A 144,179-nucleotide genomic window follows, 5' to 3' on the forward strand; every position below is an offset into this window, starting at 1 on the left:
CCACGTGATGGATACTAGCTAAGTACTAGCTACTACCTACTACTAAGTACTGGTAGCTTTTTATTTAATTAGGTAGTACTAAGTATTAGTAAATTTTATGAAAGTATGTTACACAATTTAAAATAAAAATGCCATCATCATCCATCATGTAAAAAATGCACCTACTTATACCTGAAAACAACAGAATCAAATCCCAAACTGTTTTACAAAAAACAAAACATTAGAAAATTGATATATTTTAAACAAGCACCATCTTACTTTCTTCAAGGGGAAAATCCTTGATACCCTAGTCTCGAGGGAGAACTACCTACGTAGTGTTCGTAAAAGTTATTCATTCCTACGAGGCTCCCAAACCTTTAACAAAGCATTCAGCGCCATCTAAAAATGTTCTCTGACATTATTATATCCAAGTAGCTCGTTGGGTTCCATTTCCAAATATCTTACTCAAGAAGTATGTAGTAGTGTTAAAAGACTGCTACTAGGTGGCGTACAAAAACGCCATCTAGTAGCAGTCCTTTAAAATCCGAACTTGATTTATGCCTGGATTGCCTTCTTCTAAAACCTACCCTTCAGTCATTCAGTGTTAGTAATGTACGCACGACAACACAGATGGCGAAATTATTAAACCTGCGCAGATCAATGCACATAAATCTTTTAATGTCATTCTAACATCAATATACGTAGGTCAGTAAATAAAAGTTAAAGTTAAGTGGTTAATATAAAATCAGTTTTTTCAGATAAAAGACTTTGAGCCTGACCTTTTGGCTCCTGTCAATGACAAGGGTGACAATGATTAAAGCTGTACTTAGGCAATTTTCAGGTAAGTAAGCTTAATTGATACATGATGGATGTTTGCTACAGGGCATTGGACCTTTGTAGACTTTCAAACATTAAGATCCTGAGCCGCCTGCATCCAGCAGCTACCTGCGACTCTCTCGGACTCGCTTGTACGAGCAAGTGAGTGTCTGGGGTCAACCAACACTGCGCTTTCTAGTGCGGGGTCGCCATTCCAACACCTCGTCACTTGACCTTTGCGACTCGTACTTTTGTTCTTATGCGGATCTCCTCATATCTGATTCGAACATGCAGAGATACTACGAACATACTCACTCCAGCGCCTGCAGTGACTCAACGACAAATGTCTAGAAGGCTAGAGCTTTCTGATGAGACTTTTGTCGTAATTACTGAGGAATTTTGGACGAAAACAGTAGGTATATTATTGATGGTATTTTATATTTTTAAATGCCAAGCATCTGTCTTAGATGATATTTCTTAGGATTGAAAAATGAAACCGATTACTAGGTATTAATTTTTCTTTTTATCGTGGTAATTTTACCTACCATGTTCTACTTAACTACATCTGTTCCCAATATGTCTGCATGTTCTCTGGATTATTTTTCGCCTTGGTCTTCTCTTCAGTCTTCAAAGTCAGACCTGCGGATTTACTCTAAGTAAATTAATACATACATAATTAGAAATTACCAAGCTCTATATTTCAAGAGTTTCAATAACGTTGACTTAATATTAATGTGTATAATTATATTGTATCTATACTAATATAATATAGCTGAAGAGTTTGTTTGCTTGATTGAATGCGCTAATCTCTGGAACTACTGGTCCGATTTGAAAAATTCTTTCTGTTAGATAGCCCATTTATCGAGGCTATATATTATCCCGGTATTCCCTCGGGAACGGGAATCACGCGGGTGAAACCGCGCGGCATCAGCTAGTTTAATTATATTTGGACAAATCCAGTTACACTTATTCAGTAGGTAACACCATCTCAACAAAAGTTACAGCATAAATTAAAACAAAATGAGAAAAAAATATTATCTAAATTAAAAAATAAAAACAACAAAGAGAGAAAACAATGTAATGTGTATGTACCTATACGTAAAAGTATGTGTATATTACTATTATACTTTTAGTTTTTCTTGCCAGTGTACATTTACTTTTACCCTTTAGTATAGAAAATCTCCATTAATAAAGGAACATTACAATGAGTATGTAGAGTACATTCGACAAACCGGTATAGTATAGGTGGTAGTTAGGATGACCATAGCATAATGTTATGTGGTCCATGGCGCAGATTCGCGTTTACAGATGACGTAAAATCGAACATTTCGATATTGAGATCTATTATCTTATCTATTCTATCTATCTTATACTATCATCCGCCCAGTTTAATATGACGCGAGTATTTTAAAGTGGGCGAATAATTTGTGGCTCTGAGTATATAATAATCTTTAATTAGATGAACAAGAAAACTCCTGGCAGCCACTAGCTTTTCTTTGTACTATTTATTTCTTAATTCAAGCAGGTTAATATCAGCCCTCCAGAACCTCCACCTTATAACAGTACCTACAAAAATTCAAGAGTGCACAAATAAAACATCACAAGCCACATATAAGAAAAATTTATTAATATAAAATGTAGTAGACATACCATGTAGGTATATAACGTAACTCCCTTTCGTTGGGCTCACATGTAATACGACAAATCAGAAATACCTTTTTAAATGCAATATTACTTCCATATATTACTTAAGTGTAAACAGATAGGTACAGTAATTACAATATTATTTGGGTTGACAAATATGTAAATCGGTTAGGCTACACATGATTGTAAGTAAAAACAGCGTTTTCGAATCTAAATGGAAACACCGATTGGCTAAACTTGTGATGATTTTGAAATAAAAAATTGTGTCTTTGTATTCGTTCATTACTCGTATCGTCTTAAAGTTTAACATTTAAAATTGAACTATTTAAAATTATTATAATTTAATTAAAACATGGATCTGCATTCATAAAATATTGAAAATCAATTTGTCATATAAATTAAAAAATAAAATATGATTTTTTTTACAATATTTTTTTAATTAATAAAAATTTTCAGAGCACTTTAACGCTGAATGATTTTCATATTGTAGATTAGTCTCAGAGAATCTGTGCCAAGAATATATTGCACCTTAATGATGTATTAAAATTATTATTGTGATGTATTAAAATTATTAAATATGTTTTACAGAATCACAAAATACAAAGCACAAATGCTAATATAAAAGTAAACTAGTATTTTGCGCGATTTATATATAAATAAATTCTAAATGGCTTTGATAATAATAATATAAATACCAGCACTGTCTGACAATACGTGAACTATGTAAAAGTATATTTCAATAAAATCTTAATAACACAGAAATAAACATAAAAAAGCAAAATATTTTCATAAAGTAAAATTAACTTTCAAAAGTAAAAACTAAGACTAAATATTTGTGATTAACAATGAAATAAAATAAATCATGTATTTTTTGCGTAATTCAAATAAACACATCTTTATGTGGCTCAATCATAATAATCTTATGTATAAAATATTGCTACAAGTCAGACTATCCAATGAACCACAGGCTAAGTTGTAAAGAATTTAACAAAAAGAAGCAAAAGAAAAATAACCAGTAATATGTAAAAAAAAAATCGGCAACGATTTCAGAAATAGTAAGAAAAGCTGTCACAGTCATTAATGTAGAGCATTTTATGGTATCTGCATTTTTGTTAACAACCGTATGTACCATATAAGCACATGGATACTACTTAGATAGTAGGTTTGCATTAAGTTTTGGCGAACAATAGTTATATTTTGTGATATAAATGGGCTGTTTAGACAGCTATCGATATATTTATATATAGTATATAAATGTAAGCATATTTAAACACTTCAAGCATAAACCCACCGATTTTAGAAGCACTGGAATGTTTCAAAAATGCGTAATCAAGGTAATATTACAACACATTAAACACAGAGAGTTTGATTGTAGTGTATTGTTAACATCAAGTAAAGTGTGCTTAGTCAAAAAGTTGAATTCCACATAAAAAGTTCTAAACATACATTAAGCCTTTTGTGAGTTTTTTTACGTCTGCTTAATTTAAAACATTTATGCCTACACTGTTAATATAATTTTACACCAATATTACTACAACTATTTTAAGATACCACATAGTTACATATATTATGGAACAAGAAAATTACATTTATATAAACACTGAATAAAATGTCTGAATATTTGATAGTTACTAGTCATCCATTAATCCTAATACTACCGAAACTAGTAACTAATGAAATGCGTACTTCTAACGATCAGTAGGTTTATACGTTTTTATATTATTATATTGTAAAACCTATCTACAGGTTGATTCAAAAATACACAGCCGCAACATTCCCTCTTAAAAATTCACATTTAGTTGTAAATTTATTCTAACAGATGCTACTTAATACCCAAATAACATCCATATTTCACACATATTATATTTTTCTACGAGTCTACTAACATGCAATGTTAGCTGTTGTGCATAATAATAATTAATAAATATAGTATTATATCTAATCACATCTATAAATTGCCTTTAAGCATATGTTTTTTTTACCACAAATATTCAATACTATATGACGCAATACATTATACATTACAATATGTCACTAGGACTGAATAAACATATGAATCACATTTTTTTAATGTATTCCTTATAATTAAAATTATATTATATTACCAATTACTTATAACATCCACACATCGATCTACATTTTATAGTTATATAAATAATGTTAAGTATTTAAAATATAATATTTTTTAAATAGGTTACAATGACACTGTATAATATATAAAATTGTTTTAGTAACTTAAAAATATTAGGTTATTTAGTACCTAACAAACATAGACACTTATATAAACATTAAATTCGACTTGCTATGCATTAGAATGACTTGGATTGTGGTTGGAGTTGTTCAATAAAGACAACTTTTCCCGATCATTCTCTATGTATATTGTTAAAAAGAAGTTATATTATTTTAAATTCCATAAATCAACATACCGCTGTAATTTTTTTGTATTTTTGATTATGTTTATATAAGTAATAAGTTAATATAAAATAAATAGCTTCGGTATAGTTTAGGTAATAATGATACAACGATGCTATATAAATATATTATAATACAATACAAATTGTAGTCAGACCATGCAATAAATAAAAAAAAATACAGTTATTTATATTTTTGAAGTGAAATTCATTTAGAATTCTAACATGCATTATATTATAATAGTCATATTTATTTTTAATTATCTAACTATTTTTAATTATTATTTATAAACTAGGTAGGTACACATTTCAAAAAGAAATTGATAGTAAGTTTCTAAAGATTTTGTAAACATACGGCGAAAGCCTTTACAAAACTTTATTTAGTATAATATAGAAAGTTACTACAACCTACCTATATCAATACCTTAAAATTTTGTAGAAAATTAGGGTTTCGATTAGTAAGTACGAGAATTTACAGAAATTATGAGAAACATTTGGCAAATATCATTTTTGTTAGTGGTCATCCTAATTAGGTATGTCACAACAGATCTAGCAGGATCGATTTACAGATTTTGAATTTAAAACTAAATATTAAACTTATTGTTTTCCACAAAATACAGTTGTTTACAAATCGGTTCAATAGTTCTGTTGTATATTAAATCGTTTAAAACGCATAATAACAGGAGGAATCATATTTGCGAAAAAAAATACGGCATTTGTTAGCTTAAACATTAAAAAAAAAATAGAGACATACTTACGTATAAATAATATATGTATGTAGGTATCTAAAGTAAAGATCCAAAAAATAAATGAATTCACCAAGTTTGATTTAGCTTAGCTTAAGCTAAATCTCATCATGCTGCATAAAGAATCTGATAAATTTTCCCTGAGATCAAAACTTTGACATAAAAATCACATTGTTTAATTCGGGAAGACTCATATCATTGGCCCCAGGGATGCTTTTACGTAGGAATACTATAGTCATAAACAATGCACATATCTATAGAACAAAGTGTTCTGATGTTAAGATGTATAATTTTATTTATTACTTAGCTGATATAATAGTTATGGCAGTACTTTTTTCTGCTGTCGTTGTACTTAATTTTTTCTACATTACTTTAAACACATCCCAAAAAGGATGCCAGATGATTACCAACATAATTATCCAAAAGGTTTTCATTAAAAATTCATGATTCTAATTACGATGAATTATATAAATTACCACAGCCTGTCTTGTATATAATTACATTATCATATCGTGCAGTGATCAAATCTGTTTGGGTATATAATACAAAAATTATAACTAAAAATTAAACTACTACAAGCTAGAAAAAAAGTGTTTCAATAATATGTGATACAAATATTTCGAATGTGTAATTATTAGTCATTTCTAAAAAAGGGATTGAGTGAATGGTTTGAATGGTCTTAGTAGATAAAATGAATACTCTCTGTTGCCACAATTTCCAAAGATTAACGTTCATCTAAATCATCGTCGTATATATATCCAATCCAACGTTAATTTTACTGCTGACGATATTACAATACTTACGATTACACAAAAGGTACCTACGCGAACATATGGCAATGTTCGTGATACGCTTGAAGACATTGTCGAGGGTGTATTGGAATTGAAAGTAGATAGCCAAGAGCCAAGGACTGGGTGTTAGCAGTCATCCACTGAAAGCAGTATGCCGCTAGTTAGCTGTAGTCTTACGAATTATATTAATAGGAGAGAAATACGATGAAAAGAGAAAAATAAACTAAATTTTGTGAAAATTAAAGCATTTAAAACTATTTGTAATTTGCTCTCAGTGATGTGTTACTGACCTTAGTGATATACTACATACAAAAAATCATTTTATCCATTATTGTATTATTTTATAATATGAAAACAGAAATTTCAAAACGAATGTTTCATACTACATATTATACTGTTGTAAACTCATCGGATACAATTTGTAGTCAAACTTTCTATTGCACGTAACTAAACCATTCCATAGCTTTTACATGATATGTAGAAACTTAAGAGATCTGAAATCTTAAGATAAACATTTTGTAAGCTCTTACAATAACCACTTAAATCTAACATCAAAGATTTTTAATTTGTTAAATGCCAACAATAATAAAATGAATCGACTTTGTAGTCGAGAAAACCTTAATACAATGTAATCGCGTCTTACTAAATGTGTATGCACCAATATAAAGCCAAACCTCTGTTATTGTAGCAGCGTTATTCCATCGTTTTGTTTTCCGTATCAAGTCACACACACATAGTACAACTATTCCAAGTTATCCGATCAACATCAACATTTATAAACAGACATTAACATAACTTTTATATTTATATTATATCCATCAAACAAGACAACGCTTTTCGACAGGATAGTCGGTGTATCTGCATTTTCCATCCCGTCAGCTTCGGTCGCATGTGTGATCAAGGAATCTTACACCTTAGGAGAAATAAACTAAATAGCGACTGTGTTTGAGAATCAACTTGCTTATATAATTATTCTTACACCATTACACACATAGCAACACTGTTGACAACAATCTCTTAAATTATTTAATAATTTACCTAAGAAAAATGTTTTATATATCGATTATCCTAACGCTATGTGTGTAAAGGGGTTGCATTTATATTCACCAACACTGAATAAACATTACACATACTGCACCCATAAAACCGTAGGCACGGTACATCTTACACCAACGGAATGAGAGAGTTAAAGAGAAAGCTTAAACGTAAATATATCGCAGTGTATGCGTATCTTAAAAATAAACATTATATAAAATAAACACAAGTCAACCACTTAAAACAATTGCTAATGAACAAAATAATAACTATTAGGTATATACTTAAAACAGTACATATAAATAAAATATGGTGCCTAGTTGTAATATAACAATAAATAATGTTATAACGCCTTGTAATTGGTTGTTCAGACAAATGTTCACAGCAACTGTTTTGAAATGGTGACTCAACTTCAGGTAACGCGAGAGGCACATCCTACTTAGCAGCTTACGACTAACAAAAGGTTGTGCTGGCGTCGGTGGGAATATCTGCCGAACATCCCGCGAATCAAATAAATAATATGCCACATATTTCAAAATGCAGGTAATCAAAAGACGCGCGGAAGCGACGTGAGTACGCAGAGCGCAGCTCGCTCTCCGCGACAGATGGCACAACTGTCGGCCACGGCCGCTTTGCGACCGGTCGACGTAATACAAACAAACCTCTCTGTACACAAAGCTTCCTCTCTGTACACAAAGCTTAGAAAAAATCTTTTACACAATAAACAACGGCAAATATAAATCGTTCTCTTATTGCAACAAAGAAACATAACGACAAAGGCCGAAACATTAAGAGATTTTAAATTTTAATCATTGACAAAAACGTAATGAAAATTATAATAAGTTTAAAGCATTCGGTGCAGCGATGACTCGGCTACTTACGTAGCGATATTTCTTTGGCTTGCAACGCTTCGCAAACACCCACCCCCGAAAGCGCGCGACTCAGGACAAACATAACAGCATTAAGCTATCGCTTAATCACATTTTTTAATTCGTAAGACCACAACACACAGATTCTACAAACATAATCACACATTAAGGAAGAGACGCGCGCCAGGTACACCACGATCGCTTGCATTAGTGCACATTGGCAACTGTTAATAGTTTTTCAGAGCGTTTGCTCCGATTTCTCTTCCTGGGAGCGGGTGGGGGGTTCTCGGGCTACGCGTGACGCTTAGCATGTAATGCCAGGTGATCGGAGCGCGAGAAGCAGCGCTCGCAGTGGCGGCAGCGGAACGGTTTCGCCCCCGTGTGTTTGCGATAGTGTCTCGTCAACTCGTCTGAGCGCGCAAATCGCCACTCGCAGCCCTCCCAGGAACACTTGTAGGGCTTCTCACCTGAAATGAGAAATATACACTTTGTATTCAAAATATAAAGGTACATAGTAAGTTTTACTATAATATAAAACTGCTACCCCCATATTTAAAAACATTTCGAGATTAAAACCTTAATTTTCCTTAGTGCATCTAATCACTACTGATTGAAGTTCACTTTACTTTTAAGAAATTTGAGGTTTAAATCCTAATCCATATTTATAAAATATAATGTAGTTAAAGTAGAAGATTTAAATATGAAATTATAAGGATTATGGACAGTTCCTAGTCCCCAGTAATATTTGATTTTAAAAATCTTTTGATTTTAAAAATTTTCAATGTACCTACAGATTTTGGACCTGTTATTTTTTTATTATATACCTATACTATACCAGTTCTGATTCTACTACCCTTTATAGAAATAATAAACATTGACAAGGTACAAAACCAATCAATATACGAGTAGAACTGAAAACAAAAGTTATTACTTTATTAGATTTAATATTTACTTTATAAATAAAAAGCTCTGAACGGACTTAAAGCAATTTTCTCGGTACGTAACAAACATAAAATCTATACCAATTCAATCAAAATGAAATTTTCATTATTTACTCCAATCCATGCGTCCGAGCCCAAGAGCAAATAATTCCTAGTATAGCGAAAGCTTGATTGAATTGAATAATTTCTTGTATTGCAAAAGCTGGATTGAATTTAACAACAGTTGTTCTATATTATTCAGTTAATCAAAATTGAACTATGATGAAACTTATAGTAGGGGAGCCCAAGAGGGGATTTTTGCAATTACTCAAGCGCCGCAGACGAACATAAGGGAGTATACCTTGCACGCTGTTCAGTAAAACCTCCACCAAGTACGAACACTTAATATTGCTAGGGCAATAAAAAAAAAACTAACTTCAGAAATACTCAACCTGCACGTCAGATTAAGATAAGGTAGGTGAGTTGATAGCTAAAAGATGTGCATTTCGAAAATCTGACGATTTGAGCGTAACGTAAACGTAAAGGTATTGGAGGTTTCTAAAGTTACAAAATAAACCCATAAATAAGTACTGTTATCGAGCCACGAGCGCAGTTAATTTTTTACTGATTTTAAATGAACTAATCGCCTGAGCTGTGATAGCCTTGTGGATATGACCTCTGCCTCCGATTCCGGGGGGTGTGGGTTCGAATCCGGTCCGGGGCATGTACCTCCAACTTTTCAGTTGTGTGCATTTTAAGAAATTAAATATCACCATGTGATCACCTCAAACGGTGAAGGAAAACATCGTGAGGAAACCTGCATATCAGAGAATTTTCATAAATCTCTGCGTGTGTGAAGTCTGCCAATCCGCATTGGGCCAGCGTGGCGGAATATTGGCCTAACCCCCATTTCAGAGAGGAGACTCGAGCTCTGAAGTGAGCCGAATATGGGTTGATAACGAAATCGCCTGAATAATCGCTCATGTTTTCTGATGATTTCAGTAATCCGAAGTAATAAAAATTGTCTTTAAAGTCTGTAGTTTTTTCCCCACCACTGAAAGCGAAAAAAGTATATAACCATTTATTTTTTCTATCTAGATGATAGAAAAAATAAATGGTTATATACTTTTTTCGCTTACTTACTTCGCTCATCTACCAAATCTAATCGATTCCAATGACTGGTTAGTAAATGCAAATTTAGCATCCCTACTTTTATATTTTAACTCTACATCGGTAATTTTCAGTTAGGTGAATTTTGAATTTTCAGTTTTAAATCATCTATAATTTCTCAAGTTCTTTATATATGTACTTCTGGAGTATTTTTCTGGAAGATGAATTTCATCGCAATGAATTAAATCCTAGCTTATAGAAAAGTCGTATTATGGTGTTAATGATTATTTAAACGACAAAATAACTTGGAAAGAAAATGTATTACATGACTGACTTTATATACCTATTGTTTAATGGTGATAAACTAAAAAAAGGAAAAACCTGGCTGAGTTTGCTGTGTAACTTTAATTTCAAGTTTTCGAGTAATTATTATCACCATTATCTCGTAATATTATTACCAGACGTTTCGAAAGTAAACTAAGGCTAATTGAAATAAATTGAACTGACAATTGACTATTGACGTCTGAGAAGAACTTGACTGGAAAAATGTTCTTTTCTGTAGCCACGTTCTTCAGGGTAAGAGCCGTTAAAACGCAGATGATATGACCTCTGGCTTGGATTTGGAGGGCGTAGGTTCGAATCCGGTCAGGGGCATGCACCTCCAACTTTTCAGTTATGTGCATTAAATGAAATTACATATCACGTGTCTTAAACGGTGATGTGTGAAGTCTACCAAATGGATCAGCGTGGTGGACTATTAGCCTAACCCATCTCATTCTGAGAAGAGACTCGTGCTCAGCAGTGAGCCGAATAAGGGTTGTTAATGATGATGAATGATAGCCACTTTCGTTTTATTAGGTATAAAAAACATAATTTTTAACTGTGTTCTGTTGAAAAGGTTGCCAAATTGTTTTTTGCAACTTTGCCATTAAGATATTCATTTATTGTTCCGTAACCTTGGCTTGATAAATATTTAACTTTCGATCAACAGTTTAGTTTTACATCGCTCTCAAAACTACATGAAAATATCATTATCATTTTTTATTTATAATTGATATTACAATCATATATTAAATAAGTATTAGGCATTCAATTTAATTATTATTAACAGCTGTTATTATGTTAATAACAGTTGTTAATAATAATTAAATTGAATGCCTAATACTTTTACTAATTTATCATAAGATTATAAAACTTTTGTTTATAGTATTACAGAAGGTTCAGGGATTATCTCCAAGAATAACAAAAACTTTACTTCTTAAATTATATTTATTTACTACCAGTAAGTACAGCTGCAAAAGCGAAACTTTATGCTTAGAAAAATGCTAGTTATTTTTTAGTTTATGAGATAGATAGAGTTATAAAATGCTATAATAAAAGTGACGTAAAAAAGTTAATAACACATTTGCTCGTGAAGTATCGCTTATTTCATCAATTTCAATATCGTTACGCACATGTGCCGTAACGTAAAGTAAAATGCTCATGTGCCGTAATGTAATATAAAACTTTTATCATCCGTCTAAAAACGAACGGTACTTTTTTAAATCTTGGCAAAGAATTTTTATGTCAGAAAAGTGCTTAACATTTTTTGAATAAAATTAACTTTGTGAGATAAAATATAATAAAAAAACAATTTTTTAATTTTAATAACTTTCACAATAAATGTTATCCATTTATCTGTATCAGAAACACAAAAATATTAATTTAATTTATTAGTAATACTGACTGTTTTTGGTGCATTTGTCTAAAAAACAAACAAACGCTGATGTGCGCACTTCGTTATTTGTGCAAAAATGTCAAGCTTATCAAAATGTCATCGGAAAACAGGCAAAGATGCAAATGAATTTTCATAAAGTGTGTTTCCTCGCAAATGTGTCATAAAACGTCGTATGACATACGTGCGCTTTGATAATTACAAGCCTCTGCTTACTTACTATAGCTAAAATTTTGAAAAACCCCCGAATATCATAAAATTATTAATTACACTCTTGATCAAGTCATCAATATTCTCTTATAGTCCGCTTTCATTTGAGACCCCCATAACTTTTAAACGGCTCAACTGATTTTCATCAAACATATCTAAGAACACATAAGTCACCTTTAATACAAAAAAAAAAACTAAATTGAAATCGTTTCATCCATTCGGGAGCTATGGTGCTAGACAAATAGTCATCATCATCATCATTATCATCATTGTCAGCCGATGGACGTCCACTGCTAGACATAGGCCTCTTGCATGGACTTCCAAACAAAACGTTCTCGAGCCGCCAGCATCCAGCGGCTGAAGACATCAAGCGGGTTGCAGGGAGCCGCTGGAAATAGACATACAGACAGACAAATAGACACGTCAAGCTTATAACACCCCTCCTTTTGAGTTAGGGGTTAAAAATTTTAATATTTACCTGTATGGGTACGTTTGTGCGCTTTAAGATGCGAGCTCTTCGTGTAAACTTTATCGCAAGAGGGGAATTCGCATCGGTGCACGCGGCGCCGGGGGTCCGCGGCGTGACCATACGGGTGGTGACGCGGTACGTGGCGCCTCGCGGGTGGAGCGCTGGGCGGCTCATCTGAAAAGCATTACCAACCTATTCATATCGAGCAATACATATTAAATAAAAGTGTATATCCATATATATATATATTATTTTAATAATGATAAAATAATTGGGTGATTATTATTATTTAAAAAAAAATTACATGATAACTGTGTTTTCTCAAGTGCTTATAGTTATTAACGCGATGCTAAAACACAATCAAGCCTTTTAAAATTGTTGTATCTTTGCCTGTCTGTCTGTTTCTGTTTGTCGTGGTTAATCTTTGGGACAGCTGAGGCAATTTTAAATATATAAATAATATTATAAAAGCTATTTTTTATCTAAAAATTATACAAGTTTCTCGCGGGATTTGTGAAGAACTGAAATCTAATAGTACATATTATAAAATAAACACCTCCGCCGCGTCTGTCTATATGTTCGCAATAAACTTGAAACTACTAAATTTTCGTGCGGTTTTCAGAACAAACTACCGGCAGAAGCATGAAAACTTGAACATTAACGTTGTGCGTTTTTGAATATTTTTGGATGGTTAAGAAATATTTTCCCACGAATTGTAGTACTATAGTTTATGTGGTAAAATTATGACAATTTATACCTATTTTATAAAAATATATAATTATACAATATTATGTACAGAATGTTTAGTTTATTTTTAATATTCTATTAAATTGCGTATCGGTATTTTCTTGCATATGAGGCATAACACGGACGCCGGAGTTTATATAAATTGATGTACTAGTATGTAACTACTTACTTAACATCGTTAAGAAGTCTGAAAAAAATCACAAAACGTTTTCACACATTGTTCTTTCATAATTATTGCTTTCAATAAAATAAGAAATTAAAAAAATCATAGCACAACTTATTATTTTGAAAAATAAGTACACCGTTTCATGTATTTTATTTCGAACATTCTCCTTTTGTATCGTATTAACATTAAGAGATTTACTTCATCTCATTCGTCGCAGAATTACTTGAAGTATTTTGCATTGAAATTCAGATCAGAGATTTAGGCATTTTCTTGTTTATTTCAATGTTCGACAGTCGAATACAAAAAAAAATATTACATCGTATGTACACGACATCGTATATCGTTTCTACACGACGCTTAATCGCTTGGCGGTACGTTTTTGTCGGTAGGGTGGTAACTAGCCACGGCCGAAGCCTCCCACCAGCCAAAACCTTACCTTACTGCAAGACCACGGGTAGGTTTCATCACATGGTTGCCATCTTAGACTATTTTCGAACCTATTTTTAACCGACGAAAGACTGAGAGAAGGTTAACAATTCGACGTGTATATTTTTTTTATGTAAGTTTTTACTGAGTAGTCCGATTTTGATATTTTTTTTTATTTAAAAAGAGTATTTTTTGAATTAGGTCCCATATAAATTTGGAAAAATAATCTAACCCTAAGGGTAGGAAAACAAAGGATGATTGAGTACCCATTAATTGAAAATAAAAACCACGCATAACCTTTTAAATTTGACTTTGAATTCCTTTTTTATTTGATAGAACTTCAAAATTAGTCTCATATTAACTTGAAAAAAAAGTTTCTACCCTAAGAGTGGGGAAATAAGGGTGACATATTCATTTTTAGCCGACGCCCCACAGTTTCATTCGCGTAGTTCCTGTTTCAGTAAGAATACGAAGATGAAATGCAGCCTATGACACTATAGTAATGGGACTTTCTAGAAGTAAAATAATTTTTTAAAATCGATTCAGTAGACCCAGAGATTACAATACTATAGCTTATGGTACTCACAGACAACGTGGCTTTCTCAGTAGACCCAGAAATTGCCACCTACAATACCAAAAACTTTACATTTATATAATACTAGCTGACGCTGCGCGGTTTCAACTCGATAATTGGACTATCTAACACTGAAAGAATTTTTCAAATCGGACCAGTAGTTCCTGAGATTAGCCGGTTCAATCAAACAAATAAACAAACTCTTCAGCTTTATAATATTAGTATAGATTTTAGCAGACACCCCGCGGTTTCACTCATGTAGTGCCCGTTTCCTTCAGAATTGGGGTTGGACCATTAGGGTTGATAATATATATATTATCCAACCCCAAAATGGACTAAGGTTGATAACTAGTGGCGTGCATAAGTTTGTTAACCAGGGTATGCACTAGTAAAACATTAACCAAACCGGGAAAATATGAATTGGATAAGTATTAACAAAACATTTGTTAGGGTATGCAGTGATTTAATGTTTGTATGAAGTGCACGCCACTGATAATATATACATATATACTCCACCAACCTAGCTTATGCTACTCACAGGCAACGAGGCTTTCTAGTGTTAAAATAATTTTTAAAATCGGTGTAGTAGATTCAGAGCTTACCCCTATAATACCACAAACTTTACCTCTTTATTGTATTTTAAAAGACGCCCCGCGGTTTAACCTGCTTATTCCGTTCCGTTCCCGTGGCAATATGGGAATGAAATATAATCTAATAAAAATATTCAAAATCGGTTTAGTAGATCTACTAATATCCACCAAGAACCTCGCTTTTATCTCTTTATAATATTAGTACAGACTAGCGCCGCCGCCTCGCGGTTTCATCAGCGTAGTTCTCGTTCCCTTGATAATATGTGGATAAAATACAGCCTTTGACTTTGACATTCACAAATAACGTGTCTTTCTTGTGTTAAAAGAATTTTTAAACTTATTTCAGTAGGTCCAGAGTTTACCCCATACAATACCACAAACTCTACCTCTTTTTAATATTTTAGCAGAAGCTCCGCGGTTTCACTTAGTATATCTAGAAGATTAACAGAGTCTAATGCTAATTGCTGAATAGTTTTACCAACAAAAAAGCATTACCAAAAATTTTGACTTTCAGAGGGAAGTTACAATGAATTTCATATAAATTGAATTTTTCACAACCATTGATTACACAAAAAAATCTAACATGATTATTTAAAAAAATACAACCGACTTCAAAACATTATTATATCCACGAAGCTAAAAAGGGAAAAAACTTTGTAGATTTTTAATGTTTTGAAGTCGGTTGTATTTTTTTTAATAATTATAAATAATTTAATAATTATTTATAATTATAAAAAATATAAATAAAAATAATGCCTAAAAAAGAGTATGAATAATTATAAAATTATTTATACTCTTTTTTAGGGTTTCGAACATCAAAAGGGACAAATGGAACCACTTCGTTGTCTGTCTGTCTATCAAGACCCTTTTTCTCAGGAACGCGTCTGAGGTGTTAAACTAAAATTCATATCGAATACTCGTCCCTTAGAGCTGTAAAATTTAAAATTCTAAGCCAACACAATCAAAACATACAGCCGTTTATGCTGAACATTTTTGACACACGCAAAATACTTGCCGTGAACTCAGAATTTTAAAGTTTGATAGAAGCAACATCTTATAGCACATATAAAGGGAAAATTGCAAAAAGCATACATTTTTAGTTACATAATCAAAATATTTTTAATAATTTTTAACTTTTCCCTTTTCCTCGTGAACCTGTAGAGTTCTTAAATTGAAATTCATAACATCAATAATAAGGTCTAATACCAATAAGCTGTAACAAAAACGTCTATGTCAACTCAATCAAAAAAACAGCAACTTAAGCCACATAATATGGTGAAACTCGCAACTCGCAAAAGAAACAAAACCTAAATAAAAAAAAGCAACAGAATATATACCAAATAAATAATAAAACATAACAGTAACCTACAGGAGAGCTATTCTGAAACGATGTTTTGTTTATTTCGCAAGTGCGAGTTTCAAATTCACCTCTGTGTCTTATTCTACAATATCGTGTTAAAAAGAGAAAGATAGAGATGAATTCGAAACTCGAACTTACGAGTTGTATAAAATACCGTTACAGAATAGCCGCCCAGGTTTGTGCGGAACCCTCGATGCGGAAGAGCGACTCGCACTTAACCGGTTTTTTTAACAATGATGATAATGAGTCAGCTATGAAAGTAATGAACACTGATTAAGAAATAGAGTTTACCTCTCAGCTCATCAGAGCCGCTGAGAGGCTCTATTTTGACTATGATGTGCGTTCTAGGAATGAGTAGCGGAGGAGGTGGCAGCGACACGGTCATGGCCCATTCTTCTTTTCTATCTTGAACTACTTCTGCTCCACGTCTCGGCTCCTCTGCCACTCCTGACGGAATTTCACTATTGTTTCGTTGTGTGCCTATCACGCTCGACTTGACTGCAAGACAACAGGTAGGTTTCATCACATGGGTCCCATCTTAGACTAATAACATGGTGGTAAAGTGAGATCGTGGACAGATTCGAGCCTATGTATAATAATAATTTGTCATGTTCAAAATACGGCTAATATTATTTTTTTTAATTATGATGATGGAACTAATGGATACTGAGAAAGAAATAGTTTACCTCTCGGCTCATCAGAGTCGCTGAGAGGTTCGGTCTTCACTATGCTGACGATGTGGGGTCTAGGAGTGAGTAGCGGAGGAGGTGGCAACGGCACGGAAATGGCCCAATCTTCTTCATGTTCTACTTCTGCTCCACCTCTCGGCTCCTCTTGGAGATATCTTTCCATTTCGTAACATGTCTGAAACAAGTAAAAGTCAACTTTTATCGCTGCATAAATAATAATGTTTGAGGGTAAATAAAGTTACCCATAGATAAGGTCAGAAGTTACTATATTTAAACATGTTTCTGAATAACAAGCGTATGAACATTAACCACCACTTTCTTCAAAGTGATTAGTTTTACGTTACTTTGGCATTATTTAAGGTTTAAATCTTAATTTATGTTTATTAATAAGGCTGTAGATTATAATTATACATATAATATTAAAGGTCACGTGCTACTACAGTAAAATTATAAATGTAAAGGATACAACAACTACTATAGTACCTACGTCAGTTGTATCATTTCATTTATAATTTATTTGTTCTATAATTAATATAGATTAAATAGGATATCGGCGATATTAAAAATAAAACGTAAAGAAGGTCAAATGAGAATCAAGAGTATTATAATTTTATTGAGTTTCCAAAATTTAGCAGATTTAAAAATATTATGAATATTGCTTGTAAAATAACGGCTTTGTATATAACACCTTTCAATATTTTTAAATTGCAATGTTAGATAGCTAATAGATGGCCCCTTATGAATACTTTTGCGCCGCTAATTTTAGTAATTACATATGACGATTTTATTTAATATTTCATCAACTTCCCAACCTTTGTTACTCGTAACTTGAAAAATCAACTCAATTGTACTGAATAAACTAAATTTAGTATTAAGATTTTGATTGTATTACAACTTAATAACTTGAACTTAAATACTGCAATCTTTGCTCATGAAAAGGGCTTGCAGTTGTATTTTAAAGATTTTAGTTCAATTACCGGTTCAACCTTCTTTTATAATCTTCTTTTAAAAATGCTAACGACTTGCATATTTTATGTTAATTCATCTTTTATGTAATAGTACCTAAGGAAAGTCACTGGCCCTTAAGACGTACCTATTTTAAGGGCCAGGCCGTCATTGTAACTCTATACTGAATATTTCAATTATACCATTCTTATTCTTATTATTCTTGACCTATTTTTGTATTGATTTTTTTATGCTCGATAAAGAATTTTAATTTGAATTCATTCTCTATTTAAATAACCCACTTAGCAAATAAATTATGACGATAAATATGTAATTAAAAAAATATAAAAAAAACTCGACTGCATAAAAAATAAAAACTAACAAGAAAAAAATCAAGTTGTAACCAGAAGTGTAAAAACCAATATTGGATAGAATGATTTTAATTTACCTATATTATTTTAATGGGTCCCGACTGTTTTCAAATTGTTTTTTTACGCTTCTGGTTATATTTTGTTTTTGTTTTTAATTTTTATATTTTATGGCGTATTTTGTATTTTTTAAATTATTTATTTTATTTTACACTTTTTAGTTGCGGTGTTAAATTATGGTGAATTTTGGATTTATTTGTTACGTTAGTTACATGTTTAGTTTTCGAAATTTACGTTAAATATATTTTTTTATCTCATTGGCTTTTTTTTATTATGTTCATGATCATATATTTCTTACACACTACCTTTATGTGTAAACAAACCGAACTTTTTAGTTAACGTAAACACATACTATTGTCTATGTCGCAATAATCCTATACTTCCAAGGAAATCAAAATACAGACTTAATTTTGTCAGCATAAAAAATTATGTCTTCATAGTATAAAAAGGACCTTTATAAATCACCAAGGTTAAGCAAATATCCTACTTTGTACGGAACCCTCGGTGGCCGTATCCGACTCGTACCTGTCGGATTTTTATATTAAATCAGTCTATTTTAGGTGTAAATTGCTCAACAAACAAATAAACCTGCCCGAACCTATAGTCAATCCGCCTCGCGTATTTTATATAAACAATTAATAAATAACGTTTTTCTAATTGTAGTTTTTTTTTATATGGCCATGATACTATTTTGAAATCCTAATTATGAGCTCTTGAATTTGATACCCATATTGTAATGTTCGAAAAAAACATTTTTTTTACCTCGAGTCTTTAGCGTATATTTTATTACGTAAATCCGTTAAGCCGTTTGGAAGATATGAGGTAATAAAGAATATTACGTTAATACAAACATACAAGATACGCGCGAAAAACATAACCCTATTTGCAGTCGGGTAAAAAGTCTATGAGTATGAACTTTAACAAAATACCATCTATTTTTGTACATTAAATTTAAAATACCTAGTTATACACAAAAAATATTATCAACGCAACACCAAAATGCCCATTGTGTAGATCCAAAGCTCAGGAACCGGGCGAACTTTTTTTTCATCTTTGAATACGTTTATTCGTATAGATGTGTTACTTAATGCACAATACCTCCCACTATATCGCCCACGGCTTACTACAAAGGTCAACGGCCCAAGTCAAGGCGAGAACGCGAAGGTATAGGGCACAGTGCCTCTCTAAACTTAACGGTTTATTCGGCACTTAAAAATGTATTCACGGCCAATTTCAACCCTTATAATCTCTAGCACCGGGGTTTAAGATTTAAAGTCGAGTGCACCTAATTAATAACAAAAAAATAGTTGGTATTCGGATTACCGATGCTTCATGTCTATTCTTACACCCGAATTAGAAATTAATCTGGATTCACTTTTAATATCTTAAGGCTGAAGACATATTTATTTAATATTTTTTAAAGAAAAAATATCAGGTTTTCAATTCAAAGAAACCCTAGGTTTAATATAAATATTTTTTTATAAATAATAATTTGCACTTAATTATAACTGAATGAATGAATTTGCATATAATCTAGTTTTTTTCAGAACAACTTCTTATTATTTTAATGAAATGTATTCAATCAATTCATCACACAATACAACCCGTAGTGCATACATTTATACTAATATTATAAAGCTGAAGAGTTTGTTTGTTTGTTTGATTGAACGCGCTAATCTCAGGAACTACTGGTCCGATTTGATAAATTCTTTTAGTGTTAGGCTATATATTATCCCCGTATTCTTACGGGAACAGGAACCACGCGAGTGAAACCGCGCGGCGGCAGATAGTTTAAAATAAAATTGCACTCTACAGCAATAATAGCAAACATGAAAAAACTTCACCAATAAAAAGAATCTAAAATGGCGCACGCATGACCGTCAGTAGACATCTAATGGAGCTAATAAAAGTCTCGCAGTACAATCGTCCACCTCGCTATGAGAGCGTGGGATGTAGCCAAATATTTCACCCATTATATCATATCAAGTTCATTGGAACGAGCTGGGTAGCCTCACTTTAACCTTAAACGAAAGAATGATTTAGAAGTTCGTTTACTTAATAGAAACAAGGTAATCTAATGATTATTTTATAGTATATATAGATGTTACGTGCCTACAAAATCACCGCAAAAGTGATGGGTATACTGTGAGATCATTATCAACCCATATTCAGCTCACTTTTGAGCTTGAGTCTCCTCTCAGAATGAGAGGGGTTAGGCCAATAGTCCACCACGCTGGCCCAATGCGGATTGGCAGACTTCACACACGCAGAGATTTAAGAAAATTCTCTGGTATGCAGGTTTCCTCACGATGTTTTTCCTTCACCGTTTGAGACACGTGAAATTTAGTTTCTCTTATTGAATATATTATAATTATTCCCGGTTGCCGCCATTGGTTGATTTTTTTGATATTCCTCTTCACGAGATTATCTCGTTGGTCGCATGTAAAATCTAATCATTTATTTTAAAAACTTTTTAAAAATATGCACGATTACCTTTTCTTTTTATTGAAAAATAACAAATGTTGCGTAAACAAAATCAATGAGCGAAGTTAAGCCATATATTAATATACCTATTGTAGATTTTATACATGAGTCAAAGTAGCAGTTTCTCTACAAAAAGCTATAAAATGATAATAATAATAGCAATTAAAAATAAAAAAGTTCGCATAGTCTTAAAATACTGGAACATCAGCATGTGCAACATACATGTACATATTTAGTGCAAAAAATCTACAAGTCAAAAATCAATCGATAAGCAACTCAGCAGACTAATCGGATTATTGCCATTACGAAATATAAATCATCATTTTATGAGATGATGAGAAAATATAAACATTAATAATAATTTATGTTAGTAGAGTTCTAAAATAATTAGATTCCTCTTTCAACATTTTTTTATTTCGGTTACAATATCGTTTTAATTATGTTACGCTATTTTATCAAACATTGAGAAATAACAAAAAAACAATTGTTAGTCTACAAAATACAGCTTTGCAAATTGAAAATTTCATCTTTGCAGGATATAATAAAATTCGCAAAAGCAATAAATGCGGTAGCAAAAATATTCGTATATTTATCAAACAGTTTTCATTATAAATATTTATCATTGAAAGATATTACGTAACGTAATAAATAGAGATATTAATAAATATAGATAAGGAAAACTTAAAAAGAACTAAAATAAATCAAACAGTAAAATAACTAAAAAATACAAAACTTATAAAATATACACATTCAGAGATAAAGCGTAGGCAACAACTTATTTTTTTATAAAATATTAACTAAAATTTTTATTAAAGTCGCAGCAACACAAAATAACTAATAACTAAATAAATAAATTATACTAGCAAATAAATTTTGTGCATCACTTAAAACGATAGTTTTGTTTTTCAACAACCTATTTAAGCACTTTGGAACATAATTAATAATTTTAGATAAAATCAAATTCATTTTACTCAATACAAAAATCTTGAGACGTTAAATATTTTTATGTCGTAAAATTTCAAAGATAGGCAATTAAAATACACCCATTCTGAGACGCATAACAAAATTAGCTAGGTTTTTAATATCACTATCTCATAATAGTTTCTAGAAAGCCGTGATAACCCAGTGGATATGACCTTTGCCTCCGATTCCTGAGAACGTAGGTTCGAATTCGGTCCGGGGCATGCATCTCCAACTTTGCAGTTGTGTGCATTTTAAGAAATTAATTATCACGTGTTATCAGACAGCGCAGGAAAAACATCGTGAGGAAACCTGCATACCTGAGAATTTTCTTAATTCTCTATGTGTGTGAAGTCTGCCAATCCACATTTGGCCAGCGTGGTGGACTATTGGCTTAACCCCTCTCATTTCGGGAGGAGAATCGTGCTCAGTAGTGAGCCGAATATGGGTAACGAGATTTTATGAATGTTAAAATATACCTTGTAATTTATTATGTAATAACGCCAAAGCAAGGGCCGTAAAATGTATGTTGAATCCGCTAGTATTATGATTAAACCATTTATATCATTATGAACATTTTAAATAAGTACATGATTTGTTTAATAATTAAATTCTTAATTTCCGTTAAAAGTAGGTAAGGAAATCATATAAAAACCTGCACACCTGCGCCAAAGTAACCATAACCACAACACGTATATTGAATAACTACTCGTACGATCAATAACCATCGCTGTGTGTACACACAGTGACAGCCACGTATTTTACACAAAACCGCAGTTCCCAGATACTTATACTTGGTCACCCTACAGAGTCTTCCGCTGCGCGTGAGTGACTTTCACAAGTCTTGCCTTTCGAAGTTTCTCGCAGTTTTCCACGCTTAAATACAAACCAATTGTATATTGAAACGCATGTTCCACTAATTCATATTGTGCTGTAATGGAATGCCTCCCAGTCCACTTAGGTAACGGAACAAGCCTGTGACATGTTGAATACATGATTATTGTAATAATAATGTCAGAAATGAAACTTCAATTGTTGCACACCACTTAGGTACAATATAAGTCGTTGCACACTACACTAGGTTACAAAAATTAATTCTTCTAAGTGTCGCCGCACACGGGCCACACGCGACAGCCACAAACGCCGCTACAAAAAGCAAGAAGGGGCCACAAAAGTAGCTGAAGCGCGCGACAGCCACTTGTGACCGGTGGTCGACACTTGTGGTAGGTGGCTGCTACTTTTTTAACCAATACATGCAGTATCATAATCGCGCGAGTGGCGTGTTGTGGCGTTTTGTGTCGGCGTTTAGTGGCCGGTGCGGGCTACAAGAAGCGAGTACGAGTGAGCGATTGTAGCGTGTCAACCGTGTGCGGCGAGTCCATATAAAATGTATAACAGGCAATATGCCGGTAGCGACGTTTTGTGGTTGTGGCCGGTGGCCCGTGTGCGGAAGCCCTAAGGGTAACTGCATTCGTTTTTATAATAAACTGCCACTAGAAACTACGGGCATGTCTCTCAATATGTTCAACCTTTTTAAAATGTACGCAAGCTTATAGAAAAGTCGTATTATAGTGTTAATGATTATAATCGTGTAAACGATAAATGCACTATGACTGGTTACATAAATGTTGATAAATGATGAAAAAAGAAAAAAACCCTGTTTGAATTTGTTGTCGGTTCTTCTTGGACCATGGCGCATTTGGTACCCTCGTAACTTTAATTTTAAGTTTTCGACTAATTATTATCAATATCTAATAACATTACCTGACTTTTCAAAAGTGCTTTTAAACTATTGAAATAAATGAATTTTGACTTTGTCATCCACCAATGATTATAATGTAATTTGAAGCGTTGATAGCAATCTAAGCAGTCAATAAAGTGGTAGAAAACTTAAAATTTTAAAGAATAACGTCGTGCCTACGTCGTCTATTGATTTAGGAGTTACAAACCTTGTTTATGACACACATTTTGTTATCCAAAGAACAAACAATAGGTAATGGATGCACAAAAAATCTTTTCAACGATTTCACCGTTACTAGCGTTTAACGTTTTTAGTTCAAGTAAGTAAATGATTTTACTCAAAAGAGGTCACGACTTTGAGGCCACTTAAGAGTTTATGCTTGTAGAAGATAGAAACAACAACAGCTGAGTGGAGGGTTGTATAAGTTTTATTTAACTATTACTGAGTGGTATTCTGGGTTTAAAAATATCCGTAGGATGTGTTTATTTGAAAGAGGCCCAGACATTCTGGTCGAGGTGCGCCGTATGAGATGTGTTTGGATTTTATAAATGTTTAGATATTTGGTAAGTAAGACCGTGAATCATGGTCACGACTTGCCGCAAAATGTTAGCACGTTACGTATTTTAGAGGTAATAAAAATATATCTAAATTACTATCTCGTTATCAACCCATATTAGGATCACTGATGAGCTCGAGTCTCCTCTCAGGATGAGAGGTGTTAGGCCTTAGTCCACCACGCTGGCCCATTGCGGTTTGGCAGACTTTACACACGCAGAGAATTAAGAAAATTCTCTGGTGTGCAGGTTTCCTCACGATGTCTTCCTTCACTGTTTGATACACGTGATATTTAATTTCTTAAAATGCACACAACTGAAAAGTTGGAGGTGCATGCCCCGGACCGGATTCGAACCCACACGAATCGGAGGCAGATGTCATATCCACTGGGCTATCATGGCTCTCCGCTGGGTTATCATGGCAAAATATAGTTGATTTAAACAAATAAACAAAAGTAACAGGTCTTCACTAAATGCATATGAAAGTATGTACCAGATACCTTCAGTGCATAGGTGTTGGAAAAAATATATTTTTTTTTTTTATTTTTTTCTGTCCGCCTCTTTCTTCCTGCTAATTTCAGGACCAGCTACTTCATATCTCCAGAAATGGGATCTATGAAGGTGAAACCACGGGGCGCGGCTGGTCAATAATAATAAATGAAATAATTATTATTCGCTGATGTCAATTCGAATGACCGGTGGACAAAAGAGTCCCAATTATGCTAGGCACCAATGCCATTTATTCCGGTGTGAAACAAATAAATGCTTCATCGCGCCCGTTGATATAATATACATAATTAGGTATGTATCGATGATCACACATTCACACATCATGTTGTTTAAAATTAATTATAGTAATTGATAGTAAAATAAGCTTTCTAATAATAACTTGTACAAAAAGGTCATCATTCACTTAACTATAATATATGCGACTATTTCATGAATTAAGTTAATCATATTTTTTTGCTTTTACTCGTATTTACATCGATCGTAGATCGTTAGATGGGCCTCAAAGCGTCGCGGAATTGTCATTGGTTTGGCACATTGAGTCATCACTCGTAACACATTTCTCTTTATTTATGTTGTGGCTTGTGTTTTTACACTTCCAAAACGATCACGAAGGCATAATTAAGCGATTAAAATAAAAAAAACACACAGCAGCACAGTCACGTACTAAGATAAGATGTGCGTGCACGTCTTTGGGTAATGACATAAAATTGTGTATTCTTTAGTACGGAGGGGCCCATCTAACGAATTATATCGATATTATAATAACATAGGTTGGCAGATCCGTTTTCATGCTACTGTTTTTCAATAAACCACCGCGGGTTTATGATTGATAACCATGATTTTTTTCTCGACTAAATGTATTTTTTATAAATAAATAAAAAATAAAGTATAAAAGTGAAAAGGTAACGTGGAGGCATAATAACAGGTATGGATTCCAGACGGAATGGAAAAATATAGATTCCGCAGGAATTTGAAAATGAAATTGCAGTCAAAAAAAAAAAAATTGCCATATTTTTGTAATATGACCACTACTCCCATTCCCCTCCAACTGGTCCAACGACACGACAATAGACCAACGGGCCGGGGGTTCGAACCACTACCTATCGGTGATGAGTCCAACCGCTCTTACCGTTGAGCTATTGACGCTTTTAGCCAGCTTTTTTTTTAAATTTCTTAGAGCTTATTACATAACATAATATTACGCTTAGACAACCAATAATAAAAATAACATATTCCATAAGTTTCAGTTTTTTATCACGTGAATATACCTAATTAAGAAAGTGAGTGTGCGTGTGTGTGCGTGTGCGCGCGCGCGTATGTGAATGTGTGTGTGAGTACCTACGACTACTTAAGTAGTACTTGCGAGAATTTTACTATTAATACTATACCTACTACACAGTTGCCACATTTGATAATATAGGATGATAATAAAATATGTTATGTCACGGACGAGCCAAATTCATTCCAAATTATAATATTTTTGTCGGTGACTCATCGATGATGCCGGTTCGTAGGCTCTTAAGTAGGGTTGGCGCGTCTGGTTTTTTGTATAGCTATAAATTTATTATTATTAGCTGTAAGTATCGACTACGAATTTGCGCGAGTTAAACATACTTCATTTTAGGAAGGATGACAGTTAATAAGCCTGGGTTCCTACTGTAGGTGATCTAGTTTCGCGGGAATATCGTACGAGCTTTATTGCTTAAGGTAGAATGCATTTTACGAGTATTTTATATAGTTCTGTAAAGGTGCACTATTGAAGTAGCGGCTGAGCAAGAGTATTTTATTCGATTTGAATTCGAATTTCTCAATGAACTCTATCAGAAGTTTTGCGCCTTACTAAAGCATGACATTACTTTACTAGGACCGACTAACGAACAACGACGGACAATTGACTATATTTGACCACTTCGCCATAATAAGACAAATTATTTGACAAAAAATGATAACTTGAAGACTGACTAAGTGTAAAAAATAAGCTAAATAAAAAAAAATAAGTTTTAAATACTATTAATCTTAGTGGCAACCCTAAAGGGCACAACGGTCACAGCCGGAGCGCCGAGCGGTGATAATACACGCAACATTCACAAATAAAAGACAACACAGACGGCTTTCTTTTAAAAGCATTACAAGCTTACAAAGAATTGTATGTACTGGGGACTCACTATCAGTATAAGTAATCAAGCACCCGTTTCTTACTTTAAACAAGCAGTCATTCTTTAGTTAAATTGTTGCAAATTTTCAAGACAATATATTTACTGTCGCATGATTGATCCATAGACCACTACCCGAGAGTTCATGGCAGGAATGTTTGGTTGTTTTAACAACAACTTATTTAAAAGAGTATGAAGGTGAAACTACGGCACATGTGGCTTATCACTTATGTCCGACTACGTCGAAAACAGGGCAACGGTTTGTAGGACTTGTTCTTTGCAAACTCTCCAAAGTGTTGTTGACGGTTTTCCTCTTAGCATAATGTGGGTCATTTATTTGTTCTATCCAATGTGTTGTAATTATAAAAAAATTAATTGAATTGTGTAATTTTTAATACGCGCGTTTGATACTTCCATATGCAACCCTTATTCGGCTCACTATTAGGCACGAGTCTCCAAACAGAATGACAGGGTTAGGCTAATAGTCAAACTACGCTGACCCAATGCGGATTGGCAGACTTCGCACATGTAAGAGAATTAAGAAAAATCTCACTTATGCATCGGTTTCGTCACGATGTTTCTCCTTCATCGTTTGAGACACGTGATGTTTAATATCTTAAAATGCACCTAGCACATGTATTTATTACAGTATGATATGATTTTACAATATTATTAAATAATAAACCCGACTGTTAATGCGTAATGAACTGAAAAGAGCAAAACAAGTATCGCAATCTTGCATATATATAAAATTCTAACTAAATACTTTATGTTGCCGCATGCGGTGACAAGCATAGTTTTGGTAGAATCTTCTTTGTCTGTAGATAGGAAAGTATTGTTTTCTTCAATGACATTATATTGTATAGACTGGATTTACGTTTCATTAAAACGGCGCATAAAAGTTGTTCCTTAAGCTAAGCAACTATTTGATAGGTTTTCATATAATCTTCTGTCAGTTCCGTGAGCCGTGCGAATGACAGTGATCATCTAGTCAATGTACCGTAGGTACAATGTACGTCGTTGGTTTTCTCTTTTCACTTCATTACGCTTTTAAATAGTAGTTAGGTTTTTTGTTTTTTTAATAATTTTTTTTTCGGACTTTTTAGTTTCTTCAAGACAGTAGTATTTTACATATAATTAAGTACAGACAATGGCATTCTTGACTTGAATACATTCTTGCTAGAAAAAGTACCCTCCTTCTGACGTACTCAGGTATAAATAGGGTGATACACAACTTCTCAGGGTAACAGTATTCTGTTATAAGGTAACTTGTGAACTTGGATTAAACAAAAACCGCCGATAGAGTAGGAGCAGGACCGCCGTCCGTCTGTCGTCACCTTTACAGTGCGATCTCATCGTCACCCACTTACAAAGCCAGACAAGGCCGCGGCTGCATTTCGTGTGATAAAAACCACAGACAGTGTTGCCTTTTACATTTAACGATTTCACATAAATGCATACATGCTTGTAAAGATTAGTCACACTCAATTTTGATTGCAAAATGAATGCACGTCCTCTTTATGGCTGACAATACAATGTTCAATGGTAAATATTTCATTAATGTATCATCAGAAACACAGGTTTGTTGTTAAGTATGATTATGTGGATATATTATGATAATTAAGTAGAAGTGAAATAAATAACTGAAAAATATTTTTGAGTTTTTATAATGTTTGTAATTACAACCAATAGAATAAAATAAAGCCATTGATATTAATCACGTAATACACTCATATTTTTTTTTATTCTTTACAAGTTAGCCCTTGACTACAATCCCATTTGATGGTAAGTGATGATGCAATCTAAGATGGAAACGGGCTAACTTGTTAGGAGTAGGTTGAAATCCACACTCCTTTCGGTTTCTACACGACATCGTACCGGAACGCTAAATCGCTTGGCGGTATGTCTTTGTCGGTAGGGTGGTAACTAGCCACGGCCGAAGCCTCCCACCAGCCAGACCTGGACCAATTAAGAAAACCTCAATGGGCTCAGGGATCGAACCCAGGACCTCCGTCTTGTAAATCCACCGCGCATACCACTGCGCCACGGAGGCCGTACATAGTAGGTTCTGTGGTACTCGTATATCGGTTACTAGCTGACACCACTGACGCTGTTCCCGTTCCTGTAGGAATACGGGGATAGTATATAGCCTGTAACCTTCCTCGATAAATAGGCTATCTAACACTGAAAGAATTTTTCAAATCGAACCAGTATTTCTTGAGATTAGCGCGTTCAACCAAACCATCAAATAAACTCTTCAGCTTTATTATATTAGTATAGATTGTTTGTGGTGAACAAATAAAGTGTATAAATTAAATCCCATTTCAAGTAAATAATAATTATTGTAATTTGTGGGTAAATAATAAACTTCTATGTAAATATTTGTTTGTATATTTGGTTTACAATTGCATCGCTACTATAGTCGACCAAAATGATACATTAACAAAACTTATGTAATAATACTTTTTACCAAAAAATAGTAAATCATGCATGGTTCAAACTTCAGTTTTAATGTACTATTGATATCATTCTGAAATATCTGTAAAAACATTTAAACGGATCACAATAATTTTGGATAAAAAATGTTCAATCGAAGCAGATCTGGTCTAAACCTTTATGTTGGTACACTTTACCTTTGTCATGAAAATGTGTCAAAGGTCGATGGCAAAGGTTGTTGATAGTGCTGAGTGCTGACAATAGACACGAGTGTTTTATTAAGTCACTAACCAACGTCCGCGACTTCGCCCATGTGGACGAATTCTAATTTTACCTTTTCTCTTATCAATTTGAAGACTTACAAAGATTTCCCACCTATTACTCCCCCCTCCCCTCCCCCTTTTAACTAAGCCTATGTAACTTCTCATGGGTCTGCATGTCATAAATAGGTACCTACAAGTGTGTGTGAGTGAGTTACTTAGTATGAGTCCATCCAGTCCAAACAGAATCAGTTTGGATCGTGCCGCGATGCAAGAACCAGCTCATGACTAAGGGCCCCTTATGGGTTCGAAACTAGTCGGGCATACTCCGACGTAATATCACGTGAGTTTTAGCCGTGTTTCATAATCAATTAATATGAATAACACTCACGATAGTTTAAATTCTAAAATGTTGTTATTATATATTTCTTTACTTTATGGTAATACAATATATTTAATTTTTTTTTTTTGAGGGAATGCGACGTATGCTACTTCGACTATTTATTTCTCTTACCACGCATGGATGTATAAATTTATATACCTAGTGTCCTTTTCATGAAAGAAGTCCCGCGGCTAAATCCGTAATAAAAAAAACTAATATTGACAGCGCCTTACACAAGTGACATTAAAACGGCCATTACCAAATCTCAATGAGTGCCATTAAGACATTAGCGCCGCGTCTGGGGGGGCTTCTTTCATGAAAAGGACTATACTTCCATGTTTTTACTGACGACTGACAAACGCTGTCTTCTAATATTATGGCCACAGATTAATGAAATAGACACAGACACGACAAAGAACCAACGAGCAAGTAGCGACAAGAGACGTACATCTAAAACATATGTGAATTTAATTTTAAAATAATTTCATATGCTAGAAATCCTCTGAAAGTAAAAAGAAGTGAGCGCTAACGTTTCGTCTGACATCTCAGATATTATGAAAATATCTGAGATGTCTGATATTTATTGAGATTTAGGTAAGAATATTAAAATTTTCATATTACCTATTAGTCTTATAAGCACAGATATGAAAAACATAGGTACTTTATAATCTTGTTTTTAATAAATAAAATCTTTGTATTCAGCTGCGGCTTTTTGCAATTCATGAAAATGAAGATGGAATTAATGAGGTGTGTAAATTTATTAAGAATTGAATTTTAAAGCTTTTACTTAAAATATGTTGATTTTACATCATTTAAACTTTAAACTAGTATATAGTAGTGGATTGACACAATGGAGGTCCTGGGTTAGATCCCCGACTGCGCCGATTGAGGTTTTCTTAATTGGTCCAGGTCTGGCTGGTGGGAGGCTTCGGCCGTGGCATTTGACCATCCTACCAGTAAAGACGTACCGCCAAACGATTTAGCGTTCCCCTACGATGTTGTGTAGAAACCAAAAGGGTTGTGGATTTGATCCTTCTCCTAACAAGTTAGCCCGCTTCCATCGTAGATAGCATTATCACTTACCGTCACCTGGCCTATTCACTATTTTGGTCTTCATTGACAATTGACAAAATGTCATCTGTATGATATCCACCAGTAGGCACCGGATGACATTTGTTACATATAATTTCAATTTCGTACATGTCAGCTCAGCTGCCTCTGTCCAATAGACAGATCTCTGGCGAAAACTTTCGAGCCTCGATTATTTTCAATCGCATTTTTAATACGCTCGGTATTGAAATTTCGCAAGTCGCTGGTTTGCGACTTAGAGATCTGTCTACTGATTTGTCGGTATTTTGACGCATCTGCTGAAGACTGTAATCTCATTTCTTGCCTCTCTTCCATGAGTTTAAGTGTTTGGTCCGAGAACTTTTTGGTTCTTTTCGCACGGTGGGTCTTATAGAACTTAGACCCAACGGAATGGACAGTTTCCACGAACCTGTTGTTCAGATCGTCCACAGTTTCGCAATTTGCTAGGCAATCAAAGCGGTTCTGCAGTTCTAGTTGAAAGGACTCGGGGTTTTGAATATGGGCACGAGTAGGTCGGAGCGTAGACTTCACCAGTCGATACCGTTCCAGCTGAATGTTGATATTCAACGTGCCTCTAACCATTCGGTGATCGCTACCGGTTTTCACCCTATGGATCACAGAAACATCGTTGAATATTTGCCGTCTGGTAGACAAGATGAAGTCGATCTCGTTTTTCGTGGAACCATCGGGGCTCATCCAGGTCCATTTCCTGTGTGGTGGCTTCTTGAAGAAGGAGTTCATCATAAAGAGGCCCTCCTTCTCCATGAAGTCAGCCAACATTTGGCCCCTATCGTTCCGTTGCCCATATCCAAATCGTCCCACTTTCAACTCTGAACCGCTACGTTCGCCCAGCTTTGCGTTAAAATCCCCCATCACAACATTGTAATAAGAGTTTGAGGCATGTATGGCTTTAGAAATATCCTCATACAATACCTCTACCTCCTCGTCGGGATGTGTCGAGGTCGGTGCGTAAACCTGTATAACCTTCAACGAATACCGTTTGGTAATTCGGAGGACCAGGAACGCTACCCTGCTCGACACACTCTCGACTTTTACAACATTGTTCACGAGGGACTTGTGAACGATAAATCCGACACCACCCTGGGACTGTTGGTCGCCCTCCCGGTAGTAGAGCATGTTGCCGGATTCAAGGATTATCGAGCCCTCCCCCTCTCTTCGGACTGCTGACGCGTTTGAAGACCGAACACGGTAATCTAATTTCTTCCAAGCCCGAGTTATTAAGTGAGGTCGAGAAGTTCTATGGACAGCTATACACGACTACTCAGCAGCCTGTTGCCAATTTGGCTAAAGACCCCAGAGCCAAGTTGACCCGACACTATACCGAAGATATCCCGGACGTCAGCCTATACGAGATTAGTGTGGCTCTCAAACACCTGAAGAACAATAAGGCGCCAGGTGAGGACGGAATCACAGCAGAACTCCTGAAAGCGGGTGGAAAACCGATACTTAAAGTCCTTCAGCGATTGTTCAATTCCGTCATTCACGAGGGCACGACGCCTGAGGCGTGGCATAGGAGCGTGGTGGTTCTGTTCTTCAAAAAAGGTGACAACACCTTGCTGAAGAATTACAGACCCATCTCGCTGCTAAGCCATGTTTACAAATTGTTCTCGAGAGTCATTACGAATCGTCTCGCTAATAGGTTTGACGACTTCCAGCCTCCCGAACAAGCCGGTTTCCGAAAAGGCTTTAGTACCATAGACCACATCCATACGCTGCGGCAGGTTATACAGAAGACTCACGAGTATAACCAGCCACTTTGCTTAGCGTTTGTGGACTATGAGAAAGCCTTCGATTCGGTGGAAACCTGGGCTGTGCTAAGGTCATTGCAGAGATGCCGAATTGATTACAGGTATATCCAAGCGTTGAAGTGCTTGTACGAAAACGCCACTATGTCAGTCCGTATTCAGGATCAGACTACGAGGCCAATCCAGTTGCAGCGAGGAGTGCGTCAGGGAGATGTGATCTCTCCGAAGCTATTTACCGCCGCACTGGAAGACGTCTTTAAGCTTCTGGACTGGAGCGGACTTGGCATCAACATCAATGGCGAGTACATCACTCAACTGCGGTTCGCGGATGATGTAGTCATCATGGCACAGACTCTGGATGACCTTAGTACCATGCTCAATGACCTCAGCAGCGTTTCTCAACAGGTGGGCCTGAAAATGAACATGGGCAAAACAAAAATAATGTGTAATGCTCATGTATCGCTCCACCCAGTTATAGTTGAGAACGCTGCACTCGAAATTGTAGACGAATACATATACCTAGGACATATGATCCAGTTAGGTAGGTCCAATTTCGAGAAAGAGGTGAACCGTCGAATCCAACTCGGCTGGGCTGCATTCGGGAAGCTTCGCGATATCTTTTCGTCCGAAATTCCTCAGTGCCTGAAGACAAAAGTCTTCGAACAGTGCGTGTTGCCAGTGATGACCTATGGTTCCGAGACTTGGTCGCTAACTATGGGCCTCATAAGAAGGCTTAGAGTCACACAGCGGGCGATGGAACGAGCTATGTTAGGAGTATCTCTGCGTGATCGAATTAGAAATGAGGAGATCCGCAGAAGAACCAAAGTCACCGACATAGCTCAACGAGTTGCGAAGCTGAAGTGGCAATGGGCGGGGCACATAGTTCGAAGAGCCGATGGACGTTGGGGTCCCAAAGTGCTGGAATGGCGACCCCGCACTAGTAAGCGCAGTGTTGGCCGACCCCCCACCAGGTGGACTGACGACATCAAGCGAGTCGCAGGGATTCGCTGGATGCAGGCGGCTCAGTATCGTGATGTTTGGAAGTCCCTACAAAAGGCCTATGTCCTGCAGTGGACGTCCATCGGCTGATATGATGATGATGATGATGATGACATGTCAGCTAACATAGGTCAAAGATAGTGAATTAGCCTGCTGGTGAGATTGTAATCAAGGATTACATTTTAAAGAATAATAAAAAACACTAAAATGCAAAATCTACGTCAATCGGTAGACGAGATAAATATACTAGTGAGAGAAGTCATCATATGAACCATTACTAAAAAAAATACATTTCGTAATCAGGAAACACGCAACCTTTTGATTTATAACAGGCAACGTGCCAACACACCAGTTACTGGCCTGTTTGTATTTTTTAATCCGCAAACGTTTAGAAACTTCTTCACATCAAAAGTGATTTCAAAAATGTATGCCTGTAAAAATACATGTAAGAATCATTTGTTAAGATTTTCGAAAAAATCGCAAAAGGTCAACAAGACTATTCACAATCAATATTCATAAATACTCGTATATGTATAATTAATTATTCTCTAGTTTCTTTGGTCACGGCATCAGTGAAGCAATTTCGCTAATTCTTTTTTGTTATATTTGTTATTGTTAGGAGGTTCTTTTAGACATAAAATAAAATAATATTCGAAACGTTGCATTTTAATGTATACCTACTAATCACTTTTATATAAATTAATTAAATAAGTAAAAATTTTTCAACGTAAATGCTACTTTTTATTCCGATATTACAGAAATAGAACCTAGGCGGGTGAACGGGGCAGCTAATACTTTGAAGCGATGAAATTTCTTCGTACATAATTATTAATATTATTTAAGTTTGTTCCTGGTAAAATATCTGTAAATCACTGGCGTAGTTTGCCTTGGAGGGGCCCTATATCAAAGTTAGTTGGGTAAGTTTTTTCCGGGAAGCAAAAAGTTTAAAGTGAGATTGTGGGTTAAATTTCACTAATTTTTCTTTTACTCTTAAGGAGACTTTTTGTATTTACCTAGTAGTGCGGGGTTCAAATATCATTGATAAGACTGATACGGCGCTAGCTGCGCCCCTGTTGGTGTTATCAGTCGATGTTTTGCACCCATATAAATACATCCAGACACATCCATGCTCATCACACAAATATGTTACAGTTGTGAGAATTGAACTCACGGCCGTAGGTGCAGAGATCAGGGTCACTAACCACTGTCCCACGCGGCAGGCGAAATTAATAGATACATACTAGTGATAGATTGAGACGTGATAGCCGAGTCGATACGACCTCTGCCTTCTGTATCGGAGGGCGTAGGATCGAATCCGGTTATGTGCATTTTAAGAAATTAAGTATCACGAGTCTCAAACGGTGAAGGAAAAATATCGTAAGGTAACCTGCATACCTGAGTATATTCTTAATTCTCTAGGTGTGTGAAGTCTGCCAATCTTCATTGGGCCAGCGCGGTGCCTAACCTAACCCTAGCCTAACCCCTCTCATTCTGAGAGGAGACTCGTGCTTAACAGTGAGCCGAACATGGGTTATCAATGACGATGACTAGTGAGAGATACATCATAAACAAGTTATCTAAAACACATTTGATGAGTTTGATTCATTAAATATGAGACATCTACTTACATTTATTGAGACTGAAAGAAAAAGAAAATTAAAAGCTATAAAATTATTTTATGTAATCAGAAATAACCTGTTAAAACTTAAAACAATGGAAATGTGAGCGTGCGAAAATTAAATATTATAAAAAATATGAAATTAATTAACATTGCGTCATTTTCAATCTGGAAATTTGTTACAGGAAAAACAGACGGAAATTCATAATTATGGCATGCCGATAATCAAAATGAAAACAATATACAAAGCGGATTTTACAGGATTTTCATAATGCGATAATTACGGCTAATTGAGGTATTAACTTTAATGGAACCTTTTAACAAAGATCTGATATTTCATAATATAATCAAAGGTAAAAATATTTATTACATTTCATATTTTAAAACAAAGCTTGTTAATGTTGGTTCAGCATAGGTTTGATTTAAATTTTATAACGTCTCAGAAGTTAAGGTGCGGGTGTAATCGAATTATAAAGGGTAGCATATGAGTTGTATTAGAATATAATAGACTAGAATATAATATGGCAGACACCCTACGGTTTCACCAACGTTCACTTTCTGTGAGAATATGAGGATAAAATATTGCCTATGACGTGTCACATTCTATTGGTTGAAGAATTTTAAAAATCTGTTGAGTAGATCCAGAGATTATCCCCTACAAACATAACCTCTTTATAATATATAGATTGTGCCAAATATCATCCAAATCCGTTCCATACTCAGCTCAGCCATAATCAAATAAAAAATATCAGCTATAAAATAGTCGTTAAGTTTTTTGACGTTTCCTAATTTTTTGTCAACTATAAATTTATCTAAAATTTCTACAAAAGAAATTAAATATTCTACGTTGTACAATTTACGAATGATATAAATATGTATTTAATTTCATTTGTATATAATGGTTATAGTATATATGATAAAAATATTTAACGCAATCCGACCGATAATAATTATTTTATTAAATCTGATCGCACTTGTCCTTAAGTTATGCCTAATTAGGCTAAAGTTTCATTATTGTCGTGTGTCGTGTATCTGTCTCTTGTTTTCTTATGTACGCATAATATCATATATTGTGCGTCCAACTAACGATTATTACAGGATATCGGGTACCAAATGAGTTCAATATGCTTTCGTGTGCGAACCTTGACTCTCATTGTTAATGATCACAATCTTACTAATTAGCTTCAGTAATGCCAAAATTCTCTTCTCGACTTTCGTTGCGTTGGGACAAAAAAGAGAGAAATATTTCATTTCATATACTCGGCTGCGTTTTATTGGTCGGTCGGTGCGTTATCTTTTTTTTTTATTCTTTACAAGTTAGCCCTTGACCACATACCCTTGACCACCATCTCACCTGATGGTAAGTGATGATGTAATCTAAGATGGTGGCGGACTAACTTGTTTGGAGTACCTTTGTTAACGGCATCTTCCCGGAACGCTAAATCGCTTGGCGGTACGTATTTGCTGGTAGGGCGGTAACTAGCCACAGAAGAAGCATCCCACCAGCAGACTAGACTTTATCTACAAGAAATATGACGCATGCTAGGTTTACAGGCCACTGTCCATATAGGAGAGGGAATTTGGAACTTTAACCCACCACGCTGCTTTCATGTGGGTAGGTTCGACCGTATAACGAACACTATCAAACGTTCATAGACCAAACCAACGACTACTTGTATTCACCGAGGCAGGGATGTAGCACCAACAACATCTCAACTTCGAACTGCTATTAACAATTCATTGTAAGTAAGTGTAAGACCCATAGTTCGAATAATATTCGCATATATACATATTCTGGATCATTGAGCCGACGCGACTTATCTATAAGATATAGTAAAACTATTAAAAAACATCAAATCTCCTTGGAGATTGAGTACGATTCACTAAATCTCGAGGCGAAATGCCCCAACTCCCGGAAATCCTAAGATTGTGTGCGCAACCCTAGTGATTACGTTAGCGTTTAATTTTCCGGCAACACTGTTCGCTGATCTATAAATAATTCGATAGAGATCACTAGACAGAGAGTGTAATTGTGCGTTGCTCTGGCTACTCTTTGACGTTCTCGCAGTACCTACTATTGATATTGTTACTTTTGCAAAATGTTCTGCTTTGGTTTCCGCTTGGGTGTTTAAAAATCTAAATAGAATTTGATATTTATCTACAAATATAGCTATCTATAATATTAGTAGTGCTGGTAGAAAGTACCTGAGCTATATTGTATCAGGAATTATGAGGCTGGATCTCTTGATTCCTAATCGAATCGAGTCGAATAGAGGCTCGAGTCGACCGGGCAATGAATGTATGAAATGTGATCATAAGTATTTTTATTCCTTTCAAGAAATACCCAAGTAATATGTTGAAAGCTCATAGTTCTAGCAGTCCTGATTAAGTTTTATCATGCTTTATAACATGATTCTGATTGCCACAAAGACAGACATCTTCTTCTTCTTCTTCTTTCCTGGGCCTTAAGTACAACGGCCAACCACAAATGACCAAGTGCGGAACTTGGTCATTTGTGGTTGGCCGTTGTACTTAGAGACAAGACAGACATAATTCGGAATCCCCTTGGCCAACCCGCATTGGTGCAGCGAGTTTAGTCTAAGGTAATTATAAAAACCCCTAATGTTACGGAAAAGAGGATGTCACTGCCCTACAGAAGTCAATTTAACAGATGGCGATTTATGGCAGGCGTCCACTGATCCGCATCGTATATATATATCGGATGCATCCGTATACGATGCGGGTCAGTGGACGCGCTTGTATGATTCTATATACAAACAATACTACAATCCGTTAGATGCGATGCGTCCGATACGTACGTTGCGGATTAGTGGACGCCTGCCATTAAGTTATACAGTAAGCGTGCTTGTACACGCACCCCCAGTGCGAGTGCGGTGCAAGAATCCGCGTCGTGTACCTACACGTGTGCTAACAACGTTTTATTTTCATTTCACAACGCAATACAAACGTCAAGTTTTTGAATGTCAACAATATTGTGAAAAGTTGGAAAGTTGGTCGTGTGATGAGAAAAATTGGAAGTTCTGGGAATAAATCATAAACATAGACAACAATAAGCCAAGGAACTTGAACTTGACTGATTGACGTCAAATCCATGGGCACCAAAATTCGAGCATGTTGAAAGATGTAGGTAAATGCCGTGTCATAAATTAAAAATCGTGTAAAAAATATTTATGTAAATGGAGTCTTAAATAAATCTGCTCTGATTTAGTTTTCATCACAAGCCAAATATTAAATCCATGATCTAGATTGGATTCTCAATACCAGTACGAATTCGTAAGGTTGCCAAAAAAAATATATTCACAAGCTCTGAATTCCTATTTATCCTATGAGAAATGAGATATCAGAATCACCAATTTGATTGCAGTTTTGACTTGGGTTTTTTTACACTGCGTCGAATCGAAATCTGATCCAGAGTAGTCGTATTGGCTAATTAAACGCAAGCTTTTGGGAAAGGCTTATTATAGTGTTAATGATTGTATTAATGAAAGCTTGGTGTTAAACTCTAATATACGACTGTGTGCTTAGTTTTAAATAAATTTGTTAAATGGTGGTAAACTAAAAACAAAACCTTGACTGAGTTTGTTGTGGCCTCTTCTCGGACCAAGGCGCGTTTGGAATCCTCGTAACTTTAGTTTTAAGTTTTCGACTATTATTACCACCATTAGATTAAATTAAATTATGACCTTTCAAAAGTGCTTGTAAACTAAGCCTAATTAAATAAATGACTTTATTTTTGACTTATTTTGAACGAACAGTTGCCCACTAAACACATTGGAGTGTTATACACTGACTGAATTAACCACAATATTACTTGTATAACTTGTGTTCAAGCTAAACATTTCTCGAATTCTCAAAAATATCCTCGTTTCCTAAATATCCATTATACGGGTTTCCTAAATCAGAATTGCCTCGCATTAGATGCAATGTATAAAGAGCTGTAGTTTTAAAAACGTTCACTCGAATCAGAGAGTCTATTTATACATTTTGAAATCACTTCAGCGTACAATACCCATCGGGATAGACAGGTTTGCCGGCTCTAGCCCGGCGTGAACACTCAAACAATTACACAATCAGTTCATGCCATTACCGGATCCCATTTGACTCTAATAGACTTGCGAATAGCATTAACCCCTGATACTGAACCTGAATACCTGACTTTAAACTGCTGGATGAGATACTTCGGTACAAAAACTAAACGCCCTTAAATAAATAAAAATATGTTTACCCTAGCAACAGTTATTGTATCGACTGAGGTGAAATAATTTAATGGGGATGATGATTAGGTTTGAATATATTGATTTTTATGATACATTCGGGTAAATAAAGTCAATGTTAACTGATTTATACATAAAAAGCAAAGATTGTCTGGATATTTGAAAAATAAACGAGATTAACAAATTCAAAATCTATTAAAAATCTTTTATCGTAATTAGATGAAAATTCATACAGTTTTAGCTTACTTACAATAAATGTGACATTTTTTAATTTAAGAACTATAAACATACACGCACAAATAACAATGATATTAGTAATTTTGTTTGAACGCACATACAAATCTAACGATAATTACATTACCTACGACGTCATTAGTTCTTACCATTTTGTATGGGGCGTATTTCAGGGATACGCGGCAGCGCCGCAAATCAACCCTTTAAATCCCTGTAGCTCCGAAAGTAATTATCGCAGATATCCTGTTCCTTCTACAAAATTTCTTTACTATTAGCATACTCTTAATTTATATAAAATATAAAAAACTGTTATCATCCCTATTCAATTTTAATCAATTTAATTAGAAATGGCTTGATAAGTATTCGATTCAATTGCTAATTGAAAGACGGAGAAAACTAGGCTTTACGTTTCCAGTTATACGATACAAATTATACAGTGCAACTTAATTCTTACTCGTAATGGTTTTCATTAGGTTTTATCTCGTTAGACTTAACAAGTAAATTATACAGAAGAGGCGACATGGAACAAGCACCTTCAGAATTTGTTTATACTAAATCTAGGAAGTATGAGATACGTGATAGCCTAATGGATATGACCTCTGCCTTTGATTAAGAGGGCGTAGGTTCAAATTAGACCCGGGGAATGCACTTCCAACTTTTCAGTTATGTACCTTTTGAGCAATTAAATATTAAATCATGAGGGAACGCGTGAGAATTCTCTTAACTCTTCACGTGATTTCTGAGATGAGACTCATACTCAACATTGAGCTGAATAATGGTTGTTAGTGATGATGCTGAAATCTACGAAAGCTTTAGGTCATTCCATAGACGATTACTTTATGCGGAAGCTAGTAACATAAGTAAATATATGCCAAAAAATATGATAATAAATATTCATATAAATTTTTCAATATTTTTTAAAACGACACTAAATGGATCTTGAGCCAACTTGTAGCCCATCATTCATACAAAATACATACCAAAATGAGCAAAAGAACGCCAATACGTGATAGCCATTGGTCAAAGATATTGGCCAAAACTATTCGCCACGCGTTGGCCAATTTGAAGAACGAGCGTTACTTTATGTCAGTTACTATACTAAGTGCACCAAATATTTTATAAATCTCTAGCAAAGTAAGCATATAACTATCTTCTGAAGAAGGCATTTGCTATTGCTATAGAATGCGCCTACATAATGACAAACTTACTCGTTTATTATGCCTCTTCTGTATACTCGTAATTTACTGTCGCATCCGTGCCTTATCCGTTCCACGCCTGCCTCTCTTATACTTACGCCACAGAATACAAAACAGTACAAGTTACGCGTGATTTAGAACATCCTTACCATATTAGTGGCGTGCACAGGATTTTTAACTAAAGTAGGCATTACACGTACAAATTGTACAAAAAGGAAAAACCCTGTTTTCAATAAAATCTAAGCCTATGTCTCTCGGTAACATTTTTTAAATAAGTGTAGCGGTTTAGACATGAAAGCACAGAACAGACAACGCTAAAAGCTAACGCTTCTAGCAATAGAAGTAGCAAGGGGGCGTGGCCCGCGTACACCCGGGTGTGCGGAACAACGCAAGCGTGTCCGCGCATGTACTGGCAGTCTTGTTTTGTTCTGTGACAAAAAGAATAAATAATATTCAACTCTAAAGTAAGGGTGACATATTTCATTTTTCACTAAATATTAAACAGCCATTTAGGCCACGCCCCTGGGTACGCTGGTTTCAATATAAAGAATTGACACTTTATAAATCTAGTTACCTCTTATATCTGTGCATGAAAGCGTAACAATCAAACAAATCGTCGTCGCTTTATTAGTAATAAGATTAACACAAATTTGTAGATAGTAGAATTCATAACGAGTAAATTCATAAAGCGACGCTTCGTTTCTTCTCTGCGAGGGGAGCTTTAGGAACAACGTTATTAGTCGTTTGTAATTTACAGTTTGTGACGGATCCCTCTATTGTGGTATTAGCGTGCAAACAGTTTTGCAATCTGAAAGCTTTCCATTTCCAGATCGCAATTGGAGCTCTGTCTTTCGCAGGGTTATTGCGGTAACGCAGCCACTCCCGCTTGCCAGTAATCCGTGCCGCACTATTTAAACACAAACATTGGAAGTGGAAATGGAATGGATTAGTCGCAAACGTTCCGATCAAACAATAAGGGATACCCTGGCGATTGGTTCCAGAATAGATATATGAATTTTAATAGAATGCAGTGTCAGCTGTCCGTTATAATGTAATTCCGTGACCCAATTATTTAACTTGACACATATTCGTTAAGCTACGTAATTAAGCAATGACCCTAGTGTTAGAAGTTTTATATTTTACAGTTTATTTAATCTAAGAAATTTCTCCGTTTTAGATTAAAAAAGGAGGTAAATATCATCATCATCATTATCATCAACCCATATTCGGATCACTGCTGAGCTCGAGTCTCCTCTCAGAACGAGAGGGGTTTGGCCAATAGTCCACCACGCTGACCCAATGCGGATTGGCAGACTTCACACACGCAGAGAATTAAGTAAATACTCTGGTATGCAAGTTTCCTCACGATGTTTTTCCTTCACCGCTTGAGACACGTGATATTTAATTTCTTAAAAAGCACACAACTGAAAAGTTGGAGGTGCATGCCGGACCCACACTCTCCGGAATCGGAGGCAGAGATCATATCCACTGGGCTATCACGGTTCTAGGTAAATATACTTACTACATAATACGTAAAATTGGTGGAAAATTAACTACCGGTGGTAAGAAAATTACCACATAGCAAGTAAAAACTTTCCAAAGTTTAACTTTATTAGGTATTTTGAGTCGCCTATTACAGTTCATACAACTATATAGTCATGGATATATTAAATAGCATGTGTGCCAACAAGAACTTTTAAGTAGAGTGATGTCATTAATATCAAAGGACATGTCCCCAAAATGGGCCTCTATTATCTATAATTTATAAGCAGGTCGATAGTATTTTTAAGGATAGAAAATACAAATTGCTGTTGAGAAAATAATTTTCAGAATTTATGGGACCCGCATTAATTAGATAAATATATTTTTTTTTGTTTCACTGCCTTGTCTACAAATTAAACATAGACAATACAGTAGAAGTATTCAAAACAGCCAATACAAACACCTAGAATTGAACATATCCGGTGTAAGCTGTCAATGTCATGTAATATTGTCAAATGTCAATAAGACACAAGTTAAAAAGAAACATTAAATTGTAGACAGAGAAGCATTAAAAAAATCCTTTAATTGCTTTAAAAACGCCATAAACGTACGCTTCTACGCAAAGATCACTGACAATCTGTCAGGGTGAGTTACAAGCATGTTGCCATGATAAAAATTCTTAAGTAATGTTGTCAGCAAATGAAAAATATATTTTATTTAATTAATTTAAAAAAATGGGGGTCCATTTTTTTTTATTTTGGGTCCTGTATTTTATGTTCTTTTAGGATAAAGATAATTTGTTCTGCTTAGTTGACACTCGGAATAAAGGCCCAGCCTCCATACAAAATTGGGACATGTTCTTTGTATACTAATAAAATTCAATCCAGTTTACGTTACACTGAGAAATGCAAAAAAAAATAAGTTTTACGAAATAACGCCTGCTTCTACCAAATACTCGCAAATTACAGAAGCTGAAAGCTGGATTTCAAGGCAATTTAATTTGCTATTATTTTCGGAAACGTTTTATATCTGCTATATTGAAAACCACTTGATGCAGCCCAATTCGATATTTTAAAGCCATATCTCGTGCAACCGAAATAAATAATATGTTATGAGCATTGTTGAAATTATTGGGATAAAATGTACTTATCTGTAGCAAGAGGTCAGATAAAAAACATATGAAACAACAATAGCGGTTATTTAAAGCCACTAACAAGATACAATTATTTAATACTATTATTAAATAATACACTAAAAATGTTGCAGGTAATAAACTCTCATGTCCCGACAATAACGCGATAAAAATAGCTACCATGCTTTATCAAGCTAACGACCGCTCTAACTAAAACAACATACCTACTTGTTAAAGATAAAACGAAATAAATGCAAATCGATAGAAATATTCTCGACGATGTGGACGAAAACAAAGGAAAGTGAAGTATGTGAGACTGTAGTGGGTAAACTCTGGATCTCATCATCATCCATCATCATTAACATCCGATGGACGTCCACTGCTGGACATAGGCCTCTTGCATGGACTTCCAAACAAAACTGTCTCGAGTCGCGAGCATTCAGCGGCTCCCTGCAACCCGCTTGATGTCCTCGGTCCACATAGTGGGGGGTCGACCAACACTGCGCTTTCCTGTGCGGGGTTGCCATTCCAGTACCTTGGGACCCCAACATCCATCGGCTCTTCGAACTATGTGGCCTACCCTATTGTCACTTCAGCTTCGCGACTCGCTAAACTGTATCAGTGACTTTGGTTCTTCTGCGGATCTTCTCATTTCTGATTCGATCACGCAAACCTCTGACTTTACTGATTCTGATCTTTGTCTTACTCATGTTCATTTTTAGGCCCACCCGAAACTCTGCTGAGGGTTTTGAGTATGGTACTAAGGTCATCCAGAGTCTCTGCCATGACCTCCACATCGTCAGCAAATCGCAGTTCAGTAATGTACTCGCCACTGAAGTTGATGCCAAATCCGTTCCAATCCAGAAGCTTAAGACGTATTCCAATGCAGCGGTAAATAGCTTCGGGGAGATCTATTCTGGATCAACTAAACCAATTTTGAAAATTCTTTTACCAATAGTGAGCCACGTTATTTATGAGTATCACAGGCTCTATTTCATCCCTTTTTTCCCAAGGTATTGGAAACTTCGCGTATAAAATTGCGGTGCGTCTGCTAGTACAGTTAATATAGCACATGAGTATTCTATTTCATAGAACTCAGAGAGTTAGCGCTCTTGAACGTATTGTTTATTAGTGGCTATACAGTGGCTACTCTTTGATTTATGTTTGTTCTCGTTATCTAGTATAGTGTGAGTCATGCGTTATTCATCGACCTCTCTAATGTATTAAGGTAAACATCCAGTTGCCTTGCTATGTTAGTAAAGCATTAACTTAACGCCAGCCAAACACAATAAAGTTCTGTCTTCACAGTCAAGTCAACTTGATGGTAAACTTGATCGTGTGTGGCTGGCGTAAGAGTATTTACAATTTTCATCCGGGCACTATGCAGTTGATAGATATACATGTTACGATTAGTTTCTTTGTGGCGTTCTGGAGACGAACCGGTAGACCAATTTAAATCATTCTAGCAATAATAGATTCGTCCTACCCTTTTGTGTGTCACTAAAAATACAACTGTAATAATAAAAAGCCAATATGGCTGCCTCTCAGGACAAAAATAACAGAAGACGACGATATTTATTAAAAATAATATTTCGTTTAAGGGTTTAAAACTACAAAGGTTACCTGGAAATCTTTGAGGAGAGAATTTTATATTTAGTTATTCATCAATCATTCATCTTTTATTATTATAAACAATGGACTTACATACAAGTAGGTTACAGTCCCTTACAGTACGAGTGTTGGTTATATTTCATTTACTTATCAGACTGTTAATAATGTATAATGTTCAATGGCTACATTTACAGCAATTTACAAATTTTTATTTTATTTTTAAAACTTACAAATTACACTTAAGTGACCAGAATAATAATATAGCCCTCCAACCCGCATGGGAGCAGCGTGATGGGTTTAAGCTCCTATATGAAAGGAAGCCTGGCCCTATAGTGGGCCTTTAAAATAGTCTCTAAAAAAAGAAAGAAAGATCTTTATTTCTAAGTGATGCTACATATCGTTAACATACTGGTCACCAGTTTCATAGGTTAATGAAAATGGTGATCACAATTGTATTCATTGTACCAAAATGGATCCTATTCAGTTGATACCATTAACACTTTTATTTAAAGTTGCCCTACGGAAGAGAAGGTCTTTGCCCTGCCGTTGAACAAGACAATTTACCGCTCTGGTAAATAACGCTGTTAGCGCTTAAAGTTGAAACTATAAACATATTTGTTTATTAAATACTTTTTTTTTATTTTAGTCCTTGACTACAATCTCACCTGATGCTGATGGTAAGCGATGATGCAGTCAAGATGGAAGCGGGGTGGAACTTGTTAGGAGGAGAATAAAAATCTACACCTCTTTCAAATCGCTTCGTGGTACGCCATTATCGGAAGGGTGGTAGCCAGTGGATATGACCTTTGCCACCGATTCCGGAGGGTGTGGATTCGAATCCGGTCCGGAGCATGCACCTCCAACTTTTCAGTTGTGTGCATTTTAAGAAATTAAATATCACGTGTCTCAATCGGTGGAGGAAAAACATCGTGAGGAAACCTGCATACCAGAGAATTTTCTTAATTCTCTGTGCGTGTGAAGTCTGCCAATCCGCATTGGGCCAGCGTAGTGGACTATTGGCCTAACCCCTCTCATTCTGGGAGGAGACTCGAGCTCAGCAGTTAGCCGAATATAGGTTGATAATGGTGAAGTTAATATATTTACACAATTTAAAAAAATATTAAATATTTTTCGAGAATTGTAGAAATTAAATTATAGCTCAGTTTAGCAGAGTTTATGAACGAACCTAACGATAACACAAAGTAGTTTTTGTTCAGTATCGTAGTTACATGATAATTGCTGGAGCTATTTACGGTGCTCCATTTATCGTGTAGTATGAATGGAATGCGGCGGCGCTAAAATTGTTTTTAACGAGTTCTTTAACGTGGAATCCAAATGGAATAAATGGTATCATTGGCTTTACTCAATATCTTGAGAAAAAGTAGTATAGTGGTACTCCAACACAAACTACATAAAAAACCAAAAATAATAACGTGACACCCATGAAATCAGTTTAATTTATTTAATTTTTTGTTTATTAATCTATACTTATAATAAATCTGCAGAGAGGTCAATTCTGTAAATGAAATATATTTCCTAAATAGCTATTAGGGGATGATTAGTGATGCAATCAGTAAAATTTTTATCAGTCTGTCTATCTGTCTGTATGTTCTTTATAGAAACAAAAACTACTCTACGGATTTTAACGAAACTTGGTACAATTACTCTTCATATTCCTGGGCAGGTTATAGTATACTTTTCATTACGCTACAATTAATAGCAGCAGATCAGTGAAGGGAAAACGAACGGGAGAAGTTACTCCATTTTTACAGCGATACTACTGTAAGGGCTGGATTAAAGAGGTCTAAGGGCGGTCGAAGTCGCGGCGTCCGCTAGTAAAGAATACAATAATAAACTTTTAGGGTAAATTAACCTATTATTTACCCTAATCATTACACAAATCATGCCCACTACTAGTTTACTATAATAAATAATTAACTAAAATGTTCTGGTACTAAAGTATTCAGCTTACTCTGTAATAGGGGCAGCAACATAATATTTGGAATTTACCTAGTCGAAATGTTATTAGCTGAGCTTGTTTACTTGCTAAACGTTAATATACGTAAATTGGTTAGAAGGATAATTAATTTATAATCATGCGAAAATTGATCAGGTAAAATAAAACTGAGTAGTTATTGGGCGGTTCAATCTTGGATTAATTTCATAATTGAAGTAAAATTTTAATGAAAATATTAATTTTCAAAACAATAGTCAATTATCGTACGCTCTTGAAACGTGATAGAGAGTAAACGAAATTGAAAATTGCGTTAGTTTCCCCGATACATTTTCCGATATTAAATTTCAACAGAATTCGCGTCATAATGCCACTGCATAATCCGTTCTGACAACCACTTCACTTCAATGTATACGGAAAATTCAAAACCAATTTAATAATCGTAAGCAACATTATAAATTAACATCATTTTACATTCTTGCTGAATACGTTATTTTAATATTATACCTTAAGCCTAATGTACGGTGATTTATGCAGCGTAGAAGACCAATAGTTCCAAAATACCTACCATATATAGATTAACATACTTTTAGCAGACTCACAAGTGGATTACACAAATAAGAAAAATAATTTCGAATAAAGTTCACAATATTTGTCATGAAAACTTAATTAACAAATCAAACTGTAACCAAAATAAGACCCTAGAATGGCAGAGAATGAATGACCTTGAGCGGAGTCACGCACTTGTGATCGTTGTGTGTAGGGTTAAGCGAGCCCTTGACAGCTAACTAACACTCCCCTTTTCCACTCAGGTCAATCTCCCTGCCTATCCCAAGTAAACCAAAAATAATTAAACTACAAGAAAATATGGATGGCTCGAACGCCAAGAGTATACTGAAGCCGACCACACGATAAGCGCCTTATATCGCAAGTCGTTCCCGCCTACCGATTGGTACCCCTCTCTAACTCCCACTCTTTACGGAAACAAGTCCCGGCACCTGACGCATATCCGACTCAGACTACTATTTCCTATTTTATTTTTTATATTGGCTTTTCTGATATAAATTCAAATTGATACACGTTAAATGTTATATTTGTTAATGTGGAAAATTAATCAAAATCAGTGTAATTAGCTGTGACAAGATAACAGATGTCTTACTTTCGAATTTATAATATTATACTAATAGCATTAACAACTGAGTCTTAGGGCCATAAATCATTTCTCTATATCTATCTCGCTTGCACTTATGGGTCTTATGGAGCCGTCTAGTGAAGGGTGTAACAATGAAAGACATATTATCGATAAGTAAAGTTTATTATCGTATCTTGTTCACAAAATTAAAAAAATTAACAATATTTGATTTAATATAATACATATTTCATATTATATAATTATTAACTAAATAAAATTAATCTTCATCTGAGTCTTCATCATCAGAATCTTCGTCTTCTGCCAAATTTATTATATATTAGTATCCATAGTGCGCAACGAGTAACACATGAATGTATTTATTTAATTGCAGTAAACACATTTATAGCAAAAAAAATACGCAATGCAATTACATTAGAAACCGACCAATCAGAATCGTCCAAATCATTATTGACTCATCATTAGCACGTGCGCAGGTAGCCGTTTATCGATAATTAGGGTGCGCAGGTAGGCGCGCTGCACATTCCTATCTTTTTTGACTTTTATGACCGGACGACTCAGATGATAATGCGCATACTATAGTATAGAATAAAACCCTTAATTAATAAATACTTATTCGAATTAAATTTTTTCATTTGAGCTATCAAACAAGTTATATGTCATCGTGCGCGTTTTGGCGCGAGAGAGTCATCAGATCTGTAACGACACGAGCCGAGATAGTACGAACTGTCTAACCTAACTCACGGAGAGTTAGGTAGTAGAGAGGGGTCGAGTGCTGGTGATAAACTCGTAGGCAACTAGCTCATTTTTGTCGTGCCTTTCGATCCGTGCACACCTTTTGTTGGATAATATTTCATGGATTATTTTGGGATAGGCAGGAAGAATTACTTGAGTGGAGAAGTTTAGTGAAATGAAGAGATGAAGGGAGTGTTAACTAGTTTTAAAAGACGTTTTTATCCTTACATCTATCGACCACGAGTCCGGGACTTTGCTCAAGGTTATTATTGGGAATTGTTAGACCTAATTGGTTCCCATTCAATTATCTTTAATCTTTAAATCCTTTTTTGATGTCAACTCTTTTCCGACACGTGCATGTATTTTTACGTCACTGGAGTTAAACTATATCTTCAGTAATATAATTTGAATCTAATTAATGAAACTTAATATAATAAAAGGAGTTTCATAACTAAATTAACCTTTGACTTCAGCAATTATGAGTAATCGACGGACACCTAATTTAGCAATTTGTATTACAATGTGGATACCAGTAGATAACTAACACAACCTTTTGTCAAGTGTCGGAACCGTAACCGTACGTTTTGTCAGCTTACCTTAAGTCAAAGACACAGACAAAAATTGTGAAAATGCTAAAATACACTTATCAGAAGTTAAAATATGTGATTAAGACTGTACTCGTATAAACTTTTAATTCGATATGTCCTCAAAAGTTAATTATACTGAAATTTGTAACTTTATATTATAACTACTTAACTTTAATGACTTTAATGTAGAGAAAATGATAGTAGGTAATTAAAGTTGGTATTATGATCTGGTTTCATGCTAATGCATGCTTAAAACTAGCTGTGACCGCGACTTCATCCGCGTAAAATTAGGGTTTCCATGATTGTTTTCTAAATAACAGCCAAATCCAACAGAAATTTTAAAAGAGATTAGAAGAGTTAAAAAGTAAAGAGGTAAAGAGGGTAAAAGAGTTTATAACATCGCAAATCTTGCAAGAACCATGGTTTCTTTCTTTATAACACATAGGTTATCCTGAAAGAAATCATGGTTCTTGCAATCTCTAATCCAGGGCTCAGTCAAATCGGTTTAGTACCTACTTGCGGCCTAATAGTATAACAAACATCCAAATTATCGCGTTTATAATATTAGTAGAATATTTATAAGACGCTTCTAAAATCCAGAATCTTCTTATGCTAAGCCAAATTAGCTAGCTAGAGACCAAGAAGGTTATCTTTCGTTCATTAGTAGTTATTATCATCGATGCTACTTCTTTACCTGATATAATGAATCTACACAGTAGTAGGTATGTTGTCCGAGCCTTTAGAACAAGGGAAAGCGGTCTAAGTAATTAGCACAGCTGTTTTAATTTACTCTCCGCGGTGCTTTTCACACGATCGGTGTACAAAGGCATCACTTTTATTATAGAAGATTCTTTGTTCCCATTCACGACACCACAGACATATGAATATCACATATATTATCCAATTATAACAATAAAAAACTATAATTAAATTTGCCCGTCTACTGAATTAATTGTTTCCTAAAAAAAAACCTCCGGTACAGTCGGTAACATGTATTATGCTACAGGGTCCGTAACAACGAATCCAATAATACAGAGGAAAACTGAATGTGAGGTCAGGACACCGTCATGCGAGTTTTCATGTTACTCTTACACAATTAGAGAGTCCAGAGAAGGAGAAGAGAGGGGTTAAATGACTCTTTATAGAGTAATTTAACCCCTCTCTTCTCCTTCTGCCTTCCGGCCCCATCAGGCGACGCTTCTGCGTTAGCCCTAATACCCGTTAACGTAACTGAGGTCCCATTAAGGAGCCTACGGCACTTACAGAATTAGAACAAAAACACAATATTATATAACTTATAATAAACTTCATCTTCACCATAATTATCAGCTGATGGATGTCCACTACTGGACATGGGCCTCTTGAATGGACCTCGAAATACAACGGCCTCGAGCCACCAGCATCCAGCGGCTCCAGATCGTTAATAGTAGCCACTGGATATCAAACTTACTAACCATCAATTAACGAGGTGACGAGGTTTTTCGAAGTCATTATAATTTAAAAATATCAGGATGCACAAAAGCAGCGCCTATTGTATTCCGTACCAGCGCATTGCTGCAGCGTTTATTTTTATAAAGGCAGCCTTTCAATCGCCCAGGTATTTTACATGGCACGTACATATTTGCGACGCCCACTGTACGTCGCTTTTTCGAAATGCTTTCATAAAAAATTGTATGGACCTTTTCATTTAATTGAATATTAGAAACTGAGTACATACACATAATTATAATCTATTTTAAAACAAAGTCCGTCGGCGCGTCTGCCTGTCTTTCTGTTTGTCTGTTCGCGATAAACTTGAAACTACTGATTCGATGTTCAAAGTAATAGATAGAACAACTCATGATGAAGGTATATGAGGTAGATATATGATTCGTCAAGGTTTTCTTGTACATTGGATGAGATATTTGTTGGGAGTATTGGAAAAGGTCACGCCGCCTGGGATTATTATCGAGAACGTTGCCTAATCCATTTAAGATAAATAACAAAACAATGCATGGGTTTATTGATAAGGGTGATGTCGCGGGCATCTGTTAGTTAATTATAATTAAAAAGAAATAAAAGAAGAGTAAAAGCTCCATATTGAATTAAGTAATGTACTAAATTATATTTTTTTAAAATACTTTCATTGACATGGGACAAAGGATAAGTTAAAAGGATATCGTGAACGAACCGAATTACTCGTACATGCATCTACTGGGTTACGGTATAAATATTGGATATAATTTTCACAATTTTTTCATGAAATCAATTCCTGAAAGCCAATTCATTTTCAGTTGAAAAAGACTACCTATACAATATGAACAAGCGAGGAATTGAATTATTATTTGTAGTGCTTTTAAGTGATTTGAAAATTGTAAACTCAAACAAGTTCTCTGAATAGAATAAACAGCATTCTCGTCCGGTTTAAAGAGGTTTTAAATTGCTGTTTACTATTACTCCCTTACAAATAAAGAAACTTGCAAATAGAATATAGAGTAATATCGTTTAAGAGTTACTCAACAACTACGTATTAAAAAGCGTATATAAAGTAATATTTGATAATGTATACCAGATTGTTTGTCGAGAAAAATGAGCTCACAGTAAATGGGTTCACTTTGTTTAGTTTAAAGAAGTCCATATACCACCGTCTACCCCATAATTGACATTAGACATAACTCCATAGCATTTTCAATGATCAAAAATTTAGTTAAGATGGGATGTTTATACCATCTGATGGTAGCAGATGTAGTTCAGACGACGTGATATCTTTATTATAATATTCATAGTATTTATATGTAGTATATAAATGTATATGAATATTATAATATCAACTATCTTAGTACCCATAACACAAGCTGCTCTGTATGCTTACTTTGGGGCTAGATAGTGATGTGTATTGTTTAAGTATATTTATTTATTTTATTTATTTATAACATTTTCCTTATGCTCTACATCACTTCGCCTTTCCTTATGAAATGGTAAAGTCAAAATTAAACGGACCCGACTCATCTGCTTAGGTCCTTCATAAATTGATCCGATTAAGGCATGGAGCCATTTTAATTGGTCATACAAACGCTTCGAAAATTGAAAATGTATGGTATTGATATATCCGCTTGATATGTACGTCTGTACAGTATCAATAACGAATGTCATTCCCATATATTTTGTAGAAACAAAATCGGTGTGTAACCTACGCCCTGGTAATCTAACTATGACCTCCCCATTCCTTTAACCATTTTTTCCCTACAAGTTAGCACTTGACTACAATCTCATAGTAAGTGATGATGCAATCTAAGATGGATACAGACTAACTTGTTAGGAGGAGGATGAAAATCCACACCCTTCTCGGTTTCTACACGACATCGTACCGAAACATTAAATCGCTTGGCGGTACATCTTTGCCTTGTAGAGTGATAACTAGCCATGGCGGAAACCTCCCACCAGCCACACCTGGACCAATTAAGAAAACCTTAATTAGTCCAGCTGGAGATCGAACCCAATACTTGTACATCCACCGCGCTTACCACTGCGCCACGGAGGCCGTCAAAAAGTACGATTTCTTTGTTGTTAAATAAATTTATATGAACAAATCGGACTCGTACAAAACTTATAGGCTTTATAGATTTCAATACACAATAACACTCTTTGCTCGGTAGTTACTACTATTTCTTATTCTACAGCGATAATATAATTCTATATAACGGTTTCTGCCTCACGACCTTTTTCCAACATAATGAACTCACAGACCTTTTCCATCAGAATGGTTTAAAATTGATATAATAATATTACTTGTATATTTGAAATAAAATCCAATCTTATAATAATAAGACCCACTCGTATAACACAAACTTTTTCTTATAAAATAATATTTCTGAAATATTTAAAAATAATAATCAAAAATATACAATAGGTGACTTGCTTAATGTCATGATTTAATTGCTTAATGTTGCGTATTTAAAATTAGCGAAATCTGTGAAAATGACAATAGAACCTTCTTAAAAGCTTAATTTCAATCACTCGGCGACCACTAGTCTTTAACAACCCATATTCGGCTCACTGCTGAGCTCGAGTCTCCTCTCAGAATGAGAGGGGTTAGGCCAATAGCCCACCACGCTGGCCCAATGCGGATTGCCAGACTTCACGCACGCAGAGAATTAAGAAATTCTCTGGTGTGTAGGTTTCCTCACGATGTTTTCCTTCACCGTTTGAGACACGTGATATTTAATTTCTTACCACCACTAGTACTCATAAATAATTATGTTAACGTTGCTAAATAATCGATATTATTAATTAAAATACAAAATCCCTTTTAGAAGCAATCGCTTTACACACTGCACTACATTGATGTGATTGCAATAATTTAACTGGACAGTCACTAATGCTGCACAATTTGACGATGTCAGTGAACGATTGAAGTGTCAATAGCTCTCATATAAATCAATTGCACAGTGCATCTCAATCATGTTACAGATTAATCAACTGCCAAACGGGCTTCGCAATTTCAAATAACAACAACACTTTGGTGGCTTGCCTGAATACCTACTATCTTACTACATTCTTGTTGATAAACAAATAATAAAAAAAAAAAAAAAAAATGAAAATACTCGTAAGTTCTGTGAAAAAGTATTAACTGTAAACCGTCTTAAGCTTAAGAGTTACATTATAATTACTAAGAGCTGATAATGTTTTGACCTGACAACGTCTTATAATTCGATGAAACCAGATGCAAACTCGAAAAAGATGACGTCATGCGTCGTTCCCTCGCTCTAGGGTTGCCAACATTTTTACAAGAAATAAAGTATATCTCGCTCTTTCTTTTGAAAAATGCAACCATTCCATCAGTATTTTCTGACGTTGTCACGTTCAACTATCGTCAGTAAACCGACTTTACAGACAACCGATTTTTTATAAAGGAAATATGTTTAAAGATAGGTATAGAGTTTAAAAAATTACGATTTTTAAACACTATCTCTTGAGAGTTTGAACATAATCATCAATACATAAAAAAGTTAAAGATTCAAAAATATTTTTTTTATTATATTTTTATTGAAACTTAACATGCAGGTGAAGTTCATGACGTCCGTTAGTTTACAAAAAATAGTTGTATGACTCTTATAAATGTAAGTTACTTTAGAAAATTAATTTCTAAAAAAATCATGATATTTAAAATATTCCGCAGTATTGCATTGTTGTCTGTGAATTAATATTGGAATCCATACTTTCTATGACGTACAAATCGTGCACTTAGAAATCATTCACTGCATCTATTAAGGGAACTATTTCTGCATACTAAATTGTAGAGGTGAATCATTTGGGACGATATTTTCCTTCACATTAGTATTACTTTAAAAGATATATTGTACATTTAAATATGATTCGATTAACTAAAACTTCATTTTCAATATAAATTCTTATTTATAATAATAAATTCGAATATTAAACTCGAATTTATTGTAAAACTTCAAGTCAATAAAATAAAACCGAATAGCGCACGGTAGGATCCGTACAAAATTCAAAGTAACTAACAGCCAGTTTCTTCATGTAAAGCTAAAGTAACAGTAAAAGTAGTAAGTAGTAAAGAATACTTTATTTTTCCGTGATTAAGACCGTCACTTTTGCTTTATGACGTTACTTTGACAGTTACTTATGATGAAGAAACTGGCCGTAAGTAACATTACTACTTAAATAAAAATAGTGTAGGTAACTTATACCAACATTGGAGAAAAGAAAAATCGTCATAGGTTTTCATATTATTTACCTATATGCAATGAAAGCAGTTTCGAATACAAATTATTGGCCTTGCCACTGCTAGATTGCGTTGACGCTCGTTGATTTAGGAGTTTACTCCATATAAATCCATTTTTCATATATAACCCCCGGTATGAAAAAAATATGGGCAATAAAATTCGATGAACGAATGACAGGGTTACGTTTTTGTGCGCACCTTTCACCGTGCGCTGCCGGCAACAGCGTGTACATGCGTGCGTGCGGGGCACCATACACCTATTTAAACTCGATCTGAAAGAGTAAACGCCATTCTTGTGTCGGAGCTGACACACACTTTTTTCACAGCTCCAAGGTATTGCAAACCGTAAACCGACCGCCAGACCGCAAGTATTTAGTTACAATTTCAACTTGGTATACTATGTATTCCTGAAAAGAGGATCTTGAGATACTGAGAGTCAGAAAAATTACTAAATATGGATTGAGTTTTTCTTTTTACGATACGGAACTCTAAAAAGGATTGAAATCGTTGCAAATGTATGCATGTCACACATATTTCGCATTGAAGCATGCATAAGTGATGCATCAATCAATTAACGAATCAGATTCAATAGTGAAATGAACATAAATGGCTCACAAGTCGTGGGAATATTCCGAATACCAGTTTATATTAGAAAAGCTAGTATCAACCTGTTATATTATCGCAGCCGTTACATATTAAAAACCGGACAGGTGAGTGCCAGCTCACAGAGTAGGGTTCCATGATATTGGTAAAATGGATCATGAATCATAAATATACTCCTACTATTATTAAGCGACCAAAAATTGATAATAGGTAGCAATAGTAGAAAATTGAAATTTGTTCATGCGTAGCCAAAATTCGTCATTTTAAAAAGCTAAAAATAATCAGCTCATCCTCTTAAAATTGGTAAACATGGTAGGCAACTATGGAGTGTTTGGAGGTAGCAAGTTTTATGGGTGATTGAATTATACCACCCAAGAGTGGGTACCTAAGCATAGAGAAGGTATTCAGAATTTTTGTATAAGTTTCCAAGGTTTTAAGCTCTCTTCACGGTAACACAGCAAATGTAAAGTGGCTGAAATTTAGTATGAATAGAAGAATAGAGTTACGAGGCCTCAGAGGCTGTTATAGGGAGCCCTTCGTCACTTCATAAAATCTGAAAGTTTTCGGCCTATGTTCTTACCATAGGGTAGTGCGGGGTAACTATGAAATTGAAAGCTACTGCGAGCTTTAGTAGGTAGCAGATTTCAAGGATCCAGGCCTACAATGTATAGAACGTATTTCTTATCTTAAAGTACGATATTTAACAAGGTTTTCGAAGGGTATCCACTACTATTTTCATGACTGACGATAATTGATATGATTTCTATATTTCTATAGACTATGCCGAGGAAAATACAAAAAAATATCATACTTTTTGCTACAAATTTACTCAAATTTACACCACATAAAGTTGTAATGAATATGACCTTTAAAATAGAACCGAAGGATTGTTGAAATAATACCACGTTTTACTTTTTTTGCCTGGCGGTTGTGAAGGATAGCGGCCGTTACATGACGTAATATTATTCTGCTGGAATGCCGCAATACAAGTTCGCCGGTTAAAGCCGACAAATTCACGCGAATATTAATATAGCCAACACAAGCGGAGTAACGAACATTGTTGGCCGTATCACGTTTGACGGCTCTTTGATTCACCTTAACATTGTTAGCCGGTGAAACGTGTGGCGGCTTTTTGGTACATTTCAGAATTATTGAATATACTCCTACAATATTTGACAGACATAGAATGCACAATGTTTGAACGCATTTTAATTCACTTCAGCATTGTTAGTACAAGATATGATGGATTTTTTATATATTTCAAAATATTGCACACACACAATTTGTTGGATGTTGGATGTGGATGTTTAATGGATCATTTTACAAAAACATAACTTAAATATAACTGATTATTATGTGTAAGATATCTTCGATTCACCTCAGTTGAATAGATTATTTTGGTCTAGATTATGCACCTCTAACTTTACAGTTGTGTGCATTTTAAGAAATTAAATATCACGTGTCTCAATCGGTGAAGGAAAACATCGTGAGGAAACCTGCATACCAGAGAATTATCTTAATTCTCTGCGTGTGTGAACTCTGCCAATCCGCATTGGGCCAGCGTGGTAGACTATTGGCCTAACCCCTCTCATTCTGAAAGGAGACTCGAGCTCAACAATGAGCCGAATATGGGTTGATGACGACGAGTCTAGATTATTATTAGTCTCGGCCTGGTGCAGTGGTGTCTACTTCAGATCCATTTAAATGCACAGACTTACTAGACAAACTAAGCCTGCATTCGCACGAGATCTTTTTTACCGGACGTTAAAAAAGGGTTCAATTACAACAAAGTCCCAAGTATATGTTCAGACGACAGCGTTTTTAAAACACGACGCTTTTTTTTGAGCTGTTGCATTTTCAATTAACGGACGTTAAAAAATGTCTCGAGCGAATGAGTTAATGGCTGACTTGCCATCACATTTAAGATTTAGTAAAGTAACAAAACTTACTCCAGACTGTTCCACCGTATTATATAATATTGTCTTCTACTTAAAATAAGTTACATAAAGGACTTACGATACTATTGTTCCCAACCTATTGATATTTTCTTAGAAGACTTCAGCATTTTTCCCGATATTTCCATTGTTATAATGCTTTAAAGTATCTATTCACGTTATTGAGGGGATCGCATTTTACCTGCTACCTCTTATATATTATAGCAACTTCAATTTAATCATTACGACTGCATATTATTTGTCTAATACAGCTGCACATTTTTCAAGACCTTCTGAAAGTGGTACAAATGAATTTCTTATGCCCATGGAAAGTAGTAGATTCGTCAACTTTAAAAATGTTTTGTTTTTGCCCTGTCTGAGCATTTCAAAGATGAGAAAGAGCGCGGTTTAAATGTAATTAAGTTCAAAAATGGAACATCCACCTTTTAATGAACTCTGATAAAATAGAAGCACGGTGCAAATATTGGTGGTCTGGTCACATGAATGGTTAACAGAATTATTAGACTGCAGCTCTAACAATTGAGAATCAATTTTGTATGATGAGCATGACTCTTGGAGTCAAGTCACGTAAACACACAATACCATTGATTGTGGATACTTGGATGGAATGTTTTGGCGTCACAGCGATTCATTTCAATAATCCATTGTCCAAAGACAATGACTCATCTGTACGATATATTTATATAAGTATAATATGAGTATATAATATAATACCTTACTATCTAAGTGACCGAACTTCGCTTGGTGTATTTATTTTTTTATGGACAATCGTATTTTGGCGATTTTGACTATATCAAGTTTAATAGAAGTCGACATGGTCATCAGATTTTAAATTTAGTAATTATTTTGAAGCAATCCATTCTCTGATTGAATGTAATGATTGTACTATTGTATTGTTTATTTGAATTAAATAGATTTTTAATTTAATACCTGTGTTACTCGTAAACTTATTTTTGTAAAAATATTCAAGTTTTAATTTAATTAACAGCGAGATTAATTAATATAGTATTTTTTAATTTAAAAAATTGATTGTGCTACTCATAAAGTTTTTTTTGTAAAAATATTCAAGTTTTAATTTAATTAACAGCGAAATTAATTAATAATAAATTTTTAATAGTGTTTTGTATTCACATTGTTAAAAATAAAAAAGTTTCAGTTTATTATTATTAATATTTCAGTTTTTGTGTTGAAAACTGGTAGAGCTCTGCTTCTCCGTAAAATATGTCATGGGGCATATTTTAGGGACTTCCATATATGTATAACACGTTTTTGAGTCGCCTGCGTCCAGCGGCGGTTATATTGTCGTCATCAACCCATATTCGGCTCACTGCTGAACTCGAGTCTCCTCTCAGAATGAGAGGGATAACCGTGTCAATTAATTTTCACCTAATTACGTTATTATCGTAAATAATGGTCTCGTAGTTTATGTTAGAAATGAATAAATGGATCCTGTAAATGAATATTCGAATAATGTATTTGTGATCAATATAAAATAAAACTAACTAAGTAACAAAATAATGGTAAAATACTCAACTGAGTCAAAATTTTCGATTTAGGCTACCGCTTAGGTAATTTATAATTATAATATGTAGGTATATTATAATAATAATATGTGCTGATGCGCGAATTTGATTTCCTTAAAATAACCTCGCTAGGTCTACTGAGAGCTATAGAAATATTTTCGTACCGGGATTCATATTGTTCACCATATATGTATATGTAATATAAATTAAAAGGACAGGCTACCTGTTTAGCGCTGCTGATGATTCTATATGTTATTCTAATCTCAATACAGTGGTACAGTAAACATTAATGTATAACTTTGTAATAAATAAGACTTTGATAAGCGCTTCAAAAACGGCTCTAAGGCATAGAGGCTCTAATCAGCACCATGCGATAAGCCCACATGCTTGCAGCGCTAACGGTTTGACATCATGCAGATCGCGACCAACACACGATCAGTTTGATCGGATATCAATCCTTTAGCGCTGCAGGAACGTGAGCTTATTGGATGGTGAGTGGCTAGCATTATTATATGTATAGTAAGTCACAGTCACAGCCACTGTTAGGACGTGCCATGTGTCGCAGTGTGCATGCATACTCGGACAAAGGATGTGCCAATAACTACCAATGTTTTTATATTAATTTATTATATTTGTTACCAATGTTTTTGTTCATTGATTGTCACCACGTTGAAATATATTTTATTATTTACAGCCATATCGTTACAAAACAGAAAAAAGATATAGTAATTTAAATAATAATTCAATAATTGTGAAATTTACAAATTAAAAGCCTTTTCGTTAGTGAAGTAAATGTAATCACTCACTCTATAAAATGACACTGATCGACAGCATTCGCTATAGAATGTGAAATTTTAATTTATTTTACGATGAAATGTTATGGTTAAAATATGATTTATTATGTCAGCCATTATTAATAATATAAGAGAGATGTTATGGTGGTCTCAGAAGACTGAAAGTGGACTGTCCTTATAGTAACTCGATAGTATAAGTCGATCAATGAATTGATGCTTTACCAATACGTCTTTATTATAGAATAATACTAATATTATAAAGATGAAAAGTTTGTACAGATGACTGTCACCATACCCATGCTATCTAAAACACTAGTAAACCCTTTGATTCCTATATTGCCAAGGAAATGAGATCTACGCGAGTGAAGCGGCGAGGCACAGCTCGTATTGATATAAATAAAGAGAAGTATGAACGCTACAAATAGTAGCTAACAAACCAACATGAAACTCTAAACACAAATTATAAATTCACATAAATGGATCCGCAGTGTTGTGGCCTCATGCGAGATAGACAATAAACCTAAATATTCGGCTGGCCAAAGCGTAAAGTATACACTGCTGTCTGCTAAGAGCTACTTCCAATGTGGGTTACACGAAGTACGAGTACGTATAATCATAAGTAGCAACGTTCCTGTACTCCAATTATTGCAATAATATCTATTATTTTTTTTTTAATTTCGAAATAACCTACTCTTTGATTTATCTGACACTTGTTTATCTATCTATTCAATAGAAAATTCCTGTAACATGTTGTGATTTTGTAAACTAATTCGACGGTTTGGATAATTTTGTATCGAGATAAAATTTTGCTTATTTTAAAAAATCTGTTAAAACTTTCTTCTACACAATGTTTTCTTGATATGAATATTCGCTTTGCAGTCTATACTTATCCGGCCTCAACTATAAACATAGATCAGGATTTAACAAAAACCTCAAATGTATTCAAAGTAAAATGAACTTTAAACAGTTGTGATTAAATCCACATTACTTCGAAGAAATCTGAGATTCAAATATGGGAGTTTATGATTATAGTGGCTTCACTGGATCGGAAGACAGATACTAAATTCGCTGTCCTTTCGTTTTAGCTCACCCGCTTTGCAATAATGTATGCAGAATAAATCAGAATACATAAATACAAAATGTATGTTAACAAGTATGAGTAGGTCTTATCTTAATTAATTTAAATTAATTTATGTGAAAATATCAATATTATTTTGTAAAATAATAAATAAACAATACTCTGAGCTAATAATGTAATAAATAAAAGAAAAAAAAATATGAGTACGTACCTTAAAGTAAGCGTATCTCAAGAATACTCAAGAGTAGTAAATTTTAAAGAAATAGAAGTTCCACCCACTCCCGTACTGTTTATGACCGATTTGAATGATTTGCTTTCATACTGCAGGAGATTTTCACGACTAGGTCAAGTGTACTCTTTTAGAACTGTTTACTTGAAATGTTTGCTGGAAATTTTTAATTCAAATTTTCTGTCGGGAAGTTTTGTAAAGAAATCCGTGTCAATTAATTTTCACCTAATTACTCGTAAATAATTGTCTCGTCATTAATGTTAGAAATGAATGAATGGATCCTGTAAATGAACATTTAATATATTTGTGATCTATATAAAATCAAACTAAAATTGTTATGTCAGCGGTTAGTTAATAAATATTTATTCAAAGTTGGACCAAATTCTAGACCAGCACAAGTATTTTACGAGATATCACAGTTTTAAAATGGTAAAATACCACTCAATTGAGTCAAAAGTTTCGATTCAATCGAAGCCGCAGGCTACCGCTTAGGTAATTTATAATTATTCTAATGAAATACGGATTAGATTAATTTTATTAATTCTATTTTTTTTTCATTTAAATAATATCTAGATAATTTACAAAAAACCATGTTGTTTCCATTCAAGACACGTAAAATCAACACAATATCAACAATATAGCACGTAAAACAACTGGAACCGCAGTGAGGCGGACATCCAGTGCAATCGCATCGGAAATCTATTTCGTATTTTGTTCGGCGGTCTTCACGAGGCTTTTACTGATCGGGCGTTGTGTGGTCTCTGAGTTTGCTCGAATGTATCTGCACTATATTCAACCCTTTGTGCGTAGAACTTTAATCTGGTCTTGTATTGTGTCGAAGTATTTGTACTGTACGAGTAAGTTAACATGTTTCCTGTTTACTTCACTTCAATATGAGAAGTGTTACTAATTTAAAGCAATGGTTTTCTGTTTATTTTCCATCAGATTTTCAATAAAACCTTTTTCTTCCGGTCACAACAAAACAAGCTTATATAACAGTCAAAACATAATATTCTGCGAAAATCGCGTTAGAAGCGGTCTATTACTTTTGAATGCCTTCCAAAAAAAAGATAAACAAAAACAAATAAACAAACAGACAAAAGAAGATTAAACTAAAAATAGAGCAATAGGATGTGTTTCATTGATATCCGCTAGAGAGAATAAAAGTTATGTCAGAAACTAAATTCCATGCGGGTGACTGGTAGACATAACTCTACGTCTAATGCACGCCATTGACGATCAATTATTGTAACGTTTCTGCAGCAGTCACGACTATAACTGATCGTGTATTGGTCGCTGCGTGCATGACGGCTCGACTTATGAAACGTCTTCGCTGCCATTTGCGCTGCAGAAACGTGAGGATAATTGACCGTCAATGGTTGACACACTACGCATCACTGCGGTACTATCGAGGTTATAAATTATAGGGTCTTTGCAAATAGTCAAACTCTACGTTTCAGAAGTGTTTCTACTTTATATAAATGAATTTTCATTCAGATATTTTTTTAATTTTGAGGTATTTTATTATTCTTTTAAATGTGAAAATTTCAATAAGTATGGTTTAAATTTCGTCAATTAAAAGAACCGGGATTAGGCAAAAAATGTTGAGGTATTAAATTATATTTTCCTTTATTTTGTAGTAATACACATTTCCAATAAATTATTTATCTTATTCGTAGGTATGTATAACGCGCAACGTGGAGAATGTTTCAATGCACCGACCCGGCTAATTCTACTTGAACCTCTCGTAACGGTGTAGTACTGCCTACATTCTAAGTGCTTTGCCAAATTTCGCAAAATCTGGCTCAAAGTAATTAAAGGCTTGACTCAGGGTTCGTGACCGTTTAAATTTGGGTACTTTAACTAAGTCACCACCCGATCTTATTAAGTCCAATTGACGGCCAGATGTCGTGACCTGAACAGCTGAACGATTACTGGCGAATGAGTCATTGAAGGGAAATATTCACCGTATATTCACTGTGGTATGTCACACCTTACGTGTCATTTGCAATCACGATTTCTTTTTATTATTATTATTTGTTTATTCTTTACAAGTTAGTCCTTGAATACAATCTCACCTGATGGTAAGTGATGATGCAGTCTAAGATGGAAGCGGGCTAACTTGTAATGAATAGGATGAAAATCCACACCCCTTTCGGTTTTTACACATCGTACCGGAATGCTAAATCGCTAGGCGGTACCTCTTTGCTAACTAACCAGCTAGACCTGGACTAATTAAGAAAATCTCAATCTGCCCAACCGGGGATCGAACCCAGGACCTCCGTTTTGTTAATCCACCGCGCATACCACTGCGCCACGGAGGCCGTCAGATCATCCTTACTTTGAATAATTTTTTTAACTGACGAAAAACGGAGAGAAGGTAAAAAATTCTACATTAGTTATTTTTGTCCATTAGTTTTTAAGTTAATTTCTTGCCTGTTATTATTATTTTTGGTGTACAATAAAGTATATTTCATTCATTCAATTCTTTTTATGTATGAAGACGTGAACTTTTTACTGAGTAGTCCGATTTTGATATTTTTTTTTAATTAGGTCTTATATAAATTTTAAAAATAAAAATACAACCCTAGTGTAGATGATTGATTGTGTACCCTACCCATTAATTGTATGCCGTGTGTAACAGCCTGAGGGTTGTTTATTTTAGTCGTTCCTAAAAAAAACACGTAAAAAAATTGATTTATAATGGAAATAGAGTTGGGTAGGGGTAGTTGAAAGTTTTCATCGAGTTTCACGCGGACGAAGTCGCGGGCGTCCGCTAGTTCCATATAAAACTATTATCATCATTTGTAGACCTTCAACTTTATCAAACAGGACAACTTTTCTCTCAATGCAATTTAAAACTTAAACGTTCTATCGCGGTTTAATTCAAACTTATAATAATTTTTCCTTTTCAAGTCTTATCATGTTCAATAAGACGGCGTACTTTTTCAATAGAAAACTATTAATCAATCCTGCTTAGAAAAGAATAATAGGAAAAGTTTGAAGTCGTTTATCCTCGGTTGAAGAAACATTCTGAAATGATGTTTTTATACATTAAACGTTTTTATATATTTTGAATAGTCTATTTGAATTTGCTTATAAATAAATGTACACGTATTTAGGTCAGATTTATGTATAAATAACAAATAGGATCATATAATATTATCAGTATTATCAAGTCATCTAGTCTGGATGAACGGATACATTGACGAACGCTACTTAATATTGTTGTCGTCGTCATCAACCCATATTCGGCTCACTGCTGAGCTCGAGTCTCCTCTCAGAATGAGAGGGGTTAGGCCAATAGTCCACCACGCTGGCCCAATGCGAATTGGCAGACTTCACACACGCAGAGAATTAAGATAATTCTCTGGTATGCAGGTTTCCTCACGATGTTTTCCTTCACCGATTGAGACACGTGATATTTAATTTCTTAAAATGCACACAACTGAAAAGTTGGAGGTGCATGCCCCGGATCGGATTCGAACCCACACCCTCCGGAATCGGAGGCAGAGGTCATATCCACTGGGCTATCACGGCTTTATATAATATTGTTGTAGTAGTACTTAATTTAGTTGTAGTAGTAGGTAGTCGTGGATCTTTTATGAAGAGACTTCCAAAATGGGGGAATTTCTATGTTAGGATGTACGTTCATACAGAAAATATACATAAGACAGAAAATACTATATAACTGATCTTGAGTGGAAAATTTTCACTTATAACAGTGTACGTCACGTCGCATGCTGGGAATCCTTTGTACTTTGACTTGCCCTCATCATCCTTAACAATCTATTTAAACGACCCACTCAACTCCCTTATTATAGAAGAGAGGAAATAGTGCTTTGATCAACCACGCTGGTCCAATGCTTCGTAATGAAATAGCGATAGGTACTACTTGGAAGTTAAAATAAATAAAGCGGCAGTACCGCTTAAAATATTAGGTAGGTAATAAAAATTAACGAAACTACTCAGTAAACCTAATATTTTGAACATCGACATTTCTCATCAATTTTATGCATCAAGCTTATGCCCAAATTGAATGGGGATTTATTTATTGGGCCCAGATTTTAAGCTAAAGCCTCTTGGTTATAGTCTACTTTGACTCTTGGTCTACTTAAAGCAAAACAAAAGCGTAGGCGTTATAAGGATTTTTAGTTAGAATACGTTTAAGAGGACTGTCTCAAGTGCGGGATTCCTACATTCTTTGATTTAAACTTTTGTGATAAAAGATGAAAAAATATTTATTAAACTAGAATTTTTGCTTTTGTGCGAAATCTATAACTAAGTACAAGATTAATAAAAACTGTAGTATAATTTTTCTCTGAACTCGTTTTTGCGGTAGAATTTCTAAATTCTTATCTCATTCTCTTATCTTGCAACGCAAATTTTGTGAAGAATGCAAAAATTTAGTAAATAATATATAATAAATATTAAGTATATTTAATTTTGTCACATTTTGGCATAGTTTATATAATAAAAAAAAAATTATAAAATATCTGACCCATTAGCTAAAATATATATCTGATGGCTATAATTTTACCTACTAGTACTTTGCGTAACCTTACCTACAAGGGGGCGACCAAGTATTACAATATTTTAATTTCAAATAAGATTAATAAAAAGTGTGAAAGATGACCATTTTTAAAACAAGGTTCTAAATCCAAGTTATTCGTTTATGTTTACTAAAACTGTTTGATGATGTACCTCCAATGAATTTGGAGAGACAACTAGTCGTGTTTGCTCTTCGCCCGTAACGTTTCAAAAAGCGGTTTCACATTTTGCCTACGTGTATCTGAAAGAGGACAGGGGCTGTAGAACATCAAACGAAATTAGGTTCTGTGCGCCAAAGATTACAGCTTACTTTCCTTTACGCAATGTAGGTGATTCACTCGTTTTTACTTTACCACAGTTTCCTATACCACGGGGTATAAATGTATCTACGTCAAGTTAGCGAAGGGGTGTGCTGGTAAAGGGGTCAAGGATCGATTTTCCGGGATCATACTGGCCTAACTCGTATTTACCGTAATGTCGTTTGCACTACTAGTTAATACATAACTTAGGTCAATGAATCTGACATTGATATTATCAATTACTTAATCATCAGTAAAACATATTGGAAATCGAACAATTCTCAATGAAGAAAATAAAAATTGAGATTAAAAAAAAATTGAAAATATTATATTATATTTTCTATTTTAAGTTACTTTGTAGAAATTTAAAGTTTAAATCCTTATCCATGTTTATAAATAGGGCTTTAAATTGTTCTTATGTTACTACTACTTACATGCAATAACCATATCATGTCACTTTAATTAACTATATTCGCAAACCAAAATAACATGTTTATTTAGGATTGCTAAATCTACAATAGGAAAATCAGTGTTGTCACATGAAAATACACAGCCACGAGCGTTCTCTTCTCTCCTTTGACAAACGTAATTGTAGCCGAAATATTATTACATCCGTGAATGTTGACTAATGACGTATACTGAGCACATAGAGGATGCATTTGGCATTTGATTAGGGCAATTCAAAATGCAATATCAATGACAAACTAAAATTAGACCATACTACAAATAGAATTTGATTTGAATTTGAGTTATTTCGTTCGTTATCAACCCGACTTACTGCTGAGTTCGAGACTCCTCTCACAATGAGAGGGGTTAGGCCAATAGTCCACCACGCTGACCCAATGCAGATTGGCAGACTTCACACACGCAGAGAATTAAGAAAATTCTCTGGTGTGCAGAATTCCTCACGATGTTTTCCTTCACCGTTTGAGACAAGTGATATTTAATATCTTAAAATGCGCACAACTGAAACGTGGTGCACACCCTCCGAAATCGGAGGCAGAGGTAGTACGAATAGAATATTTTATCTGTAAGTTTGTTAACCTGCAACACAAACATCAAAGTGACTAAAATATCTTAAGCATTCACATTGAAGCTAATTGTCAAGCCGCTTAAACTAGGAATGCGTGAGGTAACTGCTTCAGATAAAGGCAACTTTGTCGTTGTTGATACACCACGAATAGTTTAAATAGCTGACTTCAAACTGAGAGAACGTTGCGAAATGAAAATACTTATATGAAAACATTTACCTACGGCATCTCATCACACTGTAATATAATTCAGATATTTTAGTTTTTTTTTTCAAAAGTTCAATGTTGATGGTTATTCCGTGCCAAATTAAAACCAAATATCCATTATCAATCAATACGTATTACTAAAGCGTATTGACAATCACTTAAAATAGCGACCTCCACAAAGAATACTGAATGAAAACTATTTTCATAAGAGTCAGCAACGAAATGGAGTATAATAATGTCAAATAGGGCCATATTATCTGATAATATCAACTGGGTAATTGGTCATTTACATTGTATTATTTATTTCATTCATATAACCATCACAAATACGAGGTGTTTTCATTGAGTAGTGAAAATGATATATATATATATACACTTCTTGGTATGAAATAATAGAAATACTGTCAGGCATAGTTCAGATATCTGTTTTACTAATAAAGCAAAAAGTTTACGATTCTATTTTGTTTTTGAATGTAGTCACTTGTTTGCTTCGCTTTGAAGCTTTGCTTTTGCCGAGTTCGCGATAATGGAGAAAATTAAAGTTCGAGCGGTAATTAAATACCTGTGCATGAAAACTTTTAGTACGATGCAGATAAATCAGGACTTTCAGGACTTTCAGGAACCAGTAGGTGTTAACGCTCCGCCATATTCTACAATAGCACGTTGATGTGCTGAGAGAGCAAGGAAGATCTTCCATCAATGACGACAGAGTAACAGAACAAAAGGTTAAAAAATTTGGAAAAATTTTTATATCCGATAGTCATGTCACTGTTCGTTTTATAACTGATGAAGTAAAGATTTCGATAGGAAGTGTCCATAATGTTATAAACGACTATTTGTCCACGAAAAAAGTGTCAGCGCGCTGGGTGCTGCGCGCCAGACTAATAATTTTACAAAGCTGTTTAGATTTCTTGCAACAAGATCCTGACTGCTTTTTGGCATGATTCATAACTGTGGATGAAATCTGGCTTCACCGTTACGATCCTGAAACTAAGCAACATTCAATAATGAAAGAGACTGTCATCTCCAACTCCTAAGAAATTCAAGGCAATTCCATTCGCTGGCATAATTATGGGCTCTTTTTTTCTGTGATAGGGGTAGTAATGATGGAATACCTCAGTTATGTCAGCCACTATTATTGGATCTTTATACAGAACAAATGAAAATATTGCGTGACAAAAAATTACATATAAAACTAGCAAAAGCTAAAACGACCACCAAAGATAACTGCATCATAATCATTCTCATTACTTAACGAATATATGAAACTTATATAATAATTGAAAATCCCGCAAGTGGATACTTGGGTCTCTGCCAATAGCACAAATAAACTTCTAAAAGATTCATTACTGCAAATAAGCAAACATTGACATACACATTGTAAAAATAGTAAAAAGCGACAAGTATTTAATTTTAAGTTTTATTTTAAATTTAAGTTTAAAGAGTCTAAACCAATTGCACCAAATTAAATCCCTTATGAGTTTAGTAAAATATATGTACGACAATGTATATTGTATATGTGTTGTTTAAAAGACACACACACAAAGAGGTTTACAATAAAAATACTGATAATAACAAAATACACAAGAGACGAAGAGTATCTAGAATAACCTTGGGACGAATCTGAGTTAGCGCGAGACTAAATTCATGACCAACAATAAAAACTAAACTGCATAGCACTCAATGATGTCATGATGTTCATCACAATAAAAAATATATAAGGTTTTAAGAATAGTTATACATCCGTGATACATTTCATTTGAAACATGTGAACGTATGGACGGATAAAATTATTAAAACAACAAAGGGCTTAAACTAAGGGTAAATATACAACAAATCTAGCATTAATAATATTTTATGGAGTCGACTTAACTGACTGACTACATAACGAGTCGAATACAAGTGAAACATTAAATTGTTCAGATGATTCATTCGTGCATTCATTCGAAAATTGTAAAAACAAATCAAATAACTCGTCCCTTTTAGTAGCGTAGGCTCTCTGTACTCTATCTCTGCATCTCATGAACGGATTTTTGAAAACTATTTTACCACTAGAAAGACACGTTATTTTTGAGTGCTATAGGTTATATTATTACCTCGTATTCTCACGAGAACGGGAACTATGGGTGCGAAACCGGAAGGTGTCGGCTAGTTAATCAATAACACATAACTAGGAATATTTAAACATATATTCCTAGTTATGTGTTAGATTATAGATGAGTTACATTTATATCTTAGAACTTAATAATTTAATGGTAGGTAATACTAGAAAATGACAAATCACATTATGTTATCATGTTAAGTGATGTTGTAGAACAGTTCCTTATCTAAGTAAGATGACATCCAATTGAATAATAACCCTAATTAGGACATAAATAAGCCCTACTCGGATAAAATTGCGGATTCATTTCAAACTAGCAATCACAAATCATGTATCTGATTCTAAATTACATTTGATCGCGATTCTACGAAGAGTTCGTTTCGTTATCAACCTAGATCATAACCCAGCCCCTCGAGTCTCCTATCAGAATCAAGGTTAGGCCAACAGTCCATTATGCTGGCCCAATGCGGATTGGCAGACTTCACACACAGAGAATTAAGAAAATTCTCAAATATGCAGATTTCCTCACATTTTTTTTTCTTCACCGTTTGAAACACATGATATTTTAATTTCGGAAACTCTACGAAGAGTGCACCACAGGTAATAATATCAGGCAACGTTGACACAGTTAACTATGCCGCCATTGCCGTGTCACCGCTTCCGCTCCGCTGTTCCGAAAACTACGCGGCAATGCACACCCTTCTAGTTTCGATCGACACTAGTGTGTGTAGAGCAATTTAATTGCTGATTTTGATTTACCACAATAGGCCCTATCCTGCTAATATTATAAACGCGAAAGTTTGTATGGATGTTTGAATATTTGGATGTTTGTTACTCTATAACGCCGCTACTACTGAAGCGATTTAGCTAAAATTCGGATTGGAAATAGATTTTACTCTGGATTACCACATAGGCTACTTTTTATCCCGAAAAAATCCATGGTTTCCCGAGATTTGCGAAAACTGGTGATTTTGACGATATAAATATTTGTTACTCTTTCACGCGTCAACTACTGAACCGAATTAGCTGAAATTTGGTATTAAGATATATTATGGCCTGGATTAAAACATAGGCTACTTTTTATCCCGAAAATATCCATGGTTCCCGAGGGATTTGTGAAAAACTAAATTCAACGCGGACGAAGTCGCGGGCGTCCGCTAGTTATGCCATATTATGATAGCCAGACTTGAAGACCATAGATGGACAAAACTAGTGACATCGTGGAAAGGTCTAACGGGCAAACGTTACAGAAGTAGCGTCTGCTCGTTACTCGCACTCTAGATGGGCCCACAATGACTATAAATTGCAAAAAACCGGGAAAAATGGAAATCTTTGGAGGAGGTCTTGGAGGAACCTGAGGGGCGTTCCAGCAAAATTAACTACCTTATAATAGTTAAATAATAATTTGGTTATAGGTAAATACATATTAAATTAGTATAGATATACCTACAGATGCTCTCATACCATTTTCTATAACACAATTTACTTTTATCAAAATACAAAATATTTTTACAAAAGCAACAATAAAACTAACATAACTCCATTGTTTTTTTTTAATTACAGACATTAATCAAAATATTTCAAAACATACAATGAAATAGAAATAAGGGAAATAATATATTCGCTCCAATTATCAAAATGGATTGAGGACCTGCAATAGCCAGACTTACCTCGTTATGAAGGTTGAAAGTTTAGCAGCCTACTAAATACTTACTTATTTTATTTATTTAAATATAAATATACATTTTTTAACTATACTTAATATAACTTATCAGTGTGACATAAACTCAATATTGAGTAAATACATATTAAATTATGGTAAGTAGTATGGTAGTACATACCCATGGTAGGATTATCCTACCATAGGTAATTACTATCACGTTTACTACAGTTACTACTCTTAAACATTTAAAACCAATAACAGTTGCTTCATATAAAATTTAATATAAACGATATTAATTTCGAGTATGGAATAAGGGTTCGAAATATATCGATATCAATTAATACAAGTTAAATATTTCATAGAAAACTTAATTTAAAAATTATGTATTTAATAAATTTTCCTGAACGTCAAAAACCCTGTCGTCCATTTGACCATTGTGACGTCATGATGTTTCTTGAGGAATAAACGTCAAACTAATTATTTACTAATAATTATGTCAAACATACACTCAGTCTGGTTAAAGTTCAGTTTTAACTTGACGTCATGGAATAGTAAAAATATATATATATACGCTCGAATTGAGAAACCTGCTCCTTTTTTTTGAAGTCGGTTAAAAATAGACCATCATAACCGACTGTATTTTGGCTCGTATTGTCAAAAAAACAACGAGTATTTATAAATTATAATTTTAATCACGTTTCAAAAAAATATGAAATTTTTTAATCTAGTAGAACGATAATGAACAATTTAAAACCATTTAAAAAGTGTCAACTGGCCTATTGATCGAGTACAGTCGGATCTCACATCTCAAAAAAATATATTTAATATACCTTTTTCAATCTAGCAGAACACTCACGTTCACGCTACGCTCACGCTACTGAACAATTGAAGACCCTTTGAAAAAAAGTGTCAACTGGCCTTCTGTGAACACCGGACGCACTCGGTAAAATATTAACAAAATCACTAGAGCAAATATTTTAATTGGCTTGTTGATGGGGCAACTTCATCCACGTTCGTTTAACGTTGCTTACCGAGTTACAATATTTTTCAATTTTAGAAAGACACCGTTATAGATTTTTCAAGAGAACTTTAACGGTTTCTAGCGAAGCGTTGCCACAAAGCTAAGGGTATGTTGTTGGAGACGTTATATATAAAAATGTCAAAAATTTACTTTTTATACATGGATAATTGAGGATCTGGACCCTCGAAATCTGCTCCCTTTAAAAGCCAACTAAACGGTCACATAACCACGGTCCAAACTTCACAATTGGCTACTATACTTACATGTGGTAGGAGCATAGGCTGACATACTTTTATCTCTTCATAAAATAAGGTATGTCTGGCTATCGCAAGTTCTGGCTCTAAAATGGGAAAATAATGTAACTCGGCAAACAACGTCAAATGAACACGGATGAAGTTGCGTGCCAATTAGAATATTTGCTCTAGTGATTTTGTTAATATTTTAGTGAGTGCGTCCGGTGTTCATAATTAGTTTTAAATGTATAGTAGCTGCGGTAACTGTGATTGATAACTCTGCGTAACTCGTGATATTATGCAGTGCCAATGTTTGGAGTTTCTCTTCGTGATCGTATCAGAAATGAGGAGATCTGCAGACGAACCAAAGTCACTGACATAGCTTAGCGAGTCGCGAAGCTAAAGTGGCAATGGGCAGGCCACATAGTACGAAGAGCCGATGGACGTTGGGGTTCCAAGGTGCTGAAATGGCGACCCATCACCAGTGTTGGTCTACCCTCCACTAGGTGGACTGAGGATATCAAGTGGATTACAGATAGCCTCTGGCTGCTGGCGGCTCGTGTCTGTTGTGCTAGAAAGTACATGCAAGAGGTCTATGTCCAGCAGTGGACGTCCATCGGCTGATAATGATGAAATGATGATGAATGATTTTCACAAAACACGATTGACTAAAACCTCTGTCCTAGTCACTAAGGTATTCAAACTAGATTAATTAAACCACTTAAGAGTAATTGATATAACTATCTATATATCGTACTATCTTGGATGCTATAAATATTTTTTAACACCTCATACCCATGGTAAAGGGGCCGGATCCACGCCATAGAGTCATAGGTTCCAGCCCCGTCTATTTTCTGTCGTATTTACTCCTAACAATTTTCGACTAATTGGAGAGGAACGGGAATAATGACCATATTTAAAACATGGCATCGGAAAATAGCAAGTTTCGACGATTCAAACCCTAGACCATCCAAGCCTAAAGCATATTTAATATGAGAAATCATGTCCCCAGACGCAAGTCATTTAGCAAGATTTTCTTTGAAAAACAAAAAAGAAAAACTTAATATTTGCCACTCAGGAAAAAATTGTTTCAACAAACTAAACTTTAAAATCAAAACAAGACTGCTAGCCTAAAAACAATGAAAATTGTAAATACCACCAGAATGAAAAGTTTTGTAATTTCAAAACTCAGTAAAACTTTCATAATTATAATACACGTTTTCCTTATTATAGACTCACATAGATACACGGCTGTCGGACACGACAATCAAAACCTTTGTCGTAAAGACATAATAGGCAGTCCCAAAACAAGAAAGTATTTTCATTATGTATCAGTGGCAAAGGATATTATTTATAGATGAACCGTCGCAAACAAAAGGAAATTCATACAACGTGACACAAATTTTAGTTTCTCATATAACCATACGTATTTATCTCAGGTATTTATATTAATTACAACAATGAATAATTTAAAAAATAAAATGGATTTGAAAAATAAAAGTAAAAAAAAAACATACACTCGAATTGAGAACTTCCTCCTTTTTTATAAGTCGGTTAAAAACTTACCCGGCGGGAATCAGTTTGCTTGGACTCTTCGCTGCTGTTATGTATGTGTAGCTTTGAAAACAAATAAACGCTTAATTTATTTAAATATATAATATTGAAACACAGACAGAACGCTAAGCTCAATATCACAATATCCGTATAACAATCACTACCTACGGAGCTTTGTAGGATATATTCGTCAGAGACGTTACCCTTCACGCTTGAACAAATTGCAGTATTGCTTTGTCATGGAAATTCAGAATAAAAGCATATGGCGCTAGCCAAAACGCAAAAAACGCAACGCAACGCAACAAAAAAGACAAGTCAAATCTGTGTTAAAATATGAAAATCCTCGCTAAAAAATCTTACTCAATTATGAATACACCCCAATTAAATATTACACTTAAAATATAGCTTTTTTAAACCGGTACAATTTTTTTTAAATATCTAATAATTTTGTTTCTTTTTGCATGCGTTACTGCGCTCTGGTAAACTGATTTCCAATTAACATGTAAATTATTCCCGGTTTAAAAAAGGTCTCTTCTTTCAAAGCAATTTTTTATAGCTTCAAGAGGACATTAAAAAATATATTCGTACTTTTTACCCGACTAAGGCGAAGCCAAAAGGAAGGGTAATGATTCTGATTGTGTGGGGGCCTCAGCGGAGTCACCGGGAGGTTTGAGCCAAAGTGATAGCGGGAAAAATTTTATTATACTGAGAAGTTTAAAAAAAAATCTTAACAAATACTACTCAATCGCTTGGCTGCAATCACGTCTGGTGATAAGCGGAAATGCAACCTACGGTGGAAAGTGCTTGCTTAGAAGGTGCTATCGTTGCAGATAATATTGACGGAAAAGTGCATTATCGTACTTACATTCTTACTCAGCATTTTAATATCTCAACATAAAACCTTTATTTTATTGTCTAGCATTCCGCTTTCATTGATCAATCTTTATGCATATTTTATCAAAAATGAAAATATTGTTTATTTTCCATATAGTATATATAAATAATAATATAATATATGCGCTTCTGAAATCGCAGTGTTCGATGATCCCTCACCAGGTGGACTGACGATATCAAGCGAGTCGCATGGATTCGCTGGATGTTGGCGGCTCAGGATCGTGATGTTTGGAAGTCCCTACAAAAGGTCTATGTCTGCAGTGGACGTTTATGATATGAATATGAAGATGATGATGATATCTGATATCGTGACATTATCATCCTAAGTCTATCAACCTGGATTGAAGCAATGTGGCGGGAATAACCTCCAAATTTCCTCTCCTGTAAGGAGGAGACCTGGCCCTGGATGGCCCATTCATTTACGCTGATAATGATGAAACTATTATCGAAAACAGTAGAATATTATTACTGCAAATCCTATACAGGAGTAATTAATTACTGACGAGAAATTGAAGAGTGAATCATTACGGGCGTATGGTTCAATGCAATTAATAGTTGTATAATAACGGGTTGAGGTCATGTACAGATGCATATAAAATCAGCCATTTCAGTATCTAACAGTACCAAAATTTCAAAACATTTTGTATGTTAATTTCCCACTGAAATATTAAAACAAAATAATTTTCAATCTTTTTAAATAGAAGCTTCATTGTAAAGGGAAATTGCCTCAACACCTAGGCGTCGTGGATTTCATTCCTATCACAGTTTTCGACTTTTTTTTATTCTTTACAAGTAAGCCCTTGACTACAATCTCACCTGGTAAGTGATGGTGCAATCTAAGATGGACGCAGCCTAACTTGTAAGGAGGAGGATGAAAATCCACACCCATTTCGATTTCTACTCGACATCGTACCGGTACGCTAAATCGCTTGGCGGTACGTCTTTGTCGGAGGGTGGTAACTAGCCACGGCCAAAGCCTCCCAGACCACCCAGAACTGGACCAGTTAAGAAAACCTCAATCGGACCAGCCGGGGATCGAACCCAGGACCTCCGTTTAATGTGCATGACGTCATTGTACAATACATGCACGGCCCATTCTTGCAATTTCGTACTTCTGCCTTACCTAACGACGAACAATTTTTGGATTTACCGCCCAAAAATCGTTCGTACTTCGATACGTACACAATACGATGACGTCACGTACAATATCGCGACTGTTAGCGGGAGTCGATATTTATGCGAACTTTGAATGCATGTAAAATCATAACTATTTGGTATTTTTAAAATAAAACATAAACTAGTGTATCTGTATACATAAAAGCTCTAATGTAACAAAGTTCCAAATGATTTTGCATACCTAGTAACATTCTCCATTACACATAGCTTTGTATACTTTTAAAATAAATATAAACTTCAGGATAGGGAACAAATTAGAGCACCAGTTTATATGTTAAACTCAGTTCCTCATTGTTCACGAGAAACTCAACAAAGGCACAGTCCGTTAGTTCCAAATTTTTAACGAAATACGTAAAAACTTTGTTTAAATACGGCAAAAACTCCGAAGCGAAGCTAAAAGCTTTAATGTCGAATACAGCAATATGAGATACGGATATTAATTACCGGCACGTAGGTATATAATGAAATTCCGGATTCCAATGACCCAATAACGGCAAATTATTGACCCTCTTACCTATGACATTATTCAATGCATTTAAATAGGTTTTAGATATCTAATAAAGAGATACGTCATCCTGACAGTAGACATCTATCAAACTTTAATATTTATTTTGATTTTGTATACGATAAATACTAAGGTTAAAAAAAACACTATAAAATTCCACGTATTTTGCACAAATTTACCTATTATCACTTAATAGTTACGTAAAATTGTTTTAAATTTTGTAAATATTTCTTCTTCACTCATCAGTGTATTTTTATTTAAACGAGAGAAAAATATCGAACACAGTGATGGCAGACACAATTTTGACATCAATAGGGATTACCTACTAATTATTATTATCGATGATTCAAGATCGAGAAATCGACTATAAGAAACCAAACGGATCGAAAAAGGCTAGAACCAGCAAAGAGAAAATGTCTCAACGTCTTATTTCGATCCGCGGTGACGGAAACTGTCTCTTTAGATCTGTGTCGTATTGCATGTTCGGAACACAGGAAAGGCATCGAGAAATAAGATTACGAGTTGTAGACAGAGTGGTCAATAACTGGCAACGTTATAAGGATTTCATAATTGGTGACAGATCATATGGACTCGCTATATACGATGCTTCAGACTATCGTAATTTAATGTCTAGAGACGGAGAATATGCGGGCCATGTGGAGTTGCATTGCGTCAGTGAGCTATATCCCGACGTCACTTTTACGGTCCACAGAGATGGATGCTCCAAAACTATAATTTACGGACAAGGGAGAACAATGAAACATTTATTATTCTCTGGGTATTTGGATGCCGGGCACTACAGTGTTTTAGAGTACTCCTGAATCGTATTTTAGTTTATAAAACACTGTGGCTATAATAATTTTGGCTTATGTTATTGATAATAGTACATGTAGGTATTTTAGTTCTTTGAGATGATAACGATTTTTATCAAAATTTTTTGTAAATGTGTGAAATTTTAAATTCTTTTTTTACATGCCTGTTGAAAGTATACATATAATGGTATATTCATGTCTATACATTTATTTTATTGTCTGTAGATTATCCCGTAGATGCGACAATAACAATGAACGGATAGAGCAACTACTTCAATGAATAAAAATACGGGCGTATTCAGTTTGTAAGCGGGACTGATGGTTAAATTTAATCAGTGAGCCCCTTAACTCGATTGTCAACTATTCGGTGAATAACTTGATAAAGAAGGAACACTTGCAACGGGATGCAGTATCAATTGTCTTTGAAATATTTATTTTATTATCATTCGAATCGCAAAAATCTTTTAAACTACTTAAAAGATACGATAACATAATAATTTTATTGATATTAACATAATAATTATATTTATGGTGATAAATTTCAATGCTATAATGGATAATGTTTCAAAAGAAGATCGATCTTATAAATTTTACGTATATAATTTAATCGATATGCAACTTAATTTTAAGTGATGGGTCCATCTCTATTTTCATAGACACGTCAAAAATGTCAACAAATAATGACCAGTAGGTATACAGATATTAAATAAAGTACTGTCCTTTTATCTAATCCTTTTCGAAAGAGTATCTACTAATATGTTTATCTGTATTAAACCTTCTTAGAATGTTAAATTTATTTTCAAGTTTTTCGTTACCATAGACTCATTATTAGTTTATGCCCGTGACTTAGCTCTAGAGGGTAATCCCTAGATCTACAAACTCTATGTTAAATATTATTCACCTATAGAAAGCTACGTTATTTCTGAGTGACATGGGCTACTATTTTATTCCCGTATTCCCAAGGGAACGAGAACTACGCGGGTAAAACCGCGAGGTGTCTTCTACTTGATAGTATTATTATTACAAATTAAATATATCCGAATTTTACGTAGACACGTAATAGAAAAAGACAAGGTGGGCCGAATTGGTGGTGTATAAACATAAACAGAAAAGGTGTTTTTAAGATTTGAATTTCTGTAATGAATTGAGTTTTAAGAATGTTGTTACCTAAAATACATAAATATTTAAAATATTATTATAAAAGTATGAATCACGTTGGCATGACTAAAATTAGTATAAATTGACGTTCAGTTTTCCTTGTGATTCAGAGAACGAGTAGGTAGAGGTACTAATACCTACCTATTCAATCAACATTTAAAAGGTTCTCGACTGCAAAGATAAAATATTCGTGCATTTAAGTATATTATATAATGTAAATAGACATTATTGTATGAGAAATATACAGTAAGGAAAGCATTTTGTATTTTTTTAATGTATTGTATAAAATTGGATAAATATATTATAATAAGTATACTTGTACATATACATAAACATATACTATACATAAGTATAATGTAAGGATAATGTTGTTTTAAAATAAATGTACTATAATATATTAAAACCATTATCTGAATAGCTTTCAATTTGTGGAAAAACACAAAAGAATAAGTCACATAAATACACAGACATTCCAATGAATATGTTTTGTTCTGTAGTTACACAATACATTAGTTATGTTTAAAAGAAAATACGTTATTGTAATATAATATTATAAATCTATTTAAGATTTAACTGGCGTTTAGAATGGCGTTTGTAAACTTATAATAACGAAAGCAAAGTTCCATCAGTATAATATGATTAAAATATTTAACAGGGACCTTTTGTATTAAACATTCTAGGTCAGCGTCTAATTTTCGAAGTGCAGTATAAAATACGACACAAACGACGATCTATTTAGTACTTTCTGAATATTATTAAGAGGCAAAGTTTGTGAGTTTTAAGTTTGTGGGGCGGTAGTCTTTGGACCTGCTGAACGATTTAAAATTATTTTACGAATAGAAATCCACAATATTTGTGAGTGGCATAAGCTATTTTTTATTTATGTATTCTAACAAGAACGGGAACTACGTAGGTGAAATCGCGGATACAAGACGTGAATTTATCCGATTCGTTTTTGTATCGTGGCGTAAAACTGGATGCGGTGCCATAAAAATTTCATACTGAAAACTATTCACGACAGTTTATTTAATACAAAGTTCAAGGAACACACCAATAACATAACGACTTTATAATCTAACTGTTTTGCTAGGTTGCCCAACTTGGAAATGTAGGCAGTATCCATGCCACCCATTCAAGTAGGCATGATTTGTTTTGTACCTACCACATGTGCTGTAATTTGCAGATCGACATTGACTACGATGTCATTTTTTAACCTTGTGCATTCTTGTTCAATACAAAAGAACATCCAGGTATAATTTTAATATTTAGGATTTAACAACAAGTTATCTTTAATTTGTCATATTTTTAAAATTAGCAAATACCGTCCATTTAAATCTACATTTATGAATTCACGGCAAGATCTTTACGTCTGAACCGTGTTTGCATTATGATTAAACATGGTCAATCGATACTACATCATAAAATGTAGGCATGAATCATTATAGTATTTTATACATCGTGAATCATCGTGAGAGGCTTAACGAGGCGTTAAGTAAATAACTTCAAGCGACTTTGCTGCACACACATAATTATACTTAATTTTATAACACGGATAAATAAGTTCAACTACCCAATAAATATGCGTATTTTAAATAAACATAACAATTGAGGAAACTGTAATAGAGTCATTAGGAACTAGTTTCGATATGTATTAAGGATGGAACTTACCGTTTAGTTTATTCAAATTTCAAATATTAATAGACTAGCGAACACCTGCGATTTTGTATGCGTGAAAATCTGTTTTCCCGCGGGAATCATATATTTTTCGGGATAAAGTAAGTAGTCTATATGTTGCACCATAAAGTCCTCTATCTCTCACTGAAATTCACATTAAAATCGGTGCCAGAGATTAGCCTGGATACACAGAAATACTAACAAACAAACATTTCAAAAAAAAAAGCTTAATTATATCTTAGTGTCATGTAAATAGCTATAGACACTCGAAAATACTTTTTTTAACTGGTTAACCGACACTTCAATTTTATTTATAGGTACGACATGTTACCTATTAACGTAAACCCGTTTTTTTTTAAACTAAACACAGTAATATTATGCATCTCTCATAAGTCATGGTCATGGACAGTTGATAACATGATATCTAGTTCCTCATTCGATGCGCATGAAATCTGTCTAATAATAAACCAGTTTGAACCTACTGTGTATGTGTAAATTCAATATTATTATCAAAAATTGAGGATTTCACTGTTATGTGTCTACAATATCTAGATTTAGACCTCACATTCACTGCGGTGTTTTAACCTAGATTATTTGCATTTCGACTTACGATCATTAGCATAATGTTAAAGATAATTACCAGAATTTATAGTGTAGTCGAATTTTTTAGATCGATAAAACCTGGGCTCGATATTTAGATTAGCTAAAAACCTTCACCAAAGGCAGTTATCGACATTATCTGCCAACAAGAAGGTACCGTTCCTGTAGGAACTTCTGATGTTCTTTCTGTCATCTAGAAATACACTAGAACGTCTACTGTGGAAGGATTCCCTTCCTCATTCACTTCAGATCAGGAGAGCCATTCTGAAACGATGTTTTGCATAATTCGCAAGTGCTTGTTTCGATTTCACCTCTATCTTTCTCTTTCTATAGTATTGTGTTAAACAAAGAGAGATAGAGATGAAATCGTAACTCGAACTTGCGAGTTGTACAAAACAGTTCACAGTTCTGACAAACTCAATGACACCTCATATGTCAAAACCCACATACACGCATACATACATACGATCGAAAAAAATTATTTTTGTTGCAGTCAGGTAAAAACAGCCTTTAAAATACTGCAGAAGACAGTAAAGAAAGTCGAATAACCTATAATTATTGCCCAAGTCACGATAGATGCATTTGCAGTAGATAATGCTACCCTTACTCGTTTTTATACATTTATTTTTTACTCACTTTTAATCTCCTTATAAAAACTATTATCCATTTATTATTTCTCCATCAAACGGGATCTAATAACCCCTTAGGGATTAATAGAAATTTAGATAAAATTCCTTTTCATAAATTTTACTCATTTAAAGATTTAATCGGATTTATTATTTTAACTTTATTAACTCTCACTAATCCTTATATCTTAAGTGATCCAGATATTTTTATTCTAGCTAATCTTTTAGTTACCCCGATAGATAGAATCTTACTATAGTAACTAATTTTCCAAATTATTTTCAAATTCAGTTAGTGCTAGAAAAGTATTTATGATTGCCATTTTATAATTAAAGTCTTTCACTGCTGCATGTTACTTAGAATACTCGTGTATGAAATAATGTAAAACTTCAGAGGCGACGAAAGTTGCCTAAAAGTTTAAATTAAACAAGTCGCAGGTACAGGCGAACAAAAATGTGGCAAAAAACTTCGCAGATTCAGCGAATGTGCGCGAGTAAGTGTGGGTGTATAATGTATTGTATTTTAGAATAAACATTTTTCTTCTAAATCACTATTCCGCACATTTTAATACTGATCTCAATAATAGACGTACAAAAAAATGCAAGATAGTTAAATATAGAGACATGATAGCCCGGTGGACGACTGATGCCTCCGATTGTGGACGGTGTAAGTTCCAATCCGGTTATGTGCATTTTAAGAAATTAAATATCACGTGTCTCAAACGCGAAGGAAATATATCGTGAGGAAACACACATACATACCTGAGAATTTTTTTAATTCTCTGCGTGTGTGAAGTGTGTCAATCCGTATTTGGCTAGCGTGGTGGACTATTTGGGCTAACCCCTCTCATTTTGAGAGGAGACTCGAGCTCAGCAGTGAGCCGAATGTGGGTTGATAATGATGATGATAATGAAGAGTTAAATATAAATCACTAGCATACCTTGTCCGCGAAATTCAGTATTTTACGAATCCTGCGGTAACCATGAGCTTTTTCGGTATAAAAATAGCCTATATATGGCTCAATAACTTTTCGGTGAAATTTCATTTAATTCCATCCCAAAAAAGGAGGAGGTTCTCAATTCAATTCTATGTTTTTTTTTGTGTGTATGTATTACTAGATTACTCAAAGACGCCTGGACCGATTTGAATAATTCTTTTTTGTTTGAAATAGTATACGAGTACTCCCGGAATGGTTTTCTTTCCATTATCGTCATGTCAGGATCTGATGAAATCGAAAGGAATTTTCAGAAATCATATTAAGTCGTATCTAAAAGAGATTTATGAAAGAGCTCTGAAAAACCTTAATCTTTATGATATTCTTACATGGCTTGAATTAATACAGCATCGGGTAAGCACCGCCTTCAAAGTGATCTGCATATAGAACGTAATATGATGTTATTTTTCGCTTTTTAGTTTAGTTGGTACGTTTGTTATTATAGTGATATAAAAACGGCTGCTTGGAGCAGTACAGTGGGTAGTGCTTTGTGTTTCTACGGCCGTGGGTGCGATTCTCACTACTTTAAAATATTTGTGCGATGAAAATGGGTGTTTTCCAGTGTCTGGGTGTTATATAATAAGTATTAAATGTAGTCTATAAATTTATATTATAATATCCTTGTAAGTACCCATTACATAAGCTATACACTTACTTTGGGGCTAAGTTGTGACATATTGTTTAAGTATATTTATTTATTTATATTTATAATCGTAGACGTGAATTGTTAGTAATGTCCTCCTTTTGAAATCAGTTGAAACGTTAGTGCGAACGCTTATCACCATATACTCTGAACCGAAATGAATGTACATTGTTATCTGACTATCGCAAATTCTACACCTTGATAACACTCATACGTACGTAACATATTAACAATCAGCTGATTTTGTGTTGTGAACGTTTTAATATTACCCAAACTGGGTAAAATCTTTCGTCAGTGATATTAGTTCTTGAGTTGCTTGCCGGCTCTTCTCAGCAGAACCTGCCTTCCGTACCGGTGCGGTGGTAGTCTTTACAAAATTCAGCAAAACTATAACAAAACTAGCATACGCTGCTTCGCCCGCGTGGAAGCACAATATATCTCAAACAGCTATTTTGGCTGGTGGGAGGCTTCGGCCGTGGGTAGTTACCACCCTACCGGCAAAGACGTACTGCCAAGCGATTTAGCGTTCCGGTACGATGCCGTGTAGAAACCGAAAGCGGTGTGGATTGTCTTCCTACTCCTAACAAGTTAGCCCGCTACCATCTTAGAATACATCATCAGGTTAAATTGTGGTTAAGGGCTAACTTGTAAAGAAAAAAAAAACAAACTAAACTCCCGCGGTTTGACAAAAACATAGAACATTCAAACATTTAAACAAACCACTGTACATAAGCCTAAGCCTTTCTCATGAATCACTCTATTGGTGAAAATTGCATTAAAATACTTTAAGTAGTTTTTTAGTTTAGTCGAACAGTCGAGAACAGTTTTATATTCACTCGTATTTATTTTTTTATTAAAATACACTTTGAACTTTAATTCTATCGCCTTCTGCTGCCTCTATTTCCATTTCATTCCATTCCATCGAACATTTTACCGGTTCTATAAATCACATTATTGATACATTTCTTACAAGAAATATCCGATAAAATTTCTCACGTTGATAATCTCACTCTTTTCAAAATATCATGTTTTTACAAACACGAAGCATCACTGTTGAGCAAGAGTTTCCTCTCAGAATTAGAGGGGTTAAAATACACTTAACTAAAAAGTTGGAGGTGAGGTCATATACTGGGCTATCACGGCTCTTACTAATTTTATCACTAATATTATATTATCAACAATATTATTATTTCTGACCCACTGTATGTAAACAGTTGTAAAAATTGAAGCTTGGCAGATATTATGTTACTTAACCTAATGAGCGATTATTATTTATACTCGTAAATGAGATTTATTAACACTCGTTAGTTTACATTATTACATAATTTAAATTTCCTACATATAGGTAATGTTTATCTTGTTTAATTCCGCAGACACTATCATTAAAATAGCATCATACATTTACGAGAATTGTTTGTTGAAGAAAATTAATGAATTATCATCAACAACTGATAATATACTCGTAAAAGTAATTTAAACTTTCTGATATCTTCAAATTGGCTATTTTTATTGGCAACTCACTTTAAATAATACGTGTACCTAAATTATGATAACAGTTAATATGAAATTATACGCTATTACAATATTAAAAAAAATCTTTTTAACAAAAAAAAAATAACCGACTTCAAAATCACAAAAATAAACTATAAAGCAAAAAATAACATTGTGAAATAACACATCACCGCCTTCAAAGTGATCAGAAAGGAGCACATACGATGTTCTTTTTCGCTTTTTAGTTTATTTTTGTGATTTAAAGGCGGTTAATTTTTTTTTTGTTAAAAAGATTTTATTATTCTGTTTTTAGTGTGTCCTAGCATTTAATCATAAAATTTTTCATAAATATCCATTTCGTTATTTTCATTTTAACACAAAATTACTAAACCGACTTTCATGAAAATAAACTGGAAGTAATCTGAAAGTATAAGTAAGAGAAATGACGAAGTTATGCGGTAAAAAAACATACAAAATAAAAAATAAACAAAATCTAAGCGTTGATTTAAGAACCTTTTCCTTTTTATTGAAGTCAGTTGAAAATATGAAATAATCGTGCAAATTTGTTTATAAGAACGGATTAAAAAAAATAGTTTATTATAATACAATGTAATAAATAACAAAAACATAAAAATTCGCAATGACATAATAACAATATCTCCAAGCAAAAATAATAAATAAACCATAACACTTAACTAGTTACTTAATATGTACGTATAGGCAGTACGAGGCATAGGTTATCTCGTAGGAATGTAGTTTTATTAGTCACACACACTAATTGTAATGACTCAGCCATGTTTAGAATCATTTAAATATGTGCAATATTCCTCTGTGCTGGACGAATTTTAAAACAATTACTAAAAATAAAACCAAATGGACAAAGAGGATGTGGTAATATACCAAATTATGCTTGACGATGAAAATGAACCCTTTTTTGAGAAAGAACAACGAAACTTAAGCTAACGTATCCTAATAGCTATACCTGACATGCCCAAGTGGAATGGTGGTAAGAATACTATCTGCATTTTCGCGTTGGATAGCCAGGCTTCTTATCCTTTGCGGTAAAAAATACCGTTCTATTACCAGTCGAGGCAACTAAAAGAAACCTTAAAATATCTACCTCTCAAAAAAATCACGGCATAAGCTAATTCGTTGCTGACGTGGGTAGGTAGAAGCACGGACTTCTTATTTTTTTTTTTAAAGTCTAAATTACAGGCTCTGAATTAAGAAAATAAACTAAAACTGGCCTTACTTTATCAATATTTTTAGAAAGTTTACTGATATAATAGAAAAATCAAAGATATTTTGTTTCGTAGAGGATTTTTATGTCGGTTTTATTAAAAAGTGGGTGTATACTTTAGAAAATTGAAGTTTCACTAAGCGCTGCCAGGCTACTGTTTATATACGAGTAGTTGTCAATAAAATATAAACGTAACCAATAACGTACAAAGCGTCATAAAATAGGTTATGGTATGAATTGTAGTTACGTATATAACTTAATTAAACTTATCGTCAACTTGATTACACTTATTATCGAGGTTTACAAAACATTGTAGGTTTCTTTTGATAAACATAAGTTGAGTTTTATGAGAGTACAATAAATCAGTCGTAACGGCTTGCTTTCATTTCATATTGTTCAGATACCTCTTCGATTAGCGTCAATTGCAATTGGCAGATCCCAGACAGTCCCAGATGACGTCAGAACTTCTTTATAAGACTATCGCCTCTATTTCCGACATCTTTCCATTTAATCCTCCATCTATCTAGGGACATTCATCAGTCATACGTGATTGCCCTAGTCTTGACATTCTGTTAAAACTGCATTGCTTATTAAAATATTGTAGTTTTTATTATATTTGTCGACGTGTCGTGTGGTGACGTATTAGAACAGAATCGGTATCCATTTTGTATACGACACGTCAGAAGCCATCACGACATGTCACAACATAAGTGTAAACGTTGCCATACAAAATGTATGATACCGATTCTGTTCTGGTGCGTCACGACACGACACGACAGACAAATATGATTCCTTCTTGAGGACTGTTTTATAATGTAAAATTTTTATTATTATTTTAATACCTATGTAATGTATTTTTGCACTAACTCTACCTTTAGACCTGCTACTTTAATATTAAAGAATTATGATATGAGCTTGACTTTAAATAATTTCTTCTTCGAAATATTTATCCTGTAATCCTATCCTCTTGATCCTATAATATTTTTCAGTACATTTATTTTCTCGAGCGGCAATTCCTTGAACTTCTAACGAACTTAATACTTCGTCTAGTCTAAGTTCTCGGCTGCTTTTGTGAAAACTGGAAGAAATAAATTCCTGCACCTTATTGAAATAAATAAAACTTTATTAAATATATTCTATTATAATACAATTTATACATACTATATTATATGTTCACTTCATTGTGATAGGAAATATAAGCACCTTACGTAATTTTTTTTAATTCTGTGACAAGTGAACCATTGACTGTTGTCACACGTGATGTTTAGTGACGATGCAGTCTAAAATGAAAATTTAATTGGAAGAGGTACAACTATATTCTACCCACACCTCTTGACGGTCTCTACACGACATCGCACCAGAACATTAAATCGCTTGGCGATGTCTTTGCCAATATGGTGGTAAATAGCCACGGTCGATGTTGACCACCTGACCAGACCTGAGCCAATTTAGAATTTGTAGAATCCTAAACAGACCAGAGCTGGGAAAGAGGTTGTCAAAATATAAGGTGTAGCGTGACCTATGTCATATGAATTATGACCCGAGCTAGGAACGATCCCAGGATCTTTCTGAGAACCAAACCACTAGCAACTGCTCCAGAGAGGTTGTCAAAATGTATGGTGTAGCGTGACCTATTCCATGTCGTTACCAACCCATATTCGGCTCACTGCAGAGCTCGAGTCTCCTCTAAGAATGAGAGGGGTTAGGCCTTAGTCCACCACGCCCAATGCGGATTGGCAGACTTCACACACGCAGAGAATTATGAAAATTCTCTGTTATGCAGGTTTCCTCACGATGTTTTCGTTTCAGTTTGAGACACGTGATATTTTTTTTTAATTTCTTCTTTTTCCTTGTGCTAAGTAATATATAAACACTTTGTTTTGATTCAACATTCAAACATGGAAATGTTTACTGTTCAGCACAATTAATGATTGCTCATAACGCTTTCAGCACAATTAATGATTGCTTATAACACTTTCAGCACAATTAATGATTGCTTATAACACTTTCAGCACAATTAATGATTGCATTTAACGCTTTATTATAGGCGCTGCATTTATATGTTATACTCAATTGTAATAAAACATTACTGAACTTCATAATACACTCTAAGAAGATTGTGTTGCACGCAGAACAATCCTCTCTTGGTTACAGATACAGTAAAATCTTAGTGTAAATTATTTAAAGTAACATTTGTATGGTAAATTAAAATTGTTTAGTGGGTGTGAGTTTATATATGCATTCAAAGATTACTTTTAATCCCTGATACAAAGGTCTTATAAGTTTGACGTCAATGTCTGTATTACAGAGGATGTCTGTCTGTGACATCGTAGCTTTGAAACCGATGGACCGATTTTAATACGTTTTTTTATTTGAATGTCAGTTTCCTTGCGGTGGTACTTAGTATATGTGGGTAATATCGATCCTGCAGTGTAAGAGGATCAGCTCTTTTCCAAATGTAAGATATTTTTTTATTTGAAATAAAATAAACAAGTAAATACTTTTGTATCATCTAACTAACATATTGTTACACCATTTAATATTTTCTGTTATAATGGAATTTATGTCATAAAAGTCGATATTCCAGTAGTCGACCCCCGAAGTTCATGAAATTATTATGAACTTCGGGGTCTTACAAAATATTTAATTTTAATAATTTACTATTAATGTTTTAAATTCCTTAGGTATTTTGGATGTATCAGCTACTTACAAAAAGTCTTTTGAATTATATTTCAGATAAGGTTTTACGAGAATGTGAATGAATTGTATAATATATGTTTAGTGGGTAGGTAAATAATTACTACATTTCTACATTAATTGTTTCTCATAAGAATCACCTAGCGCTAATGAATACGTAAAGCTTTCAATTTAAATTGTTAGCAGTCGCTATAACTAGCGAGTCCACAATTAAAGTATTGTATTTAGTTAACTATGGGCCTTATTAGAAGGCTCAAAGTCACTCAGCGCAGTGTTGGTCGACTCCCCAATAGGTGGACCGAAGACATCAAGCGGGTTGCAGGGCGCCGCTGAATCTAGCATTCAGCGGCGCCCTGCAACGGCTCGAGACCGTTTTGTTTGGAAATCCATGCAAAAGGCCTATGTCCAGCAGTGGACGTCCATCGGCTGGTAATGATGATGATGATGATCCATCTTGTGATAAAATGTTTTCAAAGAACGTTTACGAGACACGAATTTTATAAATTAAAGATATACGAATAAATAGTGTCTCGCTCGCGCTCTACAGGCAACGCGAGACATATATTACACCGGTGTGCCGGAATACAAAGAAAAATATCCGACGTAAATTCAATATTCACATTACCTTTATTGCTTTCACATAAGAATATTCAGGTTTAATATAGTCGTATCGAATCCGGACGTCGATTTTACACTGCGTCCGAATACGGATATTGCTCACGTATACACCCGGCTCATACTATATTATACTCCTATATTCTGTTGCTCGACTCGGATTTGGATTGGACTTGTGTATGTTGTGTTATGAGGCTTCATTCAATACTATCCGAATTGGAATTCAGCAGGGTTATTATGTATCCCAGTGTACGATTCATATAATCAATCACTACATCGTTTTTTTGTTTTTGAATATATTTTGCAACATTCGTTCGTCGTCGTTATCAACCCATATTCGGCTCACTGCTAAGCACAGGTCTCCCATCAGAATGAAAGGGATTAGGCCGTAGTCCACCACGCTGACCTAATGCAGATTGGCAGACTTCACACACGCAAAGAATTAAGAAAATTCTCTGGTATGCAGGTTTCCTCACGATGTTTTCCTTCACCGATTGAGAGACGTGTTGTTTAATTTCTTAAAATGCTCAGAACTGAAAAGTTGGAGGTGCATGCCCCGGACCGGATTCGAACCCACACTCTTCAGAATCGGAGGCAGAGTATCCTGGGCTATGACGGCTCTTATTTTTCAACGAAATTACATAAGTATCGTCATTTTACGTAAACTTACATTAGTACAGTAGTAGAAGTAGTAAGTATTAACCATATTTTAACAAAAAAACTGGTATTTGCGTAATTTTGTTGAAATATTAATGTTACATGATTGTTAAAACAAAACATCATTGCTGCTTGATGTAAAATGGCGTAGTCAAGGTCATTTCGCAGAAATAACTATGTTAGATGGTCACAAAATCGAAAATCGATGTAGTGACTCATTGTTTAAATGGTACACTGAGATACATAATAAGGCCGCTTCATGCAGGAGGCAGAAAATGAAATTTAAAAACATGTGCGTGATTTTCCATACTAACACAAGTGCTCCTCCTTGTTCATTCGTGTTTCTCACATAATATGAGGGTCGTGACCATCTCCACCCTTGACTTTCAGTTTTATTGAGTCACGCCATAGTGTTCTATCTTCGACACTCGTAGAGCATTGTAGCGTTGTAGATCGTGGAGTCAAATGTGGTGTAGATATGATCAAACCAACGTATCGGCGACCCCGCGGCCTCTTTCCTTCCACTTTGCCAGTGACCATCAGTTTCTCCACATAATCTCGGTCTTTCTTAGCAATGTGTCCGAAGCACGGATTCGCTTGAGGGATGGTAGAAAGTCTAGTTTGACTATAAAGTTGGGTAACTTTAGACGCGTTGGTCCGAAATGCAGTCCATGATCACTTTGCTCCTAATCAATGAAACTACAATGCTCCACGTTAAAGAGCAGGACTCAACACCGAGAGGTCATGGGTTTGATCCCCGTCTGCAAGTCTATTGTCGTACCTACTCCTACTCGTAACAGTCTTTCCAATATATAGACCGGGAACGAAAAAAAACTTTACATTTAAAATTACTTTATACCTAAATGTAATTTTATTTAAAATTTTACACTGGAAAATATTACTTTGTCCGATCGTAATTTGATTTTGATGGATAAATTTTATTCAAACGTTTGATTCCAATAAAGCCAGGCACTCTCGTATATTGCTCCAAGCTTAATATATTTAAAATACCTGTAAAATGGCACACAAAATCGTTCAATAGTTCCAGAGGACAGTGTGAACAGTCGGAAAACTAAAGCTCATGTTTGTTCCAAGCTATATTATACGAGGATAAAATATAGCCTATGACACTCACAAATAATGTGGCTTTCTACTAGTAAAAGAATTTACAAAATTGGTTTAGTATATTCTAGAGAATACACCTTACAACCTCACAAACTGTTATTTTATAATATTAGTATAGAATAGATTATATATCATGGTGGTGCACTTCGACTTGTTATTACCTATTTATCCCGTACATACTGTGTAGGTAGAATTGATACTGCGGTTAGATACTCCGTGAGGTTGATTACCATACTGTTAAATCGTAATATTTTGCGTAAGCATTATATTATATTTCGCAGATTAGGATAGATGGATACATTTAGATAAATTATATTTATACATAACCATATATATACATGCTGTGTACCTATATATATTTTCAAGTAAGATTCGCACCAAGAAATAATAATTTTGTCTAGATATAGCTCTCTCTTTCTCTGTGCGTTGGTACCTACGAAAGAAAGCAAAACTTTAAAATTAACTCATTATCTCTTGGCGTACATGTTATGCCTACTTGAAGTTAGTTTTAAAAAAACCTCCATAGAGTTAAGTGTACATAATATATAACACATTTACGAGTATATCTCAAATAAACAGGTTACATCATAATTTTTATCTTTCATTAATTGATAGCGATATCTACCGAAGTGATATTGGTTGATACCCATAGGTTTTTGGCTCTTGTTTTTATGATTTAGTCATTTCTTTTGACTACTTCTCTAGCACTAATATTATTTAAAGCAAGTTTGAAAACGGCTATGTCTGAAGTATAAATCCCTTTCTTCTATAAATAGGACAGAAGTCTGTGTTCGAAGTGGATAAAGATAATAATCTAACGATAAATGATAGACCGACTCTAGACTTCTAGGATTAGAGTTCGACCTTTTATCGTGGAGCTATAAATGGTTTTAATCATGAAGCTAAAAATGCTTTTAGCTAAGGTTGAAGGTAATATAGAAATTTCTTGCTTGTAGATATATAAAACAACATCAATATCCACCGCGTGTCTCTCTGTTCAATATAAACTCAAAACTCCTAAAAGAATTTCCATGTGATTTATTTGATAAAGAGGTGAAATTTGTGATATTAATCTCTGGTTTTACTGAACCGATTTTCAAAATTATTTTACTACGCGTAATAAAAATCGACATTATTTGTTAATGTCGATTTTATCTATGTTTGATCGCCATATTCCCACGGGAATGCGGGTGAAAACTGGCGGGCGTCTGCTAATATGAAATAAATTAAGGGGTACAAGATAGGTCTCCCTTGAAAATCTCAGTAAGAAGCAGTCCGGAGATAGGAAGATTGTTGTTTGAAAAACGTGACTTAGCAAATTCCATTGTCTCAGTTACTATTTATCGTTAATAATAATCATCATTTACCTAAGCTCACCAAACCGCATTGGCGCAGCCTAGTGGGTACCTCTATACCTAAACAAAGAAACAATTCATATCTTCTTATTAATCGTTCACTCTTGGTAGAGTTTTCGTGGCTGCAGCGATGTGTGACACCTTCTGTGAAATGATTCTCCACTTTCAGCAACTGGCTGCATTATGGGGACTACTCTACCATAGATTATAGCGTTGCAGCATTGACTAAATATAAAATTAAAAAAAAAACTGTCCAACGGTTTGGAGATTTCTCTCTGGATCGTTTCCATTCAACCAGACGTGATTAATTAGAATTAGAATGTTATAATTGTAACAATTCTGGCTAATTTGATTTGAATAGACTCCTGATGCATATTAGCTCTACGAGATAGAGAAAGAAATCCATATTATTATTATTTTTTATTCTTTACAAGTTAGCCCTTGACTACAATCTCACCTGATGGTAAGTGAAGTCTAAGATGGAAGCGGGCTAACATGTTAGGAAGAGCATTAAAACCCACACCCCTTTTCGGTTTCTACACGACATCGTACCTACCGGAACGCTAAATTGCTTGGCGGTACGTCTTTGTCGGTAGGGTAGTAACTAGCCACGGCCGAAGCCTCCTACTAGCCAAAAGATATAGTAAATGCAATTTTACAAAAATAAAAAATAGAACACCAAACAATGCATGTTATCCCAGATATAGTTAGTTATTGGTGCTAATATGGGTGCTAATTGTCATCCATGACTAAATTATAGCCAATCGTGAGTAATTGTAAGTGGATTACTAGGTATGTAGTATAATTGTCTGCGAAGGATGTCCTCATAATTAGATACGGCTGCGTTTGCTCGGTGCTCGATACAATAGTCATCCCCCCTCGATTAGCTCATTTGTTAGCCACTCCGATAGTTCAACGACATTCCGGTGCAAAGACACGCATAGGTACATACCTCGGTAGCTGTACCTACTCTTTACGTCATAGGAGCTAAGAATATTTATTATTTATATTATTTAAATATATTTATATTATTTATTCTTTATAGCAGACCCCGTGAACGTCATCATACTACCTAGAAAGACGAATGTTTTCATTACCCACCTATCATCGATATCATTAAAACATCATTAGTCATCAATACTCAATTCATCATCATACGTGAATCCTACTAATATTATAAACGCGAAAGTTTGTATGGATGTTTGTTTGTATGTTTGTCACTCTTTAACACCGCTTCAACCGAAGCGATTTAGCTGAAATTTGGAATGGAAATAGTTTTTACTCACGGATTAACGCATAGGCTACTTTTCATCCCGAAAATATCCATGTTTTCCCGAGATTTGCGAAAACTGATGATTTTGATGATATGTTTGTTACTCTTTCACGCCTCGACTACTGAATCGAATTAGCTGAGATTTAGTATTGAGATATATTATAGCATGGATTAAGACATAGGCTACTTTTTATCCCGGAAAAATCTATTGCCCCCGAGGGATTTGTGAAAAACTAAATTCCACGCGGATGAAGTCGCGGGCGTCCGCTAGTACAATATATAAATAAAAGTGGTTGTCCAATCCGCTCCGATTTTAATGGGAGTCTCACTGGAAAATAAAGGACAAATACATTCAGCAACATAATATTATAGACTAAATTTATGCCCTAAAAATCCATGTTTTCCGAGGAATTTCCGAAAAAGGGTGGTAGCTAGACGTAGGTAATGCCTGCACATAACGCGTAGTCACGAATATCCGGCCACATAGTATCGCGATAGTGGATTAAGCCATAAATTAAAATAAATTAAAAGTTAAAAAAATTTTTACTTTAAAATTTATCATCTACTCATAAAGTAAAAGTTTTATTATTATAATTTTAGCACATTTTTTGAATTATTTTTAGCAATTCCTATCATTTGACACCCATATTATAGAAGTGAAATAAAAATAAAAGTTAAGTAATAATAGTTGAGAACGCTGCACTCGAAATTGTAGACGAATACATATACCTAGGACATATTCCAGTTAGGTAGGTCCAATTTCGAGAAAGAGGTGAACCGTCGAATCCAACTCGGCTGGGCTGCATTCGGGAAACTTCGCGACATCTTTTCGTCCGAAATTCCTCAGTGCCTGAAGACAAAAGTCTTCGAACAGTGCATGTTGCCAGTGATGACCTATGGTTCCGAGACTTGGTCGCTAACTATGGGCCTCATAAGAGGGCTCAGAGTCACACAGCGGGCGATGGAACGAGCTATGTTAGGAGTATCTCTGCGTGATCGAATCAGAAATGAGGAGATCCGCAGAAGAACCAAAGTCACCGACATAGCTCAACGAGTTGCGAAGCTGAAGTGGCAATGGGCGGGGCACATAGTTCGAAGAGCCGATGGACGTTGGGGTCCCACAGAGCTGGAATGGGATGGAATCTTAGATATGCTACCATGTTGAATTTAAACTGAATTCACTTTAATTTTTCAAATAATTCCTAGAAAACACTTTCATTTGATACCCACATTGTAGAAGTACATAAAAATAGTCCGGAATGTTAAATATGCCACCATGTTTGATTTAGACTGACGTTACTTTATTTTTCGAATTATTCTTAGCAAACCTTTTCAGTTGATACCCATATTATAGAAGTGCATTAAAAATAAGTAGTCCGCCATTTTAGTTAAGCCCCAAAATTAGATTTAGACTGACATAATTTTATTTTTCAAATTATTTCTAGCAAACACTTTCATTTGATACCCATATTGTAGAAGTGTATTAAAAATAGCTGGTCCGCCATCTTAAATATGCCGCCATATTGAATTTAAACTGATATCATTTTTATTTTTAGAATTTTTTCTAACAAACACTTTCATTTGATACCCTTATTGTAGAAGTGTATTAAAAATAGCTAGTCCGCCATCATAAATATGCCGCCATGTTGAATTTAAACTGATATCACTTTTATTTTTCAAATTATTCCTAGCAAACACTTTCATTTGATACCCATATTGTAAAAGTACATTAAAAATAGTCCCTCATGTTAAATATGCCACCATGTTTGATTTTGACTGACGTTACTTTATTTTTCGAATTATTCTTACTAAACCCTTTCATTTGATACCCATATTGTAGAAGTGCAATAAAAATACAGCTAGCCTGCCATGATAGAAATGCTGCCATATTGGATCTAGACTACCGCCACTTTATTTCTTTCTTAGCAATTTTTTTTATTTTTAGCAAGCCCTTTCATTTGACACCCATAATTATTGTAGAAGTGCAATAAAAATAACTAGCCCGCCATCTTAGATATTTCGTCATGTTGGATTTCGACTGAAGTCACTTTATTTTTCAAATTACTCTTAAGAAATAATTTCACTTGATACCCATATTGTAGAAGTGCATTAAAAATATCTAATCTGTCATGTATGATACGCCACCAAACTGGAATTAGACTGACGTCACTTTATGTGTTAAATTAGCAAACATTTTCATTTGATACCTAGCAAACATTTTCATTTGATACCTATATTGTAGAGGTGCATTAAAATAACTAGTGCACCATCTTAGTCATGCCGCCATATTGGATTTAGACTGACGTCTCTTTTTTTCGAAATCAAAACCTTCCTACTCGTAAGTACTTTACATTGACCTATTAAAGTCGAATTAAGACAAAAACAAAGTCCGTAAACTGTAAGTATGTACCTAGTTAATTGAACCGAAAATCTTTTAGTATTGTATGATGGTACGGAACCTTCCGTGCGCAAGTAAGCCTCGTACTCGTCCAGATTTATTATTTTTTTCTCAGGAGAATCTGGATCCAATTCTGAAGACAAAACTGTAGGCATAAGCTAGTATAAACAAAAGTCCTCGCCCCTCCATCGTAGGTAATCTGAAAACCTGAATTAAGAACAAAATAGAGCAAGGAACTCGTTGTGACAAAAATTAATTCGCAAAAAAAAATATCGTTTCTTAAATTATACGAGTTTATTTGTGTAGATACCAACTATTTATTTTGATATGAGGCTCCATGAGAAGTTCCTTCTTGGTGAAGTACGTAAATAATTATAAATTTCCGCCAAATTAGATATACCTTCCTGCCTAAGTATTATCTACCCTAACAATGTTACCTACTTGTCTTAATCAAAATTTAAACCGACTTCCCATTTTTTTATTTTTTCCTTTAAGTACACGTCCGCCATGTTGGGTTTGTCATGACATTCCGAACAATAAGAGGAAACCAACGACGCTTCATTTGTCCAAAACTTACAAGCCTACTACGCACCGTAATCAATGAAGTAGAGTGAATCTTTACAATTACCAAGAATCTAAATACCTTGTATATACGACTTTGAAACCTAAAAACACACTGAAAGTTTTAAGCTAATCGGAAAGATACATATCTGTGATAAAAGTTACATTTTCAACATTTTAAAAGTACCACAATAAAATCGAGAAGCCAAACCTCTGTATAGTTAGGATATTTTTAGTAATGGCGTAAGCACGATCAGAACTTGTGATGTCCGCGCTGTATCGTACATACTACATCCCAGAGAGACAATCATAGCCGCAATAGTTGATTAAAAAATTAAAAGTTGTTATCGAGTTCCAGAGACACATTTGAATAAGATGTTCTTCTGGTTAAGTTTGAAGATCCGTTGAAAATCGACCGCGAGATTTCACGCAAGCGCGACGCTACCCTACAATGAAGATTCGAAATTGTTAAACAATAATGCGCCAAGTTGCTCGCTTGCATAGCATCCCACAGGGGTTAAAGTCAACGCGCAGCAGCACTTACCTGTTGCCAATAATCTTCAATTGATAATTTCATTTCGAAGTATCCCGTGTCCGTAACATCCTGCAACTCTCGAAAGAGGTTACCGCTCGGAAGAACATCCATCGCACTTGCATGTGACGGCGATCGAACTTTTAGCCACAACACACGTACTCCGCCGACAACAGAGCGCGCACGACTAATTCCGCGTCTGCCAGCGCTCTGGCTCACGTACTACGGTCTACGGGTCGAGTCGGGTACCCCGCCCGTCTCCCCCCGCGAATATCCTCAACCGTAGATAACTAACCAATAGAGAACACGACAACTCTCTCTTCGGATTCTTATTCCCTACAGGGATAAGAATTATAATAATTATAATAAGAAAAAATACAGTTGTCTTTAATTTATATCATCTCCATGGTATAAATTCATATTAATTAATAATCTCGTGTCATAATATAATATTATGTCATTTAATAATTAAATAGTAATGTCTCACATGGAAAAAAAAATATTACAATGGCATAGATTATTCACATGCAAATCTCGTGTTTATATTTCAATTATGAAATTTAAACTGAAATTATTTATTTTAAAAGTTTATTTCTTAAGTGACCTATTTTTTTTTAAATGCACACATTTTAAATGATATAACAAATCGGTGTGAACTAATTATGATATTAATGAATTATTTATTGACAGGTAATATTTTTTTAAAGGTTACATATAAGGTAGGTATATATGGGATTCTAAGTTTGGGTATATAAAATGATTTTTCTTTTTAGAATAAAAATCTATTTCATCTTGATGATCAGACCGTAAAAGATACATGATATAACAACATACAACGCCATACAACGGTCAACGGAATGTGACCTATAATTTTAATTCCCTTGAGAGTGACGAAATATTCTACAGGTACTTAAATTTTGTTTCATAAACGGCCGTACCTTTTTTTAAATTAATTTGGATGTTTGAATTTTTTGGAGTTTGAAAAGACTGCAGACCTGACTATGTAGGTTTAATTTCAACTCGAAAGTTCCACGTGTTCTCGAGATAAATGTGTGTTGACAGACTTTCGGTTGAAAAGTAATTCTATAATATTGGACCGTTCCTTTTAGGGCACAGAACCCCAAAAACTGGTCAAATATATAATAAACGCTTATAAATTAATAAAAAGTTCAGTTTTCTATTTGAGGAGTTCAAGGGCCCAAGTATGAGACGGCACCATGATCGATCGAGCAAGAAACGTTCTCATAATATACAAAAACTCAAAGATAAATGTCTTCTACGTCCGACCTACAACCCAGCAAAGCGAAGCGTCTCAAGATGATTGTTGACGGTTTCTTTCTATAATGAGCATTGACGAAAATTACTATTGGAAAATAGCAGTTGTTTCGACATTTCACTACACTTCAAATATCACAGTTTAACGAGGACAGTGCAATTTGTCTTGAACACTTTACAAACATAACAATTACTCGGTTTTTATGGATCTTAGGAATCTTAGGAATAGAAATTTTCAAGGACTTCGGAGGAGGCTCAAGAACAGCTCCGATTTTTTCATGTTAAGTTTATTTTTTGATAATATTTGAAATTAGAAACCCTTTGCATTGGTGACGAAATTATTTATATTGTTTAAATAACATTTATGGTAGTTATTTAAATAGTAAATTCTGCCTAAGATGCGTCAACGATAGTAGATACATCTTATAAGCAAGTGCACTCAAACTAAGAAGACATCACTGCTTGCCATAAGGCGTAATTGTAATCAAGGGCTTATTTATAGCTTTTATAGAAAAATATATGCCGCAGAATTTCTATCAGTTGAATTTAATTTTTTACTATTATGTGACAGAGTTATGATCAAGATTATTATGTGACAGAGTTATGATCACAGATTGTTTAACAATCGCGCCAATTACCATTGCATACAGTAGATAGATTGGATAAATATAATTAAGGCTTTACATAAAAAACCTTTCATAACGTTGCTCAGAGTGCTAGTTTTTCCGTGACACTAATGACACGCTTAGAGACGTGAATGACAGGTTGAGAATTGTTCCGACACTTGACATTCTTTGGCCCAATTCGCACATTATCTTCATAAAATACTAACGAATTCCAGCGAGATCCAGCATTCGTATATGTAGCGTTACTTTGTACTCTACGAACATAATCAAATATTAACGAACAAATCTTACCTATAATATTTTGTAACGGCCTGTCTCTCCCTCTAGTATGAGCCCCAGCCGTCTTGCGGCTGACATTACCTAACGCTTGGGGCCCATTTAGCAAACATAGGAAGATAACCCACCATCCGCAGCGCTACGCTGGCTGTCTCGCCGGGATAAAAAAAAAACGGTGGGTTAACGTCACCTGTGATGTCAAGGCGAGTGTTGTGTGGTGTGTTATGTTTGGTAAAATAAAAAAAAATGAAAAAAACGCAATCACACTCGATCTCAAAATCAACAAAAAAAAAGAGCGCTGATACAATAGAATTTCAATTAAATATTAAAGTTAAAATTTAAATAATAAATTCGCCACGCGGTTTTTTTTTTTTTTTTAAAGTGTTAGTCATATCAAGTGACTATATAGCTACACGTAAGGCTACTTATACTACAACATGCAGTAACTTATAGTTTATGTTGCCCTGTGAGAGCTACGTAGTCACTCCACGCCACGCAGTTTTAATCAAAAAAAGAACAAAAGACACCTGTAATGCAAAATCAAAAAATCACGTTGACAATTAAACGTCAAAGTGCGTCACCGCACAGAGCGACAAAGATTTTCAATTGACGGCTAAAAATTCCGCAATGGTTCCAAAGTAAAAATTGAATTGAAGTAAAGCGCGTGACTTTCAAACCACGGGCGTAAATATAGATACGTATATTGTTTTTTTATGATCAATAGGCTTTCTTTTGAACTGATAAAGACGCTGGATTTAAGTTTTATTATGATACTGTCGTAAATAACGAAAAATAAACTAGCTAAAGGCATAGGCAAACTTGTCTATAATATAAAAATGAAGCGCAAAATGCGTTGGTAAGCGCATAACTCAACAACGCCTGGACCAATTTGGCCAATTCTTTTTTTAAAATATTCGTTTAAGTTCTAGGATGGTTTTTATGGCAAGAAAAATTTAACAAGACTAAAAAACAAATTATACATATCCCATAAACGATTTATAATAATTTGAATTTTAATATGTATAGGATAGGAGTAGGGTAGGGGTAGGGGTATGGTAGGAGTAGGATAGGGGTAGGGTAGGGGTAGGGTAGACGTAGGGTGGTGTAGGGTTGGAGTAGGGTAGGCAAGGGTATGGAAGAAATGCACAAAAGTCAAAGCGAAGCTTGACCGGGTCCGCTAGTTTCATATAAAAATACTAAAATCGCAGTATTAAAATTAACGATATTCACACTTACTAAATATACAAAACATCATGAAAATTGGTCGGCTCGTTTCGAACGGGTGCGAATCCCAACACCGTAATACGACCATACTTTTAGATGCCAAAGTAAGTTAAATACTGTCTCACGCCTAAACCAGTATACCGATTTTGAAAATTCTTTCACCGATGTAGAGCTACATTACAAGCAATAACATAGGTTATATTATTATCCGTATTCCCATGGACACGGGAACTACATGGACAGAACAACTGGGCGTCCGCTTGTAATCTATACTGATATTATAAAGAGGTAACGTGTGTGGTTTTATAGAGGGCAATCTCCTGGTCTTTAAGTATACTTTGAAACTTCTTTTACCTACCTCTAGAAAGCCTGTTTGTCATACCTACGCTATATTTTATTCTCGTATTCTCACGGGAATAGGAACTACGCGGCTAAAACCGCGGTGTGTGTGTTGTATATTCCTTACTGGGTTAACTATGCACGCTCTGCGCGTAAGTTAGTCTGCGTGCTACAAATCCCGCGCAACGTTGGCATGTGGACGGACGGCGCGACCGTTAAGCGCGTGCGCAGCCACCCATGATAACTCTACTCCATTCATACTCGTAACATCACATTACAATGTGTATTTAAACACAGTATTACTGAGTCGCTAGAGTGGAAAATATGGTGCTGTGGAAAAATTAAACCGTAATAAGCTACAGTCAATTGTGACAACGCTTCAGCAGGTGCCTCACACTAGCACGTAAATAATTTATGTAATACTAGCGGAGCCGCGACTTCGTCCGCGTGGAATTTAGTTTTTCACAAATCCCTCGGGAACCATGGATTTTTCCGGGATAAAAAGTAGCCTATGTGGTAACCTATACTATAATATATCTCAATACCAAATTTCAGCTAATTCGGTTCAGTACTCGAGGCGTGAAAGAGTAACAAACATTCATATCATCAAAATCATCAGTTTTTGCAAATCTTGGGAAACCATGGATTTTTCCGGGATAAAAAGTAGCCTATGTGGTAACCTATACTATAATATATCTCAATACCAAATTTCAGCTAATTCGGTTCAGTACTCGAGGCGTGAAAGAGTAACAAACATTCATATCATCAAAATCATCAGTTTTTGCAAATCTTGGGAAACCATGGATTTTTTCAGGATAAAAAAACATGTTTTAATCCAGAGTAAAATCTATTAACATTCCAAATTTCAGCCAAATCGCTTCAGTAGTAGCGGCGTTAAAGAGCAACAAACATCCAAACATCCAAACATCCATACAAACTTTCGCGTTTATAATATTAGTAGGATTAGTAGGATGATTTCGAAAACCGCTTGAGGTCATCATCATCATCATCATATCAGCCGATCGACGTCCACTGTCGAACATGGGCATTTTGTAGGGCCAAACAAGCATCCGCCTGCATGACTACATGTCGTAAGACCACCTGATGGTGGGTCGACCAACACTGCGTTATCTAATGCGAGGTCGCCATTCCTGCCCCTTGGGACCTTAACGTCCATTGGCTCTTCGAACTATGTACCCCGAACATTGTTAAATTGTATTTCTATGGAGGATCACCGGCACTTAAAAATAAGAACACTGAGAGCATTAACAACTCGAGGACTTATCTCCGATGGGTGACAGATTCCCCGTATCTATCACTAGGTGGTCCTCATCAAAGAGGCCGTACGAGCCGCCTGCGTCAAGAACTCTTACAGCAGTTAGGATGGCAGTCCACATCGACATCACTCAACCTTTCCACCACCTCTTTCTGTGACATCACAATCTCACAGATGGAGACCACAGTTTTCTTAATTTTTTGACATGGCTTTTATGACGCCTGGCAGAAATAGGTCTCGACCGATCACAGTCACGAGTGCCTCGCGTAGCTCCACCATTCTGGGATATTCAGCCAGAGTATGCTTCGCGGACTTCTACAGTCGATGGAAATTTGAAGACGAGTTCAACGTATTATCATCATCATTCATCATTATCAACCCATATTTGGCTCACTGAGCTCGAGTCCTCTCTCAGAATGAGAGGGGTTTGGCCAACAGTCAACCACTCTGGCCCATTGCGGATTGGCAGACTTTACACACGCAGAGAATTAAGGTTTCCTCACGTTGTTTTTCTTTTACCGTTTGAGACACGTGATATTTAATTACTTAAAATCCACACAATTGAAAAGTTGGAGGTGCAGGCCAGCCCTTTACCGAATTCGAACCCATACCCTCCGGAATCGGAGGCAGATTATATAGAAACGCAGTAGATGCTCCTCCAACCACGAGGTCCAACTCAACTGGAGGCGCCATCCTTGACCCGTGAAAGCAGAGCCTCAGATTTATTAAGGGCAACCTCCAACCCCAATCGCCGAATCTGTACCACTGCCTGAGCCACACCAGCCGTCGGCACTTGCAAGTCGTCATAAGCAAGGTGCTTCCACGGATGTCATCTGCATAACGTTTAACGTCGACACCCTGCATGTTAATATCCCGCAGCACCCAGTCATATCCGATATTCCACAAAAGTGTACCAATGACGGAACCTGTTTCAACCCCTATAAGCGCGGAGTTACTGTGGCTGAATACTAATAAGAAACTTATTTAATAACTGTTTCTGGTCGAGACTGTGGAGGCGACTATACTCGTATTTATCGTACCAAACAATAAGTTTATGGTCAGGGGGAAGGGGGGGTATACTAAGAGGGGTAGTGACCACCGCCAAGAATTTGTCATTTAAAATAAAAAGGATATTGGAAAATCCAACTGGGCAAGTCTTTTTTTTAACGTGGGGAAATCCTCATTCATACCGCCACGGGGAATCAAGAAGGTTATGTTGAACTTCAACCCCCACAGTGTTCCGACTCGCCGCCTGATGACTGAGCCATGGGAACAAAATGAGCATGGTCTGACAAAAATCAATACAAAAAATCTAACACAAAAATATATATCTCTTCAAAGCCTGCAGTAATGATGTGACATTCCGAAACAGTGATTAATGTTTATTTTTAATAGGTTATTATATTTATTTGTACACTTCTCCTAGCAATAAGCCCGCCTTTGCATGCAAATTCTTAGTTTGAAATATACATTTTTAATGTCTCTCATTTATTTATTACTTTTTAAATTTTTAACAATATAAGTATAAAATACAAAACATTATTAAAAATTTATAAAAAAAAATTCACCCTCCCGCTGCGGGACATTTGAGTGCCCAAGCAACCGGTGGTCAGGGCTCCAGAGTGAGGAACCTCCTCACAATACGCGCCGTCTCAAGAATCACTGCCTTTTGTATCCGACTCTTGATCCAACAGTTAAGCGAAAGCTTCTTAAGGTGTTGGTCGAAGCTTTTCGCTATAAGACCATTGACTGAAACAACTATCGGAACAATAATAGTTGACTCAACATTCCACATGGCGGTAATCTCGTGAGCAAGGTCCAAGTATTTTGATACTTTTTCCTTTTCGGCTTTAACCAGATTATCGTCATGTGGAACAGTGATATCAACAATTATTGCACGACGCACTGACCGATCGACTAGCACTATATCAGGTCTATTGGCTACAATATACCTGTCAGTGATAATCGTTCGGTCCCAGTAGAGCAATGCACTGCTATTTTCAAGAACTGGCGCTGGGTCGTACCTATAGTAAGGCATCTCAAAATCGATAAGGTCATATTGAAGAGCAAGCTGTTGGTGGATTATCTTGGCTACTTGATTATGTCTGTGCAAGTATTCGCCGTTAGCAAGGTGAGAACACCCGGACACAATATGCCTGAGGGACTCCCCCAGGACGATGACACGCTCGACAGATGTCTAGAGTGCCATCTTTCATAATGTGTTTCCGGTAGTTTCTCGTCTTTATAACTTCGTCCATAATTGCACAGACAAAACCCTCGGTTTCCCCAAAGAGGTCACCGAATTGCAACCAAGATACAGATGTTATTTGATCTACATCCGGCCCAGTAAGGGCCTTGTAGAATCGTCCATGCAACTCCTTGCTCTTCCATATTGCCACACGATCTGAGTTACTAATTACTATAGGCTTGCGCCAGTTCTCTTTGCCTAGGGATAGCGGGGTAAGTCCCTTATCCACTGCAACGACATCCTGAAACATACTCAGGATGTCTTTAATCATTATTATTGTTTGATTATTATAATTATTCATCGGCTCTTCGAACTATGTGCGCCGCCCATTGCAACTTTAGCTTCGCGACACATTGAGCTATGTCGGTGATTTTAGTTCATCTGCGGATCTCCTCATTTCTGATTCGATCACGAAAAAATACTCCTAGCATTACTCGCTCCATCGCCGGCTGTGTGACTTTGAGACTACTTATGAGGCCAATAGCTAAGCGACCAAGTCTGGTCATCACTGGCAATACGCACTGTTCGAAGAATTTTGTCTTCAGACGAAAAGATATCCCGAAGATTTCCGAATGCAGCCCAGCCGAGTTGGATTCGGCGGTTCAACTCTTTCTCGAAATTGGACCTATCTAACTGGACCGAGCGTCAGGTATTCGTCTACAATTTCAGGTGCAACGTTCTCAGGTATAACTGGGTGGAGCGATTACACGTTATTTTCATTTTAGCCATGTTTATTTTCAGGCCCACCTATTTTATTGTTGTATATCTGGTAAATAAAATATTTAAACTTAGTATTAACTTAAATAAGGGGGCAGAAAACCCCCTACCACCTCCTCCTACCCTTCCTTCGCCACAACTCTCGTAGGACATTCCATATTACCTGCGTACAAATAGTTGCCGACTGTATTGTATTCGAACAATTTCTGATTTCCCCAACGATTGATCTCAATTTAATAAATAAACTAAGTTCAATTTACTGAATATATTGGTTGTGGAACAAAATACTCGTAACAAAAGATAATTAATTGAAATGCTTTCAATATATAAAATAATGTTTTCACTTCAATTTAAATTTGCATTGTGATTTGATTGATTCGGTTTTATTGTAAAGCCGGATCAAACCAAATCAAATTATTGATCACTTGACCAACCTCAACAAACCATCATAAAGCGAATAGAGCGTTTGACTTGGTTTGCGTAGGTTTGCAAGCGCTTGTATTCGAAAAGCGACGGACTTTTGTCACATATCAAAGGACTTTCTTAGCATTTGTGACTTATCCCCATGTTTGTGCGCTTGCTCAAAAACAAAACATTTTAGGTTTTTGTGTGAAGAACGGTTCAAATGAATGTAAATTTGTAACCTCTGTTATCTTCTTTGTTGTATTTTTCATGTTTTTCCACTTACATTGTTGTTATGATTAAGGCTTTAAATAAATAAAGGCTTGTCTTGTTTGTGCGACAAGCGTTGTCTGCTGTGCTTGCCTCTTCAGAATACACTAACCGTTAGTGTATTCGTTAATGTTTCGTTTTTAATGCGTTAGTGACTAACGCATTAAAAACGTGTAGATGAAATCAATCAGTGGTTTGAAGTATTTGCTCTGTCCGATTATCAGGAGTCTGCTAAATACGAGTTACATGAGGAAACATTGTCAGGCAACTTTGTGATAGCCCTTTGTTGGACATGACGTGAAATATGTGTCTGATTACAGAGGACATGATTTCTAATATCGTCTGAGTAATATAAAAAAAAAACTTTGTACTTGGACGATTGAGGCCTGGACCTTTGAAATCTAATATCCGTAGTTGCCTATAACACTCAAGTGGGGAAGATAACTATATTCAGATCAATCATTACGGATCGAAAATTGTGCCCGCCGACCTGCATTAGAGCACTATGGCGGGTCCAAATTTCATATCCTCTCTCATGAGGCAAGCTAGGCTCTGAAGTGAGCCTTTATAATATATTGGTAATCGCGATATTAAAAAGTATGGTAATAGAAAATTACAGCCGAGGCGATATTGCAAGCTCGAGCCTTGGCGAAATATATAGTATTTTTACACAGATTTACATTGTCATTTTTACACAGATAGCTAAGTGCGTGCTTTTTTGGCAAATGCAAGAAAAACAGCCAGTATTACTAATAAAGTAAATTATTATTGTTGTCATAATATATTGTCAAAATTTTTAAAATTAAAGAATTAAATATTTATTTATTATATTTTATCTCACAAAGTTAATTTTATTCATAAAAGGTTGAGCACTTTTTCTGACATGAAAACTCTTTGCTAAGATTTAAAAAAGTACCGTCTGTTTTTACACGGATGATAAAGGTTCATGTTACATTACGGCACATGTGCATTTTTATTTACATTGCGGCACATGTGCGTAATGAGATACATTACGATATTCAAATTGGTGAAATAAGCGATACTTTACGAGCAAATGTGTTATAAACTGTAATTACGTGCTCATTATAAATCAATTGAAAAGAAAATATTTCCGGTTCATTAAAGATCCATTTTAAAATAAACGCTTTTGAAACGATAGTAAAAAAAAGAAAATACAAGAAATAGCCGTTAAGTTAGTTAACGTATTAAAGGTAATTGATAGAAAATTGTCTTACATTATTAAAGGTGTTGAGGAAACCAATGAGCAAATAAAATTACAAGAAATAGCCGCTAGCCGTGAATAGTGAATTTAATAATAAATGCTGCGACAAAGCCACTTGACTTTCTTCTTTTATTTTTCTATTTAATTTATTGTTCTACCTTAATGTTCCAAAACATTTTTTGCAGAAATAAAACTTTAAATTGTAGCAAAATTAATTTTGTTTATCATAAATCGTTTCGTTTATTGTATTCGTCACATTTATTTTAAAAATGGCTACGAGTTAATCTGTTATGAGTTTTTTTTGTTTTAGTGTACTTTACAAATTAGAAACCGATTATTCGGGTACCGGTTTGAGTTCGGGACTTGTGACCACTGGTGTATAAGAGCTCCTTTAAAAGTCGTTAAGGAGGTGTTTTTTCTTCCTGCACCGCCAAATTGGTAGGAAAAATATCCAAATTTAATAACCAGAATGTCAGAGACATCAAAATTTGCAATTTTCCACTTCGTACATTTTAGGAGATAAAAAAATGATTTTTTTTTAAATTGTGTAACATGCCTAAGGCATAGGCATAACATTGGCGTAACCACAGAAACTTTCTGATGGTACTCGAGGACTATATGAAACGAATTTAGGAGGAACTAAGGTTGTCCCCTGTGAGACTTGGCTTAGATGGCTGTTCGAATGTGGCTACAATTAAAAAGATTCAGTCTGCGGCCGTGTCAGGGGTTAGCGGATGGCAATATCGAAGAATTAGTCTTTGCTAACGAAGATGCTGTGTAAAGTGTTATTGTATAGCTTAAAAAGTGTTATGTCGAAAACTATAGACAATTTTGGGTCTCAAGAGGAGTTGGGGACGGAGGTGTACAAGCAAGCTTCAACCACTAGTTGGTTTAGGTAAGTGGGGGTTTTCTTAGAGCTATTACTTATTATAGTATTGAGCTATTATTGGAAGATCAAGGCTTCTATTGCGTATGTACTACAGGCATTCCTTGGTAAAACCTTATATATATTTGGCAGGATCAAGAAACTTGTTAAGATACTTGTTAAGTAAAGTATGCAAGTCTCAAATACCTTGATCTTAGGTCATTTTATTTGTAGGACTAATCATGGGATAAAGATGACCCGTCATATGAGACCCCTTTTTTGGCTTTGTGTCGGGAAGCTTATAGGGTTATCAAAGTTTATAGGTACTTACCTAAGTATTTGGGCTGTTAGGTATAGTTGCTCCGAAAAGAGTAAACTCTATAGTAACTCTATAGTAAACTCTATCGGTTTGCTGCTGGTGGGATATTTCCCAGTGAATAGAAAGCATAGTCAGAGAAGTACATAGATGTCCTGATGATTTCTGTCGCATTCTCATAATTAAGAGAACAACTTATGATCAACTCTCTTAATTAAGAGGACTTTGTAAAGAACCGAGACAATGCGAGACGATATTCCATAGAACGGCTTTGTTTTAATAGTTATTTTCGGTTTTTAATTTTTCATAATTAAAGCTGACTGTAGTTATAGCACATTGTACAGTTACCACCAAAATTTGGTAAAAGTTATATGAATAATTTGTCCAAATTATATAAATGCCTTATTAAACACGTATGTTACAGAAATAAACTTGATAAAGCTCTCAACCCTTTTGGAAAATAGAATTGTTTATTTCTGCTACTCATTATTCCGAAAATAGAGGGATTATGTGAAAATAGATGTTTATAAATAATTGTTTAATCTGATTATTTATCTCGTTTTTTTATTCCAATTATATAGATATGACCAAAACCCGCAACTTTGGTGCAGAAATTCAGTATCTTTAGATTTTCGTTTCTTAAATTCTTACTCCGTTCTCATTGGCACATAGCGATTTGGATTAATTCCTTAGTGACTTCCTTTTTGGGCTTGCCTCCTTTTTGTTTCGTCTTCGTGTCACCCGCTGCAAAGCCTCCACTAGTGCATTACGTGATTTTTTCTGCATGAAACGTAGGGGTTTATTTTCGGATGCTCTACAATGCTTATTGTATCGCCTATTCAAATAAAAATGACTTCTGAAAGGCTGTTAGGAGCATATTTTAGTCTTTACATCCATGTTCGCTAATACTTAAAAGGGCGTAGATTGATGGCAGAAATAACCATTAATAATTGGCCGAGTAAGGTCGTAAGGATCTCTACTACTACTACAATATTACAAATGTTCAATCATTCATTCGTAGAATATCAATTCGACTTATTAACTTGCCGTCCTGAATGAACACAGTTCATCAATAGCCTGTATTCGTCCACTGCTGGACATAGGCCTTTCCGAGAGAGCGCCACCACACTCGATCCTCCGCCTTCCTCATCCAGCCACTTCCCACTACCTTCTTGTTGTCGACGAAACATCGAGCCGGAGGGCTTCTTACACTGCGTTTGCTGATACGCGGTCTCCACTCCAGAACACGTCTGCCATCTGTTCTACGACAGATATGGCCCGCCCACTGCAACTCAGTTTGCTAGTCCTTTGGGCTACATCGATTATTTTCGTTCTCCTACGGATTTCTTCGAATGTATGTGTCTTGCCTGTGATTACGTATGTAGCAGAAAACATAAGTAGGTATTTTTATTCCTTTAAGAAATACCTGAGTAAATATTGAAAACTCCTGATTAAGTTTCATCATGCTTTATAACATGATTCTGATTGTCACATAGACAGACATAATATGGAATCCCCTTGACCAACCCGCATTGGTGCAGCGAGTTTAGTCTAAAGTAATTTATAAAACCCCTTATGTAACGGAAAAGAGGATGTGACTGCCCTACAGAAGTCAATTGAACAGATGACGATTTATGGCAGGCGTCCACTGATCCGCATCGTATATTTCGGACGCATCCGTATACGATGCGGATCAGTGGACGCGCTTGTATGCCTTTCTATATACAAAGAATACTAAAATCCGTTTGATACGATGCATCCGATACGTACGTTGCGGATCAGTGGACGCCTGCCATAAATCGTCATCTGTTCAATTGACTTCTGTAGGGCAGTCACATCCTCTTTTCCGTTACATCACGGCGGATCAGTGGCCTGCCTTTAAGTTATACAGTAAGCGTGCTTGTACACGCACCCCCAGTGCGAGTGCGGTGCAAGAATCGGCGTCGTGTACCTACACGAGTGCTAACAACGTTTTATTTTCATTTCACAACACAATACGTCAAGTTTTTAAACGTCAACGAAATGGAAAAAGTTGGTAGCCCTTGAAACAAATCATAAAAATAGCCAACAATAAGCCAAGAAACTTGAACTTGACTGATTGACGTCAAATCTATGAAAAATTTGAGCACGTTGATTTCATCAGTCACTGCAACTTTCAAGGAAATTACTTTTGGGTCACGTTGGAAAACACTTTCAACACACCATGTTCTATAGGGCTTTATGCCGAGTATTAATGAAAAATGTTGAAATGAAAAATTAAACTTTGATAACTCGTTTACTTTATAAAAGACGTAGGTAAATGCGGTGCCATAAATTAAAACTCGTATAATAGTAGATTGTTGTATACGAGGTATTTTAGGTTATAATGGGTTTAGCCCCACGTGTTAAACTCTGCTTTTCACTACGATTGCGAGAAAATAAAATAGTTTAGTACAATATTCAATGATTTATTTTAGTCTACAATTTAATCTTTAATTAAGTCTACAATTTTGGATATTCAGGGAGATGCTTTTACCCGGTAACATAATTTCCGACTACTGTGAAGATGAATAATGAGTATGTGAGGTAAACGTGAGAGATAATAGTTTAAAAAACTCCTTCCGTAAGTGAATCCATTCGTTATTGTTTTCTCCACTTTACCTGGGTAAATATTTAAGTAAACGTGTCTCGACTTTGATATTAACAGATTGAAAATTTCATCCATCTCCAAATTAGGATCACCATTCTCACTAGATGAAGACAACAATAACAATTAATGTTGAAAAATATGTAAATTACGGTCACAAATTTACAATGACGTTCTTTAAAAAATCAAGTGTGTATTATTCACGCCAATTGTTTTTTTTTAATTCTCGCTTTTTAATTTTATTTTTCTTTCACATGAGAAAAAGACAAAGGTACACCGTACAAGATGTCCCATGTCTTCAAATCTCGCTCAATTCGCAACTCAATAAAAATTAAATATAAAATGAACGCATTTCGCGTTTTGCAGACAAAAACGCTGCATTTCATTCCGATTTAAAGTTTTTTATTTATTTTTCAAAACAATCAGGGCCTTACCTATAATGATTCTATTTTCGAATAAAACCTCCTCCGTTTTATAGTAGGCTAGTACTAGGCTAGTCTCGTAACAGACAAGAATTTAAAAAAAAACAAAATTACTTTAGCCCCTAGAGGCTGAAATGCTTGTTTAGCCCCGCTGTGGAGTGTTTTCGAGCACTCTTGCTGTGGAAGTGAAAAAAATATTTATGTAAGTGAAGTCTTAAATAAATCTGCTCTGATTTAGTTTTCATTACAAGCCAAATATTAAATCCATGATCTAGATTGGATTCTCAATACGAATTCGTAAGGTTGCCAAAAAAATATCTTCACATAGTTCTGAATCCCCATTTATCCTATGAGAAATGAATTAATTTGGTAGCAGTTTTGACTTGGGTTTTTTTACACTGCGTCGAATCCAAATCTGATCCAAAGTAGTTGGGTTGGCTAATTGAACGAAGGGTTGCCCACTAAACACATTGGAGTGTTAAACACTGACTCAATTAACTACAATATTACTTGTATAGAAACTTGTGTCCGAGCCAAGAGTAAACATTTCAAGAATTCCCAAAAATATTTTTCCTAAATATCCATTATCCGGTTTTCCTAAATCTGAATTGCCTTGGATTGGATGCAGTGTATAAATAGCTGTAGTTTTAAAAACCTTCAGTCGAATCAGAGAGTCTATTTATACATTTTAAAGACACTGACGATTGGCCTTATCCACAAATTTAAGGGCTATGTTAGGAAAGACTCCTAACATAGCCCTCTCCGGAACGAAGAAATCCGTAGGAGAACGAATGAACACAGAGGCAGAGAGCTATTTCGATAAATAATTCTACTTATATGACTGACTAGCTGACACCGCGCGGTTTCACCCGCGTGGTTTTCGTTCCCGTAGGAATACGGGGATAATATATAGCCTATATATATCATTCCTTGATAACTGTACTATCTAACACTAAATATATTTTTTTACATCAAATCCTAAGATGAGCTCGTTTAATCAATCAAACAAACAAACTCTTCAGCTTTATAATATTAGTATAGATGTACCCAACTTGGGAACTAGAGAAACAAGGGTGAAAGGTACTTAGCTTGCGTAAAACGCTACATGTTATAAAGTTACAGATCATATCTCGAAAATACTTGACCTATGAATATAGAACTTGGGAAGGGGTTTTCTACATTTAATTTGAGAAATACTAATTCAGAAAAGAAAAGGTATACAGTACCTAAGTCGCCCCGTAAAGAAAACAGGTACAATGCGGACAATTTGAGTTTACATATTTTTGCATAAGTATTTGCATTTTTGCATGCAATTTTGGACTTGTATAAAATTTGGTATTCTCTATGAAAATGTTCTGTTTAAATATAAATGGAGAAATAAAATGGGGATTAATATGTGCTGATTGGTTTTATAAATGCAAAGCTAAAACTTGTTGTGTTCAAAAAACTTTAATTTTGGAATAAAATCCTTTTTTTTAAACTGATATATTTTATATTTTATGGCAGAAAATGAGAGGGAGCTTAGTATAGAGCAGATTTCATTAAAACAACAAAATTAATAACCAATTTATTACCGCGCTTATCAGGAAATACTCATCATCGATATTGACAAAAGATTAACAAAATTCAAAATTCAAAATACATTTATTTCAAATAGGCTCAGTTTACAAGCACTTTTGACACGTCAGTTGACTATTTGTAAAGATTCATACCACCGGTTCGGAAGGCAGGTTATGCTGAGAAGAAACCGGCAAGAAACTCAACAGTTGCTCTTTAAAAAAAAATACACCTTAGGTGATTCTCTAATTGCATCCGATCGATCCGTGGATCTGTCCACTACTAATAAATATTTTAGGATGTTTTTATTCTTTACAAGTTAGCCCTTGATTACAATCTCACCTGGTGGTAAGTGATGATGCAATCTAAGATGAAAGCGGGGTAACTTGTTAGGAGGAGGATGAAAATCCACACCTTTTTCGGTTTCTACACGGCATCGTACCGGAACGCTAAATCGCTTGGCAGTACGTCTTTGCCGGTAGGGTGGTAACTAGCCACGGCCGAAGCCTCTCACCAGCCAGACCTGGACCAATTAAGAAAATCTCAATCTGCCCAGCTGGGGATCGAACCCAGGACCTCCGTTTTGTAAATCCACCGCGCATACCACTGCGCCACGGAGGCCGTTAAAATCTTTTACTGGATGTTGGTTTAGGTAATAATTTATGAGGATTTATGTAAAAAAACGTAGTTATTGTAATTAAGCTTGCCCCCGCACTGAAGGAGTGGGTCTAAGCTGCATTACCCGTCTCTTTAGGAGGAAAAGGGATGCTTGTATACCAGTTACCCTAGTATCCCTCATATATACTCATATAGGGGTAGGGTAACAGTAGGTTAGGATTAAGGTAGGAGTAGGTTAGGAGTAGGGGTATGGTAGGGTAGGTTAGAGTGGGAGTAGGGTAGGGTAGGAGTAGGGTTTCACTCTGACAAAGTCGCGGGTGCCCATTAGTATTCTACGTTATTTATTCAAATATTTACTCAAAAAAATTAGGTTGAGTTACATTGTGGTAGCTGAAACACTAAGTTTATTTTATTTATTTAAATGAACTCCGTGTAAAGTTATAATGAGATATAAAGTTATAACGATGTATGAATAAAGCGCTTTCCTGTGAAAGCGCATTCAATTATGGACTTGGAGTCTGTGGTGGCCAGATCTTCCACATTTTATGCGGATTTGATGATGATGGTGTTGAAGTCAAAGATATAAACTGGGTTTTTAAGACTTATTATGGAAATTTCCTTCCGCGATTAAGACACACTTTCAGCTTTTACAAAAAGAAGAATATCTGACCATAACAGGCCATAAACATCGATTGTTACAAATGGCATAAATAAGATAAGCGTCAAAGTCAAGAGGTTATTCGTAACACGAGTTTTCAAGATGAACCTATCAATGTCTGCGATCAATAATAAGGGTTTGAATATTCTTTTGTGCCTTTGTGTCTCTTGCTGAGGTCGTCTCGTAATATTTTTATCTTTGGTTTGTAATGCAAATTAACTTTGAGCATCTGAGACGCAAATAGTAAGTACTTGAGTATTGTCTGAATATTAAGTATATTTTGCTGAAAAACAATTAATGTTGTTAGTGTTTCGACTGTATAAACTTTGAATCCGCATAGTATCTCTTTCTATCTTTAGTATGGAGTTAGACAGAGACAGATAGAGACAAATTCGAGACTCACACTAACGAGTTACAAAATAGTTATTTACCACTGCCACTGTCATTGTCATGTAATGGGGGTCATTGAAGCACGAGTGTTTTAGTGCAATGAGGTGAAGCCTAGTTGCAAAATACTACAATCTACAGCACGAATACTACAATCGCTAATTACGTGCAGTGGCATCACAATACCTTTTATTATTTATGAATTATTAACAAAACTTCTTGGGCAATGGCTTTCTCGATTTCTGTATCGGCTTGGCCTCCTAGATTTGTCTCTTATAAGGAAGCCAGACCATGCTCCTACTGTAGATAAATAAGGTAAAAAATTCACCGTCCCCGGAGAATAAAATTGTAATTGCAAAAAGCTAATTTTTCAGGAAAAATAAAAAACCGAATTTTGGTATTTGTTGACAAAGTTGACTTAGATAAAAGTGAAAGCTCAAATGAAAGCTAGTTTTTATAGCTTTAATGAAGTTTAATTGACAAAAGCCTAGATATAATAATAAAATAAATCATTATTGTTTTTTTAATTTTATATTGTAATGTCCATTGCCATTTTATTCACCGTACAGTCTAACCGGAATTCAATATTGTAATTTGCACTTACCGTTTTTATCTGTAGGTTAAATACCTACAAAATAAAACGGGAAGTGCAAGTAATGATGAATTCCGTAAAACCGACCGGAAGATTTTGAACGAGAATAAAATGGTAACTGATTTTAGCATAATCATGTCTTAAAGGAGATGGTCCAAAATTGTATAAAAGAAGATATTTTTTTACTATTTTTGATTTTACAAATCTACGAATTTACTTTAATTCTTTCGAAATAATATTCATTATCTCATATGCAACACTGTTGTGGGTAATAATGGCGGATTGATGACGTTTTCAATGCAGTAATCGATTTGACGTTTGCTGTCAATTGTCATGTCATAGTGGCTATATGGGCGCCATCTTGCTTAAACTCAAAAACTTGGGTTTTAATTTTATTTATTTCTTTTAATTTAGTTACATTTATTCACTTTAATAAATTTTAATAAGATACTTGTATTTTTAAAATTTTAATGATACGAGGTATAAGAGTGGACCTGAAATGGACCATCTCTTTTTGAATACCGGAATAAAGTTGTATAGCTATAGATCCTATAGATCCCAAAAATGAAATAATACTAAAACATGTGTGTGGCAGTTACCATTTTATTCTCTGGGAACTGCGAACAAAATTGCTTTAGCAGATTTCAAGAGAATATATACCACAAATAAACAACAAGCAATCTTATCACAGAGTCACAGTAAAGATTTGTGGTAGGCGTCCCCTGTTCCGTATCCATCGTAGGTAGGTACTTATCGGACGCATCGCATTATACGGATATTTAATTTTTATTTTTTTACGGTATACAAAATCCGATCCGTATGATGGGGAGCAGTAGACGCACTTATATGACTTTCTATATAAAGAATACTAAAATCCGTTTGATACGATCGAAGCGTACAATGCAGATCTGTGGACGCCTGCCGTTAGAAACATTTATGTTAGTTTTTTCCTTTTGGCATACGCAACCCTAATACACATTTGTCTAGAAAACTGCTAAGTATATAAACCTAATGGGTGGGTATGACGTTCAGTATATGGCACATTAAGCACAAACCTTTCAATGCATTATTTTTCCGAGAACATGATACTATTGTGATCCTTTTTCATATAACAATGGCTATTAGTGGGATGACTTTATGTTTCCATCTTTTCTATGTTAAGATGTGACCTTTAACACAAAGGTAATAGGAGACATTAAAAGCAGTGCTCAGCCCGTGCGTCACAAGGAATTGTTATTGCAAATATAAAAGCTTCCGTTATAAAAAGGCGTTAATAAAAGCTTCTAGGTGTTCAATTACGTAGGAAGATAGTCGTATAATACAACGACGGACAATAGAACGCATGCGAACACAATGCGTAAGTTGAGATCGATGTGAAGAGTGACACGAAAGTATCATTATAAACCTACTAGCTGCGCCCCGCGGTGTTACCCGTGAAAAATAAATATGTGCATACCTAACTTAATTTTTCGTAACTTAATGTGTTAATTCAGGTTATATTCTATCTCCATTCCAAATATCAGCTAATTATGTTCAATAGTCACGCGTGAAAGAGTAACAAACATTACCACCAGTTTTTGAAAATCTCGGGAAACTATGGATTTGTTCGGCGCAAAGAGTTGCCCATTATTAATCCAGAGTAAAATTTATTTCCATATCAAATTTCAGCCAAATTGCTTTAGTAGCCGCACCGCATAGAAGGAACAAACCAACACAGTGTGAAGTAGAATTATTTACCTTATAGGAAAGGGGATATGGAGCTTAGACCATTTCATAGGGTTTGGTGTTCTCTATATCAAGCTCCCATAAGATCAAATATATACTGGGTTGTGATTCCGCTATTTAATATTTGCCGATGTAATATTCGCCTATAATAAGTTTTAAGAATTTGAACTTTATTTTTATGGGATGCCAAAAATAAAATGTCACTAACAACGAAGTTTCTATGGAACCCAACGATGTCACGGAGCTGTAGTTTTACAGAATGCGGGGCTGAAGTCGAAGTTACTACACAATTTATGAATTTGAAGTCGAAGTTACTATACAAATGATGAATTTCTTAGGACAAAGATATTTGCACGGCCATATCAGTTTCCACGCAAGAAAGTAAAATTAAAACGAAATAGTAACAATTCTAACTATTGTAAATTATAATAATGCATGAAGTTTTTATAAAAGAGCTTGTTGTTGAGTTTATTGGCGGCTCTTCTCAGCATAACCTGGCAAATCTGATAAAGTCTTTGCAAATAGTCAATTTTGACGTTTCAAAAGTGCTTGAAAAAAAACCTACCTACTTGAAAATTAATACCATTCGATTGCAAAAATGAATCATACAAAATTGCAACCTATTACGTAGGGACACAGCCATACGTAGTTCATAAAAGTACACAAATTATTTTCAAATTTTCTCTAACAATGCCAATTTCGCTAACAATGTCAAACAGTTCAGTCTGAAGTCAGAATATATTATGTTTGCTTACAATTACATAGCCCTACGTAAGCCCGGTAATTTTATTTGCACGCTTTTATACCGCGTAATCGGTCACGACCTACAAATGCTTAGAACCACAGTAGCTCGGTTTTATCGACTTTAATATACTTTTAATATTCAATATTCTTCAATATTCAATATTAAGTATTGATCTAAATATCTAATAACAAACAGTACTATAAAAATTGTGGTAACTATAAAAACTTACTGTTAAAATAGTAAAAACGTAGGTTTAATTACTATTTATTAAATAGAAATGTTTATCTGTGATTTCAATATACCTATACCTTTTTTTCAACTGCTTACAGTTATTTACGAACACAAACAAACTTTTTCAAAGCTTTTGTCTGTCTGTTTGTTTAAGCTAAACTCCAAAAAGGCTGAACTGATGTTAATGGGACTTTTACCACGACTTTTACTACGCGATCACCATAAAAACATCCATGGTGCTGTATTTATGAAAAACTACTTTAAAAGTCGCGGACATCCGCTAGTAACAAAATAATTTATGCCGGCCTACTTAGGCCATCATCATCACCATATCAGCCGATGGACGTCCACTGCAGGATATAGGCCTTTATAGAAACTTCCCAACATCACGATCCTGAGTTGCCTGCATTCAGCGAATCCTTACGACTCGCTTGATGTCATCAGTCTACCTGGTGGGTGGTCGACCTACACTGACTGGGCTTTCTAGTGCGGGGTCCCCATTCGAACACCTTTAGACCCCAACGTCCATCGGCTCTTCGAACTATGTACCCCGCCCATTGTCACTTCAGCTTCGCGACTCATTGAGCTATGTCGGTGACTTTGATTCTTCTGCGGATCTCCTCATTTCTTATTTCATCAAGCAGAGATACTCATTGCTCGTTCCATCGTTCCATCCTACTTAGGTATTAAAGGAAATAAAAAACTGAATAAATAAATGAATTAGAATTCTAAAAAGGCTGAACTGATATGAATGGGACTTATACCACAACTTTTACTACGCGATCACCATAAAAACATCCATGGTGCTGTATTTATGAAAAACTAAAAGTCGCGGACATCCGCTAGCAACAAAATAATTTATACCGGCCTACTTAGGTCATCATCATATCAGTCGATGGACGTCCACTGCAGGATATAGGCCTTTATAGAAACTTCCCAACGTCACGATCCTGAGTCGCCTGCATTCAGCGAATCCCTACGACTCGCTTGATGTCATCAGTCTACCTGGTGGGTGGTCGACCTACACTGGGCTTTCATGGCAGGGTCGCCGTTCCAACACCTTTAGACATCAAAGTCCATCGGCTCTTCGAACTATGTACCCCGCCCATTATCACTTCAGCTTCGCGACTCGTTCAGCTATGTCGGTGACTTTGGTTCTTCTGCGGATCTAGTTATTTCTTATTTGATCAAGCAGAGATACTCATTGCTCGTTCCATCCTACTTAGGTATTAAAGGAAATAAAAAACTGAATAAATAAATGAATTAGAATTACCAGTATTGGCTTTATGTTGTGTTACTAAAACAATATTATTTTATTGTTGAAACTCCTACATACAATTGTATTGCAATTCTCCTTGAACTATCAATTGATATGAACTTTACCGGAAACTTTTCTGAATAGAGTTTCAATTCATTGTGAGTCGTTTTGAAATTTTAAATTAATTCTACCACGTTTATATATCGAATATAATTGAGAATATCGAATTCACGTACAGATAAGTACCTAACTCTTTTTGTAGTTTTACTCTCATTATCATATTTTTTGATAGAATGTCGCAAGAAGATCTTTTAGCTACAAAGAACTGATACTCGTATGAAGTAACAACAAAGTAAAATTAGACTTCCGGCACCACTACAAAGTCAATCTTAATGATGTTACGTGTGTGTGTGTCTATTGTGTTGTGTTAAAGTCGAGCGAACATACAAACAAAAAATACAATACGTAATTTTTGAATTCATAAAATTTGTGTGTGGACTGTGTGTGGATGTAACCCTAAAAAGATATACAGTCATAATAAAATGTCATCAATATAAAATAACGAAATATAAAATTGCTAAAGGCTGAGCTGATAGTTTATTTTTTATAATATCTAATTAAAAAAATAAGTATTTGTTTCCGATAATCAATGTAATATACTTAGTTTAACAAACGATCATCGGTCATACTATACCTACTGTGCTAAATATTTCCAGATTACATATTAATAAATTATTAATATGAAATGTCATATTGCGGGTATCAAATTCCCTGAACCACGCACTACTCCGCAGGTGACGGGTCGAGCACCAGTTTGGCGGGCCAGAGTCGAAAGGCTAGAACTAAGCTAATCTGCTTCAAGGATTGCAATAATGGCCCTAGAGTTATCCGATTTGTGAACCAGGCTTTTACTGGGACTGTCACACATCCTTCCCAGTACTTGGCTTGTGTCACCGAACGCATTGACTTCTTGAAGCAGAAAGTCTATGCATGTGCACAACGCATTATGCGCTATAAAGAGCGTAGCGTGTGAAGTCTGTCAATCCGCAATGTGCCAGCGTGGTGGACTATTGCAGCAGACGGCAGTGAGCCGAATATGGGTTGATAATGATGATGATGATGATGATTACTGTTCGACATGGCGATTGTCTGGAAAAAGTATCAAAATACTTGGACCTTGTTCACGAGATTAACTGCTGAATACAGCTGCTCAGATACAGAAAGCTAATTCTTTAATTAAAGGCTTTAATTCTTGAGGCGGCTTTAATGTGAGGAGGTTCCTCATTCTGGAGCCCTGACCACCGGTTGCTTGGACACTCAAATGGGGGCAGCTGGAGGTTTAAATATATAAAAAAAAGCACTTGAGCATGCAAAGTGTGTGAGCAACACATGAGAGATATGTTCGTTAAGTTGACAATTATTTTATCAAGAGCACGTTTGAATACGCGAGCAGGTTCAGCGATCCCTCTTAAATTTTCCCCACCCAAAATTCCATTGCCACAACAGAACCAGCTCAGTACAAGCATATCTTTAGCGCGAGTTAGAAAGGTTGTATTAACATAAAAGTATAATTTTATTTAATCCTACAGCCTTTTGGCTGTAATTGTTATAATTATATTAGATATATTTATATTTACTACGTGTTGCTTTTCTGTACGCTTTCCGGGGAAACGGTGAAAACTTGGATATATGACATCCGCTTAAGGTAAATACACAGATATTTTTTAAATAATTAACAGGCGTAAAATTTATACTGAAATTAAATATATTTAATATATTTCAATTATGTATATACATTTTTAAATGTTTTTGTAAAACGTGTTATATGATTCTTTTTATGTGTGTACTTTATTGATCATATATTATTTTATTTGTAACAATAATAGATAATCTAATAACTAAATTTATTGTGATAAACTGCTATGCGAAATATGTTTTATAAATGATGTATTAAAATTATTAGCTACGTCCCGATTTTGTTGGATCTCATTAAGAACTATTTTTATTCTACTTACGAGGTGTGGACGCTATTATTGGAAAATTTAATCGTGTACTAATTAAAAATATTATACCTTATATTATGTTCACTCAACTGATACTAGACCTATTTTTAGGTATTTAACAATTATTATTTATTTATATGTAAAATACAAAAACATAGACAAATAATATTAAGTACATCTTTTTTTAATATTTAAATTCTTATACGCGTTAAACTGGAATTATTTCTCAGTCGAGTCTCTCTTCTCTATTATATTCTATTGGGAAATAACCAATTACCGATGTATTGTGTACATGATAATCAGTAATTAATTTGTATCTTCCACGTTTATTTTACATTTTATATACGTAGTTCCTATATAAAATGTGGATTATCGAAATTAACGTGGAAGCTACTAATAGGGTAGAATAACACCTTTTTAAAAGGGTCTTACTCGTAAATTGATCCTTAGCGTGCTACTAAAGGTAAAAAAAATATTTTTTTTTTTTTTTTCGTGGTGATCTATATTTTGATTGTTTCATGTTGTTACGTAAAAACTTAATCTTTAACCAAACAGAGTGTTTAACAGAATTATTAGTTAATAATTAGTATGTCGTTTATACTTATCAAGAAACATCGCGATAACAGCCTTTTACCGTTTGGAATTTATTAAATAAGTACATAATTTCTAAACTAACTTTTCTATGAATTCCTTAACTTTTATAATTATTTGATATGATTTATTTTGAACTCTTATTCCACTACACGAAATTAATATTTTTTTATATTAAATTTGATATGGGTCAACCCTGTTAGTAGCTTCCACTATTATTTTTTTAATTTGTATATATAGTTCCTATATAAAATGTGGATTATCGAAATTAACGTGGAAGCTACTAATTATTGATTATCATGTACGTAATACAGCGGTAATTCACGCACTATTTCGCATTGAAAGTATTATAACTGATACAAGTCAATGCTCTTGTTTGTAGAGTTCAATCCATGTTTACAAAAGGAATCATTTTTACTTTTATTTTTTACCTTTTCTTTACTTTATAAAACAACATGGGTCATGTTACAAATTACATTGATCGTGTAGCTAGGTTTAGTCTATACTAATATTAAAATAAAAATTATCATAATAGTCTTACAATCATAATTTAAAATGATAATCATTGAAACGTGTACTAAAATTCTTGACATAAAATTAGTTTATTAAATTTTTCTAATTGTAATTATTTTTATCGTGACATACCATTTTAGAATCCTCACGATGAGTTCTTTAATTTGATACCCTTACTGCAGAATACGAAAATTTCACCGCGAGTCTATAAGGACTTTTAAATACGTAAAAAATAAAAAAAATATTAGGTACATATACTTACATACATACATACTACGCGCGAAAAACATAACCCTTCTTGGCAGTCGGGTAATATTGCCATCGATATAAGATCTGTAAAGTCTGTTAGATATATTAAAAATTTTAGTAAAATACTGCGTTTCTAAATACATGACGCTACCGGCTTTCCCAACGAAACCAGTTATGGACGCGATAGAGTGCAATTCTCGCGTTATACAATACTATACCTATATTCTTTACATAACCAGCCGGCTTGTGACTGGGGGCCTTGTCTTGCGCAAACCACAGCGCTATGAAGCTTGACGGTTTAAAAATCAGAAGAGCTGCGCTTTTCAGGGGTATAGATCATCATATCAGCCGATGGACGTCCACTGCAGGACATAGGCCTTTTGTCGGGGTCGCCATTCCAGCACCCAACATTATGATGTTAACCCGTCTCTAACAATAACTTAATACTTTTCTCTAAAAATAAGGAAAGGTACTCCTATCAAATGTAATAATAATCGATAACTTCGAAATTAATTTAAAAACGAAAAGTAAACATTTTAGCATAATACCCCGACCTCCTCCCAACGGTTAACACGTATTTAAAATAAAATAATAATTAAAAAATCCCTGGCTTAAAGAGAATATCCATCGGAGCTGCCGTTAAATTAACTAAAGTTTTGTAGTTAAATGATTACAGTTTTATAGTGATTATAGTAAACTTTATTTATCAATTACCATTATACATATTGGTACTTTAAAATTCTAATTGTTGTTCATTTTATAATAAAAAATAAAGCATAATAATATTTAATACATATATTAATCGTTACATAAATATTACTAATTTCTTTATTGTTATTTTTACAGATGTGGTTGACAGCACTCGTCATTGTATTTGTTATTGGCCTATTACTTTATTGGGACACTATAAAACCTAAAAAATTTCCTCCTGGTCCAAAATGGATGCCAATTGTAGGAAGTGCCATAGAAGTAAACAAAATGCGAGAAAAGACTGGGTATCTCTACAAAAGTGTTAAACAGCTAGCAGCTATTTATTGTCAAGGCGAACCTCTAATTGGTCTGAAAATTGGTAAAGACCGAATTGTAATGGTTAATACTGTAGAAGCAAACAAAGAAATGCTTAATAATGAAGATATCGACGGGCGACCAAAAGGAATCTTTTATCAAACTAGAACTTGGGGTAAACGAAGAGGAGTTCTTCTCACAGACGGTGAACTATGGAAAGAACAGAGAAGATTTCTCTTAAAACATTTAAGGGAATTTGGTTTCGGTAGAAGAACAATGAGCGAGATAACATTTTCTGAAGCAGGGCACATGATTAACGATGTATTGGATTTAATGAAAAATAATAATTCTGCAGTCGTTAAAAATATGCACAGTTTTTTTAATACTTATATTCTGAATACCCTGTGGTCCATGATGGCTGGACTACGCTACAAGCCAAATGAACCTGACATGATTTTGTTACAGAATATTTTGTTCGAATTATTTTCAGCAATCGATATGGTTGGATGTGTGTTTAGTCATTTTCCAGTTTTAAGCCTGCTAGCACCAAAATCGTCGGGATACACAGATTTTATAAGAACACATAAAAGAATATGGAAATTTCTGCGCGATGAAATAACGAACCATAAATTACGGTTCAACCCTAAAAATGAAGACAGAGATTTCATGGATGCCTATATTAGAGTTTTAAATGATCATGGGGAAGTGAATACGTACTCCGAAGGCCAACTAGTGGCAATTTGTATGGATATGTTTATGGCTGGGACGGAAACAACAAGTAAGAGCTTGAGTTTCTGTTTTAGTTACTTGGTTAGAGAACAAGAAGTTCAGCAAAAAGCTCAAGAAGAAATAGATACTGTTATTGGTAAAAATCGAAGACCATGTCTTGATGACCGCCCTAAGTAAGTTAATTTCTAGTTTTAATTTCATATTTTATTTAAACTATTACTCGTATTTAATATTTTCATTTAATTACAGTATGCCTTATATCGAAGCCATTGTGCAAGAGAGTATTCGCCATTTTATGGGCAGAACTTTTGGAGTGCCTCATAGAGCTTTACGAAACACTACCTTAGCTGGATATAATATACCTGAGGTAAGTAAATAACACACGGACTTGACACCGCCTTCAAAGTGATCAATAGGTAGAAAATATTATATTTGTATTTTTCCCTTTTCAGTGTTGTAGGTATGTTAATGTTTTGAAGTCGGTTGTGTAATTATATGTTAATGACCAACGCAGTTTGTCAGTATGTTTATTGGTGCTTTTAAAGCCCAGATGCCACTATGGCCAAATAAAGACGTAAATCTTGGTTTGAGAGATAACAATAAAACAATGTTTTAATCAAATATTTTCGCCAACTATATAGTCTACAATTTTTATAATAAATAAAAATATCGACTGCGGTATCCGTGAACAGTTGATATTTTTATATCCTTGATCATCAATACTACAGCGCAGACATGAGATTTTACGATTATTTAGATACAAGTCTTAGGACACCAAAACGTTTTACACGATTTACAGCCTCATTTTATCTCAATCCGAGGAGAATCCTTAATACTTCAGTCTTGAAAACGTATTTGCTATGTTAATCTGTAGCAATAATTTAATTGGGTCACTTTGAAAAAAAGTGAAAAGTCTTGTATTGAGAATTATAATTGTATGATTTATTAAACCTCTATATAATAGCTTACGCAATTATTTTATGAATTTTCTATAAAATTACCAAAATCTGTTTATTTTACACATTGGCGGTGGAGCAGGAGGTAATTTATAGAATCTCTACGCAATTTATAGATTAACTAGGTAATGTATGTTATGAAGAATCATGTCCACTAAATTAAAAATAGCTAATACGCACCAGGTATTTGATACATTGCTTAGGCTTTGTATAGAATACCTGCATTATACACATTGCGGTAACATATAAAATGATTATTTTCAGGATACAATGGTGGTCAGCAATTTTCCAAACATTTTGATGAATCCGGATCTTTTCTCGGAACCGTATGGATTCAAACCAGAAAGATTTATTGTTGACGGCAAGCTTAGTACACCGGACTACTTTTTCCCCTTCGGAATTGCGAAACACAGATGCTTAGGAGACGTATTAGCTAAATGTAATATGTTTATCTTCATAGCAACTATGCTTCAGAGATTCAATTTCTTGCCATGTCCAGGGGAATCTCTACCGTCTTTGGACCATGTTGATGGTGCCACAGCGTCTGCGGCACCTTTCAACTGTTTGGTAGTATCAAGAATGTAATTAATTTATGTTATTACAAAAATATGTGATTTTTATTTTATTCAGGAAGTTAGTCTGTAAGTAAGCACGAAAATAAAGTTGTCGAATTTTATATCCTTTATACGAAACTGCCTTATTGTCCTTATGTATGTGTGTAATAAATTTAAAGAATGTTTAAAATGTGTAAAGAATTAATCTGCACTAGTAATATAAGTATTTAGGCAGCATGATATAATAATAAACAGTGTAAAGAATGTTGATTTTAAAGGATCAACTGTTGAATTTTTTACCAGACCTTACCAGAAGCTGCCTTACAACCGGTGCTCTTTATAAAATTTGACATTTCAAACAGTGCATGTAAACCAACTACACGAAACAAACTAACTTTGACTTTTTGAATTTGATTTTCGCTGAATGTATCAATTTTGTTTACATTATAAGGCGGGCGCTTGACTGCAATCATACCTGACAGTGAATAATGATACAGCCTATAGTGGAACGTGCTTGCCTAGAAGATACGTATTCAATCATTATCAACCCATATTCGGCTCACTGGTGAGCTCGAGTCTCCTCTCAGGACGAGAGGGGTTAGGCCAATAGTCCACCACGCTGGCCCGGTTGAGACAAGTGACATTTAATTTCTTTCACTCTTGACATAATATGAAAATGGAAGCTGGAAGGACATTCCATAACTTCGTAGTGCGGATCAAAAACGAAGAGCCGAAACGTTTCGAAAGAGTCCAAGAGGCATCAACTAAGTATGGATGCAGACCATTACGATGTCTGGCAGTTGAATGGTAAAAGTGATATCAAAGTCAAACATTAATTAACAAACTAAGTTATTGTGATTACAAAAAACATTGCGCTACCTTTTAATAACAGCAAATCAAATCGCCACTCTCCTATCTTCTCTGGAATGTGGATGTTGGAATAAATAAATAAAGTTTACGTTTTTCTTTTGCTTTATTTAACATCAAGTACAGACATTTATTTTGTTACTACGAAATTTAAACACATTTATAAATTTATCAATTTACCTTACCTAGATTACAAAATGAATAAACTTAGTTTTAATTACATTTAATTAAGGAATATTCGCCATATCTTTTAATTGTGACCAATATTCCCATACCCCTCCAACTAATCGGAGAAGACTGTGTTAGGAGTGGGTAGAACAATAGTCCAGCGGGCAGGGATCGAACCACCAACCCGCGGTGATGAGTCAGACTCCATTACCGTTGAGCTATTGATACTTACTATTTATATTTAAACATTGCATGGTGTCTCAGGCTTTGTGTTCTATGAAGAACTATTTTGCAGTCTAGTAATGTGGTCTTAAAGTGTAGTTATTCTAAAATCAAACTTCAACAAATGCTTTTATGCAATTTAGGACAATTGATTTTCAGCAGTAATAGTAAATTAATTTTCATTTGAATTTACTAATACTAAATATGTTTCATAACCAATTAATATGAATAACACTCACGATAGTTTACATTCTAAAATATAAGCTACTTTTTATCCCGAAAAAATGCATGGTTTCCGCGGGATTTATGAAAAATTCAATTTCACGCTAACGACGTACGCTAGTGTGCAATAAGTTTTATCTAGTACCTTATGTTTAAGGCGTCCCATACACCATACGATATTGTAGAGCAATATTTAAGATTTTACAATACAAATGATTAACAATATATTCTTATACAGTGCGTGTCGTCAACACGCATTGTATACCGCGTGACCACTAAAGTCTTATTAATTAATTGAAACCTCTTTCAAGTTCATCATCTAGAATAACCAGAAGAATGAAATTGGTGTAGTTACACGTTTGTTATATATTAAATCTTAAGAACAAGCTCATTTATACTAACACCAAATTAACCAACTAATACAAATATTACTACATTTCACTTATAATTACGAATTAATAATATAATTAATAATTATATCTTAAACATTTTATTAAAGCCTTGATACCAATACCCTCATCTTATCAAATTTACATTGATTCGGGTCTAATTGATTTTAACTAAATAAAACAAATCAATTAAACACCTACTAATTTCATATTTTAATTTAATATCTTATTTAAATTTTTATTATAAATTACATAATTATATTCTAACATACAAGCACAATACATATTTGTATGTAACAACAAAATACGTCAAGTCTTTTTAATAAATTTAAAGTTTTTAAAAATAAACTTATCATAACAGAAGATCTTTTATGATCATATTTTTTTACGAATGCCATTGTATCCGTTGACACGAATGGTTTTCTCACCGGAAAAATAAAATTATTTATACTCATATTATTATGTAGGACGTAGGTACTCATATGTGGCTGGTGTTAACGATTCCAATTAACCAAAAACCAGTTTTCATCAGGTTTTAATAAAAAGGAAGGACAAAAAATAAATCCTGCCCAGGTTGTAGGTTTCCACTTAATCATTAGCATTATAAGAATAAGTAAATACGAAAACGTTAACGATTTAACTATATATAATACTTCAGAATAAATAATTTAAGTTTTAATATGTAAACAACTCATAGTAAATGATATTGTAGATTATTGTAATAAGAAAAAATATTTATAATATATAAATATGTTCAGTACACAGTAAAACGCTTAAAAGATAGCCTTATATTTTTTACTATGTATAATTCCTTAATTTCTGCGGTACATAATATTTTAAACGTACAAAATATTCCATTGTCATTCTTTCTTTTCTTAACTTTTTATAAACACTGCACCATTATCGTCGAATCCGAAACCCTTAGTGACACATTATATTAAATACAATTACAATTAGTAGAAAACTATTTATATATATGTAATAAATTACCTAGCTTCATTTATGAAGTATATAAAATAAATTAATTAAATTAATTTATTATTAAAGATACGGTTACTTAAATTAAAAAAATGCCGTTTTAATATTTTTGCGTATTGACTTTTATTTTAGTAAAATAATTATTTGTTAAAAACTACTAAACTGATTTGAAAAATCTTTTTACTAATATTATTAAATGTCAATTATTTTATCCCCATATTCCTACAGAAATGGGAACTGCGCATGGATTATCAAAATTTTTGACGACTAGCCTGCATATGCAATGTGTGTCTTTAACATCAAACATACATAAACAGAAACGACGAAACCAAAATCTAACGTAATTATATTCTGATACAGTACCGATTCTATGAACAACTATTAAGAGCAGAATCTGAAGACGGCGTAGAGATCCGATAAATGGAAGATTTGCAACTGTTACCAATACTTTAAGAAATATCGATTACTACATACAACCATATTGTATTGTAAAATAGTGAATTACTTTTTACTAAAAACATAATACTGTAGGGATAATGTAATCGGAGAAAAGGTAATCGGCTATATAGCACGACTTACTTCTATATCAGAACGTGTGCTGCTCTGGTGGGATATTGCCAGGTTTGGCTGAACAGGGAGAATGAATTGAGCAATGAACGGGAGTGTTAACTAGTTTTAAAGGACGTACTTAACCCTACATCTATCAGTCACAAGTCCGGGATCACAAGTCAATTATTCTCGGCCACTAGAGGGTTTATTGCAAACTTTCTTTATTTTCATTGTTAGACCTAATAGGCTTTCATTCAATAATTTTGTTTTGCCCTTCACATGCGCTTCTGATGTAAACCTTTCTCCGACAATACATATACTGCATAATTATATATGACACACTTTTAATCGTATATTCAATATTGTATATTATATACACATTTATTAAATATATTTACATATTCTATTGTATATGTAGATATACTCGTATGTATATCTACTAGGTATATCATCTTTTTTGAAAGGCATATGCCTTTCAAAGTCATCTCTACTTTTTATTTATTTTACAACTACCGTCTTAATGCACTAATCAGCCGTGGGTGAATGGTTGATCGCGAGATCTTTCTCTCAAGCGATTTTAAAAAACAATAATATTACTATTAATATTTTACATATCATAATTAAATAAATAGACATCAACATTATTGTAAACACTGATTAAAACTAAATTATACATTAACTATTTTCCAAGAGTGCGTGATGTTTCATTTGTGTATAAATATGTATACAATTTACATATAATATCTACCTGTGCGAGTGCAAGAAATTTTTACAATATTTAAACTTTTGTCAAGAAACAGAAAGTATGCATTCTAGTCGTATGCTGGTCTACATCTGTTGGTAAAGTTGTTTGAAATTACGTCAGATACTCAGGGTTTTCCGTAAAATAAGATACAAGATCTTTAATAACACTTTTCTTCTTTGAATTTTGTTATGCTGCCTCATTGTGGGATGAACATTGTCTAATAAAAGTATTTTTTTTATAAATATACATAATTTATAACAGTATCTTCTATTGTGATTTTTTGTTATGAGTATGTTTGTACGATTGTTACTCCATAACAGCTAAAAGGAATTGAATAAAATTTGGCACACAAATAGTTAGTGCAATACCACATTAGCGCATTACGTTACATTGCAACGTCGAAATATCGATGCCGAGTTGTTTTCCATACTATATTAGAGCGACCGCAAACATACAACTGTAAGTTGCCCGACTATCGAACAACTTCGACAACAAACTTTTTCAATTTATTTGGACATTTTAATTGTGAGTAATCGAAAGGGAATCGAGGTTCTGATCGGTGTCCAATTTATTAGTTGGACGATTGAGTTGGAGATGTGCGGTATCTTATATATTATTATACCTATTAGTTTACTCTGCAATTTAGTCGACCAACTGCAGGTGCTCTTAAACGACATGCCATAAGGAAGCGTCGCGTCGTCGCAGCGACGTTTCAACGGAGCCCCTTTACTACGACAGAGAGTATTTCATATAGTTCGATCCATTGTTAAGAATGACTGGGTGCGTGCGTCGTGCGTCATTGCAACACAGGTGTAGCATGCAATGCGTTGACCTATTGCGACGACGCAATGCAGCGTACTAACGAGGCATCCCCCTATTCAGGGTTAACATATAAGATACTTATTATACTTAACTTTATTAGTATATTCTAGCCACTCATACATTCGTAAGAAATGTATGAGAGGCTAAAAAAATAGGTATACACAATATAATATATAGAATTCTCGTATTATCATTACATATTACATACTATTAATTTTTAAAGTACTATGAATTACTGTTATCATATTGATGTTAGATATATTTTAAATTTTTGTCTTAATTTTTTTTTAATATTTTCCTTAGTTAAGTAAATACTCTTCCTAATTAATTAAGAATAACTCTAATTAACTCTAATTAAGAATATAGTGTGATTAACATAGTCAATCATCGCTGTTTATACATATATGGTTTCAATAGCGTTATCGTTTATATTTACTTGACTACTTAGGTATATCTATTATAATGTATATTTCGTAAATAGTTTGGCTTTTCTCTCATGTGTTTTGGCCAGTGTATATAATGTTTACAGTGTATGTAATATTTACATTTTATAAAGGCGTCTACAGATCCGCATCATACGTTATACGTATGTTATTAATGTATTTGCTGTAAAAACCTTATTTCCTCAGAATCAGTATCAGCAATAAAATCAGCAAACCTTTATAATAAAATTAACGAAACGCTCAATATTTACCCCGCTTAATTACATGAAATAAAAAAACATACATACAGCCGAACGTAGAACCTCCTCCTTTTTGGAAGTCGGTTAAAAAATTAGACTTACAAACGGGCTTAAAACAAAAAGTTATGAAGAAACAGAATCACTATTATTAAATCCATTCAAACTGACGTAGACATCATTTTAATACACCGTTACACTCGCTTGCACACACACATACACACGCACACACTCACATTAATGATTACTGTGAGTAATTTTGAAGAAAAAACGATTTGTTAATTTAGTAATTTTAATACCTTTGTTATAGAAGAGCGAGCCCTCCTAACACGGATAATTATATACCTACGAGGAGGTTTCGGCCCATATTTGTTATTATAGTATTAATAAGAAATTAACGATTATTAAACGATTATTATTATTATACATGTCTGACGCATCGCATTGACTTTCTGTACAAATAATAATACGTTCCTTTTGATGCAATGCGTCCGTTACGTACGATGCGGATCTGTGGACGCCTACCATTATTGTTCCGTTCCATCGGTCTTATCGTTGGTAATTATTTCACTTGTTGTTTGTTGTTTGTTGTTTTTTTGCACAATTAAATACACACATGATATTTGCTGATTTTCCTCAAACAAAATTTCTCAATTTTAGACTTACACAACTAACATCATTTAGATTATTTTCTCTGGCATGGATCGGTCAAATAGGTAATGTACAAGAATAATTTAATAATGAACTTTATCCTTTTACTAAATATTTAATTTATCTCATTACCCTTAAAATATTATTTAAATTTATATATACATATATACTCAGAGGCACAATTATCCACCCACTTGTATATGACGCGAGTATATTAAAGTAGGCGGATAATTGTGCCTCTGAGTATATTATTCATATTATCTTTATTTAATAGAATATTGATTTTTTATCATCATACATTATTTACCCTATAAATCGTTCACTATAAGTCTTTTCATCATTTTATATACACATCTTACATTGGCATTTTTAAAATAAACAATCACAAAATTTTTTTTGTGGTTTGGTTTTTTTTATTATTTTTAAATTAATATAAAAGTAGTTGTAGGGGTATGTGAAAGTATATTAATATTTCTGTTTAACATTTTAGATCGGATAATGCTTGCCAGTAATATGGACGAATGTAATATTTTTTTTAAGCGTAGCGCCCAAAAATATATTGTTAAAGCATGTTTTGAAAAATTCTTTTTGAAAAATTTTCTTGAAAAATTTGTTTTTCCTGGTGAGCACAAAAAACAGCTTGCAAGTTATTTAAGGGATCCATGAGGTTTATTTATAGCAAAACTTAATTTGTCTAGTTTGTGAAAATATTATGTATTTTCTTCAGGCATTTCACAACACCGGAAAAAAACGATTGTTCTGTGTCTTGACTTTTCACTTTTCTACCCTCTTCCTCCACAATGTTAACGGGTTACAGAACGCCAGTAATTTCACCCCCTCCCCTCTACAATTTTGGAGTGCTAGAACACCAGTTATTTTGCAATGTTTGCGTCCTACAGAACGACAGTTATTTCGCCCCCCTCCCCTTTTACAACGTTGTCTCCTGCAGAACGCCAGCTATTTCGCCCCCCTCTCTCGCGTCCTACAGAACGACAGTTATTTCGCCCCCCTCCCCTTTTACAACGTTGTCTCCTGCAGAACGCCAGCTATTTCGCCCCCCTCTCTCGCGTCCTACAGAACGACAGTTATTTCGCCCCCCTCCCCTTTTACAACGTTGTCTCCTGCAGAACGCCAGCTATTTCGCCCCCCTCTCTCTACAATGTTTGCGTCCTACAGAACGACAGTTATATCGACCCCCACCCCTCTACAATGTTGGAGTGCTATAGAACACCAGTTATTTTGCAATGTTTGTGTCCTATAGAACGAAAGTTATTTCGCCCCCCTCCCCTTTTACAACGTTGTCTCCTGCAGAACGCCAGCTATTTCGCCCCCCTCCCTCTACAATGTTTGCGTCCTACAAAACGATAGTTATTTCGCCCTACTTATTTCTATAGCTTGGCAAGTTCGTTGATGACACTCCCACAGTATGCGGACGACAAGGGGCGAAGGACAGCCCGGGTATGAAATCGTGCGCGCGTGGCAGAGGCTGGAAGTGAGATGCATCAGTCGTGGGCAGTCACTGTCGACGACAACTCGTATTTAATGATCTGCGACTGTCAGAACAAAACGCACACGATAAGTACATGATATTAGAAAATGAGTCCGACGACGAATAAGTTATTGATAGTCAAGACAGCTATATAACAAATAACTTTTATTCCGCCAATGATTATTATACTATAATATTATTTAATTAAATAGTTAGTTAATGACTAACATAATAAACATAACTAGATATTTAAATACATACACTTGTCTATTAAAATATCAAGTTATGTTATATAGGATATTCAGAGATATCTGAAGACTTATTCGTAACGTAATGGCACAGTAAATTATGTGTAGCGGTCAACTTTTTGCTGTCATCGCTACCTGCTCTTCGGCCCCCGCAGTGGTTCGGGAGTGTTACGAACGATCTTGCCAAGCTATACAATGCCTGCGTCCTACAGAACGCCAGTTATTTGGCCAACTCCCCTCTACAATGCTGGCGTCCTACAGAATGCCAGTTAATTAACCCCTCCCCTTCTCGTACAGAACGTCATTTATTCTTTTCATGCAGATTGACTCATCGGCGCCCGTGGGATTATTTGCATATTCGTTTACTGGTATACAAGCCCTTTTGAAAAGTCAAGACTAGCTGTTTGTAAAGTCTATATGCCTACTCAATTTTATATTACATACATAATTATTATAAGTCAGTCAGGAAAAGTATGTTAATATTTATATTTGTAAACTTTCTAGTTCCAAGAAATAGGATATTTAGAGTGAATTGCGTACCCCTCTAATAAACTAAACTGTGTTTTATATATGATTGTTTTGTACTTAAAAGTTAGCCTACTTTTATATTTATTTTTAGTAAATTAAATTCATTTTTTAAAATAGCAAATATTAATTATAAGCAAATATTTTTTTTGTAAACATCTTAACCATGCTATTTTTATTTTTTTTTAATCAAATATAGATTTTCACTTAATGCTATTTAGAGCTATATATTAGGTTATAAGTACGTCATTATGACTAGATTTTGTAGGAACATGAAACCGTACCGTATTTTAAAATATATGTACAAGTTCTTCAAAATAATAATAGTTAGTAATAAATACATTTACACGTTGTTTAAAATAGTAATAGTTAGTATTACATTACACATTTTACACATTCATTAATAAGTAAGAATACATCTCTCTCTATTAACATAACACTAGAGCAGTATACAAGTCAATGCTGCAAATCATTATAAAAGAGAAGTCTGGCCCAGCAGCGGCCTTTAATGCAAGCCATTGACGATCAATTATTCTCACGTTTCTGCAGCACCCACGACTATAACTGATCGTGTATTGGTCACAGCGTGCATGACGGCTCGACTTATGAAACGTCTTCGCTGCCGTTTGCGCTGCAGAAACGTGAGAATAATTGACCGTCAATGGCTGACTTTATAAGTGTTTATTAACTTTTGATTATTTTTCTTTTTCAAAAATATTTTCCAATATTTTAAATATGATTAATATTCCCGTTCCCTTCCAATTTGCCGGAAAAAAATATGTTAGTAGTAAAATAAAAAACCGTAGACTCGTCCGAGGGTTCCGTACAAATTATTCTTCAATATAAATTAAAAATCTGGTTAAGCTAGTGACGATGCATTCGACATTTGAGTAGATAGATTTAATTTCAAGTCGATACCTCCACGTATCTTATAAAGGGTCGTAAAAGGGGTAGGACCAACACTTGGTGTCTTGCAACACAAGTTTTATACCCAGTGCGAGCTCCAGTCCCTATTACCTAACACAGTTATATTGTCTTAAGTACATAAATCATAATGTGAAGAAAATAAATTTCATTTTATTTAATTTCATTTCATAAACGGATAGTCAGACGAACAACCAAGTGATCCTTTAAAGGTACCATTTCATTGTTTAGATGTACAGAAACTTAACAAATCAAAACTGATTTCATCCTGAAAAGTACACCTCACTTTACGTATGCCTCACCTTATCATAAACTAAAATTAAACACAAACATCGCTTATTCATTTCCCTGAGCATACTCGCTAGAAACACATCTTTTAATGTGCTCTCCTGCGTCCTTCAGTATAAAGCTAAGCATATTAAGCTTCATAATATGTTTGTAGTTACAATTATCTAAGTAAGAGCAGCGAAGCCGTTTAGCGGTTGTATTAAACTTGAGCTTTCCACGCGCTAGCTCTCTACTACTGGAGTATAGTCTACTCAAGTATTGTAGTTACTAATGTCTGTATAATTGGGTTGAAATTATTTGTGGGATATATTTATAATTTTGTAGATCACTATCTGATATCAATGTTAATAAGTGACAGTTGACCCACTGAGGGACGGAGAATCCATCATCATCATCATTAACAACCCATATTCGGCTCACTTTTAAGCACGAGTCTCCTCTCGGAATGAAAGGGGTTAGGCTAAAATTCTAACACGCTGGCCCAATTCGGATTGGCAAACTTCACACACGCAGAGAGTTGAGAAAATTATCAGGTATGCTGCTTTTCTAACGATGTTTTTCCTTCAATATTTAATTACTTAAAATGAACACAACTGAAAAGTTGGAGGTAAATGCCTCGGACCGGATTCGAACTAACGTCTTCCGAATCAGAGGCAGAGTTCATAGTCCACTACGCTATCACGGCTTTTGGATGGAGGAATAACATCACCAAATTCCTTACTCTGAGTTGAGAACAGAGAACAATTTTATTGAGATTTATTTGAATTAAGAAAAGTCCAAATATTCCACATCTCAGATCTTGTGATCCTATTCTGAACCCAGGACCTCGTAATACAAAGTTACAAAGGCTAGCCACTGAATTAACAATGCAGTTACACCACTCTTCTCCCCACGAAAAGGCAGGCAGAGTAGGGTTTAAGGAGTTTTAGATAAATATCATACCTATATAAAATCGTGCCGTAAACGTATCGTGTAGATGCTTCCGAGACGTGGTGCTGGAGAAGTATGCTCCGTATTCCGTGGACAGCACATAAAACTAACATCTCGAAGAGACTGCCCACCGCGTGTTTTCAGAGGATCCTCGAGTACTTCGGCCACATTGCCAGGAGAGAAAGAGATAACTTACAGAAACTAGTCATCACTGGGAAAGTGAAAGGAAAGGGACCTTGAGGACTTAGCCCAATGCGTTGGTCAGACCAAATCCGCGCCACTGTTGACACGAAGGTACACGAGGCATGCAAGTCGCGAGAAGCCAAGCCACATGGCTCAAGAAGCAAGCTTATGTTAGGGGTCGCGACCCTCCAACCAATTCGATTGGTTATTCGCGCTCGTTTAAGGCGTTATAAAGAATTAGTTCTTAAATAGATTGCTTCTCTGTCTACGTATATATTTTTAGTGTATATACATAAACATAAATTAAATATCAAAAATAAATATAAATATCATAATAAAAAGTTACTAAATATATTTTTCCTTTGTTTCTTTTTTCTTCTTTTAAGGTGTAGCTCTGTTACAGGCATTGGTTGTTTAAAATCAGGAGGGCTTCTTAGTTCGAGATATATCCAGGAGCGGTCCTAATGAAAATAGGATGTAAATGTGTGTACGTTGGGGTCCCAAGGTGCTGGAATGGCGACCCCGCACTGGAAAGCGCAGTGCTGGTTAACCCCCACCAGGTTGACTGACGACATCAAGCGAGTCGCAGGTATTTGCTGGATGCAGATGGCTCAGTATCGTGTGTGATCGTCGTGATGTGTGGAAGTCCCTACAAAAGACCTATATCCTGCAATGGACGTCCATCGGCTGGTATGTACTCGTAACGAATGTATGGTCGCTAACTATAGGCCTCATAAGAAGGTTCAGAGACACTCAGCAGGCGATGAAACGAGCTATGCTCGGAGTATCTCTGCGCGATCGAATCAGAAATGACGAGATCCGTAGAAGAACCAAAGTCACCGACATAGCTCAAGCAGAAGTCGTATAGTTCGCATAGTCGCGAAGCAGAAGTGGCAATGGGTGGGGCACATAATTCGATGGTCATTTGGGCACCAAGGTACTGTAATGACGATCCCGCACTAGAAAGCGCAGTGTTAGTGGACCCCCCACCATGTGGCCTGACGACATCGAGCGAGCCGCAGGGATTCGCTGGATGCGGGCGGCTCAGGATTGTAATATTTGGTTCCTACAAAAGGCCTATGTCCTACAGTGCTGACATGATGACGATGATGATGTAACTTTGTACCTAAATGAAAATATTGAAGAGATTAATTCTGATTTCAAAAATGAATGAAAAAAATATGACGTCACTTGCAAATACTTTCAATTGTAACTGTACTTCGATTGATTAGTTGGTATATGGATTTTACTATTTTAAAGACATTTAGTTATTTCTTTTTGGTTTTAGTTAGAAACAGTTATGACTAACATTTCGGTAATCATATTTTAATTAATAAGTATATTAGTATACACGAAACCATAAAGAAAAATCGACATATTTACACTACAATTAAAGTATTGCATTAAATCAATTACTAAGCAACGTAATAAATTTAAGACTAACATAATAGTCAAGCTGACTTAAAAACCCAATATACGATTATTCAAAAATAACTGATATTTCCATGAAATAATAGTGCTAATTGTTATGTGCCTGCAGTCTCACAATATAGTTTAATAGATTAATCAATTTATTTTAAATATTTCAGAGTCTGTTTTTTATGTATGGACCGGACCGAATGTAATTAGAATATTATGTATACGTTTTATGTTCCTACAATCAATTTGATCATAGTTTAGTTATTGTATATACAGCAGTAAATATTTTTATTTTTCGATATTTTAATATTAACTTTCTACCTCCATGACCTGATACTATTATTATGATATACCACTAATTAAAACTTAAAGTTCGCTCGCAATTATAGTTCTTCATCTATACTTGATAACCTCAACATTTTTTTGTCACGGTTAATAAAATGCACTCTAACAAAAAAAATGTTGTTGATTCACAATTCCCAAATATCTTTGTAAGAACTTAATCAACGATTTTTAAATAAAATGTTAAAAAAATATGGTATGTATTCAAAAAAGTTCGCACGGTGTTTTTTTTTCACACAATCAATGAAATTTATTATTTTTTGTGCATATTCATAATAATAGTACACAAATGTTTTATCCCTATTCAAATTATTTCATATAAACATACTAATTATTTACTACACATAAATATTTATTATTCTAGAATTTTGTTAAACCTCTATATAATATATTCTTCCTATTTTAATTAAATTTCAGATAAATATACTTATTATTTACAGTGCATAAGTAAGTATGTATTACTAGGTATATAGATTAATATATAGAATTTTGTATTAAAGGATACCATGAAATATTAAACTCCCTTAATATTTCGAATTCTTATTTCAATTAACACATATGTACCCTGCGATGTTCATGGTATCATTCGCATGGACCTACCTATATATAAATTTACTGGAGACTAGAGTCAGTATAAAAATCACTGCTCGTCTCATCCATGACGGTAAAGTAGCTGCTATCCATAAATCCATACTGATACCCAATAATAATAATCAATAGATATACCATTTAGATACACTAGTACCTAAATATCTTATTATATCATAATTTTATAAACCACAAGTAATTGATATAATATTATCGAAATTGAAGTTAATAACACTTTAGGGTCATCTAAATCTAAATAAATAATATCGATATTTTAATATCGGATTTGTAATTCTAACACCAAGCATCAACAATAATTATATGATAAAGACGTATACATTATAATGAATATAAGTAGATTTTCGACGTCCAATGAGCTCGCTTCTTTAATTTGGTTTGTGCATTAAATTTATGTCCGGTGTATGTTTCGAATATCGAACATGAGGTGTTTTTTCTGAGATTCAATTCTTCTTTGCTTGATCGAACGTCTTCAAACCGATCTGTAATGCAACAAGTAAATATAATCAATACATGTTATTGAAATATTTTAATACGAAATATATAGAACACTAGCGGACGTCCATGAATTATCCCATCCTTGAACCTGTTGCAAAATTCGTTCTTACGAGTTAGTCTACTATATACCTAAACTATCTCCCTGTCAAATTTCAACAATTATTAAAACTACTTTTACCACTAGAAAGCCACGTTATTTCTCTGAGTGTCATAGTATTTTCACAGGAACGGGAATTACGTGGGTGAAACCATGGGGCGTTATATTAAAAATAGCAGCTAAAGTTCAAATTTAGTACCACAATAAATCGGGATAATAAACTGAAAATGGAATAAAAAATGCTAAGAAGCTTACAAAATATTTTCGGAAAAGAAAACCGGCTCATTATAACAAACTATACCAACAGATTACGAAAGCCGATTAGACTACAGAACGTTGTAATACTCGTCTTGTTTTATAAAAATGAACTACGTCTGCAAAAGAATAATGATCTAAAAGCTTATTGATAGCTAACCAACTTAATCTATACTAATATTATAAAGAGGTAAAGTTTGTCAGGATGTAAATTTTTCTATAACTTCAAAGTTCGGCAACCCATGTTAGACCCTTATAAGTACAGTGGCCACTATATATATGTATGTATTTATGGGTAATGGGATTTAGGAAGACATCGAAGATAGAGAATAAGCCTGCTGGACCTTCAGAACCTGCAGAATGTCCAACAGGATTATTCACTATCTTTGACGTACCTATGCTAGTTGACACATACGAAATTTATACAAATATAACATACAAAATGAAACATTCAAACTTACAAAACTTCTCATATAAATTACTTGGATAGGAAATGTTAGAAAAACGTATTATAACAGAATATTCTCCAAAATTATTGGTATGAAGTTCTTTTTATTCAGAATTAAATAAAAAAATGTTTATTTTTGGTTTAAAACTTCGATTCAACAACTCGATCACTAGAGACTCACCTCACTAAGCACAGTCCAATAGTAACTCTCCTTTTGCACGCGTAAACGAATCGCTAGCAGTGGACCCACGCTGCGTTTCAGGGTACCTTCAGCTATGCCAAATTCATCAAAACTATTAACAGCAAAGAAATTCCTCCTACGGTTCGCCGGCAGCACTTCGACCACAGTGTTATAGAACTTATCAGAAACATGCTCGACGTTTCCACTTCGGAACGTGTAACTGGAAAAAAAAGTTGATATTTTTAAATTTTTTTCATTTCAGTTTTAATCATCAATATAGTCAAGTAATTCCGGCTCCACATTAGTGCCTTGAAGCTCCGTGAAAAAGCGCGAACCTGAATGTGGACGGTTTTCGCGTGGTTCACGCACGTTCACAGTTCCCCGATCAGAGTTCACGGCGCTCCCGCTAGTTCACTCCGGAATACGAAGCTACAAAGTTATTGCTGCAGCAGATTCTACGTCCATTTCGCGGGTTTCAAACGATTGTGAGCATCCCGTGAATGTGGCGGGCATGGACTCGTGCCGTGAATTCATGGCGAGAATTCGCGCGTGAATTCACGGCATTAATGTGGTGCCGGCATAACATAAGGTAATAATCCTTATTGAAGTGTACGCAAGCTTATATAAAAAACGTATATATGCTTCGCACTGAGTTCCTAGTTTTTTGGCGAGAACTGACTGGCTAATAAATAATTAAATTTAAGAATGTTAATTTATAATATATATTAATTATTATTATTATTATTATTATTATTATAACCATAATGGGGTGACCTAGGAATATTTTTTCCACTAGAAACTACAAGGGGAATAGCATTTTTATCTAGAATTTCGAAATTGCAGACAATAATCAATAAAAAATTTCGTGCATAACATTCTGGAAAGTGAGATAGACATTGTATAACAACTGCAGTGCGACTATCAACTTGTGTTTTACTCTGTGCAAACAGAACTTATTTCAATATAGGATGTCAAATATTGTCCTACTGCGCATTAATGGCGTCTGTGCTCTCTTTACGTGTATATATATATATCAGCGTATATACAAGTCCGTTGGAATCTAACCATATTGCCTATTGCCTCGCTTGCTTTTTCATCAGTTTTAAATACAAACAAAAATAATCTTTTGAACACGAAAATGGAACATAAAGACGTATTTTAGTTATTTTGATTTTAATACAAAATAACTGAACCGATTTTCATGAATATGAAAGTGGACCAATCTGGAAGTAGGTTTTGTTTTTCATATTTTTCTAAATTTGTTAGTAAATGACGAAGTTATGAAAACATTAAAAAAAAGCAAAAAACATACGCGTCGAACTGAGAACCTTTTTTGAAGTCGGTTAATTAAAATAGAAATTACCTTTCAATAGCCGTTGGTTTTGCAAACCAAAAAACAATGGTATCACCTTCGTTCGGCTTAATGCCCCAGAAATAAGTTTTGCCTTCATAAGCCCTTTTAATAGTGTGATCAGCATGCTCCTTTATGTCACAGAAAATACGCTTAACCGGTGGATTGTTATGGGCATAGAAAGTTGGTAAAGCGCCGAAATGGGGATCCTGAAATATTATATGTAAAGTAATATTTATATATGTAATAATAATAATACAATGTATATAAAATAATTTAAATGTTGAAAAGTTGGAGGTGCATGCCCCGGATGGGATTCGAACCCACACCCTCCGGAATCAGAAGCAGAGGTTCACTGGGATAACACGGCTATCATGTGCGTTTAAAGAAATTAAATATTACGTGTCTCAGACGTTGGACGTGCATACCAGAGAATTTTCTTAATTCCCTGCGTGTATGAAGTCTGCCAATCCGCATTGGCCAGCGTGGTGGACTATAGGCCTAATACCACTCTTTCAGAGAGGAGACTCGAGCTCAGCAGTGAGCCGAATATCGGTTGATGATGATGATGTAAAATAATATAGACATAACTGCAGATTTTAATAATAATATCTTAGAACAATAATATAATTCTCAATTTAGGTACTGGCTTATTCAAAGCGCATACTCATAAGTGCTAATATGTATAAAAAGTTTGAATTAAATTATTTTATTTCCAAGTTTCTAAAATTTTTCAAATTTATTTTTTTTAATTTCTACTTATAAAAATGAAATTCTAATACCCTTAGTTTCTGTATTTTTCCTTGCAGCGACGAATATAAACCGATGTGTTGAAACAATGATGATTTATATTTAGGACGTATTTGCAACTTAGATTTTCCACAGTTGCTCTGAAATTGTAAATAAATAATATTTTCGTTAACAATGCAAGAATGTGGTAACAACACACGTCTAAAAATTAATTCAGCAAACAACACAGTCATCCATTATAACTATACACCTACTTCAACGTGATCAGTTGGAGAAAATATGATACTCTTATTTTTCGCTTTTTATTTTAATAGGTAGGTATGTTTATATAACCCCCTAATAATAGGTACCCTAGGTAATATCCTAGGTAATTAATTATAAGAATGTTCAGCTATTAATTCTCAAATAATAATACCCCGTGAAAGTCAAATTTTTCGCAAATCCTTTCTTGTTGATAATTGGTAGAGATAATTAATCCGCTTAGATTATGTGAACGATGAATATTTGATCCCTATTTTTTTCCCTTTTTAATTATTTTTTTTAATTCTTTTTTTATTGGCTATCCAATGGTCGGAGTAAAAATAAATAAAATTCATTTTCCATCAGGTTATTTATATTCATTAATTCCTATTCCCATTTCATGCATTTTTGTTTAAATTGCAACCACCTAATTCCTTTAACAAAGATTCTGATACATACATACTTGTTGTCACTTCTTGTGGAAAATCGCATGAAAATACAGTTCAGTAGTTTTAAAGTTTAAACAGATAGACAGAGAAACGGACGGACAAAGGACTTTGTTTTATAATACGTATAGATATTACGGAGTGAGTCCTTCGCAAAGTGCTACAATGCAAGAGCTGTAAAAGAGTCAAAGAAGGCACTCGCATCGAATTTTTCACTTACTAAAAATATGGCAGAGGCAACAATATGAACCCACTCGATGCACTAAAGTTGTTCGTTGAAGTCAATTCCATTTTTAGTTGCTGAAAAGTATGATATTACATATTCTATACCAACTTCTCTGCTCCTGAGAATTCGATATCCAGCTGAGAATTTTTACGGAATATTTCTTGGAAGAAAGAAAATCTTAGTACCTATTTCTTTCCATCAATATCAAGTAGGATGCTTTGCGATCCGTCCGGGTGTAGGAATTTTATAATAAATTCAGCTTTCTCTGCTTATGCTGATAAAGATTGATTTTCAAAATCATACTTCATTTATTTCAAGTAGGCTTTGTTTACAAGCACATCTTAAATCTGTTTGACTATTTTTAAGACTACACCGCCGGTTTAAAAAAACTGATACAATCCAAACATCTATTACATTTAGATGCTGTAATTTCCTATTTGCTAATTAAAATAAATAAAGAAATGCGAA

At 34.6% G+C, this 144,179-nt stretch overlaps 3 protein-coding genes across 4 annotated transcripts in view; 1 reads left to right on the top strand and 2 right to left on the bottom strand.

Moving 5' to 3' along the window:
- Positions 1 to 2,400: 2,400 nt before the first annotated feature.
- Positions 2,401 to 97,718, bottom strand: LOC112047864 (Krueppel-like factor luna). 2 transcript variants are annotated; one of them, XM_024085140.2, is made up of 5 exons: positions 97,511 to 97,718; positions 17,264 to 17,441; positions 16,869 to 17,075; positions 12,724 to 12,888; positions 2,401 to 8,758 (listed from the first exon to the last, which is right to left on the bottom strand). In XM_024085140.2, exons 1-5 carry the CDS (start codon positions 97,610 to 97,612, stop codon positions 8,583 to 8,585), a joined length of 828 nt encoding a protein of 275 aa, XP_023940908.1. In that variant the 5' UTR covers positions 97,613 to 97,718; the 3' UTR covers positions 2,401 to 8,582. The 2 variants fall into 2 exon arrangements, with proteins under 2 accessions (XP_023940908.1, XP_052746545.1); XM_052890585.1 differs by lacking the exon at positions 16,869 to 17,075.
- A 23,162-nt stretch (positions 97,719 to 120,880) lies between these two features.
- Positions 120,881 to 126,135, top strand: LOC112047849 (probable cytochrome P450 303a1). The gene is made up of 4 exons (XM_024085122.2): positions 120,881 to 121,078; positions 123,576 to 124,636; positions 124,713 to 124,830; positions 125,684 to 126,135. Exons 2-4 carry the CDS (start codon positions 123,576 to 123,578, stop codon positions 126,002 to 126,004), a joined length of 1,500 nt encoding a protein of 499 aa, XP_023940890.2. The 5' UTR covers positions 120,881 to 121,078; the 3' UTR covers positions 126,005 to 126,135.
- Positions 126,136 to 139,446: 13,311 nt separating this feature from the next.
- The window catches only part of LOC112047843 (alpha-1,3-mannosyl-glycoprotein 4-beta-N-acetylglucosaminyltransferase A), a 16,372-nt gene continuing 11,639 nt past the window's right edge, over positions 139,447 to 144,179 (bottom strand). Inside the window, exons 8-11 of the mRNA XM_052890784.1 lie at positions 142,832 to 142,939; positions 142,062 to 142,258; positions 140,699 to 140,918; positions 139,447 to 139,701 (exon numbers count right to left, since the gene is read on the bottom strand). Of these exons, the coding sequence (XP_052746744.1) occupies positions 139,663 to 139,701; positions 140,699 to 140,918; positions 142,062 to 142,258; positions 142,832 to 142,939 (564 nt within the window). The 3' untranslated portion in view covers positions 139,447 to 139,662. The remainder of the gene's footprint in view (positions 139,702 to 140,698; positions 140,919 to 142,061; positions 142,259 to 142,831; positions 142,940 to 144,179) is intronic.

This window comes from Bicyclus anynana, chromosome Z, assembly GCF_947172395.1.
Source record: "Bicyclus anynana chromosome Z, ilBicAnyn1.1, whole genome shotgun sequence".
NCBI lineage: Eukaryota > Metazoa > Arthropoda > Insecta > Lepidoptera > Nymphalidae > Bicyclus > Bicyclus anynana.

Excerpts from the sequence above, each read along its gene's own strand:
- LOC112047864 (XM_024085140.2), bottom strand. The coding sequence starts at position 97,612 with ATGGATGTTCTTCCGAGCGGTAACCTCTTTCGAGAGTTGCAGGATGTT. Across the intron at positions 17,076-17,263 it reads CGACTCTGATGAGCCGAGAG|TCAAGTCGAGCGTGATAGGC; the intron begins GTAAACTATTTC and ends GTTGTCTTGCAG. Across the intron at positions 8,759-12,723 it reads GCACAAACGTACCCATACAG|GTGAGAAGCCCTACAAGTGT; the intron begins GTAAATATTAAA and ends TTCTCATTTCAG.
- LOC112047849 (XM_024085122.2), top strand. The coding sequence starts at position 123,576 with ATGTGGTTGACAGCACTCGTCATTGTATTTGTTATTGGCCTATTACTT. Across the intron at positions 124,637-124,712 it reads TGTCTTGATGACCGCCCTAA|TATGCCTTATATCGAAGCCA; the intron begins GTAAGTTAATTT and ends ATTTAATTACAG. Across the intron at positions 124,831-125,683 it reads CTGGATATAATATACCTGAG|GATACAATGGTGGTCAGCAA; the intron begins GTAAGTAAATAA and ends GATTATTTTCAG.